General features: G+C 44.1%; 1 protein-coding gene across 1 annotated transcript; it reads left to right on the top strand.

Moving 5' to 3' along the window:
• Positions 1-84,751: 84,751 nt before the first annotated feature.
• On the top strand, positions 84,752-142,021 carry GPRIN3 (GPRIN family member 3). Its single transcript, XM_007066646.4, has 2 exons — positions 84,752-85,018; positions 139,055-142,021. Exon 2 carries the CDS (start codon positions 139,166-139,168, stop codon positions 141,605-141,607), a length of 2,442 nt encoding a protein of 813 aa, XP_007066708.1. The 5' UTR covers positions 84,752-85,018; positions 139,055-139,165; the 3' UTR covers positions 141,608-142,021.
• Positions 142,022-144,179: the final 2,158 nt, after the last annotated feature.

Raw genomic sequence — 144,179 nt, 5'->3', positions numbered from 1 at the left:
CTTCAAATGAATTTAATGATAGCTAGAAAGTCTGATCAGTAGACAGATAATAAAAGGAAATGTGTTTCACAGGTAAGGGGCAAATGTTTTCTTCTCAGATTTGTGCTGTGGATCTTGACTCCCATCATCTATTCTTTATACCAGTGTGCTGGCTGCCGTGTTGAGCATATTAAAAGGAGGATTTTCTAAACTAGTTTCCTAGATGGGATCTGAAAGGGAAGTGACTTAAAAATGTATCCGTAATGTTTACATTGGCCCAAATCCAAAGTGGTATTTAGGCTCCTAACTCAGTGAACATTGTTGTTAGATACTAATGCAATTCAATTATTTCACACTGAAAGTTTGGATCAGAGATCAAAAAAAAAAGACGCCTGAAAAATGATGATTTTCTGTAAAACTAAAATCAAAAGGGGTTTCTCTGGATGTTTTTTAGAATAAGGTTATCAAGTGAGAGAGGCAAACAGATATAGGAAAGGACTGCTCCTTTACCAATCCCTGAAAGATCAAAGAAAACTCTTCCTACAGTAAATAAGAATGAGATTAATAAACTGGTGGTGACTCATCCCTCCCCCGGAGAAAGGAGAGCTCATAGATTGGTATGACAGGCTGTCTGCTGGGGAGGTGTGAGTGAGAGAGAGAGAGCACACCTTGCAATGAAACTGAAAGGAATTAGATATTTCTATATTCTGTACAAAAGTATAGCACTATATCAGCACCAAAGAGAGAAATGATAGATCTTTTCTATGAAACTAAGAGCTCTAAAAGAGCATTAGCATACATTCCTAGCTAATGTCTTAATGAGGTTACTTTATAATCTATTACATTCTTCTGTTGTAACATTTACCCTTGTACTCTCTTATGATGTATTATTTTTGTAGACTCTGAGGAGAAGTTGATGTTTCCAGCTATCTTTGAGAGTACTGGCTGTCCCAGTTCTAAGGAGATCATGCCCCATCTATCCTCCCTATCTAAGAAGGCAACAGTAAAGTGTGTGTGAACTCCCCTCCCACCAATCTTTCCAATTTTCTCTTTTTAAGTAGTTGAGCTGTATGGTCAGCTCTAAGGAAGTCCTAGCAAAATCTGTAGGTGAAATTTGTGCTCAGAGAGAGAGAGAGAGAAGATCACATTGGACGAGAGTTCATGACCTGGCTGCATGGCTGAGATCACATTCTCAGTCTCTGTGTCAGGGAGAGGAATGGAATCTGTTTCAGCTTTTTCAGAAGTCTTGGCTCCTCTGGAGATGCAAAGTGTCTTGTTATGGGCTAATGCCAGTATATTTAGATATCTTTTAAATGCAGTAGAGATTCTGGTGTAAATATCAATTAAGGAACACTCCATTTTTAGGGAGCTTGGTCAGGCAGCCATCTTCCGTCTCTGATGTTAGGTGACTTTGGACAATGGTGATTATTTACTCATTGAGCCCCAACAGTATGCTGAATAGAGCACAGATGAGTAGACTGTTGACCCCATGGGTTTATGATCAAAGTCAAAACCACAGACCACCTTCTTGCCGCAGGCCGTGCCCTCATTTTCATCCTTGCTGCTCTTTCCCAGGCCAGCGTGAATTTAATGAAGCATCAGGAAAGATGCCCAAGTTGAATTCCCTCTACTTCTCCTTACCAGCCACTTTGCTTTCAGCATGGAGTTTATAACCCTGGCCAACAAAGGAAACAAACCTGCACCTGTGACTTGTTGATTTTGGAGCCAAACACCCATGCAATTCACCATCTTTTCCACTCTCCCTTTCCTTCCTTCCCAAGAAAACAAAAGGAAATGTCTCCTCCACCACTGCTGGCCTACTGAAAAGTATTTGTTTTCTATGAATCTCATGTAATACTTCAAATCCCTTTCTTGCTGGTGCACAGCCTAAGGGCTCAATCCTCCAATGTGCTGAGGACTCTGCCTCGGATCCAGCACTGCACTTCAGCATGTGCTTAAATATAAGCCTATGCTGAAGTGCTTTGCTGGATCAGGGCGAGAGTTATCAGCATCTTGCAGGACAGAGCACTAAGACCCCAATCCAGCAAAAGACTTCTGAAGCTTCAGCTTTTGGATGTTGGCTCTACCTATTCAGGAGAAAGGAGGACTTGATGCAGAGGGCCAATACCATACAAAAATGCAATGCATTGGGCTGCGTATTAGGGCGTTACAGTGCTACCTATAGAGAATAAAGTCTGTGTAAATGAGGGGTTTCTAAGGGGTTTCTAAGGGTTTCCAGTGGTGCTAGAATATCCGTAGTGTAATGGTGTTCTTATGTCCCGCTCTTGTCCAGATCAACGTAACACGGAGGATGTTATTTATTTCTATTGACAAATATTAAAAGTGGTAGAGAGAAGCCAAAGGTACGGGTTGGGAATTGGGAGTGGCAGCCAAAAGGAAAAGTTTTTCAGTTTTTCCATTCTTGTCAGCTGTGCGTGTATCTCCTCTCAAGTGCCCAGCAGCCCTTCCCCGCACCCAGGGAACCTGCAGACTCTATCACTGCATTTGAGAGCCCTCCAAACACCTGTCTTTTTCTAGGACCCGTTCAATTATTGTCAGCAACTAATAATATGGGGACAGGGTAAGAATGTCATGCTCACTATTCCCATATTTTCCCTCTTCCCCTTTCACAGGCCCTCCATTTACTCTCCTTTTCTCGCGCACGCGTAATGAACATGGGGGTGAGGAGAGAAAAGATAATATGACTGACTCTGCAGAGATTTCTGGAACTCCACGGTGGGCCGCATAAACTGTTGCTGCACTCTCAGAGATAAAAGACCTGCAATAATATAAAAGAGCAATCATTTAGGTAGGGAGCCATATGCAAATCAACCGATTAATTTTTTTTTATTATTATTTAAGGGACCCACCTTGGTTGTTCCAAAATCCTGGTCAGGAATATCAAGAAGGCCATTTCAGAACATTAAAAGAGCAGAAATTTAGTTTAATATTTGATTTTTGTTACCTACCCTGAATGGAACTTGGCTATTTATATTGTTGTATTTCTTCTATCTCCCTTACTTCAACAAGTTGACAGGTGCAAGTGATGATAAACCAATGGGAAAGAGGCCAAAGGATCCAAATTAAGTCTTTTAAAACCTTCAGGTGCATTTTTTTTAACACCATGTGTTGCTGGTACCGATGAACCAAATAGGTCTGCCCCATGCAACACAATTGTAGAGGCAAACCAGGCCAATCTTATTCATCACACTCACCATTTCTCAAAGAAGGGGAAAGAGAAAAGACCTTCTGGGTGTGATTATCAGGGAAATATAAGCTGTGGATAATATTTTTAATCATTGAAGGGAGAGAAAATTAAATGTGCTACCAAAAACCTTCGCCTAACAAAGGAAAAATGCATAAAAATCTACTGAATGTATTAACAGCGTGAATTAATTAGGTTTCTCCTGCCTCCCATGTTACTAACCTGCTCATTTTATCTAATTTTGTTTCAATAAATATACCTTTTCCTCCTCATTGATTCACGAGCCTGCCACTTTCAAGCAGAACTGAAGTATTTATCTTCTCTCCTGCATCACAAGACAATGAACTGTATTTCACTGAGCTACAGTGTTTGGAAATGGTATGGCAGTTAGAGGAATAAGTGTAATTAAATACAAAGGTCTGTGCTTTAAGTGACTTCATATCCTCAATGTTGCTTCCATGGAATTTATAGGCTTCTCAGACTGGACTACACAGGGTGCCCTTCACATAACCATGTCTCTTTTAATTGGCAGTTGAATTCCCTATTTTGAGATTGGTCTAGGCATTGCATTGCCTTTTGGAAACTATTCATTCCCCCAGCCAGCCCTGCAGTTGGGGATCAGGTGCCTCTGTAGCACTATCCCCTTCACACAGTACCCCGCAGAGGGATCTTAACAGCGGCTGGGGGAGCAGGGAGGCCTGGCATTTTTGGAGCTCAGAGACAAGGGAGCCAGAGGATTCTGTCTGTCTGCTCATCCTAGAAAGGAGAAAGGATGGTCTTGTGGTTAAGACACTGGACTGGGCTTGAGGAGATCTGCATTCAGTTCCCAGCTCTCCTAGAGGCTTCCCGTGTCACGTAGGGGATGCCACTTAATTCAGTCAAACTAGAGTATGTCAAAGTACACTATGGAACTTTTAGTGCACAGTAGCAGGGTCCACACAGCCAGCTAGTGCCTGGTGCTGCACATTCACATCCTGACATGCTGCTCACTAACTAGCCTTGTAGACAAGCCCCAGGAAGACCGTAAACCCTTCAGGGTAGGTTTCAGAGTAGCAGCCATGTTAGTCTGTATTCGCAAAAAGAAAAGGAGTACTTCTTTCCTTCAGGGTACGGACTCTCTCATACTGTGTGTAAGAACATAAGAATGGCCATACTGGGTCAGACCAAAGGTCCATCCAGCCCAGTATCCTCTCTGCCGACAGTGGCCAATGCCAGGTGCCCCAGAGGGAGTGAACCTAACAGGTAATGATTGGTGATCTCTCTCCTGCCATCCATCTCCACCCTCTGACAAACAGAGGCTAGGGACAGCATTCCTTACCCATCCTGTCTAATGGCCATTAATGGACTTAACCTCCGTTAATTTATCTAGTTCTCTTTTAAACCCTGTTATAGTCCTAGCCTTCACAACCTCCTCAGGCAAGGAGTTCCACAGGTTGACTGTGCGCTATGTGAAGAACTTCCTTTTATTTGTATTAAACCTGCTGCCTATTAATTTCATTTGGTGGGCCCTAGTTCTTATATTGTGGTAACAAGTAAATAACTTTTCCTTATTCACTTTCTCCACACCACTCATGATTTTATATACCTCTATCATATCCCCCCTTACTCTCCTCTTTTCCAAGCTGAAAAGTCCTAGCCTCTTTAATCTCTCCTCATATGGGACCCATTCCAAATCCCTGATCATTTTAGTTGCCCTTTTCTGAACCTTTTCTCATGCCAGTTTTTTCTTTTTTGAGATGAGAGGACCACACCTGTACGCAGTATTCAAGATGTGGGCGTACCATGGATTTATATAAGGGCAATAACATATTCTCCTTCTTATTCTCTATCCTTTTTTTAATGATTCCTTACATCCTGTTCACTTTTTTGACTGCCGCTGCACACTGCGTGGACGTCTTCAGAGAACTATCCTCGATGCCTCCAAATGGTGCATTGCTCCAGATACCGGACTAGGCAGTGCATGTTGTAATTGTTGCTGGCTTTGGACTTACATCTTGCATTAAATTGTCTGTTTCTTCTGGTACTCAAGGAGCTGCAGCTCAACATCCATGTCAAATACATTCCTATCCATCATCACCAGTCCTACTTTACAAAAATTACCCACAACTTCCTGTTGTTATTTCATATATAAAAGACAATATCTCTGCCTTCAGGAGCTCTTAACTAGATGATGCTATTTGCATGCAGCTCCGAAAAAGTACAATGCCTCCCAGGGGGCTCCATGGATAAATTAGTAGGAAGTAACTTGTGGCATTCTTACTGTAGTGCAGCATATTCCCCACATAGCTCCCCAGATGTGGCTCCAACTGCTCCTTATCCTTTTCTGCCTAATTGGAGGCTACGGTAGTTCAGGTGAGTTAGAGCAAAGGTGTGAAGCAGAACTTTAGCAGCAGGAACAGAAAGGAAGGGGCAGATTTCATGAAGGTTAGACTGATAAAAGAGACAAGATTTGTTGAGAGCTTAAATGTGATGGTTCAAGGAAAGAGAGGAACCAAATCCTACAGCATATATCAACTGTTTTCCTGCTTCACAATTAATGTTTCATGACAGAAAAGCCACCAAAGTACAGGAAAATCATTCATTCCCTGAGAAACCCAGACTTATTTTATTCTCCTTCTTTTTCAATAAATGCAGGGTCCGCTCTTCCTCTGGTTTAAATAGGCATAGCTCCAATTAATCCATCCATTTCAAAGAAGCTATTTTAATTTGCTCCAGCTGAGGAGATCTGGCTGTCAGCCTTGAGTGTAGCTCCCTGACTGAACAGTATTAATATCAGAAAAGATGCATTTCTACATTCATTAACAGAACATTAATTTTGCACTCTGCTAACACTATCCTAGGTTCTGTGCCATCATCCTGTAAACTGACACCATACTGAAGAATTCAGACTAGCATCCCAATGCCAAAGAAACTTCCGCGTTAGCTATGCAATAGCCGATAATGTATATTATTCTGTCTTGAACTGACAGTGCTCTGTAACACCTATTGATAGTAAGGGTAAACTGCTGGGAAAAGAGACTATACATCTAAAAACTGTTGCCATTTAACAAGTTTATCAGGTAGCTACAAAATGTTGATAATATAATTATGGATTATTTAAATTCACCGCTGTATACAGCACACCACCAAAACTGATAAAGAACCACCTCTCTCTCTCTCTCTCTCTGCTAGTACAGAGGCTCAGTACTCAAAAGCAATATATCTGAGATGTGTCATGGTTGTGGGAGGCTTTTCCATAGGGGGCAAACTCTGCCTCCCCAGTGGGGTGATAGGAGGAATCTCCGCATGGGAACTTTGATGGAATGGTTGGAAGGGGACATTATTCTTCAGCTGGCATTGTTTTATCAGGGTTTATCTGCCATCCTGAAGTCCCATCCAGATCAGGGTGGAGGCAGCATTATACCTGATGTGATAGATTTCCTTTGGGTTATGTAAAAAAACAAAAATATTATTCCATTTCCATAGCTGTGATAATGGAATCATGCTGAATATCAGAAGGTGAGAACTTTTGTCCTTCTCAGAAACATTATTTCATTGTCCATGTAATAGACTCTGGCACCAAAGTCCCTGCACATTGTTCTGTTTTCCTGTATATTTGCTAGGATCTTCCTTCCAAATCCGTCCCATTACACACACAGACCAGCTCCATCAGGATAACAAACAAAGGAGCCACCGTGTAGCCTTCTAATAGAAATTACAGAGTTATCTGTGGCCTAATATATTTCTTAGAATATTTTTCATAGGTAGCATTACATTACAACTATGCTGTAGAGTCAGGGTGAAATCCCAGCCCCACTAAAGTCAATCACAAAAATCCCCTTGGGAAAGGATTTGCTGCCCTTTTAGTGTTTAATACAGTAAGAGTTCATATTTTAGATGCTAATATTATGATAATGCTAAGCTACATTTGATTTAGGCCTGTAGTGCACAGAATGACTCCCCACATTGCAGAATGGTACGTCTGGAGCTGCAGGTGTGTTCTCACGCCCTGTTTACATTAGTCAGGAAACTGTATTGGTCCTTTTAATGAACTATGCTTAAACATGGTTCTTGCTAGACAGGTGTTAGCATGGGCAATAAGGATCTCGGTCACTGTACAAATATCTCAAGTATGAGTTACTTTGTCAGAAAGCTTTCCAAGATTTCCAAAGGTTTGAAATCTTATGGTTTTTATTTTGTTGTCCTGCATTTCTTAAAATACTTTGATCAGCAGCAGCAACATTTTAGGGTGGGATTGGACCGACTGGTGGAGTCAGAGCAATGGAAATGACATTTTTATGAGTGCCATCAATTGATCAGATGGAGCAGCATGTGATAGTCAAGTAGGAGGTAAAATGTCGAAGGACTTTGCAGAGCATGAGGTAACTCTTAAAGTTTGAAAGGGAACCCAATGAGGAGTGCACACATAGGTCAAAACAGAACAACATCCAAAACTATGATTGGAAAGCTACCAAGAGGCTACCTTCTAAAAACACTGGAGAGCCTACAGTGAACAGTCCTATAATAAAGTATGGACCAAAGACATGGAATGAAGCCTATTAAAACAGACTAGATTATCCTAATGGTCCCTTCTGGCCTTAAAATCTTCGAATCTCTTAAAATAATCACAAAGAAAGTCTACATTCAGTAGAATTTGTTAATGAAGGACAGAGGTCAGAGTCTATCCTCATTAACACCAGGGGCATTCTGGAGTTAATCCACTGAGGTCATTGAGCTTGGATAGTCATCTCACTTTGGTTTTGCAGAGGTGTAAATTAATAATTCCCAGGGTATCACCTCTGATTTATACCGGCTAGAGGTGAATCAAGCTATGAGAACTGTTTGGAAGATGCATAGTCCAAAATATTGACTGAAAGCTGTTTGGCTCCTAAAGATGCCCAATTTAAACTACTGAAACAAGACTATATAAACTGGATTAGGACTGTGTACTGTGGGCTGGGAAAAACATAGGAAGCTTGAAAACAATAGATGATTCACTAGACAATACAAGGTGTCGCCAGTAGCTCCTTATAAATACTACAGATTATAGACAGTAGTGCTGATCAAATTATTTGTTCAATAGTTTATGTGAACAAATTTCAGTTTGCGTTATTTGTGAGCGGTCCGCTTTGACCGTTCGCTAGTCAGGATTTGTTGTTGGTCATTGAAGTTGTATGGCATCATTTCTGCTCCTTGATTGGATGTCTGAAACTTTTTAATAAGCAGAATGACAAATAATGAATAGTACACTTCTGGTATGAATGTCTGTATAGATAATTGGCGCTTTTTGGATTTGTGAACAGTTTGACAAGTAATTGCAGTCAGATGGAGGTTTATGAACAGCAAATAATATGAGCCTATCAATAACAGTGGCATGAACTTGAGAAGTTCCCTCATGAAAACATTCATGAATCATTTTTTTTATTAGAGAGGATCTCAAGCCACAGAATTTGGATCCAACTCTGTAACAGCCCGAAGCTCAGGTACATTCACCTTTATGGCTGCTGTGTGGCCATTCTCAAAACATGATTTTCTTAATGAATAGTAAAACATACATTTAATCAAATGTTAGCTGCAGTCTGAACCAGCATAAATGATATTGCACTAATAGAGGTGATGTTGTGGCTAGGATCTTGCTACATGTGTCGACTGAAAAGGCGACATTTTTGGGATGAGAGTTCTGGCTATGTTGAAAGAGGCCCCCTATTTCAAATTATTGAGTCAAACTCTTATTTAGTCAAACTGCACAGAACTGCACCTCAAATGCAGAACTACAGTTGTATGATTAAGTAAATATTAAAAGTTCCTTCCGGGAACAGGACTGTAACTCCAGAGCTCAAAATTATCCTCCACCATTTGAGAAAAATGTTACAGGAGCTCCTCTGAGCCAACTCAGAAACATATCGAGCAATTAGTTTTTGCAGTGGCTCTAGCTGTGCCCCTCTGGATTAAGCATTTATCGATGTTGTTAGCAATCCATTTCAATCCGGGAGAAGCACAGCTGGTCTAGTCTTGCCAGTTTAGTATTTGAACTCCTAAACTGGTCACTAACAATTCTTTTATTTCTCTCCCTTCACACACACACACACACACACTTTAGCAAAGGAAACATTAACAACATATGGACTGTCCTGCAGCATAGCTGGGTTCACCTTCTGTTACTGGAACCTTGTATCTGTATGTGTGTGCATAGCTGGGCAGCGAACAGGACCACTATGACCGACATCTAAGAGTCGGTAGCATAATTTAGTGGGTCAATGAACTTGGTTTTGTGAACTGCAAATGGCTTCCTGAGTCCAGCTCTCAACACTTTCCATGGATTATTTCTGTCTTCAGAGGTAAGAGTGCATACCACAGGGCGCCTCAGTTGCGATCCAGTGAACCGCACCGCCTGGCTAGTTCCAGGAGTTTCACAGTCACAGAGAGAAAGCAGGCAGTTTATCTTTCACCAAGGTGTGTATTTATTCCTCTCTTACATGGAAATACCGTGCCATGAAGGCTGCGGCTCCGGCTCCGGTTCCCGTTCCCGTTCCCCTTCCCCTTCCTCTGAGCCCCTTTTGAGTTGCCTCTTGCTTCCTGTTTCCTCCCCTTATATTCTCCCCATTGAACTTGTTAGCTGAGTGATTGTCACCCAGGTGTCCACAACCCCACAACAGAAAGTGTATAATTGCCCTCAGGTGGGCCTGTAGCCTTCTGCAGGCTGCAGCAATGTCAGTGATCAGGGTGCTGCTGACAAGACGCCACACAGTGTGCTTTGAAATCACTAGTAACTGAACCCATATGCTGTATCACAGGCAGAACTGGGATCCTCAGTCTCTTCTTTTCTTAAGTGGCAGGGCTGGGCAAGCTGCAGTGGCCAGCAATTTACAATGTAAACAGCGGGAGGGGAGAGCTGGGAATTTAGCTTGATTTTTTTTTCCTGCTCAGTTTTAAGGCTCAGCTGTCAGACAAGATAATTGCTATACGTAGCTCTGATATGCAATCAGTAAAAAACTAATAGACAGCTTATCAGTGATCGCATATAATTTGAAATGGCCAAGGGAGCAATAGTTATCCAAGAAACCCATAGGTGCATGAAACTTTGCTGTTGCCCATCCTTTGCTTTTAGAGCTTCATTTGCTGCAAAATGATTTCCTAACTACAGTATTTAGATTTTTCTTCCTAGACATGGATGCAGTGAAGCATTGAAATTGAATAATGGGGAGTAATGCTCTGTGCAGCAGTGCATGCTGGCAGTGCTTCCTGCCCCGAGCACAGAACTCTGTGGGTGTGTGCACAGATGCCAACATTTTCATGTTTGAGCACCTATAGTAAGGCACCTAAATCCATGTGCAGGTACTTCATAGGGAGCTCTGGGTGCTTAGCACCTCTAAAATTCTGACCCTTTTTTAGGTGCTTAAGTCTGAAAATTTTGGCCTGAGCCCCTGCTGTGGGAGCAGTGCAGGTCTCCAGCAGAACATAGGGCTGCTAGTTCTCTGCTCCGCCGTGCTTTCCTGACCCTCTCCGCGATAGGTGGAAGGGCAGGCTGCTAGGGAGGGCTGCAGACACCTGGATAAGGGGCTTCCCGCTAGTGTTGGGAGTGCTGAGTTTGTAGCCCACTAGCGGACACATACAAAGAAAAGTCTTCTGCTATGAGGAAGGACAGTTCAGCAAGGGTGCCCTTGTACCCTGTGCCAGCATGTAGGAGGACAATGGGGGTCAGGAGCATCCCTAGCATGACAGTATTTAGTTTTGGAGAGACAGGAGGTAGGGAATTCTCATATGCATTGGAGAGAATTGAGAGTTGGAAACTGCTCCCAGGGCGAGCTTCTAGCACCAAATTTCCATGCAGACAGGCACAGCCTTAACAATGATCAATAATAGCAGAGGGAGAGGGTACAATGGAGCTATACCCCAAAAAGCAAAGGTTTCTCTGCATTTCTTGTCAGAAGCCACTAGATGGAACACGCCAAGTTGCATAGCATGCGGGGAGTATGCTGCCTGTAGAAGTCTAACCCCTCTACTCTAGCTAGGGCCAAATTTTGGCTGAGAGACATGTGCAGAACCCCTATTGAGATCAATAAGAGCTGCAGACACATACCTGAGGGCAGAATTTGAACCCTACTCTCTTAATCGTTCCTTTAGTGTTTGTTACCCAGGATACTGCCAAGGAATAGTGTAGTGGTAGAAGAAAAGGAACAAATGGATTGATGGGAGTTTAATGCCTTCCAGGCAGCCAGTGCTCTTAATCCTGCTCTTGTGGAGTGCCTGCTGCCAGCCCCGGTTATCATCAGACTAGTGAGTTAGAGCTAGGATTTAAATAGATGAGATTGTATTAAGGCTCAAACCTTGGAAAGATTCCTGTTTTTTTAAAGACATATTTAATGAAACAGAATGAAATTCAAGACCTGGTTTTATTTAATACTTTTGTTAACAGCAGAGTTGGGGTCTTCAAAGGAGTCTTGGGCTAGATTTACAAAGGTATCCAGGCTCCTCAGGATGCAGATAGGCAACTAGTGGGATTTTCAAAAGCCAAGCGCCTACCTTCCATTGAATTTCATTGGCATGAGATCAGACCCCTAGAGAGCTCTGAAATACGGACAACAAATAATGGAGGTGCCGCTAAGAAAAATGAAAGCAAATGCATGCCAAGAAAGAGTGGTGGGAAATAATACAAACCACAGATATCAAACAGATGAATGGAAACACTTGGAAGCAGACCCTCAGCTTGTGTAAATCCATGCTTGCAATAACTGACTTTGAAGGAGTTATGTCAGTTTACATCAGCTACAGATCTGGAATTCAATCCTGCCTGACACCAAGTGCCCTCAACTTCCAGGGCCAGGCATCTAAGAAACAGGAATGCTACAAAAAACATTAGATACAATTATTACATTAGATACAAACATTAGATACAATGTGCTTGCCATGCATCTGGATGAACATCAAATGTGAATTTGGCCTTCAAACACAGAGGCCTACCATCATAAACATGGACCTCTTTGCTCTACACAACTCTGTGAGAGAGATCCTGGATTACGATATGAGTACCTCAATACCAAAAGATGTAGACAATTGATATTCAGAAAAAGGCAACAAAAATGATTAAAGGGCTGGAGGGAGTGACTTGTGAGGAAAGATACAAGGAGCTAAATATTTGTCACTGGGGCAGGGCATAGTTATGGTAACTGTGTACGAGTATTTGAGTGGCATTAACACTAAGGAAGGAGAAGAGTGGCATAGGGTGCTCCAGGACCAGATAGCAAGAAGTGACTAGGTAAAAATGGGTAGAGGAGATTTTAAGCTCCCTTTTGGGGAAGAGGAAGTGGTGTGTTGGACACAGCTATTCATCAGGAATTTGGCTAGGAAGGCGAACTCACTTCATTTCATTTCTGATTTCTGTGCAATATTTCAGCAGGACCCGAGCCTGTCAACACCACTAGAAGATGTGAGCAAGCAGTAAATACTGGATGGTTTGATTCAGTAATGCTCCTGGCCTCTATTGTGATTGACAGGTAGCAATCCTCATGGGGTATATCAACATCTGGAACACTGGGTGGAAGCAGGAAATGAAGTGAGAAGATCCGAGGAAAATGCAGGAGTTTCTGATTAGGGCAAAAGGAGAGTGGACTCTCTCTGGAAGGTTTCAGAGTAACAGCCGTGTTAGTCTGTATTCGCAAAAAGAAAAGGAGTACTTGTGGCACCTTAGAGACTAACCAATTTATTTGAGCATAAGCTTTCGTGAGCTACAGCTCACTTCATCGGATGCATACTGTGGAAAGTGTAGAAGATCTTTTATACACACAAAGCATGAAAAAATACCTCCCCCCACCCCACTCTCCTGCTGGCAATAGCTTATCTAAAGTGATGACTCTCCTTACAATGTGTATGATAATCAAGTAGGGCCATTTCTAGCACAAATCCAGGTTCTCACCCCCCCCCCCCCCCCCCGCACACACACACAAACCCACTCTCCTCTGGTAATAGCTTATCTAAAGTGACCACTCTCCTTACAGTGTGTATGATAATCAAGGTGGGCCTAACCCCCCCTCCCCCAGACGTGCTTGTTAAACCCTGGACTTGTGCTGGAAATGGCCCACCTTGATTATCATACACATTGTAAGGAGAGTGATCACTTTAGATAAGCTATTGCCAGCAGGAGAGTGGGGTGGGGGGAGGTATTTTTTCATGCTTTGTGTGTATAAAAGATCTTCTACACTTTCCACGGTATGCATCCGATGAAGTGAGCTGTAGCTCACGAAAGCTTATGCTCAAATAAATTGGTTAGTCTCTAAGGTGCCACAAGTACTCCTTTTCTTCTCTCTGGAAGGAAGACGTGGGACCCAATTCACCATGTCAATACTCCTGTTTTACACCTGTGTAACTCTATTAAAATGAATGGAGCTACTCCAGGGTAAAGCTAGAATAATAACACAGTGGTGAGTCAGGCTCATGATATTCATTTGGAAGGGTGACAGTGAGATGTCTGGCTGGCTCACTGAAATCTCCAGCATCACCATAGGGTTAGATTCATCTGGATTTACATGATCAATTCGATATTGTTCTTTCTGAGACCAAACCCCAAAAGCAAGTTATTTTAAAGCAGCTCTACAACACTAGGGGCCAGACTCTCAGCTGGTGTAAATCTTGCCCTCAGATCTGATCGCTGCATGTGCAATTGGCCAAAAAACACAGGGCGAAGAAAGGGATGGCCCTACAGGTGTCCTGCCTCGTTTCCCTGTCTTAGTACAGTAACAGGGACCAAATAAATATCTATCTTGACACTTCACAATCTTTAATATAATTATCCTCACAACACCCCAGTGTGGTAGGGCAGTGCTATTATCCCCATTTTATAGATAAAGAATTGCAGCACAAAGACCAGTTGACTTGCGCAAGGTTATTGAGGGCGTTTGTGGCGGAGCATGAACCCTGGCCTTCCAACGCCTCAGCCAGCAATTTAAACACCCGACTCGCCGCCTTCTCTAATATAATAGTAATTTTTCTAACTGATATACGGGTCAAATTTTTGTGTAAACCTCCCCACTCTTTCCAGTCAGAAGCCTGACTGTAGTATATTGCCCTAATAACTTTGTAGACCTACCCCACGTACCATAAGGAATACATCGTTTTGCCCAGAATGACTTTGACTTGTGGAAAACATGATTCCAATTTATCCAGCTGAAGATGGAACCAAATTGCATCACTCTGTTACCAAATTGTGTTACAGCTCTGGTGTATTTTGCCTGGCCTTAAAATAGTGATAACTGATACTTTGAATTTCAGGCTCAAAGATGCTATGAATTTGTATCACAAACAAAAATGCAGCTTGGGGGATAAACGCAACAACAATTGTTCTTCTGAATAGATTTACAACCTCCAAATATAAACAGAGCAGCAGGATTAGAATTAGAACAGAGCATAATTTTTGCATTATATAACGAGAACAACCAGTTCTCAAAAGGATTTTTTTTTATAGTCAGTTCACGTTAAATCCCAGTGTGTACCTTCCCCCAGCAAAATGTCTGTAACAGCATCTGGTACTTACAGATCTTCAATTTTATAGTGACACCTACAGTAGTAAGAGAAAAGTACCACTAAATGAGCTGTTCACCTCAGACACTAGCTGCCAACAAATTATGAAAACTATCCATATTGCCAGTTATATAATTATATGCACGCACATGGAGATTTTCATGTTTTACATTAGTATGAGCTGCGATACGCTTTGAAGGTAGGTAATGAACCAATATAACATATGATCAATTTTTACAAATGTCAGTCATTACCAAGTCTTTGGGTAACATCCTGGCCCCACAGAAATCAATGGTAAATTCCTATTGATTGCATTGGAGCCAGGGTTTCACCCTGTATATCCTAAGGAGGTAACAAAGGTACTTCATGTGGAGAGGGTGTTCCATACGGCTCTAATCAGGCTATCTGGAATAAGCAGCAGCTGTTAGCAGACATATAGTATTGTACTGCTTGGGCGTTGGTGAGTTTACAATTAGAGGGGTTGGCCTAGAGGTCTAAGCAGTGGTGAGCTGGAGCCAGTTCGCGCGAACCGGTTGTTACATTTTTAACCAGTTTTAGAACCGGTTGTTAAAAATTGTTACAGCTCCCTGAGCTCCCGGCCAGGGAGGCTCCCCCGGCCTCTCCCCCGCCTTCCCCACTCTCGCAGAGCCTCAGCGTGCCGCGCCACCGGCACCAGGGCTCTGGACCGCTCCTGGGCAGCTCGGCAGCTCCTGCCGCTTGGAGCGGCACGGTAAGGGGGTGGGGCTGCGAGCTCCAGCGGGCCACACGGCATCCATACACGCTGCCCTGAGCAGCATGGTAAGGGGGCCGGGCCGGGGCTGGGAGAAGGGGTTGGATAAGGGCAGAGAGCGGTGGGAGGGGGTGGAGGTTCTGGGGGGGCGGTCAGGGGATGGAGAACGGGGGGGATTGGGTAGGCGTGGGAGTTCCGGGGGGTCTGTCGGGCAGGGCTGGTGCAACGACTAGGCAGCCGCCGAGGGCGCCAAGTGGTTGGGGGTGCCAAAAAATGGTGCCCCCCAAATTCTTTTTAAACAGCGGAGCACAAGGCTGCCGCTGCTCCCCGCCTCCTGGCTCCAGAGGGGCCACCCGTGGTGCGGCCAGTCCCTCCGCCGGGGGAGTAGCCGGCGGTGAAGCAGGGCAGGGGAGAGTCTAGCACTAGCAGTTGTGCCTTCTTCCCTGTGCCGCGGACCAAGCCAAGCTTCCCGCCCCCCAGCCAGCCACGGTCACCTTCACCCCTGCATCAACCTCGGGACCCCCTTCCTGCCATCTCCCTCCTGCCCACTCCTCCCTTGTGCAAACCCTTCCCTGCCACCTTCACCCCCCTGCAAAAACCCTAGGTACATACACACCCCCGCCTGCCAGCCCCTTGCAACAACCCCCTCCTGCCCACTTGTCCGTTGTCCCACTCCCTCTCTGCCACTGCACCCCCTGCAACAAGCCCCTTTTGCCTCTGTGCAATCTCTTCCCTGCCACTACACCCCCACCCCCTCCACCTCTTGGCACATTCCTTAAATTAGAACTTTTTATAGGGAACCGGTTGTTAAGATTTTGGCAGCTCATCACTGGGTCTAAGCATCAACCATGAACCATCTAGATTCTAGAATTCAGGTTCAAATTTTACCGTCTTCAATTCAGCCCTTTGTCCATCTGAGTGAGGGGAATTGTGTAAAATTCATGGAACTCTCTGGGGATTTCTCAGATGAAACCTTAAAAATGAAGGTCCTGTCTGCTTTGCGTGGACTCTATTTGTGCCAAATTCAGCCTTGACTTCCAAGGGTGCAATTCCTGTTGACTTCTGTGGTAGCTCCATCCATTGAAGACAGGCCTGATTTTGTTCCTGGAAGTAGGGGATTGCCCCTGTGCCTTTGGCAAACAGAGGAGGCTACATATTAGTGATGCTTTATACGTAGTGGATTGGATTCACTGGAACACTCTGGCTGCTTTGAGCCACAAAGCCCATGTAAACCTGGCTTAACTAGCCAGCTAAAACATGTTTACAGCATCACTGTTCAAGGCAACTGCACTTGTATTTCCCCTCATGGTCCAGCAAGGGCACCCACTCTAGCCATCACCACTCTTGGGCAGAGACCCACATGTCTCTCCAACCTGACCAGAGTATTTCCAGGCTACCCAGTTCCCTGGCTGCCCTGTGATATTCCCCAGCAATGCAGAGTGCTTCAGCAGGCCTGCTTTGCCTTCCTTCCCCAGAGGGTCTAAACAGAGTGATTGCCCACAGTTTAGTTACCACACAGCTCTTTCTAAGCAAGCACATTTATTCTTCCGATAAAAGCATTACAGAGAAAAGATATTAAACAATAAAAGACTCTACATGCATGCTAATAATCTTACCTAAGATCGTCCCCTCTCCAGCAAGGGCTCTGGCAGGTGAACAGGCCTTCTAACTCCACGTAGGGGTTTTTGTGTAGTCACAAGTTCATAAACCACCTCAGTTCAGAACAACCACCAATTAATCTGGGAGACACTTTTTTATCCAATTTGGGCCTTTTTGATCCATCCTCATGTAACAGGCGATCCGCAGACAATAGGTCTCTTCCTCCTGGCAAAGCTTCAAAGGCTGAATTCCTACATCATGGGAGGCGTTTATATTTGCATACACCTCCCCCTAGAGACTTCCTGGGAAACCCATTTAACTTTAAAAAGGTCACAGTGTTTAAAAGAGTCCTTTGAAGCTGATAACACTTCCCAGGATTTTGCTTTAGTCAGGTCTCCTCTTTATGTTACCTACAATGCCACAATCACACATGAGCTTTTGCATTGTAATACAATGAACGCCTAATATACTTAAATTTAATTCAATAAGATTTGTCCAGGATATTGGTGGAAATTGCCTTGTCACATAAAACTCCTTCAAATCCATGTTATTTAATACCCACTATAATGAACAGAATGTGGATATGCATGGATTCAAAGTGAAAAATCTACCCCTGGCAATACATACAGCACAATAGATTCTGAGTCTAAAAAAACATCCCGGAGAAAGATGGGCTAGTTGCAAGTAGCAGCCCCCAGAAGCTGCAAGGTTATGTTTACTATTCATAGTGTATGTTCCTAGAAAGTCATTGCAAACTTTCAGAATTTCACTGCATAGATGTTGCTATGGATTTTTGTGCACACTCCAGCCAGAAACATGGCAGAGAACAGGAGAAAAATATAGATCCATGTATTAGAATGGCAGGGGGCCATTTGTGAAGAATCATTGCCTCTAATACACAGTGCTCCTTTTGGGAGTGGAAGGATGAGCCGGTGGTTAAAAGCAGAGGACTAGAAGTCAGGAGACCTGGGATCTCACTGATGATGCTATATTAAAATGATCATAATTAATCATCTCTTCCTTGAGGTGCTCCAGGCTTTCACTTCTCAGTGCTTCAGTTGTCTGTGAAGATACTCACAGGTAAGCAGCACATTATAAGTCTGAAGTCCTATTATCATCTCTGCCACTTAGCTGCTGTGTGATCTTGGACAAGTCACTTCACCTCTGTGCCTTGGTATCCCCACCCTTTGTCTGTCTTGTGTATATACACTGTAAGCTGCTCAGGACAGAGACTCTTTCACACTATGTGACTTCACAGTGCCAAATTCAATGGGGCCCTGTGATGGACTGTACAAACCCTCACTGGAGAGAAAGGGGTTAAGGAGCTACTTTAGACCCAGGCAGCTCCACCCTGCCACACCTGCAATGCATACACAGGCTGGAGGAGGAGCTTAAAAGGAGAATGGAGTAGTTTACTTTAGAGATAGCTGGTGCAGGTGAGCAGGTCTGTGCTCTGAAGCACTGCAAAAGAAGCACAGTGGGAGGCCTAGTTCCTGGGGTCCCTGACTATTGGTGGTGTACCTGACCTGATGAGGAAAAGGGACTCTGACTGTTTGCATGGTTAGAGACTTCTTCTTCTTCTTGGATTTATTTTGGTTGTGTCTTTGCATTTCCTTCTTGTGTGGGAAGGATCACGGGAAAAGACTGAGGTAGGCAGCTGCATAGCACTCTAGGGTGCAGGACTCAGTGACCTATCTTTGGGCCCTGGGTTGGAATCTGGGGGGATTCTCCTACCTACCCTTGATGAGGCTGGAGGCAAAAAGCCCAAACCTGACACCAGAGACTCAGGATTGGGAAGACTGGATATCCCAGAAAATCCTGACTATGGGGCAGGGTGAAACCTGAAGCACCTTGCTGGAGGGTAGAACTAGTCTTTTGTGGGACTCTTTATGTATCCTGAAAGTGGACACAACTTGTGGGCCAGCTTGAGAACTGAGTCCTACAAGGGGACAAACCACTGTAGGGCTAGAGCAGCTATCAATAGGGAGTACCAAGGACAGAAAAGTGCCTGTCATACCCTCATCTGACCATTAGGCAGTGACTGGGGAGCAGGCCCTGATATCAGTTGGGGTCTCTAGGTGCTACTGTAGCAATAATCATTTGATAGGGCTTTTTTAAGGGTAAAAGGGACCATTATGTCGCAAGATATAAATGTTAAACAATGAGGACAATTTTCCATTGGAAAAGATCCTAAGGGATTTAATAGAACTATCATTACTTGGAAGCTCTAAATCAAGAATAAATACTATGGTCTAGTTCAACCACAAGCTGTTGGGCTAGATGCAGGCATCATTTGGTGAAATCCATGACTTGTGTTATGCAGGAGGTCAGGCTGGGTGATTCTTCTGGCCTTAAAAGAACCTTATGAATCCATGAAATTATTTAACTTCTGTGTCTCTATTTCCTCATCTTGACAACAGCGATAATGGTCATTACTAGAGTTGGATGACTACTGGGGCAAAGAATCTGTGAACATCTTGCAAAATCTAAAACCAATAGAGTTTCGCATCATGTTTGCACCCCTTTCTTCCTGCTGTCTGTGAACGCTTGTGGCAATGAAGACTTTCATATAAATGTTAGTGATCAATGAATTCCAAGCCTGTAGCCAAAAGGGGTTTAATCATGAAATGAAATCCATTATGTGCCAGATTTGGCCCCCTTATGAATGCTGAGTAGTACCTTGCTCCTGACACCCATCTCCCTGACTTCCAAGTGTAAGGGGGGAGCAGGCCATATGCCAGAATGATGTGCAGGTGTGCTTTTGCACCAGGGAGTACACAGTGCCTCTCAATGCTCACCATGGTGCAGTGTGGCTCAGCTCTGCCCCCTATACTAGGCTGTGCCCATGTGGCAAGCTCTAAGCTGCAGTAACTTATTGAGATATGTATATTTGTGGGAAAGACCCGTGCCCTCTTCGAAGTCTTGTTCTGAGATTGTGGGCCTAATTCAGCATTGAGTTACTTTGAATTTAGAAGGAAGTAACTTTATTAAAATCAGAATAACACCGTGGATTTCACACATCTCACTGAGAGTTGAGGCCTGTGTCTCTGCCTTGGCCTGTCCCTAGGAGGGTTAAAGTACTGTCCTTTGAAGAATCCAAAACAAGGGGTGTTCAGGATACCAATGCTGAGTGTGCTACAAACACATCTTTCTTCTAATCAAGACTTCTTTCTATGCAGCCTCATAGTAAATGTAGTAAGTCACTCAAGAACACCATCTTCTATTCTACGAAATAGAAGGATGTATTAAACCTGAAGAAATTATCAGAGAACCACATATAGGTCTTTGTTTTTCCAAAAGATCACTGGAGTAGGTACCTAGTCTCTTCGGCTGTGCATATAACTCTGCTGCCATTTGACCTATGAGAATAATGGATTTGGCGGGTTGCTGTCAATTCTGGAAAGTACAAAGGTGGTTTTGTGTCAACTCCAAAAGAAAAACTAATCTGAATTTTTCGCAGATAGTCATATTTGTGTCAGACTTTTCAAATGAAATGTGTCATTTAACTCAAAACATTGTTTAGATTTTGAGCATTTTTTTATATCAAAGGATGTTTCTGAAGAAGTTGTCTCGAATCAATCCTTTTGGATTTTTAAGGGGGGTTAGCCCAAACAAGTTACTGAAATTGACACAAATTCACAAAATATTTTGGGCAACTTGATTCTGCTTTTTTTTCCCCTCTGAAATTGTTTTGACCATAATTTCTCCCAGCACTAGTTAGCATTCAGTAATCTGAAGGGGCAAGTGAGTGTAGAACTGTGATTAAGCTGTGCCAGGACAAAGTTTGAATGATCCGTAGTATGTGACTTAAATACCAAACCTCTGTAGCAGGGAATATTTGGGTATTACCTGACAATGAGGGCCCAAAACTGAAGCCTAAAGGATCTTGTGATCACCATGAATGAGATCTCTGAAAGATTAAAAGTGGAGACAAAACTTAGAGTCCCCTGTTAGATGGATCAGGACAAGAAGCGGAAGCTAGCTTAGAAATTGAGCTGACTCTTCCTGGCTAGAAGACAATGACATCTAGAACTTGCATTATCTAGTTGCTCAAGTTTCTCTAGAGGACTGGTATCACACATGCAGAGGCAGTGTAATCCAGTGGATAGATTCCTGGACTGAGACTTGATTGCTATTCTTAGCTCTGTGGCTGACCTGATGTATGACATTGGGCAAGTCAATTTTCTGTGCTTCTGTTTTCCCGCTCCCACTTTTTGTTTGCCTTTTCTGATTAGAAGCTCAACTCTTTAGGACAGTCTCTTTAGGTGTTGGTACATTGCCAAGCACAATGAGGACCTAATCATCTGCTGGGGCTTTTAGGTGCTCCCATAATGCAAAATAATAATCTGAGGAAAAAAACAAAGTGCAGGCACAAGACAGCAGTGGTGTGAGGCTGGGAGTTCCTTTCTCAGGTCCTGAAGAAGATCTCCATGTAAGCTTGAAAGTTTGTCTCTCTCTCTCTAACCGAAGTTGGTCTAATAAGATATTACCTCACCCACCTTACCTCACAATTAAACGAGGCATGTTAGTGTCTAACAACCAGCTAAAAGATGATGGCCACCACTAAAGAGTCAATGTTTGTTCACAATACTATATACAGTGTTATCTGAGTTACCACAATCCCTCCCTGCCACCTCCATTTAGAATGATGCAGAACTGTTGTATCCCAGATTTGCTGCAGCGCAGCTTATCAGTGGCAGCTGGCCATCCTGATAAGCATAAACTAACTGAAGTCAAAATATTACTTCCTTTGTAAAATAGATGTGATGAGGTGTATCGACCCCAATGGGGATTGCTAAGAAATGGGTTAATATGAACTGTCTGGTTCAGAAAGTGACCATGGCTATATTTCCTACGTGCTGGGATTGTCATGAGAGCAGAGCAGAGCTGGGCTGGCTGTGGTAAATTTAGTAACTTCAGTGGCAGTGGAGGATGCTGGGCACATTGCCAGATGGGGTTCTAAATAATACAACTGCACATCTTGCTACATGAATGTCAAACGGTAGAGAATTTAAAGTCAAGTCCAGTCGCTTCAGTATACAGTGCAACTGGGAAACTCAGAATACTGAGTGTAATTCACTCCTTGAGCCACACAACAGACGTGATGTACGAGTCAAGGGGCACATGCATAACTGGAAGAGATGAGAAATGTAGTCCTGTTTATATCAAGCCCTTGGGGGGCGGGGAAGCAACAGTTTGTGAGCTAGGCGCTAATTTGTTTCTGGGCTAAGGCAGGGATAGCAACAGTACTAATAAAGGTTTGCTATTAAATTGGAAACTTTACTATGTTTGTAGAACGATTGCTTTCCTAAGCAGTCCTCTAAAACTAGCGGTGGGGAGAAGAGGAAGACCAACAAGTATTATAGTCAGAATAGAATCCCACAGCAAGAATCCCCAAGATCGGCCAAGCTGAACAGAAGGGAACTTAGCATGGTATCTTCAGAAAGGCTTAAAGCCTCAGCTAAAGCAAGAAATTCCTTGGGTAGCTAACAGTCATGAGGCTTCCTCACTTGGAAAAAGAGCTAGCTGTGTAGCAAAAAATATTAATGACTCTGTTCAGACTCTGAGCAAGTGAGATCTGATGAGTGTCCAGTTGCTCCAGAGGCTATGGCAGGGCTGTGAAATTCCCCACCTTTGGGGTTCAGTTCATGAAAGAGTTTACAAACTGAACCCCAGAGTGGCGTTCAGAGAGGAGTGGAAAGCAATCAACCAACTAGTCCCATACACCTTTGCCATCAACAGGAGTGTGCTCGAGAGCTTCATCCCTCTGCCAACCCCCAGCAAGCTCGCAGGCAAATATCTTGTAAGGAGCAGCTGCACCTATGAAATATATCAGACTGAGACAGATAGGCTAGGAACCAACTTTTCCAGTGATATGCAGCTTACCAAAAATTGCATCACTATTAATAAGCATTTCTTCAAGACCTTTGCATTCAGAATTTGCAAGACTATCTGAAATAGTGCCACCTGATTCCTATTTAGCTATCCAAAGGGCCACTATCACCGGAACATCTTTCTCCTCACTCCTGGGAGGTAGGGAAGTTATGACTCCATTTTATAGCAGGGGAACTAAGGTACAGAGAAGTGGCTTGCCCTGGCTCACACAGGAAGCCAGTAGCAGATCTCCTGAGTCCCAGTCCAGTGCCTTAACCATAATTCCATCCTGCCTCCCTGGAAGTCCTGCTAATGTTATACTTGCAAAATTTAACTCACATGCTTGTCTTTGGTCAGTAAGCTTTCTGATGGGCTAGTAGAATATCATTAGCTTGGTTCCCAACATCATCATGGCAAAGGACAATCTAGTTGACAGACATGCCTGTGCAGGTAAACTTTCTATTTATTCCAGGGCTACCCAAGAACTTTCTTTTCTTCAGAGATTGATTTTATTTATATTTTGCAGAACTAATATTTAGCCAAATTTTCCTCCCTCGTTTTCTTAGAAAGGGTTTCCTTCCATTTGGTCTTATTTCTGCTCATAATTTGTTTTTTCTGTGCTTGAATTACTATTGTGGCACAGTAATATGTGGGAACCCTATTGAGCCAAGCACTGTACAAACTAGAGACCGACTTGGTTCCTGGCCCAAAGGTTTATTCTTAGACCGCACGCTAAGGAAAGGAGAGGCTCCTTTTACATGGATTTTACTTGGCTTTTTGTTTGGGGTTTGGTTTGGCTTGGTTTTTTTGCTTTAACATACTGAGTCAAAACAATCCGTGTCTGGTAAGCCAATACCATTTGAACTTGCATTATCAAGACACTCCTGTAAATAAACAATGACGTGGTGCCGGCTGCTGCTTTTCCCAGCAGAATAAACTAAATGACTGGAACTTTTTTCAGGGCTGACTGGAGCAGTGCAGCTAGAGAGTATAGACACTATATACCCTCTAAAAGAACAGGAGGACTTGTGGCACCTTAGAGACTAACCAATTTATTTGAGCATAAGCTTCCGTGATCTACAGCTCACTTCATCGGATCCATTCCATTTCCACTGAATGCATCCGATGAAGTGAGCTGTAGCTCACGAAAGCTTATGCTCAAATAAATTGGTTAGTCTCTAAGGTGCCACAAGTCCTCCTGTTCTTTTTGCAGATACAGACTAACACGGCTGCTACTCTGAAACCTGTCTATATACCCTCTGATTCTGAAACTTGCATCTAAGTGAAGGCAAATAATGTAGATTTGGAAGTTCGCAGGCTGACTCAACAGAATGAAGTTTTGATGAGTCTTGCAAAGCTGAGACTTAATGAGGATTTTCCTGGTAATGAGGGGGAGGGGGTAAATGGTATTGTTCCGTTACTAGATGGTAATGGTAGCTGTGATGTTACACCCCATATTCTTCATATGATATGAATATGGTATAACGAAGATGTACTTTATGCAAGATGGGTCTTATAAGATATCATTGGAAAGGTTATGATTTGCTGAATGTGTTTATCCAATTTGTACACATCTATCATTTTTGTATCTGAAGCTGGGAATATTGACCATGTCTCTGTATTTCAAATGTGCTATGTTGGATGAGGCCAAACAAGGGTAGTGGCTTATTGAAGAAATGCACATAAGCATAAGGATCACCCCAGGAACTGTGTGCACTAGAAACCTCTCAGAGATAGCTCTATAAAATGAGGACTGTTTGACCCAAGTCATAGCAAAAAAGCTTTCCAGCAAGTGGGGGGAAGATATAGAAGAGGGACAATGACAACATGAGGGGCCCTCGTTCTCCCTACAACACACCTGAAAACACCTGAGGAACAAAGACTGAACTGTGAGAAGTGATGATCCCAGGCTAAGATCTTTAGCTTGTGTATGAAAACCTGGGAAAGCCAAGGCAACTTGTGCCTTAATAATCTGCCAGCCTGTTTATCACTCAGGGTGAGAATTTGTTAATTTGTATCCTACCCATCCAGTGTGTGTTTTGCGTGGCTTGTTTATTTATTAAGATAATCTGCTTTGTTCTGTTTGCTATCCCTTGAACCACCTAAAATCTACCTTTTGTAGTTAATAAACTTATTTTGTTTACATAAACTGGGTTTAATAATTTCACAGGGGCAGGGCAAGAAGTCATGCACATGTCTCCTCGTATTGAGAAAGAGCAGATTTTTATGAGCTTGCCCTGTGCAGATTTTTCTATACAGAGCAAGACAGTATTTTGGGTTTATCTCCCAAGAGGGGTGTGCAAGTGCGTGCTGGGGCAGTCCTCTCACACAGAACTAACTTCAGTCTGTGGCTGCAGCTGGGTGTGGCCCTGTGTGTGTGTGTGGCAAGAGGCCAAAGAGCCTAATTCAGCAAAACAGGGAGAGGGAACCCAGGCAAGTTGAGCAGGAGAGGCTCAGTGAAATCCCAGTACATCAGGTGGCAACCCAGAAGAGGAATCCAACCCATCACAGGAGCATTATCAATAATGCAGAAAAAGTAGAAGCTTTCAATAAACATTTCTGTATAATATTTGGGGGAGAGGGACAAATGATGTAATGACCTCATATGATAAGACACTTTTCCATTCGGCTAGCATCCTGGGAGGATGTTAAACAGCGGCCATTAAAGATAGGCATTTTTAAATCAACAGAGACAGAACTTGTATCCAAGAGTTTTAGAAGAGCTGGCTGGGGGGCTTGCTGAACAATTAATATTGGGGGCTTTTTCAACAAGTCTTGGAACACCAGGAAGTTCCAGAAGACTAGAAGAAAGCTAATGTTTCAAATTTTGAAAAGGGTAAATGGGACAACCTGGTAATTATAAGCTTGTCAGCCTGACATAGATACCAGACAAGATAATGGAATGGCTGATATGGGATTCTTTTTACTAAAGAATTTAAAGGAAGTTAATATAATTAATGCCAATCAATGTGGGGGTTTATACAAAAATAGATCCTGTCTAACTTGATATCTTTTTGTTATAAAAGTAAAGATGTTGGTGTAATACTTAAACTTCTGTAAGACATTTGCCTTGGTCGTACATGGGTTTTTTTTAAATCTAAAATGAAGAAGGAAACATTAAATTGATTAAAGGCTGGCTAACTGATAAGTTTCAAAATGTAATTGTGAACAGGGAATCATCAACAGGGGTTTCTAGTGGGATCCACAGTAACTTGTTCTTGGCCCTATGCTACTTAACACTTTTATCAATGACCTGGAACAACACACAAATAGCTGATAAAGCTTGCAGATGAGCCACAAATTGGAGTGGTAAATGAAGAGGACAGGTCACTGATAGAAAGTGAGCTGGATTGCTTGGTGAAATGGTGCAAGCAAATGTAGGAATGAAGAATGTAGGCCATGCTTACAAGAAGGGGGATTCTATCCTGGGTAGCAGTGACTCTGATAAAGACTTGGGGTGCTCTTGGTGGATTATTAGCTGAACATGACTTCTGAGTGCTACACTGTAGCCGAAAGAGCTAATATGATCCTGGGATGCATAAACAGAGGAATCTTCAGTAGGAGCAGAGGTTAGTTTGCCTCAATATTTGGCACTGGTGTGACTGCTGCAGGAATGCTGTGTCCAGTTCTGGTGTCAACAACTCAAGAAGGGTCTTAACAAATTGAAGAGAGTTCAGAGAAGAGCCACAAGAATGGTTCAAGGGTTATAAAACATGCCTTATAGTGATAGACTGAGGTCCTTGAGTCTATTTAGTTTAACAAAAAGAAGGCTAAGGAGTGGGTTGATTAGCCCATAAGGAACTACATGGGGGTGAGGTGGGGGAATAAATACTTGATAACAGGTTTTCAGTCTAGCAGAGAAAAGTGTAACACAATCCAGTGACTGGAAGCTGAAGCTAGAGAAATTCAAACTGAAAAGAAGGTACATTTTTAACAAGGCAGGTAATTACCTACTAGAAGAACTTAAAGGGTCATGGTGGATTCTCTGTCACTGGCAATTTTAAAATCAAGATGAGATTTCTTTTTTTTTCCTTTTCCCTAAAAGATGCTCTAGGGATTTTTGTGGGTAGCTTTATGGCCTGTGTAATGCAAGAGGTCAGCCTAAAGCACATTGGTCCCTTCTGGCCTTGGTATCTACAGGGTTTAAGGCAATAAAACGACAGTCATTGGAGCTCCCGAACTGAAGGTTAAGATGTGCTCTACACTACAGTGTTTTTGCTGGCCTGCGCTTTTGTGTGCCTAGAATGAAATGTGAAGAGATTTGGTTCTTAAGCAGCACCTATGTTTCCATTGTTCACTTCCTAGAATCATTTCTGTTCTCAAATATGGGATAAGCAGAGAAAATATTCTGTACATATGCTTCATTAACTCACCTATTAAAAAGCAGTTATTTTTATGGTAGCACTTCAGTGTCCCATTTTGCTGGGTGCCTGACAGTCACACAATGTGGGAGTCCCTGCCTCAAAGCTTACAATCTAAACAGACAAGTAGCAAGGGAGATCACCTCAAAAGAGGTGAAGTGACTTGCCTGAGATCATACAACAGGTGATTAGCAGGCATAGCAACAAGGTTTCCTGGCCCTCAGTTCACTGCCTTGTCCACTAGATCACACTACCACACAACATGGCTTTCTGATCCCCTGGCTCTTCCAGAAAGCAGGACTTCAAAAGCCCCAACTCTAATGTCTGAAAACCCAAAACTGCTCAGTTCAAGTACTACTCCTCCTCCACACACACACACACACCCCCTTAACTCTGGGCCCATTAGGATGACACGCTCTTGTGCTATCCATCTTTTGGGGTGAGTATATTTCCCTACACTACAGGAACCCCCCTAATTTATTGAGCCTGCTCAGTTGTTGTGCAGCTGGAAATGGGAGAGGCGGCTTGGTGCCTACTAGCAGCAAACGATCACTCCATCATGGCTGCTAATAGATGATACTGAAGGTCCCATCAGCCTGTAAGAACTGGAGGTGTGGTGACATGGAAGAAATAACTCTCCTGTCAGCATTATTTTGCATGTGGAATCCCTTTCCCAAGCACTCTTAGCTGAGCACAAGCTGGGTTCCTTTGAGTCCAGTTCCTGAGGTAGCTTTGCAAATGAGGCTTCTCACAGATCTGAAGGGAGGGATGCAGAGTGAAGGGCAATGATCTCAGAGTATGGTGCCCAGCTTGTCTACCAAATGAAACAACTTTTCAACTGAGCTAAAGGGAATTGGGAGGAGGAAAGTGTTCTGTGTAATGGTCTCTGCCTTATGACTAGATCCACAACGAAAACTTCTAAAACCAGTAATGTATGGTGCAGCTGCATTTTTCCTTCCATAAATGCCAACAAAAGGCTCTTTCCCAGCTACTTGATTTCCTGAATCAGAAGAAAAAACAGATGGATATTGGGGAAACTTCACCTCATCTATGCCCTAAGGGAGCAGTCTTGATAAGAAATCAATGGCAAACTGTTAATCTAGAGAAATGTAGGTAGATAATGCCTGATACTTAATGACTAAAACATCAGGCCTGCTCATCAGCTGGTGTAAATCCGCATACCTCTAATTTCTCTAGTAAAGCCATTTACACCACTCTCCCTGAGATGGGAAAAGAAGGACTTAGTGTGCTTGCATTGTCTATGAATTGTGGTACCAATATTACTGTTGTGGTTGCTAAACTCCTGCACCATGGGAGGGTGAGAGGGGAATTCTAGCAGCTCTCCATGGAAAACAGCATATTGGATTTTTCTTGTGGAATCTAGAGCTAGCTTTTAAAACACACCCTTAGATATTTAACTCTGTGGACTCCACTCCTGAAGATAGTTGCCAAAAATCAGCTGGAAAGCAAGTTTGAGTCCAAACTCTTGTTTTGGCGTTTCTCTTGCCAGTCTTGGCCAGAGTCAGGAATTGCAGAGCTGAGCAAGCATGTAATAACAGGATGGGGGGGATTAAATTTAAACTTCCTGTAAAGTCCATTTCAAGTGACAGATGAAGTTTTAGGTCACTTACTACTCTATCAGAACCAACTGTCTCACTCCAGTTCAAGTCCAGCTAGAAGTTTAGACTTTTGACCGCTTAGAAAACTGAAGTTGAGTGTGGCTTTCGAACACATGCTAATTTAAAAGCACCAAATGAAGCAATTCTAATCGATTATTTCTTGGAGTAGTAACACTTGATTTGCAGTCTTTTATTGTATCTAAATTACAAACTCTGCAAGGTGATGGCTCCGATAACATATCTTCCTTGCTGATAGTTACTTGGTAACAATCACCTCCTGCCTGAGGAGACAGACCTCTTGCTGAAAGCCACTTCCCTGTTGATCAACCCATCAGTATTGCATGGGAAGAGAGGAAGAAAAAACAACCATAGAGAATCTAACTTTGAAACAATAATTAAAAATAAGTTAAAGCTGCCTGTGTCAGATATAGCAGGTTTATTTTATAAGGACACTTCTGGGGTGGGGTTGGGGGAGACTGCAATTTTGCTGCTTAATGAGAAGTGAATCAACTCCGTACTAAATGTGGGGGAGGAAAGATCATTTTGAGAGGAAGGCGCAGGGCTGAGTAAGGAGGCCTAGGGTCAAATCTCACTGACAACAGTTTTTCATGTGAACTTAGGCAAGTTACCTAATCCCCTTGTGCCTCTGTTTATCTGCCAAATGGGGATAATGCTTAGCTTACGCCATCCCTGTAACACTAAATTCATTCATGTTTGTAGAGCATTTGGAGATCCTCAAGCACTGTCACTAGCATAATATAAAAGGGGCTTTCTTCTCTCTCCTCCGTTTGTTTGTTTTTTTTAGTTTATGCACCGATCTCTGAAATCCTCTTCCTTGCTACTTTTGTCATTAACCCCTTCAGTCACTGTAATGGGGCTGAACCTGGTGCACTTTTTGTCAATCAAGGCAGCTTCTCATATAGCAAGCGTCTATAATTGGTGGAGTGAGGTCATCTTGATCCAGGCACAGATATGTGGTGATGGATCATATCCCCATGCTGACATCACCACAACCACAGTACACTGCATGTCCTTTTTCAAAGCATGACCAACCTACTCTCCATTTACATTGACTTAAAGGAGAACCTGGAGTCAGTGGGGAGAGGCTTGGGGAGCAGGGGAGGAATTTCTCATGATGGCCTTCTCTAAGGAGGGAAGCTCTGCTCAGCAACCCAGACACGTCTATATGCAGTGAAGAGGGCATTAATGTGCAGGACAATGAAGACTATTTGCGGGAGTGTGAAGTGAGTGCAAAGCAGGTGTAAAGAGATGCCATTCTGACTTAGTGCCAATCTATACTCCGCACTGCTGAAAATGACTACAGAAAACGCAAGGCAATCAAGCATCAGCCCCACATATCCGTGGTGATATCACCTCATCACATGGTGAAATATTGCTGGCACTTGGAAAGAACACCATCTTGATCACATCTACAGCAAAATATTCACAGAATTTCTTGAATGAGCGGAGCACTTTTTTCCCTTTACCTGCAAACAGACTTTGATTATTTTTTTACAGGTTTTTTCTGAAATTATTTGGTAAATGGCTTGTGCACATGGCTCCGCATATGGACTGCTCCTGATTTAACAGCTAAGTGTTTAGCTGACTCCCCCAGCAGGCACTCAGATTGGATTTTGACAAGCTGTCCCGCGTTCCAAATAATACATGTGTAATGATGGAAAAAATTGTGTTGAGTAGGAAACCATTTCACAATGGCTACCTATTACAACAAAACTGACATTCACTGCAAAAATGGCTTCAGATATATGATGGTCTTAATTTGCTATTACCTTTGTGATTAGACACATGCTATTGTTTCTGATTCCCATGTGCACAAACAAGTCTCTGACAACCCTGTAAATGCTTGTCTGCACCTGTTCACTATACTTTCACCTTCTGTATACGTTCTTGCTAACAAAATGTTTCTGTGGGGACACACTTAAGCTAAATCAATACAAGGCAGCTGTAAGCCAATTTAAGTTGATTCCTTAGTCACTTAAACTAAATTGATGTGAGCCAATTGGCTCTCCCTTGTTATCCAATATTTATAGTTTGTACTACAGCTGATCAGATACTAACTCAGTGCATGAGAATGGTGAGTCTGCATTCTCTGTCTAACTAATGGCCATACCATATCTATTTTTAAAGTGTCAGTCTAATTACTAGTCACCTAGAAGGCTGGGCATGACTCCCCACTGTCATGCAGCATATTTAGTCACTTCCACAAGTGTAAAGCAGTGTCATTCTTATTGGGTGGTTCTTTACACTCATATTGCACATATGTGACTCTGTCACATGCAAGGTGAGTGGATCAGGCCCTTTGTGTGCTAACTGGTGTCTCTTCTCCTTAACAACAGTCTATTCTCACTATACCTTCACCTTGATAAACTGGAGGTGGGTGTCACACATCAGGATTTATACAATATAAACTACAGTGGTTGACATCGTTGTAATTAGAACATTCTTATTTTTAAACTGATTTTAAAACCAAGTTTGGTTAAACCGATGCTGATCTGTATATTGAAAAGGCCTAACAGATCTGCTGGATCAGAGCTGGAGTAGACAGGCTGGCTGCCACAGGTGTCTTAAGCAAAGGATCACCTAACTCTGCTTAGAGAAGGTGTAATCAACCTAGTGCTTAAATCAGAAGTGTCAGTCTCCCCATACTAGCTCTCTCTCTGTTCCTGGCACCAGTGGAGCTGAAATTTTCAAATGTTTCCCTGCTCTTCTTAATGCATAAGTCCTCAAATGCAGACCAGGCTTGAGGTGTCTTGACCGCTTTTAGGAGGGGAAAACCCTCAGTAGGATATCATCTAAGGATGAAGTCCCAGCCCTTGCTAATTCCCCCTGAATTATCTTCCCAATTAATTGTATTTTAATTTCACCCCTTGCCCCAAACCTCTTAAAGAGGACTAAGTGGTTTTATTATGTCAGCATGTTTTTGTCCCTCTCCCCAACATCCGTTGCCAAGGCCCTGATCCAAAACCCGCTGAAGTCAATGAGAAAGGGGGGAAGGTGTCTTCCATTTATATCAGCAGGCTTTGTATCAAGCTGTAAGCATGGTCCATTAATCAAGAAGTGAGCTGTGTCATAGTTGGGGTGGGGTAAGACAACACATCTCAGCAGTATTTGTTCATTCTTATTCTGTGGCTTGCTTTTTTTCACTCGTGTTTGAATTGTAATTAACTCATTGCCAGATCCTGAGCACTTCTTCCCTCAAAACCCAGCTATCTGTAATGCTGACAAGCATCTCTCTCAGCCTTGCATCTTCATCAGGAAAACATTTTGTAAAGCCACTAGGTGGCACTATTTCCTCTGCTGCTGGTAGTGATGAGAAAGCTATTCGGGTACTGCCGTGCTGCATTCTAAACCATTCCTGAACTTGATGCTGCCAGGAAAAAATCTAATTAGTAGTTTTACCTTTGAGTAAAACGATCTGTAATAGGCACTCATCAGGGCCCACATTTAATTGTCTTCCTCCAAGTTTTTCCTTTCTCGCTACCTTTTTGGGAGCAGATCTTAAGCAGGTGTAAATTGGTATAACCCACTGAATTCAATGGAGCTATATTAATTTATGCCACCGGAGGATCTGGCTCTTAGACTAGAAATTCTAGGACCTTTTTTATCTCACAGGAACTACATTTTTATCTCCGCTGAGATGAGAGACGTTCCTGACTTAACAGCTAAGTGTTTAGCTGACTGCCCCAAATAGGTTGAGTCTAGATTTTGACAAGCTGTCCCACCTCCCCAAATACCGAATTTACAATTGTAGACAAAATTATGTAGGGAAAGGAAACTGTTTCATATAACTACTGTAAACTGCAACTAAACTGACACACAGTATGAGAGGCTTCCAAAATATTCAGCATTTCCCTTTACCACAGATTATACATCAGATATTGTGATATGCACAGCAACTTGTGGGCCCAGATCTCGGCAATCCTTACTCCAGCAAAACTGTCCACTGAAATCCGCTTGGCTGCGTTTCTAGCATGGAGGCTTCTATAAATAGAAAATAGAACAAATTTTCTTTACCCAGGCCATGTGAAATGTGTTGGAACAGACCTACAGCACTGTACCCAATGCATATTGAACACAACAGTATTTTAAGATGTAATGTTTTTCAAGGCACCATGAATTTGGAAGGGGAAGTGGGGGAGATCATTAACTTGTGATTGGTGTTGACTTAATCTGAGTCACTGCTTGTTAAACTGGAGACTCTGTGAACTGAGGTGAGTATTGATTGTGTCCAGTCTGCGGGGGGGGGCAGGGGGAAAGAGGGCTGGCTTTTTGGTTGGCGGGATGTTCCCTAGCTCTCAAGCCTATTTAAACTGGTGCAGCACATCTAGATTAAGAGAAGGGGGGCCTGAATACTCGGAGGGTCTGTAAGGCCTTGTCTACACCAAAGAACTTTAGCTTTGCCACCACCCTTGCAGCCCCAGCAGGTCTCTGACTGCATTTGCAATAGCCTTTTTCCCTACACTGGTTAGAGAGCTGGTGGATGTAGAAGGCATCCAGAAGCTGCTGGTGTCCTAACCGCCACGGCATCAGAGCGAGGTCTAGCTGGCACAAGGACAAAATTTCAAAGGCAGTTAGGCACTCAGCTCTCACTCACTTTCAATAGACAGTGAAATGCCTAACTGTCCTTTGTGTGTTTGAAAGTCTCCTCGACTGGTTGAAAAGCCAACAGATCTCCACACCAGCACTGCTATCATCGCTACCATGAGTGGAACAGCACCAGGCTCAGCAGTGATCAGTCTCTTCCAGAGAAAAGCACAAGTGTTAACCAGGCTTGACGGTGTCAGTCATTCTACTTGCATAGGTAGCCCTACTTTCTTTGCAATATTCCTAGCAATTCTGGGAACCCTGTGAAACTCTTGACTTTGCACATAGCTGCCTGTTTTGTGCGTACAGCTTGGGGGTAGGGAGTGTTTTCTATCTGGTTATTAAAGACCCTATCAGCTTTAATAAAAATCAAACTTTCACCAAGCTCTGTACTTGTTGTCACAAATAACTAGAATTGCTTTAATGTAGGAAGTGGGGAGGGGGGGGGCGTCCAGCAGAAGTTACAGCAGCAATGCCAGGAACTGGGCTGGTCCCCAGCCAGCTCCAGGATCAGGTGAGCAGAGAGATGATTTCCAAGCCACACGTGTGCTTGCCTTGCACAGCTCAGCCAGACAGCAGGGTCCAGACCTTGTAACTCAGTTCTGTAAGGTGCTGAACACTTCTGTAGAGTACTGAGTGTCCAGCTCCTGAAGTGAGAGGGAGTTGAGCATGCTCAGTACCTGGCAGGATTGAGCCACAATGTAGTTGACTTGAGTAGTAGAAAGAAACATCGGTTGGGGTTTTTCAAAAGCACACAGCATTGGCCTACCTCTGCTCTCATTAAAGTTAACTGGAGTTCTCCCACTGTCCAAAATGGGAGCAGAGTTATGTCTGCCCTGAGCAGTCTTGAAAATCCCACTCATAATGCATACTTGTGGTCTGAATCCTATGATAATGCCAGCAGCAGAGCAGGAGCAGGAAACTGGCTCCAGGCTAAACAAGATTGTCCTCTAGGAAGGTAACTAACAGCTGGTCTCCATGGAGCCTTTATCACAAAATCAATAGTAGTCCGTTCTGATTTGCTTGGTGGTTCTTTACTTTGCACTGCTTTCACTGTTTATAAAAATGTTTATGAGGCTGGCTGTTGGACTGTAGTTAAAACAAAGAGGACTGACTGCAAAAAGGAATCCGACTTAAGGCCATATCCATAGAGATGTTTGAAACCTTGTGGTTTTGCTTTGCAAAAGGTTTAGCAGATCTTTGGTATTGGGTCTTATCTTGCACCTCTCTGCGTTTCAGGGTCAAATGAGAAATTCAAAGTGAGGCTCCATGCGAACTGACAAGTGAAACTTGGTTGATATGGAAAGTGTGCAAAATTTGAGTTGCACTGAGTTTTGCCCCAGAAACAATCACCTTGGACAAATCCTCTCTAGGATACTATTTTACTGCTTCCCCATTGACCCAGGCAAGGCCACAATGAGCCCAGTAGAGCTAGGGAGGTGAGCATACTTCTGTACACACCACTGGTGAGGCCACTGCTGGAATACTGCATCTGTTTCTGGTGTCTAATCTTTAAAAGGGATGTTGAATGGAGAAGGTTTAGAGCGGTGCCAGACCTCAACTCATTCTTGTGGAAAGCATAAGTGTGTTACTTTGTCTCATGGAAAATCTATTTGTTAAGACATGCCTTGATTACAGGCTGAGTACCTAGAAGCTGGGAGGGAAATATCTGATACCAAAGGGTTCTTTAATTTAGCAGATAAAGACATAGGAAGATAGAATAGCTGGCACTTTCAAACTGGAAATGAGGTACAGAATTTTAAGAGTGAGGGAGCAATTTTTGAAGGGATGTGGTAGTCAGCTGGAGCCCTTAAATCGAGACCTTTATAAAGGCTACTGTAGCTCCATTCCCCAAGTTATAGGCTTGAGATGGGAATTATTGGGTAAAGTTCTATTGCCCACATGAAGAAAGTGAGAGTAGATGAGTGTACAGGTCCTCTCTGGCCTTGAAGAGGAGAGGATTCAGATTAAGCTGTCTTCTGAGGTAACCATGGTCTACATCTCCATACCCTTTCTATGTGGTTGGGGATGAGGGAAAATGTCTCCAAGGAGTCGTACCCTATATTTATTCTTCATGGGACTGGCCAATTAAATCTGACTTCGCATCCCAATCCCTAGGATACCTACAGGGGAGTAAACTACTTCTATCCCCTTCCAACAGCAAGACCCAACAGGCTTGAACAGATCTCATTGCTGTGTAATGACTTTTTATCCCATGCAGATTATTTCCAAGCAGCATGATACATAGCGCAGCTAAGCAAGTCCCATTCCTTCCAGGCCTGATGCTACCCCACTTCCTACACGTTCACTGGCTTTTCCAGCTCCGTCTCACCTCGATCTTCAGGGCCATAACTGTAAGGGAGTTGGGGGTGGAGTGTGCTCCCTTCTGTGGTGGCTGCATCCAAATATGGCAGACCTGCCTGGGAACACTACTTTAAGGGGTTCCAAGATGTCAACCCGCTACCTCCCGGTGGCCCAGAGAACTGAGTCAATACTCCAACCTGTTTTCCTGCCCAACTCTAAGCAGCCAGTACAGGTGGGGGAACTCGAATATCCATTACATAACACTTGACCTAAACAACAAGACATTCAGAAATCCTCTTTATCAAGGGGTGAAAGTGGTGGAGGGTAAATCTACTGCAGGGTTTATCTCTGGCACAGGAAAGAAACTCAACGGAAGTCTTTCAGCTATTGACGACAACCACTTGTTCCTTGTCAGTAGTGTTGGTAGCAACAAACTAAAGTGAGTGGAGAGCAGTAGTTCTTCTATACAATGTTCTGGACTCTTTTCCTATGGATCCTGTATTAGTTTTTCCCCTTACTGCTCGTAACAAAATGGGGAAATGAGATTAAAAATCCAATACTGAATGCAAACAGACCATTTAGGGTATACTTTGTTTGGGAGAGCTTTGTGTTTGCTTTATGGATATAACCTTTCCAGACATTGGCTGCTTCTGGTGTGATAAATAAATATTATCTTTTAAAATAGAAGCCTTGCATCACTGCAGACGTAATACAGTTGAAAACATGGATACTTAGTCACCATAAATAACAAATGACCATTTATAGGCACTCAGCTGTCTGTCAAACTGTGTGCTTTTAAATACACAGGAAGATAGAGTGGGAATGCTTTGACTCAAAACTGCACATAAAAGCATAATTTTCTTGAATGTGGCAGATGATAGAACTGAGATTCCCTTTAAAAACCTGTCTGAAGTTTTTTGTTTCTCAGTGATATTTTTCTGCTCTCCCAAAGTAAGCACAAGCTTTTAGACTAGACAGAACGTATGCACTTGCACATGATGTGGGGGTTTTTTTGTTTTGCACAAAAAGCAAGCTGAGCGTGAGCAAAAAATGCCTGGATCAAAAGCCAAACTTCCCCGAAGGATGGAGACTGCTTAGTTCTGAGATTTTGAGCTTGCCCATCCCCAGGGCAAACCTGTGATGCAAAAAAAAAAAATACAGGGGGATGATACACAGGGCCAGCCCACAACATTTTGGCACCTGAGGCAGGGAGCTCAAATGATGCCCCCCTGCCACCTCGCTTGGGCCAAAACTTTGAAAGGTCTTAACTCTGCCTTCTTCCTGTTCTACTCCTCTCATGGTACTGCTCTGCTAACAACTTAAAATGCCTTGTTCAAAAATTTTAAGTGACACTTAACTTTCAAATGCCTGAACAGCAAATGTAACTTTTCTTGTCTGCATACTAAACACTGGCATTTTTGTTTGTTTGAATAATCTAAGTGATGCTTTCCGTGCCTTCTCAGTTGCAAAGGTTTGAACTGCTTCCTGAAGGTCCACAGTCTGGGCCAGTTCATGCTCTATTGAGATGGTTGCAAGGCCAACCAGCCTCTCCTGTGTCATTTGTGGAGCGTAGATGTGGTTTGTTTTGTTTTTTTTATTAACTTCAGCTTGGAGGAGCTGCATTCTCCACTGGCAACTGTTTCAGGAAGTGTTAGAAGTATGCGCAGAGCAACAAAAGCGTTTGGAAAGAGGGTGGTCATCTTAGTTGTGCACATATTCCAGAACAGCCTTAGTAGTTGATCCTGCCGAAATGTATCTTGAAAGGGCTTTCAGTTCATCACCTAAATCACTCACATCAATATCGCGCTTGTCCTCGTGTGTCAACACTGTCTCTAGTGCCCTGCATCGCTGTTGTAGGCTTCTTTGGGTATAGTGAGGAGTTTTGGAATATCACACAACATCCCAAATATACCGCTGTGTTCCTTGAGCTGCGTGAAACTTTCTTCAGCTGACTGTATTGCACAATCTAGCACCTGGTTAAAGAATTCAACTTTGAATTGTTTGGGGTCTCTTATGGGATTATCCCATGCCTCGTAATCAAAATGTCGTTATCTTTGATGATTCTTGTATTTTTGAATGGGTGGGAAAATAGCTTCAGTGAGAAGTTCCTCCACCAACTTCTGTGCACTCTTCAGAACGTTTTGAAATCCCTCATCCGGCCGGTAAGACTGTAGGTATGACTTTGCTTTGTCCAGTTGTTCCATTGCTCCAGATATATCGAGGTCAACCAACTTGGAGTCTCTTGCTTACAACATTTATTTCAAATAGTATGTCATGCCACAACACTAAGCCACACAGAAATTTGAAGTTGTGTGTGTTTCTGGTGATTCCATTTCCCTCTGCCACTGTTCTCCCACGAACAGTTCCTGTCATAGCATTATCCTCCATAATGGCAACTATAACATCATCTATCTTTCCAATTTGGTGTGTGTTAGGCTTTATCACCTCCACTCGACTTTCCCATCGTGTGGCACTCAGTGGTTTCAGTGTCAGAGAGGATGTTCCCAGATGTTGCTTCAAAATTTGTCATCGATGAGTTGTGGCAGAGAAAAATGCTTTGAATGACATTAAATTCAGCAGCCTCACTAGAAGTTGATGCTGCATCACTGACCACCAAGTTCAATGAATGAGAACTGCATGGGACAAAAAAAGCTCGAGGGTTTAACTCTCAGATCCGTGTCTGCACTCTTCTGTTCTTTCCTCTCATGTTGGCACCGTTATCATAGCCCTGACCTCTCATGTCAGCTATCGCAATTCCCGTATCTTCCAGCTTTTTAAGAAGCACATTTGTCATACCAGCTCCTGTAGTATCAATGTCAATAAAATCTAGAAAACGCTCTCTGACAGTCACCATTGCAGGGACATTTTCACTAGGTTCCGTTACAAAACGCACCATTAAAGTCATTTGTTCCGTATGGCCAATGTCAGGTGTGCAGTCCAGAATAACAGAGTAATATCTTGCTGACTTCAGATCTGCCACAATCTTCTGTTTGACATTTGTTGCCAGTAACTGTATGATCTCATTTTGAATTTTTTCCAAGGTAGTGGTGTGTGTCCATTTCTTGGGTGGTGACTCCTCTTAGAGGCTCCTGGAGTACACCATCAAACTCCGCCATCAGCTCCACAATTTTAATGCAGTTTCCATTGTTTGGCACGTACAGCTGATCTGAAGTGCCACACAGTGCTAGGTTTTGGGTAGCAAGCATTCTCACAATGGCAATGAGCCCTTTCAGAACATTTTGCCAGTAAAGAGACTCTGATGCAATCTTCTCTTGATGCTGATTGTCTGTGGTGGCCTTTACCCTTAGTCTCATCTCAAGCTCTTTCCACCTATGGAATGCTCTCTGGTGATTTGCTGCCTTCTCATGGCATGCCAGATTTCTAGCCAGATTTTTCCAGTCCTTTCCATACAAAACCAGTATGCAGCATTCTGGGTTTTGGAGCACATAAGCCATGGCCTCTGCACTTTGTCACCATTGGGGATTTCACACCAGTAATGTGGTGTTTGGAAACTTCTATTTTCATTGTCTTTGGGGAACATGAAATTTTTCACTTGCTGTGGCCCATGCAGTACAAGGAAGTCCCTCGGGCTACAGCTCAAGTAGGTCCACAGTCCTGGATCATCTAGACTTAAGGAACTAAACTCAGCAGCAGCTGTTTCTTGTGCCTCCACCACTCTTCTCTGATCAACACTTTTTTCTTCAGGAATGTGCATGGTTACAGCCATTGGAGATGGAGATATGGATGCTGCAGTCGCTGCCAGGTCACCTGCACTCTAACTGGAAGATCAGGCATCTCCTCACCATTCACATCCTCGCTGGGGCCAGAAGGCTCACCATGAACATTTGTCTAGGTATCTGAGGAGAGCTCCTTCCTGCTTAGATAGAAAAGCTTCCTTTGCTTGCTTTCTTTTTCTGAATGCTGCCCCAGAGGGGTGTTTTCTTCTTTCACTCATGACTGCTGTTCTGTGCCAGCTGTAGAGACTCTCAACACTCAGTTGAAGGGAACAAATAAGCAGGCTGGTAGCAGGGCCTGAGTGGGGGAAGATATCAGTGTCTTAAGGGCCTAACTGGCTCCTACTACTTCAGTGGACTGCCTGTTCTCCCCTGAACCCACTTGAGAAGTAGCAGCAAACAGGAAGCTCCCTGAGAAGCTGGTGTTAATCAGTCCAGGCTCCTGGGGGTGCTAGAGAGGTACATAAGAGGCTCCTCCTCCTCTCTCTCCCTGCAGCTTCTGCTGCTTTCTGTTATTCCCACTCACCTTTTCGCCTGCCTGTTAAGTCTCTTGTGCCCTCCTTCCTCCAGCACAGCACTCCACCGTCTCTGTGCGTCTAGAGCAGAGAGAATATTTATGCACCAAGAGCAGACACAATTTTCTACACTCTGGGTCCTAGTGGTGCCCTGCTCCCCGTCTGTCACCTGAGGCAGCCACCTCAGTTCGTCTCATGGGAAGGCCAGCCCTGACAAACCATCACCTTCGTTCTCATCCCAGGCATTCAATATTGAGCATCTACTTCCAACAAATACAAAACACCATGGGTGAAATTCTGGCTCTGCTGCAGTGACCGCAAAACTCCCATTGACTTCACTTCAGTGGGGGCTTGGTTTTCACCCCAGGGTGTAACTCAGCTGAAGCTGAGTAATTGCACATGATTTCAGCTCAAGACAATAAATCGTCCGTGGTTCTGAAAGCTTTGTGATGCTGGAATGAACTTTGCATTCCTAATGACACCCTGAACCCAGGCAACGTTTGCTCTTTTACAAGACTAGTGATAAAGGATTTACATGGTTTTGTTTATAGTACAAACGTCTCTGGCTAGAGGGTGCTTTTTCAAGTGTTGTCACTTACATAAGGTAAACCATGTTAACCCTTTCGTGCTGAGCTATGCAGATAAAATACTGAGGCAGCATTGCCTGATATGGCAGGCTAGCTACTTCAAACTTGTTAAGCTTGATCTCTATATCCCACTGGGCTAAGTGGCAGAACAGGAGAAGAAAACAGGAACTGCATGTCCAACTAAGCCATCGTTTTTTCTCTCTCCTTATTTTACAGAGCACCAATAATGTATGCAGAGCTCCAAGGAGTGCATGCACTGTAGTAAGTTGTTTGAACTAGGACTTGGGTTGTCTGGGAATTAATTTTGGACTTACAATGTGTAATCACCAGCTAATCTGTAGGAACAGGTGACTTATGTTTGGCTTGCTTATGTATATATCACATTTTGGTACCATTCCCATATATTGGGAGTATGAATCTTGAGCGACAGTCCTCCCTCTATGTGGGTGGGTGGGGGTGCGGACTTGTGCCTTCGAGGCAGATGACTTCCCCAACATTCCTTCTGCATGGGGAGAGGAATCCTATGGGATGAGCTCTCTCTCTCTCCCCCCACCCCCCCGGGGGGACAAGGTAAGGATCTGGCCTTGGTCAGGAGGTCAGTCTGTTTGCATGTCCTCCTCCTTTCCTTCCCCCCGCCCGCCATGTCTGCCTTATCTATTTAGGCCTTGTCCACCTGTAGCTCCATGCCACAGAGCAAGGCCTCTGGCAGCGGGGAAAGGCTCTGGGAGCAGGGAGTCAGTGCGGCATCACACTTCTAAAAATAGCCGAGTAGACTGGGGAGGCACTGCTTGGGCATGTAGAGAGCCGGGTAGGGCACATCTATACTCCTCTAAGCAGTTCCTCTATGTCTACACTATTTATCCCTGTGTTAGCTGGGTGTGCAGTGTCTGTACTCAACATGCTGCCACGAGTGTAGACGTAACTTTAGAGTGTAAGCTTGCTGGGGCAGGGACTGCCTGCTACTGCATTTAACAATGCCTAACAAAATAGGCCCCCTCTTGGTCAGTCCTTAGGCACTACTGTAATAAAGATAATATTAAAACTACACTCTTTATTCTCCTAAATCCTAGTTTACTGTAGACCTTGTGTATCTGGAGCATGTTAAGTGTGAATCTTAGACCTTTCCCTATACCAGGGGTTGGCAACCTTTCAGAATTGGTGTGCCGAGTCTTCATTTATTCACTCTAAGTTCAGGTTTTGTGTGCCAGTAATACATTTTAATGTTTTTAGAAGGTCTCTCTGTATAAGTCTATAATATATAACTAAACTATTGTATGTAAAGTAAATCAGGTTTTTAAAATGTTTAAGAAGCTTCATTTAAAATTTAAATTAAAATGCAGAGCCCCCCAGACCCGTGGCCAGGACCCGGGCAGTGTGAGTGCCACTGAAAATCCACTTGCGTGCCATAGGTTGCCTACCCCTGCCCTATACTTTTACTACAAGGGAAACTTACTGCTCCAGGTCCTCTATTCCAGTTCTTCACCCATGCTGCCCTCTTGAACCTTCCATTATCTCTCCTCTGTCCCTACCAGCTGGTCTCCCAGCACTCTGCAAACTCTTCCAAGCCTGCATCAGTTGTCCAGACTATGAGCAGAGTAATACCGAAACTGTTCATGACTATCAGCAGGAAGTCCTGACTCTTCACTACCAGATGGCTCATAAGAGACACGCAGCTCACAGTAACAGGGGAAAAGACCGATAACACCACCTAAAACTTGATTATGAGAATACATTTCTTATAACACAACAAACATGCCTGGTCATTTCCAAGATCACTAATAAATGTTGTCTTAGGTAGATCACCTATTCAGATGATATCATTTTAGCTTCCTTTGGAACATCCTTGAACTTTCATTTCCCTATTCTCTGCATGAAAGCAGAAGCAATGTTGGTGTGAGGGTTTTATTTTTATGGCTTGGTCCAACCTCCTTTTCTAAGAAAAAGAATGGAAATTTCATACCCACAGCAAAATTGGATCGTGAAAGAAGCAGTGCAATGAAAACAGCTTTTCTTTGTTCCTAGTGTTGTGGTGTTTTTCTGCCTATCATCACAGCAGTTTGTATTTAGCAACAATATGCCAGTGAGTGTTAGTTCTTGTTCCCTGAAAGGCTTTAAATTGCTTCCTCTCTTCCTTGCTCTCTTAACTGAAAATATTTTTGCATGTCCACTCTGATCTAACATGCACCCCAAAACCCAATAATGCAGATTGTGATCTGATACAGTATTGGACAAATCTACTGAAGATGCTGAAACAACATGGTAATGCCATAGGGGTTCCACTTTCAATTAACTTAGAATGAGACCTTTGAAAGTTCATATACACGTATAAAGGACTTGTACCAGCTTTGTGTCACTCCAACTCCTTTCCAAGCATTTCTCCCTCAAAACCTCAAATTGCTATGGGCTCAGTTTGGCAGTGGGAACTGCGAAGCTCAGGGGGTGAGCACAATCTCTCATGGAGCTCCCATGAGAATGCCTACTGCACTGGCACTGGGGATAGTGCAACATGCTCCTCTCTGCATAACTAGCCAGCACTGATAGCTGGTTTAGAAGGGGACAGGATCCTGGTCCCCTCTTCTCCCCACGCTTTTTGAGATACTTTGCATCCCAGAGCATGGTGGTGGTCGTGGTTTGTATTACTGCAGTGTGTAGATGACACACCAAAATCGGGGGCCCTACGATGCTAGGTGCTATACAAACATGTAATACCGTCCTTGCCTCGGAGTGTACAATCAAAACAGACGGTGGGAGAAAGCAAGTGGTATCCCCCTTTTACAGATGGCATGGCACACAACTTGCCCAAGGTCACAAAGGTGGCATTTAGTAGAACCAGGCACTTGAACCAAGTCTCCTGAGGCCTACCCCAATGTCTTAATCACAGGGCCATTCTTCAACTCTTACCTATAAAGGTGAAGAATGAATTAAGAGGAGCTGCATGATGCAGCCCGCAGAGACTGCTAGAAGGAAACATCCTCCTAATATCTCTGCCAACTAATACCACAATAAAACAAGATTTTTTTTTTCCTGAGGTAATGAATATCCTTTTTGGCATGAATGCAAATATGTAATTGTCTCCAACTAAACTAGCATTTAGAGGGATTGTCATCCATTTTCTATTTGCTGTGCAACCCTTATGCAGACATTTATGGATTCAATGGCACTTACGATGAACGGGCTTTTTTCCCCCAAAATGAAGTCTCCAATGTGGCCTCCATAATTCAAACAGATATACTGTAAAGAGCCAGACAGGTATTCAGTGTAATGTGTGCGATACTACAACAATAACGTTCACAGTTGATAGAGGTCATGACAAGAATATTGAAATATTTAGAGATGCACATGAGCCAAAACCCAGTGAACTGGAAGCCAAAATGTATTTGAATAAAGTGCGTGTTGAGCAATTTAGAATAACACCTTTGTAAAAATCAAAGGCCATCCCTGGGCAACTTGCGAACAGACAAAAAGGGCAAATTCTATCAAACACACTATTTCTTAGCAATAACTTGCCCAGCTCTAGTTTCCCTTTATATTTAAAAAAAAAAAAAGCAAGGGGGGGGGGGGGGGGAAGGAAGCCCCTTTAAGACTTTCTAAAAGAAAAGTGGAATAAGTGAATGTTTGTCTTGTCTTAGTAGTATTTCTTCCTCGGAGTCCTTAAACAATCCCCTTTTAAGGTATTTTCTCCTAAACTCAGTCACTTTGCAAAAAAATAAACCTCATCACCGCTGCTTAATGTTGTAGTAGTAAGAAAGGGGAACAAACATCTCGGCTCTCCAGTTGGCTGCTAAGGATATGTCTACACTGCAATAGATGTGGCTGGCCCACTTCAGCTGACTCGGGCTGTGGGGCTTGGGCTGTGGGACAGGGAAGGTCCCAGAACCCAGGCTCCAGCCTGACCCCAAATATCTACACTGCACTGAGCCTGAGTCAGCTGCCACAAGCCAACTGTGGTTTTTAATTGTGGTGTAGACATACCTTACTTTAGCTCTGTAGGTAGTTGCTTCATGGACTATGTTCCCCTAAACCTAAAGAAGGTTGTATTGCTGGATGTGAAGAAATTTTACAATACGGAATGGCTGATTAAATTATTTAAATGCAGAGGTTAAGACAAGGACTTTTAATAAAAGTAAATAATTATGCTGGACCATTCTGACCAGGAAATAATGTAAGTAGATACCAAGATGCAAAGTGTTTTTTTCCGTTCTGATCTAATGTTGCAAAAAGGTCTAATATTTATATGTGAGAACTAGCATGTGATTTAAGACTTAATACATTTTACATAGGCTCAATATTAACATTCCAAAAGCAGCCTTCCACAACTCCATCTCGACTTCTGAGACCATAACCATGCAATGTGTATCTAACTTGGGTATTTATATTGCCTCCGCTACTATCGTATGTGGACACCTCGCAATCTTTAATGCAGTTATCCTCACAACACCCCAGTGTGGTAGGACATTGCTGTTGTCCCCATTGCACAGCAGCACAGAGCCTGTGACTGGCTGAAGGTAACAGGGCGATTGTGGCGGAGCAGGGAAGTGAACCCAGGCCTTCCAGGTCCCAAATGGGCAGCAGAAGTTTCCTTATGCCACCCCACCCCCTGGTTGCTCTTCTCCACCCCTCCCCGCCAGCTCACTCTTACAGTCGGGGGAAAAAAAGTGGGAGGGCATGCCCTTGATACAGAGTGTTTGGAGAACTGAACAGCAAGTGATTGAAAAACTACTCCAATTCTTTGAATGGCTAGTGCCCTGTCAAATATTAAGGAAGGACCCAGGCCAGTTCTGTATGGCAGGATCCTGCCACATGCAGAGCAATCTGACCTCAGTCCAACAAAGCACTCAGGCACATGAATAGGAGTGAAGAAACAGAAGGTTGTGGCCTGTGCACATTTCAGGTGAAAATCACCTTCTGTGTGAAAAGAGCCTCCACAAGGCCAGTGCGTAACATACCTCCCACTTAAGCCCTCTTTTCCAGGCTTAGGTTCTGTGTAAGCCTCATGCTGACCCTTGTCACAGGGGGTGAATTTTATCCTGGTGGAATAATCTGCTAGCTAGTGACAGAACACTTCCGGTGGTGGTTTTTCAACAGGTAAAACTCAAATGAGCAGCACTGATGGGTCGTCCTCTTTCTTAGTTACCTCTTCATAGAGAGCAAGGAACAGTGCAGTTTAGGGCAGCATTGTTGACCTCAGTTGTGAGGCACCAAATCAATCTGAAAAAGAGGAAGCACTACCCCACTGTTCCCTTGGTTCTCTGTTTCCCTTCCAGTCTCTGAGTGTTCAGTGATTGTGAAAAGTGCCTTGAAACTAACTACTTGTCCACAGAGTTATCTTGGCCTGGGGCGGGGGGGAGCAGCACAAGCTTCCCTGACATTGCTCTGTCTAAGGCTATGGCTACACTACAAGGCTTTTAGCGACACGGGTGTGCCACTGCAGCTGTGCCTCTAAAAGGCATGCGGTGTAGCTGCTGTTTGTCAACAGGAGAGAGCTCCCCTGACAACAAGTAACTTCCACACCTCACAAGCAGCAGCAGCAGCTTTATAGGCAGGAGAGCGCTCCTCCTGACAAAGCGCTGTTCACACCGGTGCTTTTCGTCAGTAAAACTTTTGTCGTTCAGGGTGTGTGATTTTGGGGGTTTTTTAACAACCCTGAACGACGGTGACAAAGTGCCAGTGTAAACAAACCCTAAGTTCCGCACACCTCATCAGAAGGGACCATCTATACAGATAAGGTCATTCGGTCTCCTTGCCTAGTTTACCCTGGGCCTCTCGGCTGAGGCTGCTCACAAAGGCCTGACTCCTGATATCAGTGAGCCCTGCATATGAAGGGCTTGCAGGATTTAGGGCCCCAACAACCCATTACAATGATTTTTGTGATGTAGATGTGTCTGGGCTCCCAAGGAGACTGAAACCACTGATGCATTTAATAAAGGCAACTAAACAGCCATCAATGACTTATTGATCTTCGGTGTATTTTTAACAAGTGACATAGTGATGAAAGCTCCTGCGGTCCATTACAATCCCTCTGCTATCCAGCCTCCATTTTTATTTTTCCTCTTAAATTATTCAGTTGACTTCACTGTTACCAGTCCACCTGTGAGACCTAAAATTCAACATCTGCGAGCTCCTAAGACTGGAACTAAACTATGTAGGTTATATCAGGCTGGTAATGCAAGGACACTGTATGCAGTGACTAACCCAACTGCAGAGAAAATCCTCTCTACTACCCATGTTTCTCTGTAAGCAATGACTCTGTCCTCCACGGCTCCTTAGAATACTAGCATATTCCATACCTTATTCTGGGGGGAACTATAGCTACCTGAGTCTGTTTTTTCAAACACGTACAGTTCCACACTTCACAATCTCTTCTCTTGGAATGGCTTCTGACGGTGCCCTTCTCCCAACTCCTCTCTCAAGATGAAGCCAAGTGAGGGGCTCATTTATGCTATTAATCTTTTTATGACAGCGGAGAACTGGTTATTTGTACGGGGGTAGCACCTACGAGGCCCTCAGCAGACATCCAAGCCCTATTGTACTAGGCACTGTGTGACCATAACGAAAAGGTGGTCCCAGTCAAAAAGCTTAAATCTACGTATAAGATGAGACAATAGGTGGTTACAACAAATGGATAAGGGAACAAAAAGGAAACTGTGATATAGCTAAGATCAGCTGAATAACTGACTGCCTTGGCACACGAGCTGCCTTACCATTGTTGTTTGGAATAGGTAGCATGGCAAAGGGGATTTTTAAAGGAGAATAATGTAGCAGGCGGGGAGTTTTTTTATGGGGCGCTACTCCCATATGTAAACGGTTATTAACCCGACCATCTTTCTGGACGGAACAATGATACGTACTGGAGAGGAAGGGTGAGCATCCACATTTTGAAAATAACTAAAGTCTTGACTTCTCCTCACCAGAGACTGGGGTTCCTAGAAGATGCTGACACAGCATTGCAGTCCTAAGGCACCTTTGGCGTGGGGAGGGAAGGCTGCATGTCAGAAGTTCCGTACTTATGACGAGAGACTAAACCAGAGTCTCTCCTGCGTATCCAGCTAGAAGTTTACAGTGCTATGGCACTTCCCCAAAAGCTCAAGGGATAATCCCACTTTCCTGCCTAACACTGCCCCCTCTCTCTAAACAGGCACGAATGTTCAAGGCTGTTTGTGATGTGAGTTACTTCTGTGCCCATGATACCTGCCACATTTGTCTGTGCAGCCACTGTATTAACGCTTTCTAATGCATTGCTTTTGTCATGCGCTTCGGCATACACTGGGTATGACGGATCCTCTATAAACCCCAGTCTCTTATGGCTGATCAGAGACTCAGAGCTAAACTGTGAGGGACTCGTACTCCCAGGAGCAATAAGAACACCGTGGCTTTAGATACAACTGCTGGATCCAAGCCAAGATCACTGTAGAAGCTGTTATTTTGCTTCCTGGCACTCTGCCTACTATAACTAAACAAACACTTAATCTTAAGAAAAATAGGACCCAACTAAGCCCCTCTTGTTTGTGAATCTTATAAACTGAAAGGTTTTTCCTCCTTCTGTTTTTAACAGAAGTTGATGTAAAGCCAAAAGAGTATGTGGGAGTGGGTGTGGAGTCCAACTTCAAGCCTTAATATCTGATGAGGCTGTTACAAAACTAAAATGCCTGTGTCTTTGCATCCTTCATACTGTCTATAGGCAGGATGGAAGCTGGCAGTTCTGCTTTAATTTTTGACAGTTGATTTATATTAAGGCTGGATCACCTTCCCTGCAGAAACTATGCAACTTTTAAATCTTCAGCACTTACTGCTTTGGACTGATCTTTGGAATCAAGGCTTTACAATTTGATTTATTGCTTGCCAGTGTACCAGGCTTACAGCAGGTGAATGCCAGCAGCTATCTATTTCCCTGCACTTAAGTCTGGTAAAGGGATACTGCCAACTAGATTTGTTTTATTAAAGGTCTTACAAAACCTGTAAGATGACTAGAAAGATTTTGATTTTCTTCTTTAATTGCAAAGAAACGTCTCATTACCACATTCCCCTGTAGCAAAACAGCATCATTTTCCTAGTGCACAAAAACCAAAAGCTGGAAACAAAAGTGAAACAGTTCATCTGGAATAATTAAATCCCCTTCTTTACTCCCCCTGCACAAAATGGCAGACAGCTTCCATGTGTTATATCTGAACTCAGTCTGAACACGCTGGGCCTACTTCCCCACTCATTTTCACCACCTTTACACTGCTAGGAAGAGGTAAATCCAACTCCTCTGACCCTAGCCAAGGAAGAACATGGCTGATTAGAATGCTCTTATGCTAGTAGTTTTCCTGCTTACTCTTAGAACAACAGTACAGAGTTGCATGGCCTTAACTAAGGGTTTGTTTGACACTTGTGTAACATAGTGTGAGTTTTAAACTGATTTAGCTAAAAGTGCAAACAGCTGTGTGCACACTGCTGTTTTGAATCTACTTCATTTCAGGTCGCTCAGATCAATTAGGAATTGGTTTAAGCTCACATAGAACTAATCACATGGTTTAAAAATAAGCACCTATGTAAGCCTTCACAGGCCCTTAGCCTTCACAAGATCAAAGTCACAGCAAATATTTTGCTGCTGTAAAAATTAGATGGTCAAAATAGCATGCAAAAAATTCATAAATGTTTAACTGAAATTTTAACCAACTCTGCAAACAGTCAAAAATAGCAAATATTTCTAGAAAAAAACTTTTGTAGTCTCCTGTTGCTCTTTCCACCAGAACTAAAAATTTTTGACTGAACTTGTACCAATTTTAACAAGTAATACATTTTTGGACCCAAAAGATGTCCATGTTATGAGCGAAGATGGTTTTGCTCAAAGTCAGATGAGGGGGGAGGAGTTTTTTAAATGCAAAAATTGTGCTCAGACTTTAGGGAGTAAGAAAACACTTTTTTAAAAAAAAATTGCACTACATTCCTTACAACAAATTCTGAATGTCACAGTTTGAACGGTGTAAATATTCTCAGGTCACAGTGCCACTTCAAATAGCTCTTAAAGCTGCTTGTGGGAAAGTGTCGGAGTGAAAAGTTTGACTGACTAGCTAGGTGCGGGCAGTAGAGTAGGGATTTTCAAAACTCCTAGGAGATCTTGACACTCAGTTCCCATTAATTTTAATGGATCCTGGGAATCCAAATCCCTTGGGCAGCATTGACTATCTCAGCATTAACTTTACCTGCAGCTCTCCAATCAGATACTGTTTGTGCCTGTCACTGCACAGGAAGAGGAAGTAAATGACAGGCAAGTGGTGCCAACATCAGGCACGCTGGTGGGAAACAAATGTGAGCCAAGGCATTGCATGTCTTGGCAGGCCTAGCAGAACGAATAGCCAAAATACCGCTGGTGGGAGTCTGAAAGAGACAACGGACTTCTAACAATAGCAGTCATGCAAGAGCAAGAGAGCAATGTCCCCAACATCAGAGTGGCGGGGGAGAGCCATGTAGGGCCAGGATTTCACCCAAGTTGTATAGCTTCCTGGTTTTTAAAAACCAACAGCTGAAGTCTCACTTTGACTCGCTGCTCTTGTAAAAGTGGCAGGGGACCTATAAAGACCTGTGGAGGTCAGGACCTCCATTTCATGTCTCATCCCAAAGACCGGAAAGCGAGAACAGCAGGGTGCAAGTTTACCACCCCTAGTCCCAAGTCCAGCCACCGTGTGAGGGAGAATGGGACTAGCCTCCTACATAGGCAGTGGTCTTGTACTATAGTAGCCAAGAGACCAACTGTTTCTGTCAAATGTGGTGTACTGGGGAAGCAATCACATTCTGAAACCACAGATCACTGTCTAGTTGGAGGTTATAGGTGTACACTAAAAATTAGCAGTGCGGTCATTGCAGCAGGGGCAGCAGTTCAGGCTAGCCACCGGAGCTCAGACTCAAAGGGTCCAACAGGCTTGGAGTTGGGCAGTTAGCCTGAACTACTGTCCCTGCCACAACATCCACCCCATTTTTGGCATGCTCACTCAAGCACAGATAATGCTCCAGCTGCCATGTAGACATACCTCCCAGGGGCTCTCCCAGGCACTGTGAAGTCCTCTACCATATTGCCACAAGCACACGCGCCTGACAATCTTCTGCTCCAATACAGCAGATTGTAAGGGGAATGGAGCTGTCGACAGTGTGTACATGGAAAAAGCATTTAACATCCCTTCTAAAGAACTTTGAAAGGGAATGGTTTGGAAGTCTGATCCCTAGTTTTAAATAAAAATCCCTGGGCCGCCCTTTCCACTTAGTGTGTGGTGTTTTGATGTGGCTGTCAAGATCTAAACCAGTCTGAAGTACATGATCTTTCTACAGTAGCTGTTCCTCACTAACAGGGCTCTGATTAGACTATGAATTCACATTTGCTCGTTAGTTTGACCAAAAATCAATTCCCTCCCCACCCTTTGTCCCTCTTGTATATTTAGCTTTGAAGCTTTTGAGGGCAGGGGTTGTCTGTCACTTACTATGTGTATGTGCAGCCCCTGGCACAATGGGGCCATGATGTTGATTAGAGCCCCTGGATGCTACTGTAGTACAAATAATAAACAACACTGTTGCTTTGATTCTTTCTATTTTCCTTCATCAGACCCTTCCCCGCTTTCTATTCTGAGAGCTGGGCAAGGCTAATTGTTGGCTTGCAAGAGGCTGATAAAACAGTGACACACAAGAAGCAGCTGTCACAATCTCTGTATCCTGTCGCCCTCTCTAAGCAGGTATCCTGATAATTGCCATGCTCATGTCAGACAGGAAGCACCATGGGAGTGGCTGAGCATCAGAAATTTTCCCCTGTTGCCCTAGGCAACTCTGACCGAACTTGCTCAGACCTTTTCTTTGCAAGATGCAGCAGAAAAGACACATTTTTCTTTTTCATACCCCTCCATAACATCATGTCTTAACTAGCTCACTTCAGTGAGAACCTCTTCCCAGCCCACCCCCATTCTTCTTAAAACTCTCAAGCGACTGATTTGGTCTTTTGGAGTAGAAAAGGTCATGGGGGAACCTAATGCTAAATAACAGCTCGGCAACTTATTGCAGCCAAAGAGTCCCACGTAACAGTGGCTCTCAACCTTTCCAGACCACTGTACCCCTTTCAGAGTCTGATTTGTCTTCCATACCCCCAAGTTTCACCTCACTTAAATTATTTCTTACAAAATCAGACATTAAAAATACACAAGTGTCACAGCACACTATTACTGAAAAATTGCTTACGGTCTCATTTTTACCATATCATTATAAAATCAGTTGGAATATAAATATTGTACTTACATTTCAGTGTATGGTATGTAGAGCAGTTTAAAGAAGTCAGTGTCTGTATGAAATTTTAGTTTTACTGACTTCACTAGTGCTTTCTATGTAGCTTGTTGTAAAACTAGGCAAATATCTAGATGAGCTGCTGCACCCCTTGGAAGACCTCTGTGTACCCCCAAGGGTATGCGTACCCCTGGTTGAGAACCACTGTCATAACACTGAAACTGGCAATCTCCTTTTGATCATTATAAATGACTCTGGTGACCTTCAAGAAGCTCTCACAGCTCCATTGTTTGCAGCAGGCCTTGAATATCTTGCAGGGGAAACACACTCAGGCTACAGATGTACCTTCTAAATTTTCCATGAAATTCCATTCAGCTGTTGCTGAGACATAAATTAGTTATATGCCATCATAAATGTGTGTGGTGCTTTGCAATCACAAAGTTAAACAGGCCTCTGAGGCTATGTCTATACTGCAGTGTAAGCCTAGGGTTCACACTCTTTCTCAGACCTAACACTCACTCCTTCCATCCACATACAAATAGTGTTGACCCAAGGTCCCTGGACCCACGGGTGTGGAGGTTTCAGGCCCTGTGGCTCTGCAGTGTAGACACAGCCCTACTCAACTCGTGCTTTAGGAGTCTGCCAAAAGTATTCCCCAATCCTATGCGCTGACTTTCTCTGGCCTCTGGACCTGCAAGTTTTCCCACACTGCACCAGAAATTGAGAGCACTCCGCTGGTGTGTGGTTCTCTTCCTCCGCCCCCCCATGTGGGTCAAATTCTCCATTGGAGTGATTGCAGTTACTCCTCTTTTACACTGGTGTGACTGAGAGCAGAATATGCCCCCAAGTGGTTTGCAGAAGGTGTAAATTAAAGTAGTGCAGCTGATTGAATAAACTCAGGGGGAACCCTTGAAAAGAGATCCAAACTTAAGGGAATACAAGCTGTCAGGAACCGTATCCCTGATGATGCCACAGAACCTGGTTGCTGAGCTCTGTGACTTTATCCTGCTGCACAATTATTTCAAGTTTGGTGACAATATATACCAGTGGCACCGCTATGGGCACCCGCACGGCCCCACAGTATGCCAACGTTTTTATGGCTGACCTGGAACGACGCTTCCTCCGCTCTCGTCCACTCACGCCCCTTCTCTACCTATGCTACATTGATGACATCTTCATCATCTGGACCCATGGGAAGGAAACCCTGGAAGAATTCCACCTGAAAGATTTCAGTAGCTTCCACCCCACCATCAACCTCAGCCTGGACCAATCTACATGGGAGATCCACTTCCTAGACGCCACGGTGCAAATAAGTGACGGTCACATTAACACCACCCTATACCGAAAACCCACCGACCGCTATGCCTACCTTCATGCCTCCAGCTTCCATCCCGGACACACCACACGATCCACTGTCTACAGCCAAGCACTGAGGTACAACCACATTTGCTGCAACCCCTCAGACAGAGACCAATACAAGATCTTCACCAAGCTTTCTCAAAACTACGATACCCACACGAGGAAATAAGGAAACAGATCAACAGAGCCAGATGTGTACCCAGAAGCCTCCTGCTGCAAGATAAGCTCAAGAAAGAACCCAACAGAACTCCACTGGCCATCACATAGAGTCCTCAGCTAAAACCTCTCCAATGCATCATCAGTGATCTACAATCCATCCTGGACAATGATCCCTCACTTTCACAAGCCTTGGGAGGCAGGCCAGTCCTCGCCCACAGACAACCCGCCAACCTGAAGCAGAGTCTCACCAGCAACTACACACCGCACCATAGTAACTCTAACACAGGAACCAATCCATACAACAAACCTCGATGCCAACTCTGCCCACATATCTACACCAGCGACACCATCACAGGACCTAACCAGATCAGCCACACCATCACCAGTTCATTCACCTGCACGTCCACCAATGTAATATACGCCATCATGTGCCAGCAATGCCCCTCTGCTGTGTACATCGGCCAAACTGGACAGTCCCTACGTAAAAGGATAAATGGACACAAATCAGATATTAGGAATGGCAATATACAAAAACCGGTAGGAGAACACTTCAATCTCCCTGGACACACAATAGCAGATTGAAAGGTAGCCATCCTGCAGCAAAAAAATTTCAGGACCAGACTTCAAAGAGAAACTGCTGAGCTTCAGTTCATTTTCAAATTTGGCACCATCAGCTCAGGATTAAACAAAGACTGTGACTGGCTAGCCAACTACAAAAGCAGTTTCTCCTCCCTTGGTGTTCACACCTCAACTGCTAGAAGAGGGCCTCATCCTCCCTGATTGAACTAACCTCGTTATCCCCAGCCTGATTCTTGCCTGCATATTTATAACTGCCTCTGGAAATTTCTACTACATGCATCCGACAAAGTGGGTATTGACCCGCGAAAGCTTATGCTCCAATACATCTGTTAGGGTATGTCTACAATACAAAATTACTCCGATTTTACAGAAGTTGATTTTGGGGAACAGATTGTATAAAGTTGAGTGCACGCGTCCACACTAAGCACATTAATTCGGCGGTGTGCGTCCACAGTACCATGGCAAGCGTCGACATTCCGAGCGGTGCACTGTGGGTAGCTATCCCACAGTTCCCGCAGTCCCCACTGCCCATTGGAATTCTGGGCTGAGCTGCCAATGCCTGATGGGGCCAAAATTTGTCACGGGTGGTTATGGGTAAATGTCGTCAGTCAACCCTCCCTCCATGAAAGCAATGGCAGACAACCATTTCGCACCCTTTTCCCTGGATTGCCCAAGCAGACACCATAGCACGGCAAGCATGGAGCCCGTTCATTTCACTGCAGAAGTTATGACCATTGTAAACACCTCACGCATTATCGTACCGTTTATGCAGAACCTGAAAAACCAGGTGAGGAGGCGATGGCAGCACGGTGACAAGAGTGATGAGGACATGGACGCAGATTTCTCTAAAACCGCAGTCCCTGGCAATTTGGAGATAATGGTGTTAATGGGGCAGGCTCGTGCTGTGGAATGCCAATTCTGGGCTCGGGAAACAAGCACAGACCGTTGGGACCACATGGTGTTGCAGGTTTGGGATGATTCCCAGTGGCTCCGGAACTTTTGCATGCATAAGGGCACTTTCATGGAACTTTGACTTGCTTTCCCCTGCCCTGAAGCGCAAGAATACCAAGATGAGAGCAGCCCTCACAGTTGAGAAGCGAGTGGCAATAGCCCTGTGGAAGCTTGCAACGCCAGACAGCTACTGGTCAGTCGGGAATCAATTTGGAGTGGGCAAATCTACTGTGGGGGTTGCTGTGATGCAAGTAGCCAATGCAATCATTGAGCTGCTGCTATCGAAGGTAGTGACTCTGGGAAATGTGCAGGTCATACTAGATGGCTTTGCTGCAATGGGATTCCCTAACTGTGGTGGGGCTATAGACGGAATGCATATTCCTATCTTGGGACTGGACCACCAGGGCAGCCAGTACATAAACTGCAAGGGGTACTTTTCAATGGTGCTGCAAGCACTGGTGGATCACAAGGGACATTTCACCAACATCAACGTGGGATGGCGGGGAAAGGTTCATGACGCTCGTGTCTTCAGGAACTCTGATCTGTTTAAATGGCTGCAGGAAGGGATTTACTTCCCAGACCAGAAAAGAACTGTTGGGGATGTTGAAATGTCTATAGTTATCCTTGGGGACCCAGCCTACCCCTTTAATGCCCTGGGTCATGAAGCTGTACACAGGCACCCTGGACAGTAGTCAGGAGCCGTTCAACTATAGGCTAAGCAAGTGCAGAATGGTGGTGGTGTGTGCATTTGGACGTTTAAAGGGTCGCTGGCGCAGTTTACTGACTCGCTCAGACCTCAGCGAAACCAATATTCCCATTGTTGTTGCTGCTTGCTGTGTGCTCCACAATCTCTGTGAGAGTAAGGAGGAGATGTTTATGGTGGGGTGGGAGGTTGAGGTAAATCGTCTGGCCGCTGAATACATGCAGCCGGACACCCGGGCGATTAGAAGAGCACAGCAGGAAGCACTGAGCATCAGAGAAGCTTTGAAAACCAGTTTCATGACTGGCCAGGGTACCGTGTGACACTTCTGTTTGTTTTCTCCTTGCTGAAAACCCACCCCCTTGGTTGACTCTAATTCCCTGTAAGCCACCTGCCCTCCTCCCTTCTATCACAGCTTGCTTGCAAAGGAAATAAAGTCACTATCATTTAAAAACCATGTTTTCTTTATTAATTGATTATAAAAATAGGAAGAACTCACAAGGTAGCCCAGGTGGGATGTGGGAGGAAGGTAGGAGGGAAGGAAAAGGCCACTTCAAAACGTGTTGAATGATGGCCTTCTGTTGCTTGGGCTGTCCACTGGGGTGGAGTGGTTGGATGCCTGGAGCCTCCCTCCACCCCTCTCCCCAGCGTTCCTGGGCGTCTGGGTGAGGAGGCTATGGAACTTGGGGAGGAGGGAGGGCGGTTAAACAGGGGCTGCAGCGGCAGTCTGTGATCCTACTGCCATTCCTGAACCTCCACCAGACACCAGAGCATGTCCATTTGATCTAGCAGTAGCCCCAGGGTTGCATCCTGATTTTCCTGCCACCACCTCTCATCTCGATCGTCCCTCCTGTCCTCACGTTCATCGGCCGCTTTCCTGTACTCTGCTATTGTGTCCCTCCACACATTCTGCTGAGATCTGTCAGTGCTGGACGACTGCATGAGCTCAGAGAACGTTTCATCGCATTTGCGTTTGTTTTGTTTTGTTTTTTTGCTGCCTTATCTGAGAGAGCCTTTGGGATGGAGGAGGGAGGCTTGAAACATTTGCAGCTGCAGGAGGAAAAAAAAAGGAGTGAAGTATTTTAAAAGATACATTTTACAGAACAATGGCTATACTCTTTCACAGTGAACAACACTTCACATTACATAGCACATGTGATTTTTGGTCAAGGTCGCATTTTGCATCTTATATTAAGTGCCTGAGGCTTTGGGGGTAGATGTGCAGGTGAACATGCCCCTGATGGTGTGGCTGATGTGGTTAGGTCCAATGATGGTGTCCCTTGAATAGATATGTGGACAGAGTTGACACCGGAGTTTGTTGCAGGGTTTGGTTCCTGGGTTGGTGTTTTTTGTTGTGTGGTGTGTAGTTGCTGGTGAGTATTTGCTTCAGGTTGGGGGGCTGTCTGTAAGCAAGGACTGGCCTGTCTCCCAAGATCTGTGAGAGTGAGGGATCGTCCTTCAGGATAGGTTGTCGATCTGTTACAGCAGCGAAGGTTCAGTTACTCCTACTTGCATCCACTTACTAATATATATCTCATACCATCTTCTATATTGCCTCTCCATTTGGCCTGCCAATTTAAATGGTAACAAGCTCAGACCCGTGGTCCCTGACTCAGAGCTTGCAATTTTCTTTGAAGAATAAGATACTAGGGAGAGCATAGATGGAGGTAGCAGCTGGAAGGCTAACTGCAATGACCATGTTTTAAGGAGAGATTTGAGGGATGCTGGCAGACAGTGTTATCACTGATCAACATAAAGCCAGGCAGCTGTTAAAACAGGCTTTTGCCTTATCCCATTCTATCTCTATGCAACACAACATGCATTCACACCCTTGAAGAAAGGGACCTACACTATAGAGACCAATCACTGGGATGCGTCAGAGGCAGCCAATCAGGAGCCTGTTCCATGTTGCTAAATTAAGCAACAGAACAGAGACCAGAGCAGACATGGAAGGTAGACTTCATAAATCAAATTTCTGGACAGTGTTACAGCCTTGCAGTTGAAAAGCAAACCGTGCTCGCTCAACCCCATTCATGTGGCTCCAGGCTTCACTTACAGTTGCTGAACGTTGCAGCAGATTTTTATTACACAGATGACGAGAGCAGATACATTATTACATATTTGCTAAAGCCAATTCATATTTTTGTACATTAAACAGGTGTTATACATATTGGACCCCATTTATCCCTGACCCTCGAGTCATTCCACTGAGTGCAGTGGTGTTCTACAAGAGAAGAATTTGCACCATTATATTTATTGGGCTTAATAAACCACTTCATTATTCCAATTTTATGCCAGTATGATGCTATTGACTTGACAGTGGTGAATCAGGCTGTGATGGCCTATGTACCCTCACACTGGCAGTGAAAGGGTTAATTGTAGCCAGAGAGCAACTAGTGCAGCTGGAGTGCAGGGGCATTAGGAGGAGCTGGTACCAGGTCAGGAAACTCATACAGAAGGGACTTCAGACAGTAGAAGGAAGGTGGTTGGGGAGAGTAGGAGTTTGGACCCTCTCCCAAGCACGGAGCTCTAGCAAAGGGTCAGGAGAGAGACATGGACCTGCAGACTAGGAGAAAGCTCTGAGAGACATCCCAGGCTCTGCAGCGTTCTTTCCTGCTCTCATACACACGGAAGTGGTAATGGGCACATCCACAAAAGGCCCTTGGTACATAAAGCCCGGATTTAGTGGCCACTCCAATCCACAGAACTCCCACTCCATTGCCACCCGATGCCATGGGTCCCTAAATTCACTCCAGGCCTAAATTTTTGCTCAAAAAGTTATTTGGGGCCTAAGCTTCTGCCATCTCGGCCCCAGTTCTGTTTCACTTCAAACTCTGGGGTATAACTAGAAGTGATGGAACAGGAAGAAACTCAGAAAAGGAATATGTAGGCTGGCAATACCAGGAAACTTCCATATCAGTGGCATTAGCAGAATAGTCTCCCAAGGGAAGTAATGGATGCCCCAAAACTTCAGCTACTTCCAAGTGGCCAAAGTACTGGAAATTACTACACAGAGAGGAATAATCCAGCCCTGCAAGGGATGGATTGTTAACAAAGCTGATGTTTTAATTTTCATCATTCGGCTGTTTAGGTCATATCCCCATGAGATGAATGGAAGCAGTTCAAACCTTTTCTTAGGGCCAGACTGTGATACCCTTCCACAGTTAGTAACACCTTACCCTCACAAGACTTCAAGGACAAAGACTTCAAGGACATCCACTCCTCATATAAGATACTACTTCACAGGTGGAATCTGGCTTTTGGGGTTTTCAGGGCCAGATTCTGGCCTCATACACATTAGTGCACATGGGGAGTGAATCTGCTCAGAGTGCAGTATTAACTAGTCTTTTGTCATAGAGACGTTCATTCACATAGACAGTGAAGGATGCTCGGTCCTAGCCACTTCCCCTTTTTTGCAAAAGGCCTATGGGCTGCATATGCAGCCCAGACGAGACCCAGAAAGGGGAAGCCTCTCAAGAAGCTGCCTTTCCTCTCAGCGCAGCCCTCTCTGCACCTTTCTGTTTGTGGTTAAGGTGGTTGTATGCATCTCAGCACTACACAGCCTAAGTGAGCACACACTCTGTGTTCTTCTTCCTTCCCCTCCCCACTCCCTCCCCTGTATGAATCTTTCAGGAACTAGGTCCTGGAGGGTAATGGTTGGGGCAGGTTCAAGGTCACTCTCTATGGAAAGCAATCATACTTCTGCCTCCTAGGGAAACGAGATTAAAACAAGTTGGCAAACACCACACGCTGTGCTAGAAAGATTCCCACTGCTAACCCGTATGGAAAAGCACTGTGCTGATTACACTACAAACACACTGTATCACTTTTCTGTATGGGAAACTTCAAATTAACTCATTTATCCCAACTCACTTCACAATCTTAACATGAATTAATGTCTGGGTAGAATCAATTAAAGCTATTCTAGCAAGCCTCAGCATATCCAATGAACAGGAGCTTTTCTAGAATTGTCCACATAACCATTACCCGTCCTCCCCATATACAGAAAGATGTTTTTCTTATCCAAGCTGAGTTGGTTACAGATATGGAAATTCAGTTGGAATATGTTTGGAAATTCAGTGTTTTCTGGGAAAAACTGCTGCTACTCTGTCTTTTTTGGTCAGCGAAGTATTTGTTTATCAGTATGTGGGTGTTGTAATGAGATTGCTTTAGTGTAAATTGTAGCTGTTACGAGGAAGCTACAGAATTGTTATGGGGAAGTAACTTGTGCTCTAGCACTACTGTGAGACTTTCCTAGTGGTTGGTTTTTTATCCTGGGTCCAAACGTGCTCTCAATGGGAACAGGAGCAGGGTCTCTATTGTCTCTTTCCAACTTGGGATTCAATCTGGTAGTCTATTCAATAACCTTTACTCCCAGAAGGCTAGAGTGTGGCAAGCTCTTACACCAGTGCATGGGGAGGGAACCATCTGAGGAGCTTTTCAGCCAGACTGTACAGCCCATGCACGGGCTCTTCAGAGTTGCAGCCACTATGCTCAATGGATCACAGGGACAGTTCCCTCAGAGTTCCCCAAGGGCCGTGCAGCTCACCAGAGGGGCAAGGAGGAGGCAAATTCATGGTCCTACACCACCTTCAACGCTGGCCCACAGAGCAGCCTGGCCACATGAGGGAATTAAGTAGCACCTTCATTAATGGTCGTATGGCCTGTGCAGATCCCCATGAGGTGGTGTGATTCAGAATTCCCTTCTGCTCAGCCCACTGGCTGAATACCACAGTGAGGGCCCACAAGCAAGTTCACTGAGGTCACTGGGACTACTTCTCTGAGTGAAGCTTGCAACTTGAGCCCGAGTGCTGCATTGTTTATCCCTTGGCATCACTACATGCACTCTTTGGAAACTCACTGGCATGGAAAATTAAAAGCGTGCCAGCAATAACACACATGCACACGTGTCACAGGTAACATGACCCAACGAACACTGGGAAAGCCCCAGATCAGCTGGGGTGTTCACTACCAAAGGTAACACTCACAAAACTCACGGAAATGAATGGGACAGAGATTTCCATTCGCTTTCAAGTGACTGGAACATGAGAGAGAGAAATAGAATGAGGGAGTGAGAGATTTTTCTCACTGGGGCTCTGGTTCTGCTCTTAGTGCTCTGTCGATTAGCACTGCCTGGAAGGTACATTCAGAGTATAAATCTTTTTATCTAAATGTAAACGTTTAGGCTATTTCAAAGAAGGCCAAATATAGACCCCAATCCTGCAAGGGTTAATTATGCCTACGGGGTAGTCCCAGCCTGAGACACCTCTAAGGCCTGATTTTCAGAGGTGCCGAACATCTGCTGTAGCTGCTGATTTCATCTGGAGTTGTTAGTGCTTTGAATAACCAGGTCCAAGGAATCTCAAGTCCCTGGAAATCAGTGGCTATATGTTTGGTACCGAGACCTGCTACTGGCCCTGGGCCTGCCCCTACTGAAGTAAAAAGCTAGATTCCAAATGACATAAATGCACATCTGGCTGTGACAAGTGTCTTTAAAAAAAAAATAGATATAACGTGAATTTAGTGAAGGTGAAAGATGCCTAACGGAAAGACCTGGAGAAGGAATCCTCTGTTTCTCAGCACTGTATTGTGTTTAGAGCTCATGCATGGATATCTTACACCCCTATCTGCAGATGAGGTAAAGCATACACAGTCTCTCAGCCCTGCACTGGAGGGATCGCCCCATGGGCAGCAAGGTCCATCTGTGCAATAATGGAATACAGGTGACTGGGAGACAGAATAACACTTTCATCAACCTGGCCTCTTTGAGTCAATACTGGTAAAGGAGCAAAGAGGGCTTGGTTCTCTCTCCATTAGACTGGTGTTCATCCATGGAGTTACCGCTGATTTAAACAGAGGAAACCAAGAGCAGAATTTGGCCCTGACTGTGTAAATCAGTGGAGTTGCACCCTGTGTGAGATCAGTGGAGTTGCACCAGTGTAAAACCAGGGTCCGGTCACAATTGAGCCCAGTTTTGTTTACAGATTTTAATAAAAAGCCTTAAGGGGATTTTTTTTTAATGCAATGGAGGTTTTGTTTTGCTGTCTTGTTTCCTATTTTAGGAAAGTAAGTCAGTTCACCCTTAATACCCAGGGTATTCTTCCAGTTGTAAATCATATCCTCTGTGAGATACCCATGGCCTTTGGCAGAGGTATGAACAATTCTCCTGCTACCTATTAAAGTAACTATGTACTTATACATACCACAGTAATATCCACTTTGCAGAAAAGTAATTGAATCTTACCAATATCTCATTGAATTGTTTAGCTAGTGCTTGATGTGTGCAATTTCTGTGGGCAGAAGAAGTTGAAGAGGCACCAGTGGCTAGAAGAGTGTATGCTGTATGCTCCTTTCATGTGCTAGAAGAGATGCTTCAGAAAGCCATCCTCAAGAAAAGCCAGGCTGAGAGGAAGATGTCTGTTTGCTTCATCTTACTTGGACCATGCTAGCTCTTAGGACTTCAGATTTCTCAAAATTTGCTTCCTGTTATGCATGCACAGCAGGACGTGGAAAATACTGTTGTCAAAAAATTGAGCCAGAACCTCAGTTGGCATAAATCAGCAAAGCAAGCTGAGTTGATGAATGGAACAATGCCAATTTACACCAGCTTAAGATCTGGCCCATTACTTTTAGAGTGGCCCAGCCAAGACACATTGAGTGCTGTACAACAACTAAAACACACTCAGTACTACTGTGAGAATTTTTTGAAAAACCCTGCATGCGCTTACAATGACACAATAAAAAGCAAATAGAGGGAATCAAACATTTGGGGGGAGGGAGAAAGGGAACAAGGTGGGGTAGGGAAAACATGACTGACCAGGCAGAAATATATTTCAAAGTTTAAACGAAGGGGCTGACTCTCATTTACATCCTTTCTACCACTTTAACTATGCCGGTGTGGTTAAAGTGATACAATCCACCTAGTGTGGATGCAGTTACACTACCATAAAGGCTCTTCCCATACAGGAAGGGGAATAAGCTAAACCAGTATAAGACACCTTTATAGCACTGTGACTGTGTCCACACTAGGGATTGTACCAGTATAACAACTATGGTAAAAAGTTACACCCTTCACCAAAATAGTTACCCTAGTACAAAAACTGTGTGCAGACCAGGCCTAACGTCCCTTTACACAGCTACAATGTACATTACATGCCAGAGTATAAAGGGGCCTTAGTATAAATGAGAATCAGGCTCAACAAATGTTATTTTCTTAATGCTGTGTCACTTAAGACAACTACTAGAAATTCAACTCAACTCAAACTTCAAACTTTTGCTCAAAAGCTTTGCGAATGTCCCAACAAATATAGACTGGATCATATGTGCAGGGGGGCAGTTGTGAGTGGTTCATACTCCTCCCCAAAGAAGACCAGTGGATTTTAACGGGGTTGGGGGTTTTTTGTGATGGAATGATCTGAGTGTGTGTTTATATCTGTCTACACATGGGCAATCCATAATGTTTCTGAGGGCCTGGACCTACCCCCATTCTCATGAATGGCAAACTCCCATTCACCTCAACTTGAGTAAGAGCAGTCCTAACCTCAGTTACCACTGCTATTCATCTAAACAGAAAACTTCTGATGCTGAGTAGTCCGGAACTCAGCCATTAATATTGTTGTTTGCTTATTTATGCATTAAGTGTTGACACTGTGTTTACCTTTTGTAGAGAAGGTAGAAAGGACGAGGATCGTGCCCTAAGGAACTCTCACGCTACAGATGGTGATGGCTTCATTATTCAATACGTTGCTTAAATAGCTGCATGCAGAGAGTTGCAGGAGGCTGACTTCCCAGCCCCTAGATTGAGCCACATAAATGCTAGCCGGAATTGCAGCCACTGTTCTCAGGGGAACTCATAGACTGCTTCTCCCAGAGCAACTTGCCCCAGAGAGAGAGTGTAGTAGATTGCAAAGCCCTAGTACAAGTAGAGTCCCCAGCGGCGCTGTGTCTGAGATGGAATGGCTCCGGTGTCTCTCACTGGAAAGCAGGCAGCACTGCGTACCTCCTTTGCTTCAGGCTAAGTGCTTTCGGTACAATCTAGCTACTAGGGACTAGAACTGACCAAACAATATTCCTCAATTTTTTTCAGTTGATTCCATGATATTATTTGGGCAAATAATTCACACTGTTTTAAAAAAAAAATCGTATGCCCATCTGTAATATTAAACTGCTCTCTGCTGAACTAAAATGATAGTCAGACTGTCAAACATAATGACACCGTGGGCTCTATAATATGGTTGTGGCAAAATAAATCGAACAGTAGAGTTGTATACAATATTTGCAACATTGCAGTTAGTAGCCTCTGGCTTGAAATAACTGTAGTTTAACTTACACCTCTCTCGTGCAAAAGGTTACTTGGTTTCTGAGGTTTTCTAAATGAGTTCCTTAACTTTAGCATGTTTCCCAGAAAGCGACACAGTAAATCTTTGGGTTTAAAACTGAGGAAGTGATAAGAATGTTAAGCCGTATTTATGCTTTTTTTTAACTGATTAAAAATTATTCATGTCTTGGACAAAAATTTGATATAAAAAGACCCTTGTACATTTGTTATTCCAGAGATAAGTGTACTATTTGGCTAGAAACAAGAATACACTCACTCTGTGTATTCCAAAAAGTGAAGAGCACGAGGGATTTACAATTTTCAATAGCATCTTTGAAACTCATAGGGACCTGATCCTTGGTTCTGGCTGAGCTGCAATGTATTTTGTTGGGAGCAAAGGTAGATTTATGCCACCTTTGCATTCCTCTGATCCCTATGGGTCCCAGGGGCCAGTTCAGTGCCCAACATAAAGTAAAAAGAAAAGGAGTACTTGTGGCACCTTAGAGACTAACCAATTTATTTGAGCATAAGCTTTTGTGAGCTACAGCTCACTTCATCGGATGCATACTGTGGAAAGTACAGAAGATCTTTTTATACACACAAACCATGGAAAAAAATGGGTGTTTACCACTACAAAAGGTTTTCTCTCCCCCCACCCCACTCTCCTGTTGGTAATAGCTTATCTAAAGTGATCACTCTCCTTACAATGTGTATGATAATCAAGTTGGGCCATTTCTGGCACAAATCCAGGTTTTCTCCCCACCCCCCAAACCCACTCTCCTGTTGGTAATAGTACTCCTTTTCTTTTTGCGAATACAGACTAACACGGCTGTTACTCTGAAACATAAAGTAAAGCAGTTTCACGGCTACTCTAACTTATAGCACCTGCTTTGGTCCTCAAGGGGACACTGCAACAACCAAGGATTGCCAGAGAGCACTGTTCTTGGTCAATGCCCCTCCCCTCAAACAAGCCCCCAGCATGCCCCCTTTGAGGGAGTGACCTACAGCCAGCTGGGAGAGGTGGAGAGCAGTTGGGGATTTCCTTACCCCAAGGGCATTCCCAGTGAACCACTTAGGACAACTTTAAAGCTTCTGTGCATTGCTTGGGACAGAACCTCAGCTGGTCTAAATTGTCATAGCTCTGGATCTGTCCCTGGAGAAGCAAAAAGCAACCTTGTTTGGAGCACCAGTACGGCTCATAATGTAGGCCTTTTCTAAAAAAACAGCTCATCACTCGTTGATGGGGTAGGCCACGTAATGATTCCCTGTTCTCTTCATTCCCTCTGAAGAACCTGGCATTGGCCACTGTTGGAAGACAGGGTACTGAGCTAGATGGACCTTTGGTCTGACCCAGTATGGCCATTCTTGTGTTGAATAAGTTTCATAAAGATGTATTCAGCTATTGAGGATCTAATAGTCCCAGAAGCAATGTAACATTTTCATGGACTCTCATTTTGCTGGCGCCTGACTCTGGCCACAAGGGTTTCACTACATAGTTTTCCTCATTCAGCTGCTTGATGACCTTAAAGGGCCCATCCTGGGCAGCCTGTAGTTTGTTCTTTCTGACGGGCATGAGAACCATCACCTGGTCCCCGGTAGCATAGGAGCAGGCACGCGCTGAGCGGTTGTACCAGAACTTTTGCTTCACTTGGGCCCTGGCTAAATTCTCCCTGACCAAGTCCGGAGCTCAGCGAGCTTTTCCCGGAAAGTCAGTACAGACTCCGCCTCTGATTTTTCATTGGGGGGGGCCTTCCCCTCCCATTCGTCCCTCCACAAGTCCAGAGGTCCCCTCGCTCTCCTCCCATACAGCAACTCAAAAGGACAGAACACAATTGATTCCTGGGGCACTTCCCAGTATGTGAACCAGTCCTGTAGGTGCTGGTTCATAAAGGTTTTCAGCATCATCTTTAGGGTCCCATTGAACCTCTTCACCAGCCCGTTGGACTGAAGGTTATACGCTGAGGCCCAAGTGTGTCAGACCCCACACTTCTCCGACAAGCACCAGAGCAGAGCTGGCATGAAGTTGTAGCCCTGGTCTGTAAGGACCTCCTTGGGGAACCCCACTCTGCTGAAAACGGTCAGCAGTGCATCTGCCTCGACAGAGGACATGGCCATTTCCTCGGGATAGGGAGTAGCGAAATCTACCACCATCAGAATGTATTTTTTTTTCCCTGTCCGAGTTGCCTTGCTGACGGATCCCACTGCGTCCACAGCCCACCTTCTGGAAGGTTCCTCTATGATGGGCAAGGGCCTCAAAGCTGCTTTCCCCTTGTCCCGGGCCTTCCCCACCCTCTGGCAGCAGTTGCAGGACCTGCAGTACTGCTGGAGGGCATCAAAGATCCCGGGCCAGGAAAAGTTCTATAGCAGCTTCTGCTCTTTGAGCAAACAGTCTCCAGGGCAAAAAGCTTCCACAGCTTCGACCTTCCTGGGTCTGTCCTTGGAGCATTCAGCATCCCCTTTTCACACCATGCGCTTCCCACAGTGAGTCCACACAGGCAGGGCTGCTGGGGAAGCCAGAGGGCCCTGCACCCCAACTCCGCAGTCAGAGGTGACTCTTAGCTAGCCGGTAAAAGAGAAGGTCTGTTCGTCAACAGGAACACCAGCGTAGAACAGAGCTCGCTATTACAGACATCTGTAACTTTCAGCCACATCTATCTTAGGAATCCAGAGGAGGGGGCCGGGCCAGCCCGCCGATGGCCGCAAGGCCAGTAAGAATTTAATATTGCTGTCACCCCTCATGCAAATCCTTACACAATTTGATGGATGGTGTTGTTATTTCTTCTTACACCATAAGGAAGTTGTAAAGCACAGAGGGTTTTATTTTGTCTGGTTGCCTCTAGTTTCGTTAAGTGGACATTGTGAATCCTATCTTGTGACAGTGTGCAAGACCTTGCATCGTGTGTGATGAAAAGGGAAGCAAAGCCACCCCCAGATTTTTTCAGCTTGCTCTCACCAGGATCGGAGGGAAGATCTGACAGCAAGAGAGCTTGGGGAACTTTTCACGGCCGGGGCAAAGGTGAGGGAAGGGAGGATTTCATCAGGTGAGGGTGGAGTTGAGAGAATTCTCACTAGAAGCTTGGGGAAAATGGAGCCAGCTAGAGGGTCAGTGTACTTCTGGGGTGGGGAAGGTTTTGGTAACTGGAGGGATCAGAGCACAGGGCAGGTTTTGTAGCTCCAGGAGATGGGGTGGGAGGCCCCAAGAATTTGGCACCAAGGGGAGCTGGGCTGGGAGTGTGTCCCTGTAGCTGCCCCAGAGGGCTCTGTAAGCTGGGGTCGCTAGTTTGGGCCACTTGGGTAGAAGATGCCAGTTTGTACCCCCGAGCAATCTAGTCTCTTCTTCCACTGCATCAAAGGGGAAGAGCTCTCATCTCCTTTATGCATGAATTTGAAATCTTCCCTGTCACCGAGCGGGGGGGAGTCAGGGCCATACACCCCCACTTCCTGCGATTCACTGTGACTCTCAGCCAGCCAGTAAAATGGAAGGTTTATTGGACGACAGGAACACAGTCCCAAACAGAGCCTGTAGGTACAACCAGGACCCTTCAGTCAAGTTCTTCTGTGGGGCAGGGAGCTTAGACCCCAGCCCTAGGGCTCCCTCCATTTCCCCAGCCAGCTCCAAATTGAAACCCCCTCCAGCCGTCTCAGCTAGCCTCCCTCTGGTTCCTCCTCCAGTGTTTGTCCAGTTTCCTGGGCAGACAGTGTCACCTGGTCCCAACCCCCCTCCTGGGCTCTCATGTTACATGCTCGGGTATCTTCCCTCAAGGAAAGTCTCCCATCCCCAATGCAGACAGTTCCAGTAAAACTCCCCTGCAGCATTCCCAGGTCAATACTCCCCACTCCCTGCTGCGTCATATCCCCTTTGTACAGCCCAGGGTGCGGCCTGTCTGTGGGCATGACAGCTTGCAAGAGGATCGGAGATGCTACACAAAAAAAAAACAAACAGTCCCAAAAATGTAGTCTCCAATGGGGAGAGTGGAAATTGGAGCACCAGGGCTTTACTTGGAGGGAGCGGGAGAAGAAAGGGGTGTGCTACATGGGTGGTTATTAGCCAGCTTTTCATTAAGTTGATCACAATTAACCTGAAATATCCCCCTAGTCAGGATGTTCATGGTGAAGAGGGGTGATCACAGCCTGATGTCTATGGCAAGCCAGCCTCCTCCCTCTGCAAGTGTACTGGGGTCGGCTGCTTTTCTGACCCCGGGCAGCCACAAACTCAGCACATGCCTGGGTGGGTAAGAATTAATGATGGAGGTGCAAGTAATTTCACGCACACAACTGGTCATGTAGAGAGTGATTCTGTCTCTGTGCTTTTCCCTACACTGGAAAGTGGCGTTTGTTTTGTTTGTTTTCTTCAACATTCACTATAACAAAATATTCACTAAAGGTTTTAAGTTGGAACATTTTACTCCTCACTGTCTTGCTCCTGAGCTTCGACACATCAGCCCTGAAGAATGATCCCTGGCTTCTCAGTGAGCCGGGAACTCCTTGTAACCTAAGGAGAGTTAACTAACCAGAGTAGTTTTCCCAATCCTTTCTCTAACACCAACACATTAAGAGAAAAGGAATAAATTATTGACCAGTGGGTGATATGCTTCAAAATGTCTCCAACGCACAGCGGTGTTAGAGGCCAGGCGAATCTGATTAATTGGAACTTCTAGTGGTGTCATCCCATTTATGAGAAGGAAGATGCCCTTTTGCACATGAAACAGGTCTCAAATGGTTTCCTTTATTCATATTGAACCTGCAGGTTCTCTAGAGAGTTAGAGGCAGCACAGCTGCCACTGATTTTCCCCTAATTGAGGAAAAAATATGATTGAACTAGAGAGAGAGACCATGCCATTAAGTTTCTGAGAAGTCTCTTGAGGCCACCGGAACTGTACTCATTTACAGCAGCTGAAGATCTGGCTCAAGAGACTGTCAGCTTATGTGCTGGCTGACTTTACACCATGCTTTTCAGGGATCATTAAGAAGATTTTCTTTATTTCAAGAATGACCATCACCACAGCATCTAGGCAGTAAGGCCAAAATTTTCAAAAGAACTCGGCATGTAAATACCTTTGCACCAGAACAGCAATGTGTTATCTTCCAGCATCTTATCTCCTGTGAAGACTTTCTGTATGTGTGAAGATGTACTACGTGACTTAGCTTGCGGGGCGGGGCGGGAAGCTGACTTAATCAAATGTCCTTTTGCTCTTCATTTTACCATTTGTCTAGGTTCCTTTACTCCTTCCAACTGCAGGTCCCAAAAATGGTAGAAATGTAAGTTAATAGTGATGATTTCAGTTTCAAATCCACCTTCACTCACTGTAGCATCCTAAAATTTAGTAGATGTAGGTGACCTGCAGAGTGTGGCTCATGTAGCTTATTCCAGTGAGTCTCCTCTTGATTTTAGATTCTCAAGGAGAGCATTAAAAAGAACAAGAAACATCACAAAGGTTCAATCACTTCAAAACAAACAGGCTCTTAGCACTGGGCCAAAGGAAGAGATGCTGAGTTAATTGACTATTGACTCCCTTAAAGCCTGGGAAAGTAAACTCCCATTGAAAGTACAGGAGGAAATGAGTTATCTTTCCTGTGCTGTGATGCATTCAAACTCTTATCCGTATATAAGAGAATAAAAGATTGGTGAAAGTCACTGAACCTAATCCCAAATCTCCCTTTGTCTGGTCAACTAGAGTCTATCTACTTTTTAGCTCAGAGATGAGATTAAACTGTACTAACATTATTGTAAGGGACTCTAGCTTCAAATATTCCCAAAAGTGTCCTGCTCTGAACACACAGTTCTGTTCACCTGGCATCTGAGCTACTAAAATGGAAATAGAATGTGTTTGCTTTGATGTCTTGCTTGATCCAGCTTCCAGTGAAGTCAGCAGAAAGACTCCTATTGATATGAATGGGAGTTGGATTGGGCCCACAGAAAGTGATCCGTGCTCCTACCCTGCTTAAAAAAGGGGAAATTGTTGTGGCTGTGAGCCATCTAGCAAGCCTATCACAAGCTCAGTGAGCCTACTCTGCAGGGATGTCCTGCATCTCACAAAAACAGCACTCTAAAGAAAAGCCGGCAGTATAGATGATGATGATTGTGTCATTTTTGAATGCAGGGCTAAATTGATCTTGTTTGGCACAGCCCTGCATTGGGGATGGTGCAGAGATGCACCACAGATGTGCCATCTCAGTAGGGCAAAATACTTCCCACAGCTCCCTAGTGTGTGAGAGATTGCACAAACCCCACCACCCTTTGGAAACAGCTCTGCAGTCCCCCGAAAGAAAAGGGTGCAATTCAGGTCTGCCTTGAGTAAACCACGGAAAGGTGTTCAGGCTCCTTATTCTCTCCCCACTCAATGCACAGCCAGAATCTAACCTAAGACATGACCATTTTTCTTGTACTATGTTATATTAACTTGCCATGCTTCCTTATAGGATTTAGCATACCTATAGGTCACCCTATATGTCAGATACTCAAACTGCAGCGATTGGTGTGGTATAAAACTCTAAAGAAAGTAGAATTTTGATAGCTACCCCAAAAATAGTACTTGGCCCACTGTAAAGTTTAAAAACTAGACAATTAGAAAATATGTACTTTTATTCAGTTGAACCAAAATACAGATAAAATAGCAGATATGTTGACTACTGCAACACATTTAATGTAATCAGTGTCTGTTTCATCAGTGTTTTCATAAGTGTTAACATTCTAGAAAAGGGGATATACATAACAGTGTTTGCAGATGACATGAAATGATAAAGTTTTGTTCAAAGTAGAATGAACTGCAAAGAACACCGGAGGTGGCCTAACAAAGCTAGATGCGTGGTAGATAAAATTGCTGACTAATGCAAAGTAATGCAATACTAATGCAATACTAATGCAAAGTAAAGTAATACAGCGGTGCATAGACAATCCAGGAAGTTTTTGGAAAGCGTAGGGGACAATTTCCTGGCGCAAGTGCTAGGGGAGCCAACTAGGAGGGGCGCTTTTCTTGACCTGCTGCTCACAAACCGGGTAGAATTAGTGGGGGAAGCAAAAGTGGATGGGAATCTGGGAGGCAGTGACCATGAGTTGGTTGAGTTCAGGATCCTGACACAGGGAAGAAAGGTAAGCAGCAGGATACGGACCCTGGACTTCAGGAAAGCAGACTTCGACTCCCTCAGGGAACAGATGGCCAGGATCCCCTGGGGGACTAACATGAAGGGGAAGGGAGTCCAGGAGAGCTGGCTGTATTTCAAGGAATCCCTGTTGAGGTTACAGGGACAAACCATCCCGATGAGTCGAAAGAATAGTAAATATGGCAGGCGACCAGCTTGGCTTAATGGTGAAATCCTAGCGGATCTTAAACATAAAAAAGAAGCTTACAAGAAGTGGAAGGTTGGACATATGACCAGGGAAGAGTATAAAAATATTGCTCGGGCATGTAGGAAAGATATCAGGAGGGCCAAATCGCACCTGGAGCTGCAGCTAGCAAGAGATGTCAAGAGTAACAAGAAGGGTTTCTTCAGGTATGTTGGCAACAAGAAGAAAGCCAAGGAAAGTGTGGGCCCCTTACTGAATGAGGGAGGCAACCTAGTGACAGAGGATGTGGAAAAAGCTAATGTACTCAATGCTTTTTTTGCCTCTGTTTTCACTAACAAGGTCAGCTCCCAGACTGCTGCTCTGGGCATCGCAAAATGGGGAAGAGATGGCCAGCCCTCTGTGGAGATAGAGGTGGTTAGGGACTATTTAGAAAAGCTGGACGTGCACAAGTCCATGGGGCCGGACGAGTTGCATCCGAGAGTGCTGAAGGAATTGGCGGATGTGATTGCAGAGCCCTTGGCCATTATCTTTGAAAACTCGTGGCGAACGGGGGAAGTCCCGGATGACTGGAAAAAGGCTAATGTAGTGCCAATCTTTAAAAAAGGGAAGAAGGAGGATCCTGGGAACTACAGGCCAGTCAGCCTCACCTCAGTCCCTGGAAAAATCATGGAGCAGGTCCTCAAAGAATCAATCCTGAAGCACTTACATGAGAGGAAAGTGATCAGGAACAGTCAGCATGGATTTACCAAGGGAAGGTCATGCCTGACTAATCTAATCGCCTTTTATGATGAGATTACTGGTTCTGTGGATGAAGGGAAAGCAGTGGATGTATTGTTTCTTGACTTTAGCAAAGCTTTTGACACGGTCTCCCACAGTATTCTTGTCAGCAAGTTAAGGAAGTATGGGCTGGATGAATGCAGTATAAGGTGGGTAGAAAGCTGGCTAGATTGTCGGGCTCAACGGGTAGTGATCAATGGCTCCATGTCTAGTTGGCAGCCGGTGTCAAGTGGAGTGCCCCAGGGGTCGGTCCTGGGGCCGGTTTTGTTCAATATCTTCATAAATGATCTGGAGGATGGTGTGGATTGCACTCTCAGCAAATTTGCGGATGATACTAAACTGGGAGGAGTGGTAGATACGCTGGAGGGGAGGGATAGGATACAGAAGGACCTAGACAAATTGGAGGATTGGGCCAAAAGAAATCTGATGAGGTTCAATAAGGATAAGTGCAGGGTCCTGCACTTAGGATGGAAGAATCCAATGCACCGCTACAGACTAGGGACCGAATGGCTAGGCAGCAGTTCTGCGGAAAAGGACCTAGGGGTGACAGTGGACGAGAAGCTGGATATGAGTCAGCAGTGTGCCCTTGTTGCCAAGAAGGCCAATGGCATTTTGGGATGTATAAGTAGGGGCATAGCGAGCAGATCGAGGGACGTGATCGTTCCCCTCTATTCGACACTGGTGAGGCCTCATCTGGAGTACTGTGTCCAGTTTTGGGCCCCACACTACAAGAAGGACGTGGATAAATTGGAGAGAGTCCAGCGAAGGGCAACAAAAATGATTAGGGGTCTAGAGCACATGACTTATGAGGAGAGGCTGACGGGAGCTGGGATTGTTTAGTCTGCAGAAGAGAAGAATGAGGGGGGATTTGATAGCTGCTTTCAACTACCTGAAAGGGGGTTCCAAAGAGGATGGCTCTAGACTGTTCTCAATGGTAGCAGATGACAGAACGAGGAGTAATGGTCTCAAGTTGCAATGGGGGAGGTTTAGATTGGATATTAGGAAAAACTTTTTCACTAAGAGGGTGGTGAAACACTGGAATGCGTTACCTAGGGAGGTGGTAGAATCTCCTTCCTTAGAGGTTTTTAAGGTCAGGCTTGACAAAGCCCTGGTAGGGATGATTTAACTGGGAATTGGTCCTGCTTCGAGCAGGGGGTTGGACTAGATGACCTTCTGGGGTCCCTTCCAACCCTGATATTCTATGATTCTAATGCACGTTGGAAGGAATAATTTGAAGTACTCCTAAAGATTGCTGGGTTCTAAATTACCTAGCTACCCTGCAAAATGTCCTAGGCATCACTGTGGACCACTCAATGAAAGCATCTGCTTGATTCACCATAACCGCTCTTAAATTGTTAGGATGTATAAAGAGAGAAAATATGTGTTATAATTCTACTTTGGCCAGGATAGTGTCCCTAGCCCCTGTTTGCCAGAAGCTGGGAATGAGCAACAGGGGATGGATCACTTGATGATTACCTGTTCTGTTCATTCCCTCTTGGGCACCTAGCATTGGCCATTGTCAGAAGACCGGATACTGGTCTAGGTGGACCATTGGTCTGACCCAGTATGGCCGTTTTATGTTCTTATATTTTGGTTCCCTCACCTATAAATAAAGGTATAGCAGAAACAGAAAGGGTTTTTAATATTGTGGCACGATTGGTTGGTTGCTTGTTGCGGATAACTTGTAAGCAGCAGCTACATCTAAATAAATTGTTCTTCATGAGAAAGACTCAGGCAGAACAGACTTTACTGCTTATATGCACAGTTTGTAAAAATAACTGCATCACAGCTGACAACAAGCATTTATCCAAGATCTAACTCCTATTCACTCAGATAAATAGAGCTAACATGACAAACACCAATAGCATTGTCTGATGACAATAATATTTTGGGACTGGACATAATTAGAGGCATGGAAAGACTTACCTACCAGAAGAAATTGAAAAGATTGGGTTTGCTTGATTGGAGAGGTGATGAATAAGAGGGGACAGATGAGGTATACAGAATAAAGAATGGTTTAAAGAAGGTAAATGAGGCACATTCTCAGAATACAGGAACAAGGGAACATCCTGAGAATTGGCAATCTGAAAAATTAAAAAGAAATACTGTTTTACACAGTGCAGAATTATCCTGTGAAACCTTGCCACAGACACCACTGAGCCCATAGCTTAGTAGGATTCAAATGAGGATTAGACATTTATATGGTGAATAAGAACACCCATAATTACAACAGATAGGATAAAGTGTTCTGAAGAATGTAAAGCTTTATACTTCAGGGCACTAATTGATGGGGTTAGGAAGAAGCCTCACATCTGGACAATTTATTTCATTCATTGGTCTTTCATCTTCCTTTGAAGCAGATGGTTCTGGTATCTGAGACAAGATACTAGACTGAATGGGTCATTGCTTTGATCTGTTATGCCAGTTGCTATATTTCTGTGCTTAGCTCCTCCTTCCTCATGCCAGATATGTTTTTTGATTGTAGGATATAGTTTAGCTCAAACTCAAGGGGTTTTTGCTGCAACAATTATCACTGGTATTTACAAATCAAGGTTGATGTGTGAGCATTGCCTTGGGGGAGGCGGTGGCTTCTAGTAACCTGCACATGCAGTCTTCTCCCTGGCCTCCCCAAGAGCCTCTGCGCCTGTTCAGATCTTTCATTCTCATTCCCCCTTTCAGGTCCCCTCTCCCCACTACTCATGGATTTTTGTCCTCTATGCTTCCCCTACGGTATTTTCACCTATATGTTCACCCTTCAGCATCTGCTCTGGCTCCTTTCCTCGCAGGGTGTAACTGGCCTAAGAACCATGCAGTGAGGCCTGGACAGGGCAGGCAATGATGATTCAAGATCACCCTTCCTGGTGGTCCAGCCAGTGATGCTGTTGGGCGCAGTGCGAGGGGAATCCCTATCCTCCTCTCTCTGTACAGCTCAGTGGTAGCTGAGTTGGAAGGGCAGGAGGTAGCTGCTACTGTCTGGGAGACACATTGCAGGCAGTAGCAGCAAACATAGGCCTCACCCTCTGGTAACAACTTGTGTCGGAAGCTGTACCCGCACAGCGCATGGACCAGCTCTGAGGAGGTGTATTCATATGCAGAGCTATACTAACGCTTCTAATTAATGGATTCATGACCTGAACTTAAATGCACATGATAGACGTGAGATTTATAGTGCCACCATATCATGGATTTTTTTAACTACCCAAATTTATATTTAGAAGTGTATGTATTTTTAGTTTACAGCTCCCTACATCACTCCCAACTGCCCCTTAAAAGAGTCCCTAGCTAATCTTCCTGTTGCCTAAACCCATCACAATATCAAGAGGTTTTCAGTCATGTATAACCTACATTGTGTAATGAGAGAGATCTGTTAGGCAAACTAGGTATCTTCCTGCCAATGCAAGATTGTTCCCAACAGTATATAGCAATAAAGGCCCTGGCCTTGCACAGGCTGACTCCTTTGAGGCCAAGATAGGGTGTGTCTATGCTACAATTGAAGGTGCGATTGCAGAGTGGGTAGGTCGGCCTACCAACACTAGCTATAATCTAACGTGGCTAAATTTAGCAGTCAAGACATGGCAGCACAGGCTAGCCTGGTTAGTACATACCCAGGGTTCCAAGCAGGCTTATACAACCTGTGCTGAAGCCCATGCCGCTGTGTCTTCACTGCTATTTTTAGCCACACTAGGTAAATTAAAGCTGGAGCCACTATGCCTATATGAGCCGCAACCACACCTCCAGTTCTTGCAGTGTAGACATACCCTGAGTTACACTGCTGTAAAACCAGTATAACTAATCAGAGTAAAATTAGACCCGGACACTATGGTTTTATATTGCAGGGCTGTAGTACAAGATGACACATCAGGAAGGCGTATATAGTGTTGGCCTAAAAGTGAAATGTTCGCTATAATTATGGTTCTTTATCATGCTCTGATTTTTTTCTCTGAAAAACCAAGTTAGCTCCTTTTTCATTTCCATTCAGGAGAGAAGCAGAATGGAAGTGTACAAGTGTACATGCATCAATCAATCAGTCAGATTTTTATATAGATGGCAGCACTATGTCGTCAGATTCCAATCAATACCAGTTGATTCCTGTGCAGTGATGGCAATAATTCAACCGCAAGGAATTCTAAAGATAGACGTGGTGGTTACTGTCTAGCTGGGCAATCTGTCTAAAAGGTTTTCAGTGATGATATGCCAAGAGTGACTTCTGTTCAAATAAATGTTGCACTCGGTTGACTTGCGGGATGAAAACAAAATCTCAGTCTTTGACAAAGCAGAATGACTTCATCAGAAATATCTGGACATCTCCCCATTATGGCCATGAATTTTTAAAGTATGACAGGTTTTTGTTTTAAAACTAACATTTTAAAGGGAAGGTGAATTTATAGCTCTGGAAAAAATTGTTATTCCACTTTAATGAGAACATCAGGAAAGAGATTTACAGATGTGATCTGTGGAAATACACTTGTTGTCTATCCCAGTTCTTTCTGGGTTCATGCAGCAAGGTGGTTGCATAAGCAGGTAGGTATTGTGGCCCTATTGTTTGACCTTGGTACTGCTGCATATGTACCAACATACCATGTGATGGGTGCATAAGAAATCACTGCATAATGGAATTCAATTTTGTTGACACAATCAGAAGTAAACAGTATAAATTACTGACTCATCACATGATTGTTTTAAGCCATTCATGAGATGGGGGATTGTTTTGTATGGCATGTTTCACATTTAACAATATTGAATATGCAAAATATGTGTGAAAAGGAAATAGCAGAATGTAGAATCAATCATAGGTAAATACACTACACAACCAGCTACAGTGACCCCATAAGTGTCATGACAGCGTGACCAGAAGATTCCCATCATACCAGAGAAACTGCAGCCCAACCAGAATCTGAAGTTGTCAGGAGACTTATGCTGAGGGGCCACTGTAGCCCTTTGTTTCTTCAAGTATTTCAAAGTGAAATGTGACATTGGTGTAAGGATTTGCAGAGTTAATATAACACAGTGGAGTTGAATAATTGTAGACTGTGCTCGTGTTAGCTCCTCATTTCATGTGATATTTTTTTTTTAACCCAGAAGGTTTAAGGGGAGAAATTCAGAAAATTGTGAGGAAAATGTTGTCAGCAGTACCCACACTCCCCCGCTATAAGCTGCATTCTCTCTCCCTGTCTAATGGTATAAGAGTGCTGTTATTGTGGCTGAACTGTGCATCCATTTGTGAGATGTCTGGTACAGATCATTAAGTATGTGAGAGGGGAAAGGAGCGTGAGATGCTGTGAAACACGTGGAATTAATATTTACTGCACTCTCTGGGTTGTGTGGAGAGTGCATGATCAGAGAAGGTACACATACCACACCACTTCACGTATTTTCTTTCTTGATGCACTTGGCTCTAATGGTACGGTTATCGCATAGCACAATACAGCTGTTTCATATCAGGGAACACTACCATCTTCCCACTGTAAAGAGAATATATTTCTTTGTTCATGTATGCATTGTTTTTAGGAAGGGGATGAGAACCTACATAAGATCATTAAACTTTACTATTGCTAACATTGTGTTTATGGTGCTTTTCAGCACAATCCTCAATGGGAGTTTTGCCTGATTAAGGAGTGCAGGATCAGGCACGCAGTGTGTGCCTTTGGGCTCCTTTCATTTACTTTTCAAAATATTTGTATTCATTTTCTTGAACACACAATGTGCTATCTAAAACATACTTGGATATAGTTATAAGACAGTATTCATTGTTAGGTACCTCAGGAAAAGCTGTACAAAGCACTATTATATAAACAGTATTACAAACAATGGACCAGATCTTCAGCTGGTGTAAACTGGTATAGTTTCATTACCAACAATGTTATACTTTTAAATTAGAAAAATTCTCAGTTATACCATATTCTATTTTTTCAGTGACAATAAATTCCTTTCATTTCTTTCAGCAGCTTGGTGATAAACTTTTTACCTCATATTTCTGGTACCCTTCTATGACAGATATGGCAATTTCCTGCAATAGCCTAGACAAACCTTCTTGAATTAAGTGTAAATATCTTAGGAGTTCATTGTGGGACAGTATGTAACATCTCTAGTGAGGAAACATGACTAATGTAAACCCTAGGAACTGTTATGAGCTACAAAGGACTCTCTTAAATAATGTGCCAAACAAGAATGAACTTTTACTTGAGTGGGTTTCCTAGGAAATACTTGGAAGGAGGAAAGAAACCCATTGTCAGCTGATTACCTGTTCCTAGGCTCCCAGGATCAAAGGCCCAAACTATAAAGTAGTGACTTGCCAATTCATGGGGGTTCCTGTTCTGAGCCAAAGGTCTTATGAACTTGTAACCACAGAAAAACCTCTTATTGAGGTTTAAGGTTTGACCACCTGCCAGAGCCCCTGTTGGAGTTGGGTTGATCTCTGGTAAGTTTATTAGCAGGCATGTAATATTTTATTGTTTTTAATAAGTTTTCTCTGTAATGCTTTCACCTTAAGAATAAATGTACTGGCTTAGAAGTGGCTGTGCGCAGGCCTGTTGAGAGAAATTTTGAGCCCCAATACATCATGTTCACCGAGGCCACAACCCCCCCATTTCACTTAATTTACACTGACATTACAGGTACTGTTATCCGCCCTTTCCTCCCCTCTTGTCAGCAATATGGGGTAACTTCTAACTGTGGCAATTACACTGTTTATAGTCTCGGAGGAGGAAGCAAAGCAGGTCTGTTTAGGCAGTCTGACTTGCTGGGGAACTCACAGTGTAGGCAGGGAACCATGCGGCCGGGAAAAACCCCGGTAAGGAGGGAGAGAGAGGTGAGTCTGCAGCCAAGACAGGTGATGACTCAGGAACCAGAAGCCTAAAAGTGGGTGCCCTGGGTGGACCGGGGGAATTGCAGGTGCAGGAGCCCTGAACTGTGATACCTTCCTTGTTCAATATCCTATACTAGCCTTCAAAACACTATAGACGCTCTGTTGTAACAGTGCATTATTATATGTATTATAGTAGTTTGTAGAAGACAAATCAGGATTTCTCACTCAGATGCTCAGAGTCTAACTGGTTGCCATATGTGGGATCAGGAAGGAATTTTTCCCCCCGGGTCAGATTGACACTGATCTTAGGGGGGTTTAGCCTTCTTCTACAGCATGTGGGTTCAGGTCATGTGCCAAGATTAACTGTGTATATCTAACTTAATCATTCCCCTTCCATTGCAGAGGCCTGGAGCACTGGTGCACCTCGGTTCCTCCTATTCTCTGTCTGTGGCATGTAATCGCCTAGTCTTCTGTGGTCTTGTTTCAATTATTGGGTTTAGTGGGTGGGTGCTGGATGGTGTTGGCTTGTGCTATGCAAGAGGTCCGCCTAGATGATTTCGTGTTCCCTTCTGGCCTTAAACTTTTATGACTCTACTATTAGGTCCCTATTGCACTGTGAAAATACATATTAGAAGACAGTCCCTGACCACAAAAACTTTCCGTCTTAAGATCCCAATGCAGAGCAAGCTTGTAAACATGTCCTTAAGTCCATTCCTATACTGGACAGCTCTTAAGCATGTGCTTAAAGTTAAGGGGTATTAGAACTCGAGAAAACACATGGGCTGGACTGTGAGAAGCACTTGAGCGTGTGTGTGTGTGTGTGTGTTTGCCAAGGGAGGGAACAAGGAATGCTCTCCCCCCCGCCCTTTGAGTGCCCCATGATAATTTGGATTATATAGTATCCCTCAGTCTCCCTTTTCTCTGATGTATTAGGATGGATGTAGTGAGAAAAAGCACTTCAAGAATATTGGGACTTCAATGACACCAAGGATAGGTAGCTCAAGACTTCCTAAAGGAGTCTTCCTGCATTGTATTTATGCTACTTGTAGGCTATCCCTGTATATTAGTTTTTTCTTTTCAAAATTATACTTAGCCCATTTCAAAGAAGGGCAGATTGAAGTCCGATAGGGCCTGATCCAAGCCCACTGAAGTCAGTGTGAGCCTTTCCATTGTCTTTAGTAGGCTTTGGATCAAACCCATAATTTGGAAGGCACAGAGAACATTTAAGAAGTGTGTACATGTCCTTGTATGTTTAGCTTTGGATTAAGGTTCCTTCCACATAATTTTGTTCACATTTCTTTTTCAATCAGACTTAAGGTTGGATTCCAAAAACAAGGTAAGCGTCAGCTATAAATACAGAGATGAAAAATTTCAGTTTCCAAAAAATGCCAGAGTTAGGATAAGGACTGCTCTTACATATTTACATGGCGTGTGATTTCCTGCTGTGCACTGAACATAGCTGTAGGAGGGAATTAACTAAGATTTTAAATTTGAGTTCAAGATGGGTGGGAGAGAAAAGCCCAGTCAGGAAAAAGGAATCATAGAACTGGAAAGGACTTCAAGAGGTCTTCTAGTCCAGTGCCTTGCACTCATGACAGGACTAAGTATTATCTAGACCATTCCTGACAGGCATTTGTCTAACCTGCTCTTAAAAATCTCCAATGACAGAGATTCCACAACCTCCCTTGGCGATTTATTCCAGTGCTTAATCACTCTGACAGTTAGGAAATTTTTCCCAATGTCCAACCTAAACCTCCCTTGCTGCAATTCAAGCCCATTGCTTCTTGTCCTACCCTCAGAAGTTAAGAAAAACAATTCTTCTGTTCTCCCTCCTCCTTGTAACCACCTTTTATGTACTTGAAAACTGTTCTGTCCCCTCTGTCATCTCTTTTCTAGACTAAACAAACCCAATTCTTTCGATCTTCCCTCATAGGTCATGTTTTCTAGACCTTTAATCATTTTTGTTGCTCTTTTCTGGACTGTCTCCAATTTGTCCACATCTTTCCTGAAGTGTGGCGCCCAGGACTGGACACATTACTCCAATTGAGGCCTAATCAGGACAGAGTGGAGCGGAAGTATTACTTCTCGTGTCTTGCTTAGAACACTCATGCTAATACGTCCCAGAATGACGTTCGCTTTTTTTGCAACAGTTTTACACTGTTGACTCATATTTAGCTTGTGATCCACTATGACCCCCAGATCCCTTCCGCAGTACTCCTTCCAAGGCAGTCATTTCCCATTTTGAATGTGTGGAACTGATTGTTCCTTCCTAAGTGGAGTACTTTGCATTTGCCATTATTGAATTTCATTCTATTTACTTCAGACCATTTCTCTGGTTTGTCCAGATCATTTCAAATTGTAATCCTGTCCTCCAAAGCACTTGCAACCCCTCCCAGCTTGTTATCACCACAAACTTTATAAGTGTACTCTATGCCATTATCTAAATCATTGATGAAGATATTGAATAGAACCGGACCCAGAACTGATCCCTGTGGGACTCCACTCATTATGCCCTTCCAGCATGTCTGTGAACCACTGACACGATTACGCTTTGGGAACGGTTTTCCAACTAGTTTTGAATGATGTTAAAGGGGTGATGGAGAGTCTGCAGTGGAAGACTGGGGATCACAATCACACTTTAGCAGCTGAAAGCCCAGTACAGCAGTGGCTCTCAACCTTTCCAGAGTACTGTACCCCTTTCAGGAGCCTGATTTGTCTTGTGTACCCTCAATTTTAAGGTCACTTAAACTACCTGCTTACAAATTCAGACAAAAATACAAACGTGTCACAGCAAACTATTACAGAGAAATTGCTTACTTTCTCATTTTTACCATATAATTATAAAATAAATCAATTGGAATATAAATATTGTACTTGTATTTCTGTGTATATAAAGTAGAATAAACAAGTCATTGTTGGTATAAAATTTGTTTGTACTGACTTCGCTAGAGCTTTTTATGTAGCATGTTGTAAAACTAGCCAAATATCTAGATGAGTTGATGTACCCCCGGGAAGAGTTCTGCATACCCCCAGGAGTACACATACCCCAGGTTGAGAACCACTGCTGTAGAGAGTAGCTAAGTGGGGTAAAAGTGAATTTAATGAAAAGGGCATCCCATGTGGTGGTAACAAAAATGTTGGTCCAACAGTATATGGGCCTCTATTAAAAATCCAAACAGGGAATCTTGCAACTTCAAAAAAATTAGGAAAGCTGCACCAGCTTTAAGGTCTCCAACCTTTCTTCTTTGACAAGTAGGGGAAGCTTCACGGAAGTACGGTTAGTAGCAGCAGGATAAATTTTAAGCCATTGGTTCTGTATAAATAAGGATGGTCATTTAGCAGAAAACTAGGGAGGAGTCATGCTTTGACTTGATATTTAGGCACATAAGTAAGTGGCCTGATTTTTTTCAAAATCACTGAGCAAATGTGAGTGGCTGAGAGGTCAGCACTTGCAAATCCGGCCACATTTATCTGTGTCTCTAACTGGATTTAGGAGCCTGACATTAGATAACCAGGTATGAAAACCTGGGGTGAAATTTTCAAATGTGCCTAGGGCCCAGATGGTTAAAGGTGTTTAGGCATTGCTGCACTCAGCGTTGCAACACCTAAATCACGTTTTCAAAAGGTGATTTAGGCACTGGAGCCTAAATACCCATTGGCTCCTAAATGCCTAAATTCCTTTTGAAAATATAAATATATTAGGTATTGCTGTGCTCAGCACAGTGACCCCCAAACACCTTTAAAATCTGGGCCTATATGACTGAGGAGCCTGTGTTTCATTGACTTTCCATGAGACATAGGCTCCTAAATTACATTAGAAATTTTACACCTTGCTCTTTAAAAGTGTCCCCCTCGGTTATTGTTGTACACTTTCCCCTGCCTCCAGGGAATGAGTTTTAGTAGTTGGAAAATTGGACGGTTAAAATAATGGCTGTTGGCTTTTGGCACAAGTGTAAATAATTGATAGTAATCATCAAAAATATATCTTGGATTTCACACTGTTATATAAACCCAGAAAGCCATAGTCTGGAATAAATCCTACTACATAAATATGTGCTGATGTTTATGGCCACTGGTGGGATATAAATAGAACATGCAATTGGAGGGGGTGTAATAAGTGTTCCATTTTTTCTGACTCACAGATGCCTACTTAACTCATGAGAGGGAGAGAATCAATACCAAGCCCTAAGGGGTTTTCTGCAGAACTGTGGGTGGAAGCTTTTGTTGTGTGTGTTCAGTGCAAACACTTGCATTAATATGGATCAGGGAAATGTGATTTATTGTTCACATCAGAGATAGAAAAGACTGTCCAGATCACCTACTCCAGTGTTGTTTAAACTTTTCCATACTGTAACCCCATCTTATAACAGAATCCTTCCTGCTTTTAACCATAAAGCATTTGGGACCCTACCCTCATTTAGCCATAAAGAAAGGGAGGATGGTTAAGAACCCCTTTGTTGAGAACCCATCATTTATTTTGTTCCCTGGCAGCGTAGAATCATTGTCTCCAGTTTGCAGTAAATAGATATAGATAGTATTTCCTTCTTCCTAGTAGTATGAAATTCTATCTACAATTTTTAGACAATTTTAAGAGCAACTTTTAAATGCAGAAAATCTACAGGTATGCTTGCCACTACTGCAGAGAGCATACCTGTTTTTTCTGGTTCACGGCGGGCAAGTTGGGCAGAATTTTCAAAGCAGAGACCAGATTTGTGTATGGAAAAAGTCACAGCAAAAGTTTTACCTTTCTTCACATACACATTTGTCACAATTCTAGAAGTAAATTGTATAGCTGTGCAAGCAAGTTTCTAGTTAGATACTTAAATAAACAGCTGTTTGCAGACAAACTTTCCTAATTTGCACAAGTAGCCCTAGTAAATGCTTATGGATTTAATGGATTTTATATGCACGGGTCTCCCTCTTCCCATATAAAAATGATGGCCTGCTATGTCCACCTGTGTCTAGAATACAGAGAAAGAGTTTCACTATAGGAGCTAGAGAGAACAGATACTGCTCAGGCCTAATAGATGATGCAAAGCAACCCTCCCTGAGCACCCTCAGCAGCCCCAGCCCCAGCCTAGCTGCTGCTCCATGCAGCTCTATCTCTGACATTTCTTGCCAGTGAGGGGCAAGTCACTAATCCCTTCCCCACCACCACTGGGGCGCTCTGAAGCCTCCTTTCCCATGGCTGGGAAAAGCAGTAGTGTTCGCTGGCAGCAGGGAGAGCCCTGGGGAGCAGAAGTGGGGCTGGTATGTGCTGGGGACAAGCTCGCTGAGTGGCAGAAACCAGGCGGCCTTGGGGAGGCAACACCTCCAAACACATCCCTGGCATTACCCCCCTGCCCAAAGGAGAGGGGAGCGATAGGAGGTAGCAAGACAGAGCAAAAGGCCTCACCCACCATCCCAGCTAGTGGGCAGAGGGGCTCGGTCCCCACTCCCCTGGGTTAGATGGCAGAGGTGGGGGGCAGAGGAGCTTGCCCCTCCCCTGGAGACAGATGGCAGAGGGGCTCGGTCCCCTGCTTCCCTGGGGCCAGATGGCAGAGGTGGGGAGCAGAGGGGCTCGGTCCCCCGCACCCCATGGGGCAGAGGGGCTCGGTCCCCCGCTCCCCATGGGGCAGAGGGGCTCGGTCCCCCCCAGGGGGCAGATGGCAGAGGTGGGGGGCGCAGGGACTCAGTTTGCTTCCCCAGACAGGGGCGGGCGGGGGGGGGGGGCTGCACGTGCAGCGGGGGGAAGAGCTCCCCCCTCCCTTGAATGTAAAGGGCCAGCTCTCTCCTGGGGGGCGAGCCTGACCATCCCCGGCCGGGCAATGGCGGTGCGGGTGCGGGCGCGGGCGCGGGCTGGCAGCGGCGGATCCCACCCGGGGTCCCGGGAGGCTCCGTCGCGCGCGCCGCTGCCCAGTTCCTGGCCGCCTGGCAGCACCAGCGGCGCCGATCTGCGCGGCCGCCCGCGGAGCTCCGGCTCCGCCCCGCCCCGCCCCTGCAGCCCCCGCCCCGCCCGCGGGCTGCGCGGTCACTGGCGGGGCTCGCGCTTCCCCGCGCGTGTTGCCAGGGCGGGCTCGCCGCTCCCTGTATCGATTTGCCTGGCGGGAGCGCAGCGGGGGCTCGCCCCCGGGATCTCTGCGGCCGCCCCCCAGGGAGGAAGCGCTTCCTTTGCTGCACAGAGGATGGATTTCTCTGCAAGGTCATCTGTGCCTTCGGCTGAGCTGCAGCGGCGGCGGCGGCTGCCCGGCGGCGTTGAAGGTAAGGGAGGGAGCCCAGGGCCGGTGGCTTGCGGGTGTATGTTGATCGTACGTGGCCAGTGCTTGGGGTGGTGTGGGTGTCACACGGTCATCGGGGTAGGTCCTGCTGCCCCCGTCGCTTCAGTGCAACCTGGCTTGCTTTGCCACGGAGGGAAAGAAACCACCTTGCACCTGGAGGCGAACTCTGCCTGCAAGTTTGATCAGGGCAAAGCAACCCCAAGGCATTGCCATTTGCAGAGGGCTGGGGACGGGCATAATACCAGCGAGGCACAGCAGGGGATGCCTTGCCTGACAGTGGAAATCGGGGCTGGCAAATGGGGTGCATACAAAACGCCCCCCCCCCCCCCGCCCACCCAGCCAAATGCTTTGCTGCATGCGCGAGGAATAAGCAGCAAAACCGGTCTGGGTAAGGGGAGCGCGGCGGGGCCGGCGTGGGGGATGCGTCTGTGCCCTGCATGTCTGCAGCCCAAGGTTGTCGCTGTGAATTCTTAAGAGGCTGAAGCGGGGACAGGAGGAGGGTGACCCGTGCAGTTGGATGGGGGACCGCAGTCTGGGTCCTCTTCTCTGTCCTAGTGCAGCACTGGGGAAGAACCCGTTCCCATCCAAAACACTTGGACGTTGTTTGCTAAAAGCTGGTATGCCTTTGGGATTATTCCCCCCTCCAAGGAGTCTGGGTCGTGGCTGGGGCTGGAAGAAATGTTTACTACAGCAGGAAGATAAACAAACAGAACGGATGGGATGCAGGCCCAGATTCATAACGTATTTACACCCCATTTATAGCAGGTGGAGGGAATTGCTGTTGAATATTTGACTCTGAAAATACATTGCAGGCATTTTACCAGATACCAGCTCAGGGTCAAATCCTGAAGTCTTTACAGGGAGTGTGTCTTACTATATGGCTGTACACTGTCTAGCATAGGGCTGCTAGGCAATACTGCCATAAAAACAATAACAAAATAATTAGACAAACCCTCCACTGAAGTCAAAGAGGGCCTAATTCTGCCTTTTAATGACACAGACCGTGTAAGAAGGCAGAATTGTCTTCTCAATGGCTTCAGTGGAAGTTTTGCCTGAGTAAGGAGTGCAGCAATGGGTCCAACCCATTTATTTTTTTCCAGTCACAAGTGCTGCATGTTGTTTTTTTAACTTCTTATCATGTGTGTAATGGTCACCTCTCCATCGTAGATCTAGGCAGAGAGACCCAGATGAGTCTTGAAAAGATAATTTCTCAGTTGTTTATTGATTTCAGAATTATTTTGTGTTTGCTTTTATTTCTGTGGTTTGTCTCTGGGAAGATGTTATGGTTTTTGGTTTTCAAAATGAAATAAACAGAATAGTCGGATGTTAAAGGAAGAGAGGAGGGAAACAAGGTGCTATATTTCCATCTGTAAAAGATGGGTTTGAGTGGCAAAAATGAGTTTTGCTGCAATGTTGCTTTGCTATTCAACAGGGGAGAGTAATTACCCTAGCAACAGCACTGTTGCACAGTAAAAATACTTGCCCAGTACAAATACTTGCCCAGACACAAGTGACGAAAAACAAAACACTCCATATCTTTTTGCGGTGTCATTTGTTTCAAAACCTTTGATTTTTTTTGCACAGATTTTTGTTTTTAAAGGAAGGGTTGGGTGGAATAAGAGTGAGGTGGATGACAGAATGAGGCTTCACAGCAGTCATCCAAAAAGAGACTAGAAAAAAGCCTGTGAGCAATACTTTGTATCCCCTTCCCAATCTCTGTCCTTGGGATGTACTTTTTCCAGGAATGAAAATACATGTTACCCTACCCTTCCCCTTGTATTTCCTAAACCAGAGGTTCCCAACCTGTGCATTCTGTGGAAGTCTGCTGAGAGCTGGCTGGTCACATGATGTTAGTTCTCTTTGTTTCCAGTTGCTAAAGTGAATTAAAAGAAATTAACATTCCATTAAATACTTTCCGAATGTTACTTTTTCCTGTAAACCAGTGCTGTAGTTGCCACGCTGTAGTAAAGCGGTTGCCTGAGGGAGATGATGTTTGTCCTTGCAGGAATAGGAGTGGGGGTGTGCAAAGGACAATCACTCTGAGATGTGGGCCACGCTGTAAAAAAACGTTGAGATCCCTGGCTTTGAGCATTATTGCCATTCCATACCTCAGGGTTCATAAATCTTCCAAAATCCTGTTCCTGCTCCCATTGAAGTCAATGGCAAAACTCCAGTTGACCTCAAAATCAGAGATTGATGTATTACAATGGGGGAATCACAGTTCTTCACATGAAGTTCTTCACACTTCCGATGAAGTGAGCTGTAGCTCACGAAAGTTTATGCTCAAATAAATTTGTTAGTCTCTAAGGTGCCACAAGTACTCCTTTTCTTTTTGCGAATACAGACTAACACGACTGCTACTCTGAAACCAGTTCTTCACAAGTGAATCTGCATTTTTTAAATCCCATCTTCTTTGCCTTTCCTGCATGTTTCTTCTCATCTCAGAAAGGGAGAACTAACTCTGCCAATGGATTTCACAGATTTTTAAAGCCCGAAGGGATCATTATGATCATCTACTCTGACCTCCTACATAACACAGGCTATAGAATATTTCCCGGGAGTCCTGCATCTAGCCCGACAGTTTATGTTTCTGCTAAAGTATATCTCTTAGATAGGTATGCATCTTGATTTAAAGACTCAAAGTGATAGAGAAATTAACACATTCCTTGAGAATTTGCACCAGTAGTTAATTACCCTCACTGTTAAAAATTTACATATTCTTTCCAGTTTGAAATGTTCTGACTTCAGTGTCCAGCCATTGGATCTTGTAATGCCTTTGTCTGTCATCTTAAGTAGCCATCTGGTATCAGATATTTTCTCTCTTGGCATGTGCTTATAGATAGTAATTGAATTGCCTCTTAACCGTCTCTTTAAGCTAAACAGATCAAACTCCTTTAGTCTTCCCTGGAAGGTAAGTTTTCCAGAACACACATGTTCTGTAGCTGTTCTTGGAACCCCTCCACTTTTTCCAATCTCCTTTATAAAGTCTGAGTACCAGGACTGTACTCAGTATTCCATTAATGGTCTCACAGATAAAAACACTTCCTTGGTCCTGCTCAGTATTCACCTGTTTATTCATCCAAGGATTGCGGTAACTCTTTTTTTCCACAGCAACACAGGGGGAGTTCATGTTTAGTTGGTTATCTACAGTGACCCCTATGTCCTTTTCAGAGTCACTGCTTTCCAGAATAGTCTCCTAGTCTGTGAGTGTGACTTGCTATGCATCTAGGTACAATGAATGCTTTGCATTTGGCAATAGTAAAGTGATCTGTTCTCCCCCCCATCTCTTCATTCACTGGGGGGTCTGCAATTGAGTAATAACAGGGCACTGCTGTTTCCTTCTCCAGAAGTCAGATAGAGTTAGCCAGTGACTTCATTGTCAACACCATCCGCCCATCTTCTCCTTGTAATATTTGTTTCATATATACTTCAAGGTTGTATGGGTGCAGACATTTTACATCTGGAGAAGAAGCTAGGTGTTGAGTATTGATGATGTGCACCTCAGAGCATTGGTTTTATAATTGATTTCATTCATACATGTCTACAGCTGTTGGTATGGTGCTTCCCCATTACACCGAGCTTCGCTCTTTTCTTGCAAGTGCTGTAATTTCATATTCTGCTCTGAGGAAGTTTGTATCTGTAACTGATGTTTAATGACAAGTGAATGAGTAGTGGCACATTGAATCTTAATGAAGAATTACTGCCTTCAGTACGTTAGTGTCTAAACAGGGATGTGTCATGTATGGGGGGGAGCATTGGTGAACTCTGTATGGCTGTAAAGAGAAGCACAGTCATACCAACCAGTAAATTAAGCCCCTCTAGTGTTTGGGGTAACTGAAGACAGTGTTTTGTCATGGATGACTGGATTAGAGCTATGGTGCTCGTGGCCAGTTCTACTCAGGTCCACATTCGCTCTAGCAGATTTTAAAATATTAGAAGGGAAACCAATCTTGGCGCAGGAGAAGAAATCAAGGTATGGATCCTGTGTGAGGAGAGGTAGCCGAGGTGTAGGGGTAGATGTTTCAGAGTAGGTTGGCTGAAACTAGGAGTACTGAGGGATCTGTCAAGGCCTGGGGAAGCCTACAGAGCTTAGGAGCTCTGGTGGGCAGCAGGGAAGCCCTGCTGGGTAGCAGGGAAGCTCAGGTGAATTTTAAGACTACAGGAGTCACTGAAGAAGCGTTACTCCAGCAGTCAGTGTTCGGTTCTGCTGCTGTGTAGCTGCTGTTGCTTCTGCCTTCCCTCTATTCACTTGTGTACACTATATCAAACTCTGAATCCCAGAGCACTCTGCTTCTCCATGAAGATGGGAGGAAGCTGTTTCTCTTCCCCAAAATATGGCACAGGGTTGGAGATAATGCATTTCCTGGTGTCTTCTCAGCACTCCAAAATGACTTTGGGGAACTTCCCCCTCAGAGGGATTTTAGGAGGGATGGCAGGGAGATGAGGTGTCTCAAGTTCCAGGTGGGGGGATATGGATAGTTTTCCAATTTATGTCACTGACTGCCCAGCTGCTGTAGCCAGGAGCACTCATCTGAAAGGAGAGACTGGGGACAATGAAGATTGCACTGATACCTGTCCCCTCTGGGGCGGACTGTCTCTACAGTGGTTCTGTGAACCTGAGGAAAGATGGATTATGAGCAGCATTGTGTTTTGTTGCTAGTTCAGTGAAACATGAATGATGCTTCTCCACGCTTTCTATTTTTTGGGGGTAAAGAACTAGAGGTGAGCAGAAGAGGTTAAGAACTTTGATCTGCTACCACTACTTTTTCTTTTTTCTCCTTTTCCTTCTTCAGACACTTTTGTTGAATGGTTGAGATTCTTGTCCTTTCCATGTGGAAGATGCAAGCCTTCCTTGGCCTGTCATGTGTTGTTGTGGATCGTGGGATCATAGAAGTCAGAGAAGGAAAAGACTTAACAGGCAATTTAGTCATATCCCCTACTAGTGTAGTATAATACATTTTGCTTTTGTATCTCTTTTTATGCTGCTCTGTCTGACATTTCAAAGCTTTGCCGCTTGAACCAGTGTGAATGGTAGTCCTTATTGTTGGCCAAGCTAAGAATGAACAATTTACCTCTTGCTGAAGTGTTGTATTATTATGTAAAGAGTTTAGCCTTTCAGATTGTCATTAACTGGGCAATTCATTATAATAAATGCTTGTCCCTACCAGATACGTTACCTTAGGATGGCAGGTTCTTTTAATGGTGGTGCATAAAGCCGTCCATAGAAGAAATAGATAAAAGTCCACTGTTTCATGCTCTTTAAAGCTAACTAGAAATTAATAAAAGTCTACGTTTTCTTGCTTCTCAAATAAAGATCACACTAAGGAGTAGATTTTTTTTATTTTTATTTTATTTTATTTTTTTGTGTTTAAAGAAAGGTAGAGCATGGGCATGGTAACTAAATTATGTGTGTGTAACTATAAATGTAGAAGGTTATAATGAACTAATTCAAACATAAGGACATGCAGCTCTGTTAAAAAGATACTGCTTATTTTGCTGGTCTTTAGAAAAAGGAATTTGCTTTGTTCTCTCTCATAAATTTACAAGTCCAATGTGTATGTAGTGATGTCTGAGATCACTGCGGCACCTGCTTTGGGTTACCTCTTAAACAGCAAGTGTGTGAGCACAGATATTCGCTATATCTATCTATCAGTCCCTCATCACCACAGTGACTGAATGCCTCCCAAGTATTTAAAAATAGGAAATGATATATGTCAAATCTATTCTTGATGAAATTATAAAGTTAGTACTACAGCAATGTTTCTTTGACAATTTATTAAATATGTGAATTTTTTAAAGGAAATAACGACCTCCTTTTTATATCCTGTAAGAGCAATGGCTTGATTGATGTTTACTTTTGCGTGCGTGCCTGCGCCCATGAAGAACTTGTTTCTGCAGGGAAGCAAAGCTGGTGAGGGGGCAATGAATTTTTCCTTTTAGTTGGTTCCGTTAGTCTCTCTTGCAGGAGTGAGTTGTATGGTCCATGTCCAGCTACTGGCAAAATTCTTTGTCTTTCACTCTTGAGCCTCCCCGTATTGTCTGAAGGCATAGGTGCTGGAACTAGAGGTGCAGGGGGTGCTGTCGCTGGCTTGAAGTACTAATAACCCAAATAGATGGTTTCCACCTTCAGCACCCCCACTACAAAAATTGTTCCAGCATCACTGGCTGACACTTTCATCGTTCCAGTGGATCACGTCTGCCATGATCATGGTCAGAGAAATGCTCTCTCAGGCGTTTAAGTGCAATCCCATGTGTGGTTTCCATACCAGGGCAGAGACTTTTAAGAGGACTCAGTTCAATGGAAAGCCAGGGCCAAGGATGGAGTCCAGATGATACATTCACAATGACCTGTGTTGCTAAGTGGTTGGGCTCCTGTTTTGTACCCATTGGAGCTTTATTCGGGATGTGTGGCCTCATTCTTATGTATTATGAGTTGCACGCTTGGAGGTCACACGTATGTGGATCAGCGTGAACAACACTGAGTCTGATGTGATGGGGTTCAACTTTCTGGCAGAGGGAAGTGGGTATTTTTGACACTGGCTTTTTGAGCAACCAGTGACATTTAGCAGTGTAACAGGACTGAAATGCTTTGGACTTTATTAACAATCTGAGGGCAGATGCCTTCAAGCATGAGGGCCATTACAGAACAACTTGAAGACTATCAATTACTATTTTTAAGTTATGAGAGTAAAAAAACATTACTGGGCTAACCATCTTCTCTTTCTCTTTCAAACTACAAAAGATTGCTTCATTTGCAAACATTAAAGGCCCAGACATGAACTTACTCCTGCAAGTCTTCCCTCTGGGGATGGCTTAGAAGCAGGTGGATTATATTAGTACATTCTGGGAATGGTAAAGTAGGTCAAATTTGAGGCGTAAAAACCTTGCTATTCTTATGGTTTTTATTTTACTATTTAACCAACAAAATATCACACATAACAAAAATTGAAGCTGAGGCACGCAACAGATCATTAATATTAAGGTCCAAATGCTACTTGTTGGTTTCCTCTCTGGCGCAAAAGGCAAAAGCAACCTGTTACTTTCAGAATTACAGATATAGACGGAGAGTGAAACTAGATAGATAGGAACCTAGAGTGAATTTTTACTGGTGACTTGCAAAACATTGATAACAGTCTTTTAACGCATTGCACTGTGTTCTTGGTTTCATTTTATTTCTTTGTTTTATGACCAGGTGCTCTCTCTGGCCCAGTGACTGTTCCACAGTGGATAAATACGTAAATAATCATTGAAAGAGGGAGAGAGAATGGCAATAGCTCTGTAGCCCAGTGGTTAGGGTCCCTACCTGGGAGGTGGGAGATGCTTGATCCAGTCCCCGATTCCAATCTCTCTCATTATTGATCCACAGTGGAGCAGCTTCAGCAGGAGACAGAGGGAGCCCCACATCAGTATAGCCTATTAGTTTGAGCACTGTCCTGAGAGGTGGGAGACATCTGTTCAAATCCTATTTCCCACTCTGGCAGAGAGAATTGAACTTTGGTCTCCCATATCCCAGGCAAATGCTGTAACCGCTGAGCTAAAAGCTATAAGGTGGGCACCATTACTATCTCCTCCTCCAGCCGGATTTTGAATGGGATATGTTCCTATAGGCATGCTCAGAGGCCACCCGTGACTTAGAGCGTGTCATGCACATCTTCCCTCAATTCATGAATTGCCCTGAGGCTTAGGCAGGAGGTAGGACTCCTGATGCCTATAGTGAGCAGCAGTGCACATATCCCAGGGTATAAAACCTAGGCACGTAGGGAACTTTTACAGCAGAAAGTTAGGCACCAAGTGAGTTTAGGCACCTGCAGGATGAGGCAGCAGCTGAGTGGGAGTTTTGTGGATCGCAGTGGTGCCACACCCCAGGACAGCAGCACCGAGGCTCCTCAGTTGCTTCCTGGATTACACCCCACCGTCTTACAAGAGACTTTATGACAGGATGAGGTGCAAAACAATGGCAGTAAAAGATGTTTTACTGGAATACAATCATTCCTGGTACTTTCTGAGTCAAATAAAATTAATTTCCCCCTCCCCCCATAAAGAGAATGCTTTAGATAGTGTCTCTGAATAAATGTTTTACATTCATTTCTAACAAATTAAAACAAGGTGTATGTGTGTGTTTTCCATTGTGTTGTACACGTGGACTTTGAACTCGGAAACTGTTCTATAGCAACAAAGACATGCACTGATTGATATTTGAATCGTAGCGATTCAGTTACTTATTAAAGGTGAGCAACTCACTTCTTGTTTAGAGTCAGTGGCCAAATGTTTGAGTTTGCACATTTGTGGCAAATATGAAAGGGCAGAGATGTCGGTACCCTGCTGTGTAAACATGGAAAAAGTGTAATCGACAACACTCACGACCCCATTCAATCTATTAGTTTGAGAGAGAGAGAGCGAGCTTTGTGGCTAAGAGGCAGTTTAGTACTGTTTCACACTCTGATCTGTCCGCTGCTGAAGAATGGACACATTTACTTGGGTACAACTATTTAATTGAGGTGGAGGAGAGGGAAATGCCAAAATGCACAACAAATATTGCTCACAATGAATTATTTCACCAGTTATAGTCCCCCTGCCCGTGTACTATAGCCTATCCTCTTGGAGAGACCGACTTTGTGCTGACCGACCACCCCAGACTAATGTGATATAAAAAGTAAATGGTGGAAAAAAGAAATCTGATATGTTGCTGTTACCAAGTTTTCCAAGTACAAGGAGTAGTTCACATTCAAAAAGACAAAGATTCTACTATTTTAAGAAGGATCCAGCTGCAGGTCACATTTTTTCCAACATGATGTCTGTCTGGACTGTAGATAATAGTAGCTCCAGTTGCTTTCTCTATTCACTTTCCTATACACTAATAGTAGCATCATGGGATGTTTAGTTCTATTTGTTTGATTTTGCTTTCCCAAAGTGGTCTCTCTTATCACGACATAAAGAAGCTTCTTAAGGGTGCTGAAAGATTTCATGTCATTCTGATGACAAGATCATGAGAGTTCAACTCTTCAGAAACAGCGAGGAGTTCTTGTGGCACTTTAGAGACTAACGTTTATTTGGGCATAAGCTTTTATAGGCTAAAACCCACTTCATCAGATTCATGGAGTGGAACATACAGTAGCGAGGTATAAATACACAGCATATGAAAAGATGGGAGTAGACTTACCAAGTGGGGGGGGTCAGTACTAACGAGCCAATTCAATTAAGTTGGAAGTAGGCTATTCTCAACAGTTGACAAGGAGTGGAAATCACTTTTGCAGTGTTAATGAGGCCAATGTAAACAAGGTGGCCCATTTCAAACAGTTGACAAGAAGGTGTGAGTATTTAGCAAGGGGAAATTAGTTTTTGTAAAAATAACGCGGAGTATTTGTGGCACCTTAGAGCATAACAAATTGATTTAGTTTTTGGAGTGACCCATCCACTCCCAGTCTTTATTCAGGCCTAATTTGATGGTGTCCAGTTTTCAAATTAATTCCAGTTCTGCAGTTTCTCATTGGAGTCTGTTTTTGATGGTTTTTTGTTGAAGAATTGCCACTTTTAAGTCTGTTTATTGAGTGACCAGGGAGATTGAAGTGTTCTCCTACTAGTTTTTGAACGTTATAATTCTTGATGTCAGGTGTCCATTTATTCTTTTGTGTAGAGATTGTCCGATTTGGCCAATGTACATGGCAACTCTTCAAAGTATGAAATACAACACTGCATGCTCCCGTAAGAGATAGCATTTGTTAGCCCTTGCTTTTGGTAAATTAGTGTAGTGGAGAATTTACAGAGATATAGTAGAACCTCAGAGTTACGAACACCAGAGTTATGAACTGACCAGTCAACCGTACAACTCATTTGGAACCAGAAGTACGCTGCCAGGCAGCAGCAGAGACACCTCCCTGCCCTGCGCTTGCCCTCCACCCCCCCCACCCCCCCCCCCCAAAAAAAGCAAATACAGTACAGTACTGTGGTAAAAATTAAGGGGAAGATTTGACAAAATAATGAAACTGTTTTTCTGCTCGTTTCATTTAAATTAAAGATGGTTAAAAGCATTTTCCTTCTGCTTAGTGAAGTTTTAAAGCTGTATTAAGTCAATGTTCAGTGGTAAACTTTTGAAAGAACAACCATAACGTTTTGTTCAGCGTTATAAACATTTCAGAATTACGAACAACCTCCATTCCCGTGGTGTTCATACCCCTGAGGTTCTGCTCTAGCTCTTTCCTTGCTTCCCTGTTGAAGGACTCAGGGCAGGTCTACACTACGGTAGGGATGGATGCTCTGAGATCAATCCACCGGTGGTCAACTTAGCGGGTCTCGTAAAGACCTGCCAAATCGACTGCAGATCGCTCTCCAGTTGACCCCTTTACTCTACCCCCAACGAGAAGAGTAAGGTAAGTCGACGGGAGATTTTTCTCCCACGGTGTAGACTGCAGTAACTTGACCTAAGGTACGTCGACTCCAGCTACGTTATTCACGTAGCTGGAGTTGCGTAGTGTAGGTCAACTTACCGCGGCAGTGTAGATATAGCTTTAGTTGAAGCTCTAAGGAGCACATAGTAGTTTGCAACCTACCAAGTTGCTGGTTGGAAAAGCTGGCAAAGAACACACATGGGTGGTGGTTTTATTTTCATAAATTCTGTTTGGCAGTGCTTCTGTAAGTAGAGGTGGCTGCATTCAGAGGGCTACCTATTGGATAAAAGCATGTGGATACCAAGATTATAATACACTCAACCATCTTGTCTTAAGAATGTATATTCAGAAAATAGTAGTTTTTTTGATAGGAGGAGAACTAGGGAGCACTAAGGAGAGAGGATTGGGGGGGGCATGAGGAAGAATGTAAGAGGAAAACTTTGGCAGTGGCAGCACTGTCTTGAAGGTGGAGGATAGAAGCTTAAAAAAAGGGGGTGAGGAGGAGAGAGGATGATACGGCTGCTCTGGTAGAAGTGGAGGATAATTTTAGACTGGAGTTGAGGTGGGAGTCTAAAGAGGAGGTGGTGCAGGTTGGTTAATGGACTAGCTTTCTATCCCAGAGACCAGGTTTCAAATCTTCTTTCAGTCAAAAGTGACAGCTCGGCAGTTCCCTCTTAGTGAGAGATCCCAACCCTCCTTTCTTGCGGTCATGGTATATAGCACACTCCTTTCAGAGGGAAACAGATTTTTCCAGTTTTACTTTTTCCCTTTGGTTCAGGCCAAGATTCTCGAGTGTCAGACACAAAACAAACAGGGTTTCCCTTCACTGACCTTAAAAAATTAAGGTGACTGGAATCCTGCCCTGGGTTCGTTTTATTCTGTTTTATTTCACTGTCTCCTTCCTGTTATTATTTTTTCTCATTCTCTCCACATCCCCAAGCACTGGTCTGTTCAGCATGTTTGGTAAAAGGTTTGCCAGCATCCATGCTGAGCATACACTTATCTGCAGAAACCCATGGCCACTGCTCTATCTTCTTTTAACCACCTCATGTCACCACAACTTTTGAAAGGGCTAATTGTTTAATTAGCACTGAGTGGCACAGCAAGCAAGCAGAGCTGTCAGAAACAGAGCTTTATAAAATAGGTCATTTTACATGCTCTGCTATTTAGTTCTCAGAACAGCCAGCCCCACCCTTGAATTCTTCAGAATCTGGTTCCTAACCAGTCTGCGTCCCTCTTGAAACTTGGCTCTCTTTTTCCACTTCCACTCATCCTATCCTATAAGGGATGAATTATCTTGTACAGCAGAGCTAATCAACACAGGCTGAAAGGGTGGCGTTGGAGACTTGGTGCATTGGACAAGATAGAACCCATTATAGATTCATAGATTGTTGACTGATTTTATGCATAGTAACACCATTACTTACTAGTACTAGTGTTCACCAACTGAAATTTACTGCAATAAAGTGCCACATACAGTAATGTGATTTGTATCTATTTTATCACTGCTTTTTTTCAGAGAGTTTATGTAGGTAATGATAGAGCAGTTTCTTGCAATGTTTTAACAGTTGGAATTAGTCCAAAAAGATTGGCAGCTTTCCCACTGTGTTTTGCCTCTCGACCTGGCTGACGTGCTGAGCGGAGAGAAACATGGGATATTTTTAGCTATTGCTCAGGTCTGAGTCGAGGAAAGCCTGACAGAATGGTATTTTATGGACATCTAATTTAACAGCTTCCTCGGCCCCAGGTAAATAAGACCATTAGCATAGAGTTACTCATGGTGGATGAGACAACTGGGTCCATCTGAACTAATATCCTGCTCCTAGTGGTGCCAGTGAAGGATACTTAAGAGCAAGACAAAACCCAGCCCACAATACCCTCTGCCAATTGTGCTATCCTGGAGGATTCCATCTCCGCTTCCTCGGTAGAACGGCTTCAACCCAAAAGCTTTGTAATATTGTGATCTAACTTCCTAGCTAAGAAGATACTACACATTATGATAATCTATGATAGCACCTAGAGGTTTCAATCAAGATAGGGCCCCATTGTGCTCGGAATTGTACATAGATAGTTGTGTATTGCTATCTGTATGTTCAGTTCCTGTCTCAGAGTTCAACGAGGTTGGTTGGTTGGTTTTTTAATGTGAGATTGCCCCAAATCTATGGTCTCAGTCATGTAACTGACTGCACTTAGACACAGGGGTGCACATGCACACAACTGTGGGCAGGATTGGGGCCTCTGTAGACAAGACAGAAGGTGGAGGTAAAGGTATTAGAATTGAGGCAGGAGAGAGAGAGAGAAAATCAAGTTCATATCATAAGGATCCTGGAAAGCCAGGCATATAGATCCAGATCTCAAGTGTCAGTCCAGCTCTTGCACTACAACACACCATCCAGTTCTGGTGCAGAGCCCCCTTCTCACCTGCTAGTTAACAGATGACATACATGTTTTAAGTGCCTCGGTTTTAGAGTTTGGGTTTTGTTTTCTGAATGCCTAGTTGCCTGCTAGCAGTGATCTTTCAAAGTAAATTAATTCAGGCCAATCTGCCCCAATATATTTCATTTCTTTGTGTAAATCGTCTGCAAGGTCAGTGATGTAGAACTCCATGCATCATGATTTGACAGCCAGCGTGTCCAAGCAGCAGAAGCCTGTAGAGAAGTCAGTAGCTACAGAGAACAAATTTCTAATGAACTATGCCCATAGATCATTGGCTATTAACACCATTACACACCATATTGATCTTTTTTTTTATGTCCTCCCGTAAATCAGAGCGGGTTTATTATTCGAGGTCTCCAAATAGGTAGTGAAGGATGAAGTCTCTGTGTATGTAATCTACAGTGGGAAGGCTTGCATTTCTTTGAAGGAGTAGCAGTCTGCCTAGTTGAAAGGCTGGAAGAGCCATATTTCAGGATTATTGTTAACTACAGTTAGGTACCTGTTCTTTCAAATGTAGGCGGAGAGAGAGAAGCAAATAGTTTATAGTGACCTGCTTGAGAAGGCTGAGATAAGCAGTACTACATCCCTGTGGTCAGAAAAAAACCCAAAACCCTGAGCATATGACAGGCAAAAAGCACCGAAAAGGGAGCAGGTTTTCTCTCTGCTAAAGGGAGCGGGCATTTCCTGGAATTTAATTCTCTGTGAAAGTGATAAACCTTTGCTTGAATATATAGATATAGATAATGATATGAATTAAATTATATCCTGCTATAACTGACCCAAGTTAATAAATGTCACGGCCGTCTCTTGGCGAGGCATCAAGGTCATGCTATAACATTAGCTGTTGTTGTGATCCAGAAAACAAATAGGCTATTTTTGTATGTATGTGTGCGGGGGGTTTCTTAAGAGAACATGACAGACAAATATTAGTTAGCGTGATCAGGATCCCAGATTGCCTTCTAGTGACGAAGATCTTTTGGTTCATCATTTCCAGTGACGTGAATGTGACAGCAAACAAAGAGAAGCCAAAAAATAAAACAAACAACCTGTACAAGGTGTTACGTAAGTAAGTTTTGCTGCTAAGCTTTCGTTTGTGCAGAAGGACTGCTGGTTTGGGTAGGGAACACTAATACTAACCGCTGCTGGGGACTGCATGCGGTAAACAGGTACAGCTAGAGAAGATGACTAACTTTAAAAAGGGTTGTAAAAGAAAATAGCTTCCTCTCAAATTATGATAGCAAACATTTGTAGGGCTTGATCTAGCATCCATTGAGGTCAGTGGGGTTTGCAGTAGCCCCATATAATACAGTTCAGAGCATTTTACAAACCTGAACTCTCACAACTATCCCCCGGAAGGAAAACAAGGTAGAGGAAGTAAAGTCATAATCTTCAACTTTGGGTGCCTAAAATTAGGCAACTAAATTTATATTTAGACACCTAAGTAAGTGGCTTGAGGTTCAGAGGTGCTGAGCACACATAGTCAATGGAAGATGCAGGCATTTGGAACTATGACTGGGCCTCTTGCCTTGGCTGACAAGTTTTCCTGCAGTTCCCCCTTCAAACCCACTACTTGCACTTAACATTCACACATGAACCTGATCGCTAGTTCTGCCTCCACCCATTATTCACCCCAGTTATTTGATTTGTGTCCTATTTATCAGGATTGGGTCCCGGCCCTATGAATTCATGCTCACCAGGGTAAGACTCACTGGGAGAACTTGCCCAAGTAAGGGCTGCTCACATGAGTGTGTTTGAAGGAGTGGGCCCTTCAAATGCCAGGGGGTAGAGACCTTGTTTGCTTGCTAGAATCTGATATACTCTTAGGGGCCCATAAAAATAACTAACCATAAACAGCCAAAGGATACAAAAAAAGAACACGGGGGGGACTGAGAAAAGGATGGGTGTGTGGGGGGGGGGTATCCTCTGTTGCACAAGTAGGACAGCTCTATTAGAACAACACAAAGGAGACTTATCAGGGCTGGGGATCCGACCCAGTGAATTATCTTGCTTCTGATCCATGTAACTTACATCACCTTCTTCTCATCCCAAAGGATCTTTAGAGACACAGAGAGTAGTGTAGCATCACCCTTTATTCCTGTCCATGGCTTGTTCCTCCATTAAGCCCAGCCTGGTTATATACCTGCAGATGACACCCCACCATATAGTTGGTGGTCAGTTTCTAGTTCTAACAGACTGGTTAGATTTCCTTTTTTTGGATCCTATCATATGTTTGTCTTCTGCTGTATCCCCATGATCATAATCTTTTCAGTTGCAGCAAGTCCCATACCCTGATTTCACATCCTACCTTCCCAGCTTCTTCTTTTGCCTTAAAAATCACTCCACTTTACACATGCCATCTTCCAAGGAATTCATTCCTACTGCCTCCAGCCTTCTGATGTCTGTTTCATTTAACTCAGTTGGTTCCAAACCGTAGAGTAATACTGTTAGTGCACTGGTTTGATAAGATTTCACATTGGTACCAAATTTAATGTTTGTATCTGTCGATAATTTCATCAACTTGTGTGCAGCACTTGTAGCTAAAGCGTATCTTCTTGTAACTCCTTGTCAATGTAACCATCAGCACTGATCAAGTTTTCTTGGTATAGCTAAGATTTTCCTTGTTGTACCACTTAACTGCTGCATTTCAACCTTTGGTCTATGGTCCCTTTTCCAAAAAGCAAACACTTCGTCTTCTTGGCATTTATTTTAAACCCAAGTAGACTAACCAATTATCTGAGGTAACTAAGAGTATCTATAAATTGTATGAGGTCATCAGCACAAGCTAGAGAGCTTAACTCTCGATCACCCTACACCAACTTCAGCCTCGTCTGACGGCACAGTTTCTTGCCTACTACTTCCTCTAAAACTGGCCTTAATCTGTTGACAAATTGCAGTACTTCCGTCATGATTTTTCCCAGTACTGATGATAAACTTATACTTTCATAATTATTCAGATCAGGAGACACTCCTTTCTTCAGGTTTGGTACAACTATAGCCATTAGCCAGTCGTCTGCTACCTCTTCTTGCTCCTGTTCTTTCAGTGCTTGAGAGCATGTGTCCCACCAGCTTTTGGAGTCTACAGAAATGCTGAGTGTGGCAGTGATCATGAACTAATGGGAAACATTACGATTCAGGTAAAGTCAAACCGTATGAAAATGATATACGAAAAGATTAAGTTGTATGGAAACACAGTCAGGCCAGAGAGGCAACAAATGAACTGACAACAAATGACAAGAAGTGCTGGAAGTATGGAAGGATCATCTTGGCAAATTGCTGAACTCTGCTGTTCTTCCAGATGCAAATATTCTAGGCATGTGAGATGACCAAGGCACCTTGCAAGGTAAAATGGATATCCTCACTGAATTACCCTCAGAAGGTGCAGCAGTTAAAAAATGGAGACGTGGCAGGAATAGATTACATATAATTAATTTTAGTCGAAGTTGCTTAGAGGCTATGGGGCCCAACTCCTTGAATCTTCTGTGTTCATTTACACTTGTGCAAATTGGGTATAAACCACTATGATTTGGTAGCGTTTGATTCCTATCTTGCACTGTTGTAAATAGCTACTCAAGGGGTAAGGGAGTGGGAAATCAGACCCTATAGGTTTTGTTTGATTGTATTGGCAAGGAATTGTATTTAAGTCCTTTCTTGGAATGTATAACGGGGCGGCTGCTGGCTTCTGACTCTGGCGCCTCCTAGTGGCCCATCTGGGGATTAGTTCACTAAATAGTCTGGCGCCCCTTCCTGGGGTAGCTCAGCCTGTTGTCCCACTTACTTGCTCTATGGCAGTGGTCACCAACTGGTAGATGGCGATCGACTGGTCAATCAAAGAACCTCTGCCAGTCTATCACAATGTCCAGCCACCAAAAGTCCGATCATGCAGCAGGGCTCAGGGCTCCCTGCCTGCCCTGGCCCCACGCTACTCCCGGAAGCGGCCGGCACGTCCAGGGCCATCCCTACCCATATGCAAAGTACACAGCTGTGTAGGGCACCAAATTTCCTGGTGCCCTACGCAGCTGCATGCTTCTCCAGCCCCTGCTCTGCCCCAGCCCCGCCTCTTCCTGCCCCTGCTCTGCCCCAGCCCTGCCCCCACTTCCCTGAGGACTGCAGCAGGGGTCAGGCCTGCAGTCACCGGCAGCAGTAAGTGGAGCGTCCTGGCCCCAGCCTGTTCTGCTCCCCTAGCTCCCAGCTGCTCCACTGGTGGGTGCTGGGCGGAGCGGGCTGGGGCCAGATCACTCCACTTCCAGCCACCCCATGAGTGTGGGGTCAGGCCCACCCTGCACTCACCGGGCAGCAGGAACTGGAGCGACCCAACCACAACTCGGTTCCCCCTGTTCCCCAAACCACAAATCCCCCCACCTCCGCAGAGGGCTGCATAGCGCACCAAAATGGATAGGGATGGCCCTGGGCACGTCCCTGTGTGGGGAGGGTGGCCAGCTGATCTCTGTGTGCCGCTCCTGCCTGCAAGCACCGCCCCCACAGCTCCCATTGGCTGGGAACAGGGAACTGCGGCCAATGGGAGCTGCAGGGGCGGTGCCTGCAGGGATAGGTAGCGCACGGAGCCATATGCCCCCCACCCCTTGGGGCCATGGCGCAGGGACATGTTGGCAGCTTGCGGGAGTGGCACGGGGCTGGGGCAGGCAGGGAGCCTGATTTAGCCGTGCTGCACCACCGCCCGAGGCAAGCACCGCCCAGCGGGAGCCTGCACCCCAGCCCTGAGCCCCCTCCCAGAGCCAGCACCTCATACCCCATCCTGGCCCCCCACCCCCAACCCTGAGTCCCCTCCTGGAGTCAGCACCCCGTACTCCCTCCTGAAGCCCTTACTCCCTCCTGTACTCCAACCACCAGCCCCAGGCTCAGCCCAGAGCTCCCTCCCACACTCCAAACCCCTCGGCCCCAGTCCAGAGCCCGCACCCCAACCCCGTGCCCCAGCCTGGTGAAAGTGAGGGAGAGCGAGCGGGGATGGAGTGAGTAGGGCGAGGCCTTGGGGAAGGGGTAGGGTAGATCCTGGGTTGCCCTTAGATTCAAAAAGTGATCCTGTGCTTTAAAAGGTTGGATACCACTGCTCTACGGCCTCTCTTGTGCCCCTGGAGCTCCAGCACTTTCCTCTTCGTGGCTTAGCCTTACGGCCAAGTCACATTGATGTGTCTCCTCCTCTCTTCCCTCCCCCCCGTTCCAGGGTATTATCCTCAGCAGTCCCCAGATAGGTTGCCTCTAGGATGCCACTCCCGCAGTGGCTTGTAGGGGAACCTGGGTCCACTCTCTACACCAGGTTCAAAACTGAAGTTTAGGTTTTAATTCTCCAGGCCCTTACTTCTCCTTCCCTGGACTGCTCCCTACTTTCCCCCCTTGTATGAGGGACTGTGACTGCAGGCTTCCTCACAGAAGTCCTCCCTCCCTGTTGCCAGCTCCTTGGCTTTAAAGAAGCCCTGCCTGTTTCTGCCCAGGTGAGTTTCATCCCCTATTAAGCCTCATTGCATCTTGGCTCTCCTCCAGGTACAGCCTATGGCTAATTTGGCCTCTCTTGCCTATGTTAACTCCTCCAGGGCTAGTGTGGCTTTAATAATCCCTCTTAAAATGCAGATGTGTGAGGTGTTGACTGAAAGTCCGGCTCCATTCTGGAGTTCTGTGGTGTAAGAGATCAATCCAGTGGGCCTTCTCCCTGAGTGACAAGGAGGTGCAAGAAGTGAGAAGACAGGTCCCTAGTAAAGATTCTAGTTGGAAATTTTCAGCTAGTTGCACTAAATTCCATCTAATCTAGTAGGTTTTGGAACACAGCAACAAAGCCCAGTGATGAGTCGCTCCCTGAGACTACTGGTTGTCCATCAGAAGCCAACAGAGACATAGAGACTAAGTGAAGGATTATAATAGAATCTACTGGAATTTCCTGTAAGGGGATACTCAAAGGGTCTGACTATTCTCTGATACTTGTGTAATTCAGGAGTAGCTACACTGAAGACAACATGTAAAAAAAAAAGTTAAGTGAGAGGGGAATTAAGACCAAATTTTTCTTGGGGGTGAGCAGAGGAGAGGGGGGAAAAAAAGCTGTGTGAAAGTATTGTTTCAACCCAGACTGCCTAGGACACTGATCTGATTTCACAATCCAATACACAAGCGCCTGGAGGAAGGGGTGAGAGGTGTTTCAGCCAAAGGGTCTAGCTTACATCAGAGAGGGATAGAGCCGAACTGTAGTTTTGTGGGGTTAGGGAAACGCTGGGTCTTGCATTTGAACAATGGAGCAAGAATTAACCAATTAAACCCATGACTAAACTCACTGAGCCTGATTTCCCAGTGCTTTTTCATCTTGTGTGGTCATTTACACCTTCATAAAGTGATTATAAAACACTCCTAACTCAGAAGGCTTGTGTGTTACACCCACTCTACGCTTACTCTGCCAGATTCAAACCAGGGTGATCTGAGTCCAAATAAGCCAATAATAGAGCCTTTCTGCTTTAGGGCTGTAAGATCTGGCCCATGGTATGTTTCCAAAAGCCAGGTTTATGCTGCTACACTGGTTTATACCAGCTGAGGATTTGGCACATGAATATTTTCCTAAGGAGGCAAAAACTTCTGTTTTCTGTTTGTTCATAAGGATAACCCCAGCTTCCAAATCCATGCACCCCTATAACTTTTGTGACTGCTTTAATAGAATTATCATTAGGCCATAGGAAACCTCACTCAGGTCAATATGAGAGGAAAACAGTAAGTGTTCAGTCTTCACGTGTTGTTGGGAACTCCTGTATTCATTGGCAGGTTTTGCCAAGTTATATTATAATACAACCCAGCAGCAATTTGGCATGAATTAAGGAATGTTCTGGTATGAAGGAGAAACCACCATTATAAGAGCTCTTGGAATGGATACTAGAATATTGTTTGGTATGATCCTAGAAGTTGCAGATAGAGAAAGACCTGTTTAAAATCACTCAGGGGATCACTTGCAAGGGAAAAGTGTACAGTGTCCGATATCTGGCTGATCCTACTCCAGAGACCTATATTTAAAGTTAGTTACTCAAGTCAGACGATAGAGGGTTGGAGCTAGATGGATGAAATTCTCCACTCTGTGTCTCCTCTCTTGTGTATTCAGACTTATTTCTTCTCTCTCTCCTTTTAGGTTGAATATAAGAACCAGAGGGCTACATCCTCTGCAAATCCAATGTACCTGGCTATGTGGGGATTCCTTTAGTGTAAGGGCATGTGACAAAGAGAAAGATGGTATAGTCAAGGTGCTGCTGCATTCTGGTAATCCCTGGCTGTCAGAACAGCTCCTTGTGCGGGGGAGCATTGTATCTGACTACAGTTTAGAGCTGCCGTCAGAGCTACTCTAAATTGTACTAGGGGGACAAATTGGACCACAGCCAATCCCGCTGTCAGAATGTCAAGGGCTTAAAGATTGGGTAAATGAGTTCTCCCATCCCAGCGGTGCTAGAAACCATACTGGCACAATTGAGGATCTGGCCCTGTATCTAGACAGTTTCGGGGGGGAAATTGGCCTTTAGTATTTAACATCTTAACCTTACTCTGTTCAAATGCCACTCTCGTTACTATTAATTTTTGTCACTTTTAAGCACCAGTTTCACAAGAAATGTCCTGGTTGATACTAGGTTCAGCCTCAAAGATGAGTCATTCGGAAAATGATAAAACATAAGTATATGCAGGGTGGCACTGGAGGAGGCAGAACAAGTGTGATAAAACATTTATCTGGAAGAGGATACTCAGCAAAATTGTATGGAAACATGATGACAGAATTATACCACCCTGGAAATCTAGTATCTTACAACAGTAGTTAAGTTTTATAACACTGTGTCATGCTGAGTCATCTGAGTATTGTTAAAACAAAATGCTAATTCATCCCGCAGGGTTGATAATTAGTGAACGGGCTTAAATTCAGCACAGGATTATGAGAAACCCACATTTTCATCCAGGCTTTACCCCTAATGCCGCCATTTTTAAAGCTTCCCTGAGTAATCCTGGTCAGTCACTACACTTCACTGAGTTACTGATCTCCATCTAGTTCCTGAGGATTACAAGAAAAAAATGCAGAAGTGTTCAATGACTATTACTGTTTTGATGTGGTGGGAAGATGAAATAGTATCATATGGCGATAACACTCTTTCCATTCCATTAGTAGCTCTGGAGGATTCAAAACAGAAGGTCCGAAAGTTACACATTTTCAAATCAGCAGGTCCAGATAACTTGCACCCAAGTGTTTTTTAAAAGAGCTGGCTGAGGAGCTCCCTGGACTGTTAATGCTGATTTTTCAATGTCTTGTTCCAGAAGACTGGAAGAAAGCTAAAATTATGCCAGTTTTTAAAGATGTTAAACAGGATGACCCAGGTAATTATAGGCCTGTCACCCTGACATTGATCCTGGGCAAGATAATGGAGCTGCTGATATGGGACTCCAGTAATAAAGAATTACAGGAGGGTAATGTAATTAATGCAAATCAACCTGGGATTATGGAAAATAGATCCTGTGAAAATAACTTGATGTCTTTTTTTTGTTGTTGAGATTATAAATTTGCTTGGTAAAGGTAATAGTTGACGTAATATTCCTCGACTTCTGTAAAGCATTTGATTTGATATCATGCGTCATTTTGATTAAAAACCTAGAATATTATAAAATTAATATGGTGCTCATTAAATGGATTAAAAACTGGCTAACTAATCGGTCTCAAAAAGTATATGTAATTGGGGAATCGTCATTGAGCAGGTCTGTTTTCCGTGGGTTCCTGCAGGGATCAGTTCTTGGCCCTACGCTAGTGCAGCTTTTTATCGGTGACTTAGAAGTAGGCATGAAATTACCACTGATAAAGTTTGCAGATGACAAACACATTGGGGTAGTGGTAAATTGGGTTAGTGGTAAATAACGAAGATGCCAGATCACTGCTACAGAGTGATTTGGATTGCTTGGTAAAATGGGCACAAGCAAACACTGTGTGTGTGTGTGTGTGTGTGTGTGTGTGTTTGTTTTTAATACAGATAAATGTAAGTGTATACATCTAAGAACAAAGAATACTTGCAGGATGAGGCACTCTAACCTGGGAAGCAGTGACTGTGAAAAAGATACTGAGGGGTAAGGGATAGAAAATCAGCTGTACATGAGCTCCCCATGTGAAACTGACTGAAAAAGGTGAATATGATCCTGGAAGGCATCAACAGGGTACTCACTAGTATGAGCAGAGAGATGATTTTACCTTTATATTTGGGACTGGTGCACCTGCTGCTGGAATACCATTTCCAGTTCTGATGCCCACAATTCAAGAAGGATGTTTATAAATTGGAGAAGCTTCAAAGAAGAGCCATGATAGTGATTAAAGGATTAGAAAACCTGCCTTATAGTGATAGACTTCAGGAGCTCAATCTAACAAAGAGCAGGTTAAGGGGTGACTTAGATTATAGTCTGTAAGTCTCTGCATGGGGAACAAGTATTTAATAATGGTCTCTTCAGTCTAGCAGAAAAAGATAACACATGATCAAATGGCTGGAAGCTGCAGCTAGACAAACTCAGACTGGAAATATGGTGTAAATTTTTAACGGGGAGAGTGATTAACCATTGGAACAATTTACTGTCAGTTGTGGTGGCTTGTCCATCTCTGACCGTTTTTAAATCAAAACTGGGTATTTTTCTAGAGGATGTGCTCTAGGAATTATTATGGGGAATTTCTATGCTCTGTGTTATACAGGTCAGACTAGATAATCACAATGGTCCGTTCTAGCACTTCTAATCTACAGATTTCAAAGCATTCTTACAGATCGTGAAATCAAGGCACAGAGAGAGTGTGACTTTCCTGAGGTCACCAAAGAAGTCAGTGGCAGAGCAGGGAATAGCATAATCCAGGTCTTCTGGCTCCCAGTCTGTTGGACCATGCTGCCTCTCACATTTGCACAACTGGCACTAATTGGCACTCTTGTTATCAGCAGTTTCAGCCAAGGATTGAATGGGCAGAAAGAGTCCCACCCTCTGGAGCTGAATGCTTCAGGTCAGACTTGAGGCCCATCAGCGAGATAGTTTTTAGGTATTTGCACTGCTCCTATTGCACCTGTTCTGTGCACAGACGGTTTTTAGGACTAAATTCAGCCTTTAGTTTCACCCATGCTGGTTCATTCATCTCTAGGCAGTGAGGTTACTCCGCTGGGGCTGAGAACAAAACCTGGTCCTTAGTCTGCAGGAGGGTTGGACAAGTTGGATCGGTGGTGACCATGGAAAGGTTTCATAAATAGGGGGTTCAGTGGGATTGATCTGATTGGTTTAGCCATCCATGCCCTTTTCCACACAGGAATTAAAAAGTAAGGGCCAGATTGTGTCTGGCCTAGCAGATGCACAAGAAGGGGAGGGCACAAGCAGTCTTCTCCCCCTCCTCCTTGAGCATCCCAGATACGAAGGCTGACAATAAATCGTCTCTGTTCTGGTGAGGATAGGAACTGTTCCCGCCTCTTCCCCCTTCCCCCATCCCCTCCATGGATGCAAATCACTCTGAAGGGGACAAGGAGGAGGTGAGGCACAATCCTAGCCATTGTGGTGGTACAGCTTTGCATCATCTGTAGTCATCAGGATGTCAAATTGTACAACCAGGCCATAAGAAAAGAGGCCTGCAAAGCCTTCCCTTGAAAAAATTCCTGTGTAAAATGGTTCCTTTTGGAAGTAAATTCCAAACAGAAAATGCCTGGTAATACCAGAAATACACATTGGCATGATACTGGGAAATTGCTGAGTAATATGCATCCGACTCAAGTGGGCTCCGGGGAATATCCTCTGGAAAATGTATTTTTATTACAAATTGGTTCATTTTAGAACTATACTCTTCCCAGCTGGGCAGGAAGGCCGCCTTGCCAAAGTAATGGCCATTAAGTACACCCACACTTTGTCCCCAAAAACAAGACAAATGTACTGGATGTCTTGATGTAGCACGCAAGGTTTCCTCAGCAGGGTTCCTGTACACCGTGTATTTGTGGGTATTCGCATGGTCCGTAACATCAGGCTTGTGAGAATGAGAGCAGAAGTTACTGTTGAGAGTCAACCCAAATAGGCAGACGAAAGGAAAGAATCCAAACCATGACTACTGTAGCCACACAACAGTATTGCCCAGGAGGAAAAAAAGGTGAAAGGGGGACAGAGGTGGTAATATTTTTAAATAGCTAACAAGCAAGGCAATGGCAATTCAATTATCTTCTATTGCATTTCTCGTCATATTTTTAACAATCAAGCATATAACAAGAGTTGGTTACCTTCAGTAATTAACTGCATCCTGGACTCACATGCCAAGATAACCCACTTATCATGTGCTCCCCACAAAGACCATCTGCCACCTTCTAGTGAGTAGTGAATCTCACGTACTTAGCATTTTACCCTATGTTTCCTGTAATTGTCTTTAAACTTAGTTGTGGTCATTGTGAGTGGTCTAAGCTTTGTTTAACAATCAGACTAGCCTCTAGCCACCAGTTATTTGACCACAGGAGTTCAATTAGCTGGCAACCAAGGCAACCCCAATTACTTTAAAGTAACTAGCAAGCAAGACACTGCCTAGCATAAATTCAGTGAGTGAAATTGGCCTGTTATAAAACGGTGCAATCCTCCTGAAATCAATGGAGTTGCACTAGCTCATAGTTAAATTTGGCCTGTTAACATAGGTGTAGAGACAGAAATATTAACATATGTATCCAAAGCACTGTAGGTTCCTACAATCCTGACACAGGAAGTCAACTAGAAATGTCCTGGCAGTCAGCTGTTTGTAGGTAAGTGATTCAGAATGAAGGGAGGGCAGATGAGGTAGAGATGATTTGTTGGGATGGCTGGACTCTACACTGTATCTAGTGTGTAGGATGTCATTTTAAATCCCTATCCTCTTATTCTACAGCCAAATGATCCTAAAAAGGTTCCTGGAATTTACAGGGAGACACAGGTATCTCCATATAGCTGCAGATAGTGCAGTAGCAAGGCCTAAGTTCTAGGTGAACACTAAAGAGTGTAGAAAGAAAAGGAGTACTTGTGGCACCTTAGAGACTAACAAATTTATTTGAGCATAAGTTTTCATGAGCTACAGCTCACTTCATCAGATGCATGCCGTGGAAGATACAGTGGGGAGATTTTATATACACAGAGAACATGAAACAATGGGTGTTACCATACACATTGTAATGAGAGGTAAGGTGAGCTATTACCAGCAGGAGAGAAGAAAAACCTTTTGTAGTGATAATCAAGGTGGGCCATTTTCAACAGTTGATAAGAACGTGTGAGGAAACGGGAGGGGGGGAATAAACATGGGAAAATAGTTTTATTTTGTGTAATGACACATCCACTCCCAGTCTTTATTTCAAGCCTAATTTAATGGTGTCCAGTTTGCAAATTAATTCCAATTCCAAAAATAAACATTGGAGTCTGTTTTTGAAGTTTTTCTGTTGGAGAATTGCCACTTTTAGGTCTGTAATCGAGTGACCAGAGAGATTGAAGTGTTCTCCAACTGGTTTTTGAATGTTATAATTCTTTGACGTCTGATTTGTGTCCATTTATTCTTTTACCTAGAGACTGTCCAGTTTGGCCACTGTACATGGCAGGGGAGCATTGCTGGCACATGATAGCATATATCACGTTGGTAGATGTGCAGGTGAACGAGCCTCTGATAGTGTGGCTGATGTGATTAGGCCCAATAATGGTGTAAACAGTAGTAGGGACATTGACTGGATATATAGCTTGTTGTATCATTTGTCCTTGTGGACAAGTTGCTGGACCCCCCCATGCCCCCTCCTGGCTGGATGTGGTATTGCAACACTTTTTGACTCACCTTCCCCACCTTCTTTTGGCCTACTATGGTGCAGGGGTTTCCTGGCCCCTGACTGACCACTTCACAGAGTCCAGCCTCTCCCTGGGCCTCAAAGTCCACCAAAAAAATGTATACAAAACAAACCTTCAGCCTGGGCTCCTCGGGCAGTCCTCGGCAGAGGCATACCTCCGTCCCCCAGTCTAGAGGCTAGCGCACATCTTCCCTTACTCAGAGTTTTTGGTGGGCTCCAGCTCATCTGTGTCCCCATCTTAGTCAGGCTTCCACCTTGCCTCTGGAGAAGTCTGTCTGGTCTGTCTTCCTCTCAGCCTTCTCTTCAGGCGGTGGAGAGAGAGGGAGACCGCGCATATACGGGCACTTCCAACCTTCTCTCCTCTGAGTCTCCTCCCCAACCAGACTCACCCAACTCTTCTTGGAGACAAACCTGCTCTCCCCCAGCTGGGCTTTGCTTCTAACTAGTCCTTGCCCACCCTCTGCGACCTGTGTTGGGTAGACACCCTGTGATACATGAAGCAGAGGGAAGTAGCTGCCTCCGATGGACAGCCAGCCAGTTAGCTGTAAAATCCCTCTTGGTCTGTTCTCTGCTTGCTTTACCTGTAAAGGGTTAACAAGCCCACAGGTAAAAGAAAGAGTGGGCACCTGACCAAAAGAGCCAATGGGAAGGTAGAACTTTTTAAAATGGAAAAAGAAACTTTCCCTTTGTCTGTTGTTCTCTGGGCTGCAGGGACGGAGCAGCAATGCTGTGTAAGGCTTGAACCAGGTATGAAAATTCATCTTCCATACCTAAAGAAATTATCTGGATAGGAAATGTTTAGTTCGACACAATCAGTTTTATTTTTAATTTTGGCTTGTGAATCTCCTCTGTGCTAACCCCTCATTCTTTGCTTGTAACCTTTAAGCTGAACCTCCCAAAATCTATTTTGGGTGCTTAATTTCTGTAATTGTTTCTTTTAAGATCTAGCAAAAAGCCAAAGTTCCAGATGTAATTTTTTTCCTTTTTGTTTTTAATAAAATTTATCTTTTTTTTTTTTTTAAGAACGGGATTGGATTTTTGGTGTCCTAAGAGGCTTGTGCATGTCGTTTGATTAGCTGGTAACCACACCTACTTTCCTTTTTTTTTTTTTTTCTTTTTTCCCCTCAGCTCTTCCCTGGGAGTGGGTGAAAGGGCTTGAGGGTCCCCCACAGGAACGAATTCCCAAGTGCTCCTTCCTGGGTTCAAAGGGGTTTTTTTTTTTTTTTTTGCATTTGGGTGGTGGCAGCATTTACCAAGCCAAGGTCTGAGAGACGCTGTAACCTTGGGAGTGTAATACAAGCTCGGAGTGGCAAGTATTAATTTTTAAAATCCTTGCGGGCCCCCACTTCTGCACTTGGAGTGACACATTCAGACACATCCCATCACACTTGGCAACAATTTATGCCCTGATCCTGCAACTCACTCCACAGGGGCAGACTTCATTGACTTCAGTGGGGCTCCCCAAGTATATAAGGATCTGCCCATCCAGAACAGCTTCCAGGATCAGGGCCTTAGTGAGTTCATGCACAAACGCTGATTTTGATAGAACCTTTTTGGGGTGCTCACATCTAGCACAGCCTAGAGCTTTGGTTGTACCAGTGTATTCTGGGTGTCCTGAAGAACCCATCCCATTACCATTGAAAGAAATTTTTGAGACCTTCCAAATGCCAACCACTATATTATGGGGTGGCGTTAAGAAGACTAGCTGAATAAGTGTAGCTATGCTGCTTTTGTCTTCTGTCCACACTGCAGAGAAAACATTGTAGACTGCACTGGTTTAGTGGAACCTGCGCTAAAGACTTCATCCCATGTTTTGCAACAAAATGGTACGGCCAATGTTTGTAAAGCATGGTAGTTGTGTTGCATGGATGCTCCAAGCTCAAAGTATTCCAAACAATGGTTTGTCTCAACATTGTCTCACGAAGTGTAGGCAGCACCACCGAAGAAAAAGTCTTTGAGAAGGAAAGTTGAGTGGGCTTTTAGCCCTCTTCTCACTCTTGATTTGGCTGCAGGGAGCAGTTTTCCTGTCAGCTCAGTGGATTTTTTTTTCTGGCCAGTTATTGAATGAGCTTCTCCTGCCCACATCTTGAATTAAAACCAGTCAGTGAAAAGTCCTTTCTTTTGTTTTCCTGGCTGACTCTGCTCTGGCAAGGCTACAGAAGAGGACTTGAAAAAAAAAAGGGGGGGTGGGATGCGGGGGAAGCTCAATTTGATGGAGGCTATATCCGGTTTGTGGGGATCTTTTGGTTTCCCTTTGGAAAACTTTGGAAAAAATGGGAAAACATTTTAATGTCCTATTAATTTGCTACTGTTCCCTCTCTTGTTCCCCCTTTTCACAGATTCTAAGGCCAGAAGGGAGCATTAGATCATCTGGTCTGGCCTCCCATATATGCAAGCCGTAGAATTTCACCAGTTACCCCATACGGAGCCCCACGATTTGTGCTTGACTGAAGTACATCTTTCAGAAAAACATGTGGTCTTGATTTGAATCCATCACTTCTCTTGGTAGTTTGTTCCAGTGATTAGTCACCCTCACTATTAATGTTTGCATATTTATAATTTGAATTTGTGTGGCTTCAGATTCCAGCCACTGGTTCTTCTTACACCTTTCTCCCCTAGATTAAAGAACCCTTCAGCACCTGGTATTTTCTCCCTGGGAGGGTATGTATATGCTGTTGTCAAGTCACCTTCTCTTTGATAACCTAAACAGGTTGAGCTCTAAGTGTCCCACTACAAGACTCTTTCCCCCTCCCCCCCCCCCCAAATAATTGTCAAGACTTTTTTCTGTTCAGCTTTATCCATGTCCTTTTAAACATTTGGACACCATAATTGTATTCCAGCACAAGTCTCACCACTAGCAGGTACACAGGTGAAATCTCCTCACTGCTCCCCTGTCTGTACATCACATTAGCTCTTTTTGCAGCAACATCATACCGGGAGCTTGTGTTGAGTTGTTTATCTACTATGAGCCCTAAATCTTTTTTTCAGAGTCACTGCTTTGCAGGCAACAATCCCGAGTTCTGGAGGTCTGGCCTGCACTCTCTGTTTCTAAGTGTGTATACACATTTTTATTTGGCTGTAATTAAACTGCGTTTTATTTGAATGAGTCCAGCCTATTCAAGCCATCCAGACAGTTCTGTGTGACTGCCCTGGCCTCATGATGGTTTATCTTCTGGCCAGTCTTCATGTCCTCCACGTACATTATCAGCACTGATTTTATTTATTTATTTATTCTCCCCTTTTTCAATTTGACTTCCCTACCTTAGGCCAAATTAATCAGTTTCTCCTGTCAGGTGCCAATGACTGAATCTGTCCTTATTGGGAAAGTATTTCCTGTCTGTGATTGACCAGAGAGCAGGCTTTGCAGAGATGGGATTCCTCTTCCTTCCGTTTTTTCTCCCTGCTTTTCTCTTCTATCTGTTACATCGCCTTCCTTTTTCTTTTTGTCTTCCATGTCCCAGAACAGAGAATCACTTTCCATATGGCAGGAGTACAGCTGCATCTGGATTATTGCGTTCAGTTCTGGTACCACGTTACCAGACAGATACTGATAGATTAGAGGGAGTTCAGAGAAGGAAAAAAACAATGGTGATATGGGTCTCAGAAGGACCGAGTCATGCTAGAAAGGTTTGAAGAGCAAAATAATTAGCGCTTGTCTGTGTGACGCGCAACTGCAGAGGTGGTAACAGTGGCAAATATTTGAAGGGCCTTAAGACTAAGATTGGAGGGTACAAGGTGGGATAATTAAAAAAATAATGAGCTGAAACTACAAAAAATTGTCCATTTATACTGAACATCATGAATAGCCTGTTGGCCTTGAGATATAGTAAGCTGTAGAATAGTCTGGCAAGGGAAATGGAATAAATGACAGATAAGGAATAAATGCGGAAAGAGCACTCAAGCCCAGGGCCAGAAGGCCAACACGTTTTTGTGTCAAAGGGGATGGTTTACATTCTTCCTCTTTGCTCCCTCTTTCAGCTGTCTTTGTTTTCATGCTGCCCTCCTGCCTGCTGACCAACCACAAATTCATTCACAATTTGTACAAAATATACAATATAAATGGGCGGAGTTCATCGGCCCGGTACTGGAGAATTATAGTGTTCCAGGGATCAAGGGAACAAACATTTCAGGACAAGTTTCTTGCTCTGACTTGGTGAAATAGGATGACTATCGGATAACCATGGAACTTAGCTAGATGCCTGGCTTGGCTGTGAGTCCCCACGGAGCAGACATTAGAGCTAATGAATTTCTATCAGCCTCAACCTGATCCTTAAACTAGAGGGCAAATTCCCCACAATTATCAGGGGAAAGAATCAGCTACATGTTCTGCTGGGAAAGAGAAATGGGTGAGAGGGTTGAAATGGGGCCATGGGATATTCCTGTCCATCTGCAATGCTAGCTAAACGCTGACTCTTTCTAGCCACCTCCGTAGCCTGTCTGTATTCACAGAGATGTTTGTTTTCCCAGTAACTCGATGTACAGTAAATCTAGGAGTTTTCCCACAGCCGCCAAAGCTTGACGTCTGCAATTTTTAGAAAACCAGGGAGCAGAGTGATTCCGTGGGACCAGTTTGAGTCGGGTTAGAGAAATTGTCTTTATTGATTAATGGGTAGATAAGAACTCTGGGGATAGCGCAAATGAGGCTCTTGAGCTTAGTGACAACTAACCGCTTTGGGACAGGACCATCTTTTTGTTCTGTTTGTACAGCGCCTAGTGCTATAGGGTGCTGATCCATGGCTGGGGCTGCTGGGTGTTACAGCAATACAAATAATAAATAAGTTTCTCCTTGTTTTTTCCAGGTCTCCAGCCTGGGATTACTGGGCCATAACTTTCTGAGCCACTTATCCCCGTGTCTGCTCACGTCCTTCATCCATTCTTGGTCTCCTTTTTGTCCCCTCCACTCCTGCCAGTTGTCTGTGAATGTACAAACAGTCCATTTAGAAACCAAACACAATCATTGGGCTGTCCGTACCTTGTAAAAACTAAATAGTGTCTGTACCAAAAATACACATGGTTGGTCACTAACTCAGTGTCATGACACCCGATGTTTAGTTAACATTGGATATCATCTCTCCAGTTACACTGTCATTCTTGATCCCCTGCCTCCCTATATCCAGCAGCCAAGAGGTGATAGTGTTGTGCAGCAGCATAAATAGGGCCATTCTCAAGGCTGCCTGCTTAATTCTTGCTCCCCGTTGGGACCCGTTACAGAGCCGCAATAGCAGCAAACACTTCCCCCAGGCCAACTATCATTCCTGGTCAATGGCGTCTAGTGCTTGTGCGGTTACGAGGGTAGCTTCTTTCGTGCACTGTCATTCTTAAGAGAGTCAATAGCAGGTCAGCAAGTCCCTCTGTGACAGCTTTCTCTGTAAGCTACCCATTTGTTTTCTCAGCTTCAGCTTCAACCCACCCTGAAGCATTGCAAAGCATGGTTGACTGGCCCAGCACTGATCCAAGTCATTCCTTACGGCAGCAATCCAGCTGCAGGAAACCCCTCTAGATCTTCATAAATTGGAAACGTTTTAAAAAATGAATACGTAAATGCAGATTCCTATGTCCACATTTAAGCACCTAAGAAAGTGGCATAAATGAGAGGAAGGTTGGCCTTATTAAGGTACTGGACTGGGACCTTAATAAGGCCAACTCAGGAGAACTCAGGAGATCTGAGTTCAATTCCAGGTTGTTTTTCAGACTTCCTGTGTGACACTGGGCAAGTCACTGGGTCTCTCTGGGTCTCGGTTCCCTGTCTGTAGAGTAGGCTTCAAAATACTGCCCACTCTTTGCATGTTTAGACTGTGAGCAGCAAGTGTGTGTGTGTGTGGTTCTCAGCACAACAGGGCCCTGATCTTGGCCCTTCTTAAACATGGGAGACCAGAACTGCACACAGTATTCCAGGTTAGGTCTCACCAGTGCCTTGTATAACGGTACTAAAACCTCCTTATCTCTACTGGAAATACCTCGCCTGATGCATCCCAAGACCGCATTAGCTTTTTTCGCAGCCATATCACATTGGCGGCTCATAGTCATCCTGTGGTCAACCAATACTCCGAGGTCCTTCTCCTCCTCCATTACTTCTAATTGATGTGTCCCCAGCTTATAACTAAAATTCTTGTTATTAATCCCTAAATACATAACCTTACACTTCTCACTATTAAATTTCATCCTATTACTATTATGCCAGTTTACAAGATCATCCAGATCCTCCTGTATGATATCCCGGTCCTTTTCTAAATTGGCAATACCTCTCAGCTTCGTATCGTCCGCAAACTTTATTAGCACACTCCCACGTTTTGTGCCGAGGTCAGTAATAAAAAGATTAAATAAGATTGGTCCCAAAACCGATCCCTGAGGAACTCCACTGGTAACCTCCCTCCAGCCTGACCGTTCACCATTCAGTGTGACCGGCTGTAGTCTCTCCTTTAACCAATTCCTTATTCACCTTTCAATTTTCACATTGATCCCCATCTTTTCCAATTTAACTAATAATTTCCCATGTGGCACGGTATCAAACGCCTCACTGAAATCTAGGTAAATTAGATCCACTGCGTTTCCTTTGTCTAAAAACTCTGTTACTTTCTCAGAGAAGGAGATCGGGTTGGTTTGGCACGATCTACCTTTTGTAAAACCATGTTGTATTTTGTCCCATTTACCATTGACCTCAATGTCCTTAACTACTTTCTCCTTCAGAATTTTTTCCAAGACCTTGCGTACTACAGATGTCAAACTAACAGGCCAGTAGTTACCCGGATCACTTTTTTTTTTTCCTTTCTTAAAAATAGGAACTATGTTTAGCAATTCTCAAGTCATACGGTACAACCCCTGAGTTTACAGATTCATTAAAAATTCTTGATAACGGGCTTGCAATTTCATGTGCCAATTCCTTTAATATTCTTGGATGAAGATTATCTGGGCCCCCCGATTTAGTCCCATTAAGCTGTTCGAGTTTCGCTTCTACCTCAGATGTGGTAATATCTACCTCCATATCCTCATTCCCATTTGTTATGCTACCATTATCCCTCAGATCCTCATTAAAGACTGAGGCAAAGTATTTGTTTAGATATTGGGCCATGCCTAGATTATCCTTGACCTCCACTCCATCCTCAGTGTTTAGCAGTCCCACTTCTTTTTTCTTTGTTTTCTTCTTCTTTATATGGCTATAGAACCTTTTCCTGTTGGTTTTAATTCCCTTTGCAAGGTCCAACTCTACTTGACTTTTAGCCTGTCTCACTTTATCCCTACATGTTCTGACCTCAATAAGGTAGCTTTCCTTGCTGATCCCTCCCATCTTTCACTCCTTGTATGCTTTCTGCTTTTTCTTAATCACCTCTCTGAGAGGTTTGCTCATCCAGCTTGGTCTACAACTCCTGCCTGTGAATTTTTTCCCCTTTCTTGGGATGCAGGCTTCCGATAGCTTCTGCAGCTTTGATTTAAAGTAATCCCAGGTCTCCTCTGCCTTTAGATCCATAAGTTCTTCAGTCCAATCCACTTCCCTAACTAATTTCCTTAATTTTTGAAAGTCAGCCCTTTTGAAATCAAAAACCTTAGTTGCAGATTTATTTTTGTTAATCCTTCCGTTCAGTTTGAACTGAATTAGCTCATGATCACTTGAACCAAGATTGTCCCCTACAACCATTTCTTCTGTGAGGTCCTCACTACTCACCAAAACCAAATCTAAAATGGCATCCCCTCTTGTTGGTTCAGGAACTACTTGATGAAGGGATCCATCAGCTATCACATCTAGGAAAATTTGAGCCCTATTATTATTATTACTAGCACTCGAAGTTAGTCTCCCATGATCACGCAGTTTCCATTAGTATTTACTTCATTCGAAACATTTAAAGAGGGCTCTATCCATATCCAAATTTTAGATCCCGGCAGTCTATAGCACACCCCACGCAGACTCTAGTAGTTTTCTTGCCCAGTGTAATTTTTGCCCAGACAGACTCTGTCTTATCCATTCCATCGCTTCTTATTTCTTTACATTCTACCTCATCATTGATATACAATGAAACTCCACCACCTTTACCTTTATTTCAGTCTTTCCTAAACAGCACATACCCTTCAATACCTGTAGTCCAGTCATGACTACTATTCCACCATGTTTCTGTTATCCATATAATATCTGGTTTCACTTCCTGCACCAGTAGCTCTAGTTCCTCCATTTTGTTATCTAGGCTCCTCGCATTGGTGTACAAACATCTTAATTTTTGCTGTTTGGCCTCGCTCACATTCTGTACCCGATTAGGCACGGTCATTCTACAGCCAGTATAACCTATTAGACTGGTATCCACACTGCCCTTCCTCCTTATGTCCATTCTTCTACCCACAGCTGTATCCTTTCTTTCTTCGTTTTCTTCCCTCTCAATGCTAAAATCCGGCTTAGAGATTACCTGGACATCTCCCAACCATCTCCCCCAAATTCCTAGTTTAAAGCTCTCTTAATCAGTTGTGCCAGCCTCCATCCTAGAAGTCTATTTCCTTCCCTACTCAGATGAAGTCCATCCCGAGAGAACAGTCCTCTGTCCATGAATGCCTCCCAGTGGCCATACATCCCAAAGCCCTCCTTATAGCACCACTGCCTAAGCCATCTGTTTATAGTCATAATCTTGTCACACCTTTGTTGCCCTTCTCTAGGAACAGGCAGACTTTTGTGGTAATAAAAAGTTGCCCATTTTAAAAAGCACATCAGTAAAAAGAAATGGTGTTACCAACCCCTTCCTGATCCTGACCGAGTGAGGGATCATTCGGTCACTTGGTGCTGCCCTTCTCTCTTTGGGCCCCTGAGTGTTCTCCTCTCTAAACCTCATTTTAAACTCTTCCTTTTCTCTGTAACTGGCAAGGGACGTGTGAAGCATTTGGTGATAGTCTGCAAGGAGATTACTCTATGAAAATAAATCACAGTATCTGGCTATTCATAATGGCTGTATAGTTGCCATATATTTTTCTCACTGCCTCAGGTAAGCATTTGTCTGTATGTCATCTGCTTTTCATTTGAGGCCAGTAATTGAGCTCTAAGCTGTGAATGGTCTGCTTTCACTCTCTGCTAGGTTCTGTTCCAGCAGACTTGGAAACAAGGAAAAGAAATTTCACACAACCTTGCTTATTCGCAGCTGTTCTCTAGCAAGATGCAGCATGACCTCAGGTCACTCTTAAGATTTACAGACTAAGTGGAAGAGCTATTTGAGTGGGGATAGCTAAAACTACTTGAAAGCGTGGGGCGGGGGGAGACAGACAGGGTTGTCTAGATTGACAAGCAATTGTTGGATGTTAGCTGACAAACTAAATACAACTTTAAGGCCACATTAGTCTCGCTTTTTGGACATTTGGGGGCTCATTTGGCCCTCAGAGGACGAAAGAATTGCATGGTAGTTTGAGAATCCATCTGGAGATGGGCTAGTTGTGTGGCTGGCTCAGTGGACTGATGAGAGTATACAGCTTTTCATCTGTAGGTCACCAGTTTGAAATGCAATCCAGGGTAATGATGGACAAATAATGTAACTGAACATCTAAAATAAATCTCACAAAAAGACAGGCCAGTCCTTGCCTACAGACAGCCCCCCCAACCTGAAGCAAATACTCACCAGCAACCACATACCACACAACAGAACCACTAACCCAGGAACCTATCCTTGCAACAAAGCCCGTTGCCAACTGTGCCCACATATCTATTCAGGGGACAACATCACAGGACCTAATAACATCAGCCACACTATCAGAGGCTCGTTCACCTGCACATCCACCAATGTGATATATGCCATCATGTGCAGCAATGCCCCTCTGTCATGTACATTGGTCAAACTGGACAGTCTCTACGTAAAAGAATAAATGGACACAAATCAGATGTCAAGAATTATAACGTTCATAAACCAGTTGGAGAACACTTCAATCTCTTTGGTCGCGCGATTACAGACATGAAAGTTGCGATATTACAACAAAAAAACTTCAAAACCAGACTCCAGCGAGAGACTGTTGAATTGGAATTCATTTGCAAATTGGATATAATTAACTTAGGCTTGAATAGAGACTGGGAGTGGCTAAGTCATTATGCAAGGTAACCTATTTCCCCTTGTTTTTTCCTTACCCCCCCCCCCCCCCGACGTTCTTGTTAAACCCTGGATTTGTGCTGGAAATGGCCCAACTTGATTATCATACACATTGTCAGGAGAGTGATCACTTTAGATAAGCTATTACGAGCAGGAGAGTGGGGTGGGGGGAGAGAAAACCTTTTGTAGTGGTAAACACCCATTTTTTCATGGTTTGTGTGTATAAAAAGATCTTCTATACTTTCCACAGTATGCATCCGATGAAGTGAGCTGTCGCTCACAAAAGCTTATGCTCAAATAAAATGGTTAGTCTCTAAGGTGCCACAAGTACTCCTTTTCTTTTTGGTGTGAAATGAGCATTTTCCATTAAAGTCCTTAAGTCGTTCATTAGCATTTCACACGATTTCTTTGATGGGTAATTTTAATAGCAAGGGTATTTACCATGTAAATGTTTGCTATTACATTGTGACAGGAATAAACAAGCTAAAACAATACAAGTAACCTTCCATTAATTTTATGAAGTGCAAGCATCCAAAACACTTGCACGTTTACAATCGCTTTGATCTATTTAATATACAAGTGAATTGACCTGAATAAACTGTAGCATGACCCGGTCAGCCATCATCATACTCGCTTCACTGAGGATGGAAAAAATAGGGGCAAATTTAGTATAAGAAATGAACACATTACTTTGAAATAAACAGATAATTAGAAGAAGAAAGTAATCAGAAAGAGAGGGGTTGGTTCAGAAGGTTGTTAATGGGATATATAGTCTTCTAGCCTTAGGTCACCGGTCCAAATCCATTACAGGCGGTGACTGAAGTTCATTACCATCGGATGCCTTTTGGGTGGAGTATATGTCATGAATTGTAGGCCCAGTTGCTAGTGTACATACGCTCACAGCACAGACGGGCACAATCATTAGTACCTGTGTTCGTCGGCAGAGAGGCCAATAATTGAATGTGCACAGAGAAGGAGCTATCTTCTGGTCCTTCTGGATGGCCCCACCAGCCACGCATTGAGGCATATGGGTGGGGCAGGGTGGGGGAATTTTCATTGCCACTGCCTATAGTGTAATTGTTCTCTGGATTCCAGTCCCCAGGGCTGCCAATACAGCATCTTTTACCAGTACAGTACTCAATTCCCCCCCCCCCTTTTTTTTTTTTTTTTGGTTTAAGAGAGGGATCTGACCAGTTAGTTTCATCCAATCAGTCTTATTTTCTCAGGGCTGCCATGGGGGCAAAGTCAGTGTAAGGTCTTTCAGAGGAGACCTTTGAAACCAGAACCTGTCAGCTGTGTGTGGATACTGAAGATGCAATGGCACGTTTTGTAAGGGTAGGGATTTTCCTGGGTGCCCTTGTCTAAAGTGTTCTCTCTTTGGGAGTCAGTGGTAGATTCGCTGTTGCCTTCAGGCTCAGGCAGGGCTCTGCCACATTGTATATTGTTAGGCCCTGACCCAAAGCCCACTGGAATGAATGAGAAGACTCCCATTGGCTTTGGTTCAGGACCAAGTGCTTTGGTGCCATGCTGGGGTGAAAGATGCTCTGGTGAATGTATAGCTTGGTAACTGTTATGCATTCATTTATCATTGCAACAGACATATATCATTTCCACCGGCACAGTAGGGGGCCTCGTAGGCAGGAAGAACTTTACACTGTCTCATTTTGTTTCGAACCTTCAATGAATTCTGTTGCCCTGCACAGTAATACCTAGCGGGTGCTTTCAGGAGGTGCTAAGTATTCTGTATCATATGTTGTGAAATAATAACGATAAATTATGTTCCCCAAAATAGATTTTGATTGTGTACCAAAATGAATGCATAGAAACTATGTGCAATTAAAAAACAAATATAACAAAAACTTCTGAAATAAATGAAAGGAACAACACTAAACACGGAAGGAGCATTCATGTCCATTTTGGCTATACATACAGCAACTGTGGCTCTCTCAGGTCAGTGTATGTGAAGCTGTGTCCATACTGTCCCCCAGCATGGAGGGGTAGGGGTGCGGCCCCTGATGCCGCATGGAATGGGGAGGGGGGAATGCTAAAACAGAGTTCTCAACTGACTGCAAAGGGAGGCAAGTCCATGCTTGTTGAACCTCTAGATCCATAAGAATTGGCAAGATCTGTATTTTCCGCCGGAGAAGGTCCACTATGTCCTGGTGTATCTCCCAGCAGGAAAAGGAGAGGGACTGTTGGGCTAGGGACTCCTAGCTGCTCTTTCCTTCTCCTTACAATCGGATATATTCACCCTCCAGGACCTCTGTTCAAGTCTGATTCAGCACTGCTTTGCGGGATCTCACTGAACATGTTGTCCCGAGTTGCATTTTTCTCTCCTCCTTGTCGTGCTCAGGCATTCCGCAGGTGTGGGGGGGACACCCCGCAAACCTGCAATGGCAGCAGCTACAGATAAAACACACAGAGGTACCGTTGTCAGTCTAGTCACAATGGACAGCGGACGCTAAGATTCAGAGCGCCTTTCCCTTGCTCCCCTGAAGTTTTAAACAAAGCATGGTAATTGACACTTCAGAGCATCTGCACATGGCACTGTTCTCCAGGCCTAGCCATGGTGAGTATGGCCCATCAGGGAACGAGAGTCAGGGACTGGAGGGAAATGAGAGATTTATTTTGTTGCATGAAACAATATGAGTCTAAGGAAATGGCACTGAATACTGGCCCCATTTTTTACAGGCGATGATGACTGTAGCTGATACCTCAATTCTGAGGGTAACAGAGGCACTGAGCACACAGCAGCTGCTGACATCCCGAAGCCACTCGGGGCCCACATGCTACTAGCCCGTGTACTGCAGTGGTGCCTGCTGAAATTATTGCCAAGTGGCATGGGAAAGTGTCCTACCATGGAGGAAGAAATAAGGCCGCCATCCATAGAAATTTTCCGAAGATGATAGCAGAGTACCTCCATGAAAGCTTCATACTGGGGTTGGGCGCCATCAGTATGTTTACACATTGTAATGGGAGGTGCATTCATATGCTTACCCAAGGTTTCTTCCCTTGAATCAGGTTCACTGGTGGTCAGCCACCGGGATTCACTGCGGTGAAGTCTCAACCAGGTCCTGGCTCGTGGCATAACTGGACCCCCTGGTCGCATGTCCCCTCCTCATCCTCCTCCCTGTTCATGGCAGGGGTCTGTGTCTTGGGCTCCTTGGATATATCATTGGTGGTCCGTGTGGTGCTGGTGGGGTCTGCGCCAGGCATACAGCTTGTTGTAACAGCAGCAAGTCTGCGGCTCGGCACCAGATTGACTGTTGGCCTCCCTGTCGCAGTTCGTTCACTTTCGTGCAGCACTGCTGCTGGTCCCTGTCGTATACCTTTGCCTGCATTCCCCATGCAGTCTGCTTGCAGATGTCAATATTTCATAGCTGTGCTTTCCCAGCCTCTTCTCCCCACGGGCCCCGGAAATCCAATACCTCTTATCTACTCCAGGCTGGAACATGTAGCCAGCACAGTCAGTTGGGCAGTTGCGCACAACAACGGAGAGCTGCTAGGTGTGCTTGCCAAGCTGGGCAATCAGGAAAAGGCATTTCAAAAATTCACAGGGTTTTTAAGGGGGAGTGGGTGGGACTTCTGGTCTCTGTGACCCCTAGGCAGTGGAGTTCACAACTGTGACCAGTCAGTGTCAGGGGTTGTGGGTCATCTGCTGGAGGACTGTTCTCATCGACATAAGTCCTGAAGTGTTTACACTCGCGCGGCGTCGACCTCAGTACGCATCCATGGCTCAGCACCGCTTGGGAAGGTGGTGGTGTTGCATTGTCATAACGGTACATTGAAGGGAGACAGATTTAAGTGTAGACACATGCACAGACAGGTCGACACAAGGCAGCTTACGTTGACCTAATTTTGTAGTGTAGACCAGGCCTCAAAACAAAAGACTATAGGCAAGTCTTAGGTCCAGTGTAGGATAAAAAATGAGCAGCTTTTCTCCTACTGTAGGTTCTTCCAATGGCAGAATCTCCTTACAGGTTAGAGTTACACAGTGGCAGGCAGGTGCTGCTATGGTACTTTTCTTGGTGCAGTAGCAAATAGTCCAGATTGAATAGGATGCTACCATCATGTCTGGTTTTCTTTCTCCACAGTTCGTTGGGTGTTTTACTTGTGACTCGCTATTGGATTTTTTTTTATTTTATTTTTTTAATTTTTTTTTAATAAATGCCATTGGAAAAATGTAAATGTTGGCAATTTACATTTAAGAACTGAAAATTTTAGAGATGGATGGCACCTTTTATCTTTTAGGGCATCAGTTCAAATCCGGCCCTGATCAGTAGTGACCAAGAGTAATTATCTTCTCACGTCAATACGGAATGTGGTGTTGGTCTCAGTCCAGAACCCAGTAGACATGTGCCCACATCATAAAAGCCACCATCCTAATTGGCACAGCATTAGCAGAGAGAACAAGACTTGTAAGGTCATTTCACCTCTGAGGTGATCACTCTGCATTCAGATTAAGGCACATTGTCGTTGCAGTGTGGGGAAACTTGTATGGCTACTTGCTATTATTGTAGCTGCTCTGTGGAGCTATAGAACGTCAGTTTTCAGTGCCGTCACCTTTCAACTGCACCAAATTTCATGCATTTTTTTTAAAAAAGGTGTTGGGTGGTGCTTTTAGATTTCATCACCATTTTCATCTTTAAAAGAAAGCGGGGGGGGGGAGGGAACGAGGTAGTGCAGTCACTGCTTGTATAATAGGTGGCTTGTTGTGCGCGCACATGTTCGCTCCTTCAAAACCGTATCTACCCCAGAAATCAGCCATAAACAGAATGATCCCGTGCTGCCTTTGGGAAACCTCATATGTGAAATTATTAAATTGAATAGAACATGCAGATAAGTAGTAGGATAAATGTAACAATGTGCAATAAAAAGAAACCAAATAGGGTTTTGCCAACCAATCATGTCCCTGCTAGGCTGGCAATGATACGAATGTAAGTGTAACCTTAGCTGATATAACTGTTGTAGCTGACTGGCAGTTTGTCTAGTCATTGTTTGATTTGGCTATTTCTATATACTTGTAAACCATTTATCCTTTCCTTTCACCTTGAAAGAAAATGACTGTTGAGCTTTTAGCAGTGTTCTGTAATGAGCTTGTTTTCTGGCAAGGAATTTTAAGTACCTTGCAAAAGGAATTGTTTTAACAAGCACTGTAACCTTGGACAGAGAGCATCAGGAATGAGGCTTTCCAGTCAAGACCTGTTGACTGAAAGGCAGAAGTCACAGCTTTGCCCACTTAGGGGACTATAGGCAGAGCTTTACTAGCAAGGTATTGCATTTTCTGACATTACCTCCTGCCAGCATGGGAGCACACAGGGGTGAAACAGAGATGAGGGAATGCAGGGGTTTTGAGTGGAAAATGGACCATGTTTTCAAAGGAAAACGTTAAACGTCCGCAAAATCAAACATTTTTTGTAAACTTAAAATGAAATACAAACTCCTCTAATTTCAGGTTTCAGATTTCATTGCAAACATTTCACAGCCCTAGGCCGATCCTGCAAAGGGGTCTGCTGACATGGACCTTCACCAGCACATGGAATCTCCTTGACTTCAATGGGGAGACTTCATGGGTATAAAGATCTGCAAAGATGGGTCGTTTTGCAAGATGGAGCACAAGTTTGTAGCCTGATACATAGAAACCTGAGTGTGCAACTGGTGCAGTCATCTGTAATCAAGTGCAATATATGAAGATGCAGTGAAGTGAAGAGAAGCTGATTTTAACCCCTGGAGAATTTTATTTGTTATGGTATAATATTGGCTGCCAGAGTAAAGAAAAAAAAAAAAAAGAGTGAACTTTTGGCCCAAATTACCTGCACCCAAAGGGTATATATCAGAGAATTGCTGAATAGCAAGCAAGTTCTCAGGAGGACTGTGAGAATATGAGCTAGAGCTGCAAGGGACTGTTGTTTGTATTCCACTGGCATAAGGAAAATTGGTATAGCACACAGTGAACAGACTGGAAGATACAGTATTAAGGCAGAAGTTACACTTCCTTTTAAATTACAATCAATTAAGAAGACTTCATTTACCCCTTCTGGAAGGGGGGTAAATAGGTGGGAAAGTTTTCAGATGAAACAAAATTACTCAAGATAGTTGAGTCCAAAGCTGACTGTGAAGAGTTACAAAGGGATCTTGCAAAACGGAGCAACTAGGCAACAAAATGGAAGATGAAATTCCGTGTTGATAAATGCAAAGAAATGCACATTGGAAGATATAATCCCAACTATACATACAAAATGATGGGGTCTAAATTAGCTGTTGTCACTCAAGAAAGAGATCTTAGAGTCATTGTGGATAGTTCTCTGAAAATATCCCCTCAATTTGCAGTCAAAAAAGCTAACAATGTTAGTAACCATGAGGAAAGAGAGAGGTCATAAGACAGAAAATATCATCATGCCATTATGTAAAGCCCTGGAACACCCACACTCTGAATACTGCATCCAGTTTTGGTCACCCCGTATCAAAAATGATACATTAGAATTGGAAAAGGTACAGAAAAGGGCAACAGATGATTAGGGGTATGGAACAGCTTCCATATGAGGAGAGATTTGAAAGACTGGAACCGTTCAGGTTAGAAAAGAGACCACTAATGGGGATATGATCGAGGTCTATAAAATCATGAATGATGTGGAGAAAGTGAATAAGAAAGTGGTATTTACCCCTTCTCATAACACAAGAACCAGGGGTCACCCAATGAAATTAATACACAGATTTAAGACAAACCAAAGGAAGTACTTCTACACACAATGTACAGTCAATCAGTGGAACTCTTTGCCAGGGGATGTTGTGAAGGCTAAAGCATAACTGGGTTCAGAAAAGAGTTAGATACATTCATGGAGGATAGGTCCATCAATGGCTATTAGCCAAGATGGTCAGGTATGCAGTGCCATGCTCTGGATGTCCATCAATCTCTGACTGCCAGAAGGTGAGGCTGGATGACAGTGGATGGATCACTCAGTCAATTCCCCTGTTCATTCCTTCTGAAGCATCTGGCACTGGCCACTGTCCTACACGCAGTTTTTGAACTTCTATGACTATATCAGTTTAGGAACTGATCTAGTTAAAGAGGTAGAACCCTCTAATGTGAATGCAGTTATACCGATATAAAGGTGCTTATATCCACACTGGTTGTACAGGTATTACTGCCTCCCGACTAGGGGTTGTACTGTTTTGACTGTATCGATTTCTAAACCGATATAGCCATCGCAGTACAAACCTGTGTAGACCAGCCCTTTCGCTCAATGCCATGTATTTAATAGCTCTACATTCAAGGGCTCAATCCATAAACAGTTGAGCGCTCCTGTGGGGTGCTGAGCACCTTAAATGCCCATTGAATTCAATGGGATCAAGGGCACTTAATGTCACACAGGAAACACTACGCATTTTGCAACAGGAGGCCATAGTACAGCAGCTAGGGTAGCTAACACCTAAACAAACTCCGAGTACTCAGCAAATGGTCTGTAGGAACTGCTACGACTGTGGAAAAATTGGAATTTGAAATAAACGAAGTTGTATTGCGTCTGGTCCACTGGGATTAATCAGTTACAGAATGTCTTTCTCAAAAAGAAAAGGAGGACTTGTGGCACCTTAGAGACTAACCAATTTATTTGAGCATAAGCTTTCGTGAGCTACAGCTCACTTCATCGGATGCATACCCTACTCCTTTTCTTTTTGCAAATACAGACTAACACGGCTGTTACTCTGAAAGAATGTCTTTCTGTTCATTTCACTGTGCTTTGGATTAGGCCCATAGCATACTGTGCTGTTTTCCAGGGATCACTTAAGCCATTCTTTCTTTAGCATTGAGGATGGCAGAATAAAGTGAATTTTCTCCCATGATATTTATACACATAGACACAATTTCATAATTTGTGTGTATTACGGAGCTACTGGTCGCAGCTCTGTAATTCAGGTTGTGTTCTGAAATGGGCTTGGGGAGGGCATAAATTCATGTTTTTTCTTGATGTGAAATTTCACGTTAGTTTTTGTATGTTTGAATTTTTTATGGTGTTTTTTTTGTTTTGGTTTTGTGTAATAGATTTTTAATAGAAAATATTTTAAATTGGCTTCTGGCTAAAATCTGTCAAGTTTCAGCTATCTTATTAATATACGTAGTTGAGGGGTCCAGAGGAAGGCGGCGAGCGCTATGGCCTGGGAGGGTGGGGGGAGGGAATGGGATGTGGGTACAGAGGAATGTAAAAAGCAGGCATGTGGAAATGGGGTATAGCTATAGGGGGGTGTAGTGGGGTACAGGAAAGAGCCTGAGGAAATAGGGGAATAGACTTCAAAGGGAGTACTCCCATGCATTAAAGTTAAGCATGTGCATAAGTGCGTTGCTGGTTTGGGGCTAGAGTGCTCAGCACGTTGCAGAATTAAGGTCTCCCTGAGCAGTGGGAGTTAGGGAGAGGACTCAGCTGTCACAAAAACATGTTTCTTCCACTTATGCTAAAGCTACTCCAGAAAAAATTCCTTCAGAGTGATTGGTAGCTGCTCCCTTTCAGTCAAAATGGGAGTACTGTGTTATCACATGCTTTGTTCCCAGCATTTTGCCCTTGGTTTCTCACCTATTTTTTCACCTGCTAACTACCATTACAAAGAAAGCATGAGTACAAGCTGACGTTTTTCTGAAGCAATTTTCCCCAGTTGTTCCTCTCAGATTCATAACCTATTTCTTTTCTCTCCTTTATCACGTCTGAGTATCCTGTCATGACAGTGGCATCAGTCAACTGTGAGATGCTACAAAGTGCATCTCTTTATTCAGACTTCGGGGAAGGAGGAGCATGAGAGAGGTTTTGTGAGGGGGGCTGTTGATGGGTTTTTTTTGTAATTTATGTCAAAGGCACTTAGAGTGCTAGACCGGTGCTCCGTGTTTTGTTTTTGTTGTTGTTTTTAATTGGATGTTTGTGGGCGGGGGGTTGGGTTTTATTTGGTGAGGATGGTTCTTTCATATACTACAAATTATTGGGCCAGATTCTCGGTGTAACTTGGCAGAGCACCATTAACCTCCATGGAGCTATCCCAATTTACACCAGATGAGGATCTGGTCCCTAGAAAGCAACAATAGGCAGGACATTCACATTTCTTCTGATCGCAGTGCTCACCTCTGATCATAATACACTCCTTTTGTAACGGTTACTGTATCGCCTGACCATTAGAATTGTATAGATCTCAGATTTAACCCTCTTCTAGCTAAAAGCAAGTTTTCATGGTGCACAGAAAGCATGCTCTAAACTCTGAACAGCATTATTTTTCCAGACTCAGAAGGGTTCGGGGTGCAGCCTGTCTTTGTCCTGTGCTACATACAAGCCCTTTTAATACATTTAACAAATGATGCTGAAATAAGATTCCCTGTTTGCAAAAATAACGTGGTCTATAATAAAGGCTAGAAAAGAATCTGCTAACGATCCGTGATCTGTAGTATCGAAATTCCGGGGCGGGGAAAGCACTCATGAGAAGAAGTGCTTCAGTATTGCTCCGTATCATCTGATCCGTACAAACAGGGGAAGGATGGTGCAGCCTCTGCTCTCTCCCTGCACATGGGAGAGCTCCCTGAAGAACAGTCACCCAAACTACTCCTGTGGCAGCATGGCTCCTTATTGCTTCCTGCTTAGGACTATGCCTAAGGGGATGTCTACATTGCAAAGAGAGAGGGTGATTGTAGCACGGGTAGGCACACCTGTGTTCGTTCTAATCGAGGTAGCATGGATGACCATAGCAGTGTAGACGTGATGGCACAGGCTTCACCACAGGCTAGTAACCAGAGTACATACTCATGGTCCCTGGAAGGTTTTGGATTCTCTGGGGATATCTTACTGAATCATTTCCCTGCCATTGTGGAGAACTTTAGGCCGTGGTGCACCTTGGTCCGTCCTGTTCTCTGTCTGTGGCAAAGAATGGCCTAGTGTCTTCTGGGCTGTAATTTTTTGATCTAATTTTGGTTGTTGGATTTAGTGTGCGGGCACTGGGTGGGGCTGGTGGCCTGTGATATACAGGCGGTCAGAGTAGATGCTCCGGTGGTCCCTCCCGGCCATATTGTACAATTATGACTCGGGTAAGGCAGGAAATAATACAGCAGACAATCAGACAGACAGAATGAGCGTAGCCGAGTGGATAATGGGAATGTACCTCGCTCCCAGAAGAGCAACCTTGCAATATTCTACCCATCCTCTCACCTGGGCTGAGTAAAACAATTTTTTCGGTATTAGTCCTCATGATCAAGGGTGAGCCAATAAATTCTGTGCAAGGGTTGGTTAAGTTTACATGTAAAATTTGCTGAACTGCAGCCTAGTGGATAACCTTTGATCTCCATTGTTAATCAGAAGCAACCAACAGATAGTCACATGGGTTTCATGTAAATTCTTACAGAAATTGTTGGTGCCGTGTTCTAACATATCAAATCTGTGCATGCCTCTGTCAGCTTTGAAACAGTGTTCTCCCTGGTTTTGGAAATGCAGACTCTGATTATCATCAGAAATGTCAGCAGCACAGCAAAAGAAATAGAGATCATGTCTGAAATGGACTTGTAACTCTTTCAGAGACCAATTTGTCTCAGACACAATTCCCCTGCACTCACAAAAGCAAACGTGAACGACAAATGGCACACATCTCGATGCATACGGGTTCCAACAGACCTGTACTGTAGCTACCAAATCAGTATGACCTATCACAAATAAGTCCCAGTGAGTGTGTCACCAGCCCATCCTGCCAGTGCACATTGTCCCTTCAAGGAGTAATGTCTACACATCAGTACTAATAACAGTTGTGTTCCCATGTGCATAAGGGAATGGAGCTTTAAATAATTCTTGCTTACAGTTTGGCTTTGCTTTTGGACTGGAGCCTGCTAAGTGAGAGATGTGGCTTTTTGGAAAGCTATACCCACTTTCCCTACAACGCACATGAAACACAGGGAATCCAGGTGCATCCCATAATATCATCCATCACCTTCACATGATGGTAGCGTAGGATGGTATCTTACTTTGAGCATCTTAATTCCTTTCTTTCAACTATGTATCCCAAACCAGGCAGGATGATATAAGTCCAGAGTGTCTTGAGTTAAGATAATTCCTTTCAAACTACTTTACTTTCTCAGCTGTCATTTGTCTCTACTTCTCTGTCTCTCATTCATAATGACAGATCTAGGTCCCTCAGATACCATGAGAAAATAAACTACAACCTATTAATAGAAGCCCCTGGAGAAAAAAAAAAACAAAACAAACCCTTCTATGCTAAGACCATGAAATTACAGCACTCCCATGGAAAGACTGAAGTGGAAATAAGTCTTGGTATCAGAGACATGTATGTATGAAGCTAAATATCAAAACTGGTGCTCTGTGATTCACATTTTCGGTACTCCACAGCAAATTGTAGAACATCCGTGTCTTCTCCAAAATTAAAAGCCCAGAGGGAAGGCTGATGTTGCTACTGGGGCAGAGTACATGTTGTCAGAGTGTTGTCAACTCTTGCAGTTTCATTGTGATTCTTGTTATATTTTGTGCTTTTTCTTAAAGCCCCAGCTCCTGGAGCCATGTGATGAGATCAGACTCTCAGCTTTCATTTGAAAAGTTTCTAACCCTCATGTTTACAAAGCAAGGCTTGAAAATGTGAACCCTAAAGACTCAAAAACCAGACAGCAAATAAAAAATCTTGTGACTTTTAGGTCAATTTCATTATTTTTTGGAGGCCTGACTCATGACTTTTGAACCTTGGGATTTGGCAGTATTGACAATGTTAACTAATCATTGGCATACTTCCACATGTTTGCAGATTATTTGTAAAGTAGAGCTTTAGCTTGCAATTCTCAGGCTTTTTTAACATTTGCAGGATTTTTGTTTTTTGACAATAGAGGAAACTATAACATTGTTTTAAAAGGGGGATATGCTGAAATAAGTGGTAGATTCTTTCCACCTTGACTTGAAGTTAACAAAGTTGTTTGCCTGGGAAATGCCTTAGATTTTAAAAAAGACGCGCAAACCACACAGGGATTCTGTCTGCCCATACGAGTCAAGTATGGACTCTGGCAGGCTTTCAAAACTTTTTTGTGTTACTTGTCTCAAGATGTCCAGGAAAATTCCACCCTGGAATAAGATATGACATGAAATTTTCAGGTGGATTGATTTTTGTTTGAAAGAAATGATTTTGGTGTTGAAAATCCCTGGTTGTTACTGGGAACTGCTTTCCATCTTTATGGTGACACTAACACCTCTTCCTCATAAAATTAAATTTCAGATGATTTCTCCAGGTGAAACACTGAACACATTTCACCTGAGCAATTCCACAGAGATTTCGGTTTGTCTTGGCATGTTTTCCTTCCTAATATTGGGTTTTATTTTCATATTTCCTCCAGTGGCTGTTTGCCTGCCATAGGTTTTGTTTGTTCCTGTGAATTTTTCACTGCAGTGCCTGTCGTACAGTCTTCGCATAGTTTATTCAAGGAGCCCAGGATCAACGTGTGCTTGCAAGCAGTAACAAAGATAACTTCCACATGCTGTAGTCAGTTCATTTGGTCTCCTTTACATAAAGTTTCTATTGGCTTCTGATTTTGAACTGTCATACTCTAGTTCCCGTTGGTTTGTTGTTCTCTGACAATATAAATAGCTTGGTTCAAGTTCTGCTTTCGTTTACACTTGTGCACGCGCATTGGATTCAGTGGGGTTTCACCGGAGTCACTGAGAGTATGTCGACTCTGCAATAAAAAACCCACGGTGCTGAGTCTCAGAGCCCAGGTCAGATGACAGGGGCTTGCAGGACTTGGCCTACGGGGCTAAAAATTGCAATGTAGACAGGTTCAGGCTGGAGCCTGGGCTCTGAGACCCCACAAGGGTCAGGGTCTCGGAGCCTGGGCTCCAGCCCCAGCCCGAATGTCTGCAGTGCAATTTTATAGTCCCGCAGCTATAAAGCCATGAGCCTGAGTCCGCTGACCTGGACCAGCCGCAGCTGTGTCATTTATCACAGTATAGACATACCTTGAGTGGTGAATTTGACCCTTGCCTAAATTAGATAGCAGAATAGTTCCCATTTGGTGATAGCAGAGTCAGTTTTTCCCCATTGTTTTAATTAGCCGTTCCTTATAAATTAGGTCATTGATATCTGTTGTCATTCTAGCAGATGATTGTAGCTCCCTTTCAAAATCTTTCATTCTGCTCTTGAGTGCCCAGAAACAGAAAAGATACAGTGTTGTACTGTAGATGGAAATAATACCCTTGCCTGCCATATACAGCTGGAGCAGCGAAGTGATCGTCACTCCGGGTACGCTGTAACTAGAGTCAGTGTTCCTGTACAGCCTTTGTCACAATAGGTGGAGAGCAGCCTGTTGGACAGATCACAGAGGGCCAGATTCTGCTTCTGTACCTCACTTACTCCTCCAGCAGTTCCACAGATGTCCGGAGAGCTACTTGAGGGATAAGGTATTGTTCGACAACCTTGCCTATTAGAAAAGGGACAGATTGTGGAGCCATCACTCATTTCGGGGGGCACTTCCTCACAGGAGTATTCTCATTGACTTCCCATGAACAAGTGCTCACAAACATGAATCAAGTCTCCACAACCTGAGCCTAATTAAATGTATTTAATGTTCTGAGGTTAAGTGAAACATCTGTGTTAAGTTCTCTTACCCCACTGAAGTCAACAAGGCGTCCTGGGGGTAACTGAGGGCAGGATCTTGTCCCTCTGCAGTGGCTATCCCTTGGATAGGCAGTGGAGTATAGTTTTAGTGATCACGACTTGACAGGTCATTTGAATGAATAGAATAAAAACAACTTTCCAATGCCATTTTCTATAGGTGCTAATGCATTTGCACTTCACTTTTGCAGATCCCTGGGAATTTGCTTATATGCTTCATTCAAAAGCAATTTCTTTGATGTTTTCAAAGATAGGAAGGAATCTCACCTTTTTCAAGGGAGTTTGTAGCTGAAGACACTTGTGGGAGGGCCAGACAAAGCCAATTATAAATAACCTTATAGACCTGCCTGGGCATGAAGAAGCTTATTAGAAGCTGCTTTCTTGGCAGGGATGAATCAAACATACCCATCAAAACAGGGGTGGACCAAACTGATCCTTCTGCCAAGTTTCCTCTAGTGTGTGTATGTGAACATTCAGTAGGCAAATACATAAGGGTTAGGAGATGAGAAATATTTATACAAGTTAGGAAAGAGCTCAAATTCACGTGGAAGTCTGCAGAAGAGCTACAAGTGAGGTATACCCAACACGCAAAAATATTTATACAAGCTGCCAACATTTTATTTTACGTAATATTCTACAGAGTTTACTTTCCAGCGTCCAGAAGTACGCATCTGCATATGTGTGGTCCATCCCTCATTAGCTCACGGGCAGTTTCTATGGCCATTTTACAATCAGTACCAACAGAAGCATGAATTGCCAGAAGCATTTGACAGGATGGACCAAACCCTCAGAAAATTATTTGGGAAAAATAAGTGAATAATTCAGTCACATGAACACACCAGGGACCAGATTATTCTCTCCACAACACAGGGGACAGGAAACTCCTTGTGAATCCCTGATCATCCCCTTCTATTCTCTGGATTCCTGTTTCAGGGCTTGTGTTCCACTCAAGTGCCCTAACGCGTGTCCTGATAAGAGAGAACAACGGAGTATATGTAATATATCTGGTTGCCGTTTTTAGATACTATATCAATTTTAAAAAATAACTTATCCTAACTTTTGGAAGCCATGGCTGAGGGATCATGTCTCACTAGTGAGAAGTTTTATTGTTTCAGCTGGTAGGTGATGGGTACATTTTTGAAGCCCTGTGTCAAAAAAATGAGATATTACATCCAAGTGTAACTCCTTTGGAATAGACAAAATGTACATGAGGTCAGACTAGATGATCGTGATGGTCCCTTCTGACTTTAAAGGCTATGAGACTTGCTCAGTTTTTCCCAAGAAGGTGTGGGTTAAAGCAGTTCCTAAAAGAATGGCCCTCCCGACCCCAGCGCCTCCAGTGGGCAGGTTTAAAAAGTAGGGAGCCAAATCCCAGCAGGTTAGTTTTCAATAGCATGCCATGCCCCCAAAATTTTGTATCTAAGCATTGCTTGTCACTGAAAAGAGTTTTCTCTCTCTTTCCTTCCTTCCACCAGCAAGTCACCTAACAAAATCTCTGACGAGCAGAAAGGAGTGGTCCTGATTCTGATCTGACTCCACCAGCTTTACTCTGTTGTGACTCCATTTACTCTAGTGTCAAAGGAGAATCAAGCCCAATGGGTGAAGCCTGTCTGGTGTGCTAATGATCAAATCATGAGGGAGGACTGCTTAAATCCAGCCTTTTCTTCGTTAATTTTCACTGGGTCTGTGAGAGGAGCTGGCAAGTACATTTGCTTGCTTCATAGACCAATTGATAGACCTAGGGAGCACGATCCTGCTCTCCAGAGTCTCTAACTCTCCTAGCCAGACTCACATACACTCTGTAGCAATCAAGGCATTGAACACCACCAGAGGGACCAGAGTCTTTAGCAAGACTAGGGAGTTCTCCCAGCCCTCATCAGTGGTAATGTGAAGGCAGGTTCTTCACTTGCTCAGCTGGAGAAGAGCTGTAAAAGGTCCTCGCTTGTAGTTTTGCTGTGCTCTTTCCATCTCATACAAATCTATTCCTGAGGTCAGCCAGGGAATATTGCATGCAGGTAAACCTGGAATTTCCATGTTGCTCACACGGACCTGCATCCGATATTTATGCTGAAACTTATTGTCATGAGATGTAGATTTTTACAAAGGTTTTGGAGATCCCCTGCAACCATCGTGAGATCAGGGACCATGTTGATGTCAGTTTTATCTGCCACTGACTCCCTTGATATTTGATCATATTTGGAAGGGGAAGGAGGAGGGAAACAAGAAAATTGGAACAGGAGCCGCCAAACCTGCCCATTCCCCAGTGCACAGCCACGAAGGACGATTACTGGTGTCTAAAGCTGGGATAACTTTCATTGTGTACACAGTGATGGCTACTGGCTTTACATCAACTGAGAAATGAGGACTTGTGGCCTCACGCAAGGAGTTTTTTTGGCTTATTTTATATAAACTCCCCACTTCCTGCTCAGCTCATCAGAAGTTGTACTTGGAGCAATTTGGTTTGTGAATTTGTATGCGATTCCGCAGCAAGATTCCTGTTAAGAAGTTCAATAGCCAGTGGGACCAATAGCCATGGTATTTTAGGGCTGGCTTAGCCCTGGACATTTTTGGTTGGGTAGAGCCCAAAGGCACGCCAAATTAGAGATACAGAGTTAAAACGATAAATTATGAATATCTGGAGGACATCAAGTTAATGAATTCGTAATGCGTCACTGTTTTCCTGTGTGCAAAACTAGGTTTGCTGTATTCATTTTGATTTTGTTTCCATTAAACCCCTGGGGCCTGCTTCTCCTCTCACTCTCAATGCACTGCATCTCAGGAGGAGTTTTACTGAAGTCAGTGGCAGAGTTTCACTAACGCAAGTCTGGTGTACAATGAGGGGAGAATGAGACCTTTTGTTGAAAAGGACATTGCTGGTATCAGTATCCCCACTTTACAGATGGCAAAATTGAGTCCCAGAGTGGTGGTATGACTTGCCCAAGGTCACCTAGCAGGCCAGTGACAGAGATGGAAATATAGAACCCAGTTTCCTGAGTCCCAGCCTAGCACTCCACTGGCAGTGGAGATGTGGGAGGAGCTGTGAAATGAAAGCCTTCTTGGGGAGACAGACAACCTACAACGTAAAAGAACAAGGCAGGGATTTTCCCAAGTGCTACCATTGATCTAGCTCTGCTTCCATTGTCGTCAATAGGAATGTTACCAGTGAATTCAGTGAGAGCAAAGTTTTGACCAACACTGAGCTCTTTTGAGAATCCCACTCTAAAAGCACATTTTAAAATGTATTCCGAGTTCAAAATGAGAGTTACCTTGAGGTTCAGATAATTCTGCTCCCTCTGTTTAAAATTCCCCCCTGCTGTTTCATCTGGAAAGGGTATTCTTCTTGATCTCCTGTTCTGTGGTGGTACTGAGTTTAGCTGTGTTTCACCGGACAAATGGCTACTCTTTAGCAGTGGGCAAACAGATGTGTATACAGGATCTACCTGTAGTTCGTAAATCAGTTAATACATTTTTGTCAAGAATGCTTCTGGAAGATTATAAATGCAGAATTGTTTTCCTTTATGAACATAAGTATACATAGTACTTCCAGTAGCACAGCCAGAATCAGTTTTGGTGTTTTTCTTAACATTAGTCCACAGTATTTCATTCAGCAGTTCATTTTAGCAGCCAGGTTTTACTTCACAAATATTAGTCTGAAGGCATAGGCGCCAACTTCTCATGGCGCCGGTGGGTGCTCGTGCCCCCCAGCTCCACCCCCATTCCAACCCCTTCCCCCAAAGTCCCCACCCAAACTCCGCCGCCTCCCCTGAGCATGCCGCGTTTCCCCTCCTCCCCCCTCCCTCCCAGCAATTGCCACGCGAAACAGCTGTTCCATGGCGGCAAGCACTGGGAGGGAGGGGGAAAAAAGCGGGCACGCTCACGGAGGAGGTGGAGGCGCAGGTGAGCTGGGGCGCGGCAGGGAGCTGCCGGTGGGTGCAGGGCACCCACCAGTTTTTCTCCGTGGGTGCTCCAGCGCCTATGTCTGAAGGTACTAGAAACTTGACACAGAGACCTGTCTATCTTCAATAATTCTATTGCAATATAAAGCACCTCACAATCTTTAGTGTATTGGTCCTCCACAAGTCGGAGAAGTATTAACCCCATTTTACAGATGGGGAACCAAGGCACACAGAGAGACTTAGTGACTTGCTCAGGGTCACATGGGAAGTGTGGCGCATAACAGGAATTTGAACCTGGATTTCCCATGTCCCAGGCTAGCCCCCTCGTCATGGGATCAAACTTCCTTTCTGCAGGTTCTTGTATCTCTAGCTTTGCGTTACTTAATGTTATTTATTGAATTCTGACGGCAGAATATTTTCCACAAAGCATCCACCCAGATCCCACTTCCTTTTTTTTTTTTTTTTTTTTTTAATAGCTTTCGGTGCCAGGTCAATCACATGACTAAATGAGTGCACAACATTCTTATTCTTTTCCATAAAATAGTCAACAACCAGGGCAGATTTTGATGCATTTGTGGCTAACGGCTACCTCTGCTTCTTGATCCTACCTTGGAAATAATCGTATGAAAAATATTTGAAATTCAAATACTTTTTATTCTGCAAGTGAAAACTTACTTAGGGGGAGATTTTCCAAGGCACAAAGGGGAGTTAGGAGCCCAACTCCCATTGACTCAGTGCGAGTCAAGCTCCTGACAGCCCGTTGTGCCTTTGAACATCTCCCTTAAATATTAAAAAGTATTTTCCCTGCTTAAATCCGATTGCTGTTAACGCTGTGTTTCCTTCTTTAACAGATTGGCTCTAAGGGAAAGTTGTTCCTGACCACATTCCCCTTGATACAAACACTGCTCTGCAAGAGTATTGCTGGAAGAAGCTGACTGCAAGCTACAGCTCAGAGAAATTCCATGGGGACGGTACCAGATCCTCTGAGGTCTGCCCAACTTTTGTTGGTTGCCGCTTCTGAAGAGAGAGATTGCCTGGGAGATCCGCAATCCACTAAGCACCAGCACAAACAAGCAAGCATAGAGAGGAGCAGTAATGGCATTTCTTACACCAAGGCTGAATCTGCTGGAGTGTGCTTGTTTGACCTGAACTGTACTGTAGTTTCCGACATCCAAAGGCATGAGCACCTCTACGGGGATGATACTAGCCAGCAAGACATGTTTTTGCCTGGGTCCTTCAGCCAAGCTGAAGAAGTGCCTCCTGCATGTACCAAGTCGGCCAGTAACTCGGAGCAAACGGGCAGCCGTGACGCCACAGTGCAAGCACAGGTTGTAGCAAAAACCTCTGCAGCTGGACATGCAACAGATATGATGCCAGCTACCCACAATTCCAACCAGCTTATACAAAGCGACCTACCAAGGATAAGGTCACTGGCACAAGTTGATGACTGTGCAGTGAAGGTCTGTGGGATGAGTGATCCAGCGGAACTTCAGGAGTTAAATTATCCATCCCTAGACAACACTATCAAGGGTAGTGAGTCCTGTCACCATTCTTCTCAGGCAAATACCCTGCAAAGAATAGACATGGAAAAAGAAAAAGCAGTGGAAATAACTGACCCTGGCTTCTCTCTGGCAGCCACTGCAGTGAGGGACTTCGAAGCTATTCCTGATCTGGGGATCAGGCCGCAGGTTTATTCAGAAGCAGAGATAAGGGATGCAAATGATGTGAAATCCTGTCCCACTTTTAGGACTGCACTTGCGCAGAGCAATAAGGCTTTGCCACAATCCAGCTTTGAGGGGACACAGCTCTTGTGCGAGGCAGAGACAGAGAAAACAGGACCAGTGCTGCCCCAGCTCTCCAGGTTCAGAGAAGTAGGTACAATGACAGTCCAGCCTGAGAGCACGTCTTTAACTCGGGAGGCAGTAATCAGGACATGGCGTGATGCTGAGGTTCAGGCAGTGGCCAGTATGGAGAGCAAATCCGCTTCCACCAGCCCAAGTATCGTTGCTGCATTCTTCAAGGGGAATCCTCCTTCAGAGGCAAAGGAGCAGTTGCACGTCATTTATCAGAGTGGTGGTGGGCAGAACCAGTCAGAACTTGTTGACAACTTTGCATCACTCCAAAAGCCAGCCTGGTGTCCTGGTGTCATGCCAGAAGGGTACGCTCTGACAGCTGCGATGGATGCAGTGAAAGCTCAGCCTGCCCAACTGCAAAAGCATCAAGGAGACCCACCTGACACCATCTGTCCAGTGCTGGCAGGTAGCATAACACCTGCCTGTCCATGCCCACAAGGAGCCGGGAACACCCAAGGAACACCGGCTGATAGGGCAGAAACCCAAGGAGCCTGCTTGGCCAGAGACAGCACAGACATTCCTCCACTGCCATCAGATGCTGCAGTCTTACGGAAGGCAAAACCTGTGTACCAGATTACGGTTAACACCAGTAATCAACCTGCAGCACCTCAGCAGTCTGGAGATGGTGAACCCCACCCATCTCCATTTACAGCCGTCCCTGAAACAAGCAACAACTTTCTGCACCAAGTCAGTGATTCAGAAAGTAACCAGTCACCTGGACACGGACACGGCAGTGTACCCCATGGAACTGAGCAGACAGAGACCCTGTGCAGCGCAGCTGGTAGCAGCACTGGTAGGAAGCCTTGGCAGTTCCCGCGTGTTGATGAAGTGCGAATCAGTCCGGTTAATGTCAAAACCGAGAGAAAGCCAAAGAAGGAAGAAAAGTTCATGTTGCTTGAGGCTAAAGGAGGAGTTAACATCGGCACTGGGGCTGCTGCTGGCTCTGTGAAGGTATATGCACCACGTACGGTTAAAACGGAGCAGGATAAGATGTTGGAAGAAACTAATCAGGCAAAGAAGTCCAGCAGCCCGAGTCTGCAAGCTGGATTGACACCTGAGTTGAATATGAATTCTACCCACGACACCCATAGGTTGGGGACCCCAACAGCTCCACCATGTCAAATTAGCAAGGCCAGTGAAACCAGGAAGGAACCAACAGCTGTTCCTGCCTCTGCTCCACGACTGCCACATCTTGGGGAAAAGAAGAAAAAGCCCACTGTGGCCACGGAGGCCAAAGTACAGGTGCAGCAATCCAAGCACGTCAGAGATGTTGTGTGGGATGAACAAGGCATGACATGGGAGGTATATGGTGCTTCGCTAGACCCAGAGTCACTGGGGATCGCTATCCAAAATCACTTACAAAGACAAATACGAGAACATGAGAAACTGATCAAGGCACAAAGCACCCAGAACCGGAAATCGATTTCCTCGGATACGTCTTCAAATAAGAAACTTAAAGGGAGGCAGCATAATGTGTTCCAGTCCATGTTGCAGAACTTTAGGCGACCTAACTGCTGTGTCCGACCTGCTCCTTCTTCTGTGTTAGACTGATAGGGGTTTGTGTGTCCACAGGTACAACCCCCTCTCCCCAAAGGTGGAAATAAACCCCACTGCTCAATTGTATTATCTGGGATTATAATGCAGTGACCGTGGAAATTCTTACCGGAAATTTTCAGAACAGTCACTCCATTGTCCCTTGATGAGGTATCACCCCTTTGTTATTTCCATAGTAGACCCTCACCCAGTCTACTGTCAAATGAAAAGCGAGGCACTTTGCAAAAGCACAATTTTAAATTGCCAACTGACTGCAGTGAGAATGGGATCTCCTGACAAGACATGAGGCAGAGAGAAGAATCGTATAAGTGTTTATAAAAAGTCATTTTTTGTTGTATCACAAGGACTAGCATAAGGTGTGGTGGTGATTGTTCTTTTTAATTAAACTAACCTTAAATAGCTGTTAACACACACATACTCTCCAATACTAACAAATACAAATTCCTTTAAAAAAATCTGCATTGAGTTAAGTGCACGAAAGGAATAAGGGGTTAAAAGCTTTCAGTGGTAACATAGAAAAGGGGAATTTTCAAAAGACACCAAAGTAGGTAAGTGCTCATCTCCCCTTGAAATATAACAACATTTGGTTTCCTAGCACCATTAGGCTTCTTAGGAAATCCCAGCATTAACTAATAAAAGATGTAACTGTTGATGAGGGGAATCACTAGAGCTAGCCATTAAAATTCAGAAGTAGAGAAGTAATTATGAGGAATGCTCTGTAGTCCTTTTAGAATTCTGTTTATTTTAAAAGAAAAGAGCTTTCAGGCATATTCTTTCCAAAGAGAAGAGTGGTGAGCAAATCAAATATGAGCTCTCAAATCATTCTAGCATCCACTGAAACATGTGAGATTTTCTACTTACAATTACTTGCATCTGACAGCAAGTCACCTTTTTGTGTGATGGTAAATCTTCGTTTCAAACTCCAGGGGGAGAGAACTGGCTCAGATTCTGAACACGTAAAAACTGGCTTGAGCCCATATTGTCTCTCAAGCCTGCCAGTTGGTAGGAATTCCAAACTGGGAGAGCTTGAAGAATTCGCCACAAACGTACAGATAAATTATTGCCCAGTCCTGCGAATCTATGGGAGCCCCTCCTGTGGAGGGCTCGCAGCATTGGGCCCTTAGCCATGAACTTGCAGATTCCAAGTAATTTAATTGTGTTGCACTAACATTAATGCAGTTGAGTTTTACACAGATGCTCATGAAAAATGAATTCCAAGCTTGAACACCTAAGTGCTCGTAAGTAACAAACCTTAAAATTACATGCATGAGTACTCGGAAGTAGTAAACTTTATATGCAGTTTGACATGGCTTGTCACTGCAGGGGAGAGGGTTCCACCAGACAAAACTAAGCGAGGTATGGAAGGAGTTAAATCAGCCAGCCATGCAGATCTGACTGCACCTTGGCAAGTCGGACCAAGCATAGTCATACATTAGTTTTTATAGTAGCGATGAGAAAAAAATATATTTAAAATCCTCACCCAGGTAGTAAATTTTACAGAGGTCTAACTTGTATAGGAACAATGCCTCCAGCAAGGCCTCTGAGGGATCCCGGACAAAAAAAGTTTAAAAAATTGATCTAAAATTTCCCAGGTATTGCCGCTTACCGGTTACCTCTCCCTAAACTCTTACCTGTCCTTGAGAGAGTCAAAGCCTCAGTAGCGTTTTCAGACACTTCCTCTTGATCCTAAAAGTGCTGCTCAACTGGTCAGAGAGAAGAGCCCCATTTAGCCATCACAGCCCCAAATAAATATTCACAGCCAACTATTAGCAATCAATTAATAAAGTAAAGAGATAACTATATGCTGAACAAATTCAAACAATTGGAATAAACCTGAGAAAATCCTGATCTACTTGCTGCATGTCTACAGTGCACTTAGACAACTGCGGTTGGCCCGTACCAACTGGCTCGGGCTAAGGGGCTGTTTAATGACAGTGTCGATGTTTGGGCTCAGGCTGCAGCCCAAGCTCTGGGACCCTCCCACCTCACCAAGTCCTGGAGCCTGGGCTCCAGCCCAAGCCCAAACATCTACACTGCCATTAAACAGCACCTTAGCCTGAGCCCCATGGGACCGAATCAGCAGGCACAGGCCAGCTGCAGGTTTTTAATTGCAGTGTAGACATACCATTGGAGGCTAAATTAGTTGAGTAAAGTATTCACTTGGAATTATTTCAGCTCCAGTCTTCATGAGCCAGATTCACAGCAGGTGGAAATTGGCATAACTTCATCCAAGTTAATGGATGTATGCCAGTCTTACACCCTCTAAGGCTTTGGCCCCATGTTTCTTTCAAACAGATGTGTCTAGTTTAATATATACAGACACAATATACTGTGCATGCAGCATTATTGGAACTAGATAGGAATGTTTCTAGTCAGCCTCTGCTATGGTTCAAGGTAGAACAGACTGTAACTAAAATCTGGTCCTGGGCCCAGTGCTGCAGTCCTGTTCAAGCAAAACTCCCATTCTGTTTATGAATGTATGATTTATACCACTGTTGTGGCCTGATCCCTCACCCATCGTAAGCAGTGGCAAACCAGTGCAGAACCAAGACCTTAGTGAACTGAATAC

This window comes from Chelonia mydas, chromosome 4, assembly GCF_015237465.2.
Source record: "Chelonia mydas isolate rCheMyd1 chromosome 4, rCheMyd1.pri.v2, whole genome shotgun sequence".
Classification (NCBI taxonomy): Eukaryota; Metazoa; Chordata; order Testudines; family Cheloniidae; genus Chelonia; species Chelonia mydas.
Note: the sequence above shows the minus strand (reverse complement) of the source record. Positions and strands in the feature narration are given on the sequence as shown.

Excerpts from the sequence above, each read along its gene's own strand:
- GPRIN3 (XM_007066646.4), top strand. The coding sequence starts at position 139,166 with ATGGGGACGGTACCAGATCCTCTGAGGTCTGCCCAACTTTTGTTGGTT.